Consider the following 126,863-nt stretch of genomic DNA (forward strand, 5'->3'; position numbering starts at 1 on the left):
GGGTTTGACGGGTTATAGTAGGCAGTTTATCCCATCGTATGGTGAGTTGACACATCCACTGCGAACTTTGGTGAATGAGCAGGGGATGAGGAATCTGGGAGCTACACTTGATTGGACTGCACAGGCTGAGATGAGTTTTATTCTACATAAGCAAACTCTTACAACCGCCATAGATTTGGCGATTCCAAATTATAGAGACCCTTTCTTTTTGGATGTATCTGAAAAAGCACACACAATTAATGGTGCTCTTTTTCAGAAAAAAATGGGGGGAAGATGTGTGCTCATGTATGTGAGTATCACACTGGATCTGACTGAAGACAGACGAGACATGCAGCAGGGGTAGCAAAGATTCTACAAAAGGTGGCACACATAGTGATGGGACATGCCCTGATGGTATTAACAACACATGGTATTGTAGCATTTGTGAGCTCGACAGTGTTTACAATGACGTCACTGAGGCAGACAAGACAGGAAAAGATCCTGAATGCTCCAAATATTACGTTTACCCATGAAGGCATTAACATGGCAGACAATATGGGAGAGGGAGAGCCACACTGTTGTGAGAAGAGGGTTCTAAGAGATATTAAAATAAGACCTAATTTACAGGCTACACCCTTGAGAGAACCAGATGAAACCTTATTTACAGATGGTTGTTGTTACAGACACCCCACGGACGGATTAAAAGCCGCCTATGCGGTAGTACGGAAAACTATAGAAGGGTTTGAAGAAATTATTACAGGGACAGTAAGAGGGAAGGAGTCAGCACAACTGGCTGAACTACAGGGAATAATAGCAGCATTAGAATGGGCGGAAGGAAAGGAGGTAAATATATATAGATTCGGCATATGTGGTAGGGACAATACAGGTTGAGCTTAGTCAATGGATTAGAAGTGGGTTTTTAACAGCAGCAATGACCCCAATTAAACACGAGAAGGAGGTTAGGAAATTGGCTGAGGCCCTCCTGAAACCAAGGGCAGTAGCAGTTATTAAATGTAAGGGCCATGATAAAACAGATACGATGGTAGCTTGGGGAAATCAGGAAGTGGATACAACTGCAAAAAGGGCAGCAGGGTACGGCCCTCAGTTTATTATGATGCAGGCAGAGAGAACGGCACATGTCTTATTGTCACCTTGTGAGGTAGGAGTAATAATTCAGGAACAGGCGAAGGCATCACTCCAGGAAATGATGGTATGGAAAGAAAGGGGGCAACCGAAAATCAGGGACCGTGGAGATCAATGGACGGTAGGCCAGTATTACCATCTGGACTCATGAAACCCCTCCTGGAGGAGGCACATGGGTTAACACACTGTGGGAAGAAACAGATGATAAGGTATTTGGTACATTGGTGGCACCCCTTCCTGCCGGCGATGGTGGAGAATCATATCAGAGAGTGTAAGGTATGTATGACATATAATGTCAAGGTGACTGTGAAACCTCACGAAGGACAGTTTCCGTTGCCTAAGTTACCAGGGCAGGAAATTATAATCAATTACATGGACATGATAAAGAGGGCAAGGGGATATTGATACCTCTTAGTAGCAGTAGATGTGTACACAGGTTGGCTGGAGGCAATCCCTGCCAAAAGAGAAGATGCAAAGATGGTAATTAAGTTCCTAATCAACCAGTATATTCCTATACACGGATTTCCTAGGAAGTTTAGGTCAGATAATGGGAGACATTTTAAGAGTAAATATTTACAGGAGGTAGAAGCGATGTTGGGGTTAAAACATGCCTTTGGAACGGTGTATCATCCACAATCCCAAGGGAAGGTGGAGAGGATGAACCAAACAATAAAAGGTAAGATCGGGAAAGTGCAGGCACGGACCAAATTAAATTGGGTGGATGCGCTGCCCCTGGCATTGATGTCAATAAGGAGTTCGGTAAGTTCTGTGACAGGATTTACTCCGTATGAACTACAAACGGGGCACCAGTTTCCGGGACCTGGAGCCGGGATTCAGAACACGAAGGAAGAGGTAAGTCCAATGAAATGTAAGCTTTATTATGATAAACTAACGGCTCTGGTATCAGCTTTCTCACAACAGGTTACAAGTACCGAACGGAAAGGTGAAACCCCGATACCATCCGTTGTGGAGTGGGTTCTGCTGAAGGTAATCAAGAGAAAGTGGTCGGAGCCCAGGTGGACAGGGCCCTACAGAGTGGTGGAAAGAACGTCCCACGCAGTTCGACTACAAGGAAAAGGAGAGATGTGGTATCATTGGAGTCAGTGTGCAGCAACGGATCCACCGACACGGACCCTGGAACAGATTCGAAGGGAAATGGCTGAGACCCAGTAAAGAGACTTTGAACTAAGAACTTCTACGGATTTTATGAAGGACATTATTGAATTAATGTGATTGTCTATTGGACATTGATATATATAGGTGATAGAATGACGCGGGTGATTGTAATAACGTTGGTCCTGATAACAGCGATCCTAGTCAGAGCCACGACGCTGACACCGACCCTAATTCAGCACACGTCCAGATTCGGGTGGGCCAAACGGAATACGAACAGAACGCAGTGAAATTTGACGTGTGCAGCGGAAGAACGATTTATATTGGGAATTAGAGTTAGAAGGCTGATTGCCACAGTAACAGGTTTGATTGCTGAAGTAGAGGATCGTACTAAGTTAGTAGGAGTTCGATCCGAATTACTCGCTTTAAAAATACAAGGGAGACGTTTAATTGGTTGGTTGAGACCAAAAGGGGGACTTGTTAGAACCAAAGGGTTAAGTAATCATGGAAAATATGCCTATGTACTATTCATTATGCATTCATTAATCCATTACTATGTAACAATTTACTATTTACTTCAATTATACTGTTTAAGGGAAATATTAATGCAATTAAGTAATAGCCACAGTATGTAGAAAAGTTGGCTGATTATAGTATGTGTCGAATTTGCTGCCTCCAAATACAAAGAGAGAAAATACTTTCATCCCCAAGGTGACACTGCTCATTGTAAAGCACACATGGGAGAAAAAGGATAGCAGATAGGAGAAGTTAGACAGGATGAGGTTGGAGGAACCATAGGGACAGTGATTTATTCTGAAACAGGCCAGTGACAGGAAGATAAGTGGATTGCAAGGATAAGTGATAAGAGTACCATGACTGAGAATGTCAGAGACAAACAAAATGGATAAGCCAATTTAGTAGAAATAATTAAGTCATAAGGATACACGGAAGGTGTTGATTAGAACAGAAGACTATGGCCAGACGAGAACAAAGAAATAATTAGAAATATCTGGGGTATGAATTGACTTCTGATCAAAACAACAGGATGTTCTGGCCCTGGGGATTAAGATAGGAGGTCTACACCATCGATAAGTGCAGAGCAGGAAATTGCTTGAGATAAATTTTATGCAAGGAGTTTATCAAAGAAAGCCAACTCGTGGTCAATGTAACAATATTGATCTATATAAATAGAAGAGACTGGACAGTAGAAGTCAGTCTTGGGGAATAGCTCACTGACCAGGTGACCTATGAACTAACGACTGAACCAGAGGTCTGTTAAGCTTTATTCTTGTACTATGTAATAAACTGATTGTGAATCCGAATACCTTATCCTAACACTTCATTCAACGAGCACGCTGGACTCAGACGACACATAGACCAAATTGACGGGAGGGTAAAGCCAGAGTCCGACAGGCTCAGGTTCAAAACGTTGGTTGTGCCTCTTTATCTTTGCTCTATAAAGTACATTGACCTGCTGAGTTTCTCCAGATTTGTGATTTTACTTCAACCTTGGTGTCTGCAGACTTTCACATCTTCGTCAGGAATACAGTGCTAACAGGTCTGAAGTGATCGAGATCTAAGGAATTATTGATTGGTTAAAACAGGGAAGTCTTTAAGAAAAAAGTACGAAGACAAAAACTTTTGAGGAATAATTGATGGGCTATTGGGAAGGTACATCAAATCTGTGAGCTTCAAGAGACTGAGGTTGAGTAGCAGGATATGTAATAGGAAACTGGTATCCTACAGGCTTGAAAGGTTAAATTAGGTTGCTTTGAGTGTTTTCTTCAGAAATATTTTACTCAATCGCAGTGCCCTGCGGGTAAACTACACAAAGAACAATATTCAGTGGTCAAATACAACCTGTCAACCTTAGGGCAGTGACCAGCAAGGGATTTTGCGGCTGAAGGGCTCATGCAGGCAGTGAGTCGTTAGCAACTAGCAGGGGAGGAACCCACACAGGCAGCGGGCTGCTGGCAACTTGAGGCCAGAGGACTCACAGCAGACTGCTGGACACTGCCTCATGACAGCCGGGTATCGGAACTGGAATTCAAGTGGACGGTGAGGGCGAGAAGAGCTCCTGAAGGCCCTCGGGCTTCCTCATCAAGTCAGACGTTTGGACCTGGAGCTCGGGTGGGATCGACCAGGTGTCTGTGTGGCTGCAAAGGCCATGAGAGCTCTGGAGGTGAATTCACGTGGCTCCGAGGGGACTCTCTTTTGCTGCTCTTTCTCTGACTGTAAGGGATACCGGACAATGCTCCTGGTGACACTTTGTCTACCTTACAACCATCAAATGACATTAATGTGGGGACGTTTCCTACTTTAAGTTCAAGGTACAGCAAAACCTGTTATCTGGAATTCATGCAAATGGAAACCTCAAGCAACAGGGTGACTCTTTTAAAGTGTCTCCTTATCCCTCCCTGCTTAGTAAAAATCTTTATTAGTAAGGCTTTATCTTCAAACTTGAGGAGGAGGAGTTTAGTATGATGCTGTTTGTCTTTCATGTAGCTCCGTGAAGGGGGAGGAACCTGCAGATGCAGCAACGCTTAAATGCTTTCAAAGAATGTGACTAAAAATTAAGTAAAATGCTTTAAAGTTTATATATTTATGCATGAGGTTGTTCAGTGTAATCATTTTGTCTTTTAAACACCTTATTCTTAATGCAGGTGCATTAGTTAGGCGTTATAAGAGTGAGTCTCAAGCAACCAGAAAATGCACAAATCCAGCATCTACCATTCCCGTAGGAGCCAGATACCAAAGGTTTTACTGTACTTCAATGACCCGGACATCCTCAGCTTATGAGGCAAGACCACTGAACAGCTCAGCAGAGCGTGCTGACAGTTGAGGTCATTTTGGGGGTGCCGCAGGAGAAGAACCTGACGCACAAGCATCGACTGTTCCCACAGTGGCAGCTGCCCCCTATCTTGAAGAAGGGCTCAGGATTGAAATGTCGGTAATACTGTACCTCCTCTGGATGCTGCAAGACCTGTTGAGAACATCTAGCATTTCCATGTTTTTACTACATTCAGAGCGTCCACTGACTTTCACGTTTCACTTCGACAAACTTGGTTGATTTTCACATCGAGCTGCCCATGAGGGACGAGTGAGCTGGTCATGAGTTGGGCCAACAAGACAATAACCGTTGTGTCATTTCACAATGAATCCTTGAAGGAAGGCTCAGGCCCGAAACACCAGCAAAATATCTGTCTCCTATAGGCGCTGAAAAAACCAGCTGAGTACCTCCAGCATTTCCGTGTGTTTTTAAATGACAATCGCAGCATCTGCAGACTTTTCCGTTTCACTCAAAATCATTATCCTGAGCTTTATCAATAATACCAGACATCAGAGAATATTAGGCAAGTGTAGGAAAGTGGTTTTGAGGTTAAAAGTAAACAGTGATATTGAAAGACACAATGGGGTGAACCTTATTATTCAGCTAGGAAAGAATCAATACATCTATTTTCTTGTACAGATATTTGGCATTCCTAATCTCTCTTTCAGAACAAAGTTCCCTATTTTCTTTTATTGATGGGAAGGAAATTCTATGGTTTTTTAAAATCTTATTACAACTCTGAGATGCCATTAAATGTTCTGCAGATGAGGGTACAACCATTCCTTCTATATAAAAAAAATCCTCAAACTGTTTCAGTAAAATTTCATGAAACAAAAAAGCTGGCTGCAATGTTGTTTATAATGCAAAATAACTTTGTAAATTCAGCACATGTAGCTCAAAGAATCAAAAATGTGGAGGTAAAAAGTAAAGAGAATGTCCAGAGGGTGATGGCTACCTGTAACATCATTCAAATCAAAAAAACGTGGTCATTTTCACACAAAATACTTATTAGGTTCTTGTGGTGAATGAACATTGGTAGGAAGCATCAGTAGGGGCTAAGCTAGTTGCAACAACCACTCTCTCCCCCATCCTACTGCATCAATAACCCCTTTCACACCGGCACCTTGTCCTAGTAATTGATGGCCAATCTATCAGTGTGAAAGCTCCTTAAGCAGCACACAGCCATTAAATCTTGCCAGGGAGGCAAAACCTGGGTAGGTTGTTTCATCCCTCGAATTAGCTGGCGCCTGCATGCCAATTACCCCAGTGTGAAAGGGACATGGACTATCCAGCAACAAAGTAGTGACATGTTGAAGAACGCAGGAACGTGAAGGAAACAGAAGATTAAAAAGGTATAAACTTTGCCGACCTATATAAAGCTTTATAAATTTCTAAAAAGAACTGTGGGGAAAGTGCAACGGGAGAGAGAGGGTGAGCAGTGGTGGATCTGCCCTTCCGGAATTCTATGTAGCAGAGAAACCCTTGAATAAATGCTCCATGCATACAGCCCTTTCCCTGCAGTATGGAATTCTGGGAGGCCAGGTCTGCCAACACTCTTTCCCACACTTTAAATTGTGCGGCTCTACTTTTCCCATAGTCTTTTATAAAATTATATAGGCCAGCACAACAACAGGGGCTGAAGGGCTCATACTGTGCTGTAGATAAAGCTTAATTATCTTATAATTAGGCGTGATTAATTTTGTTTAAATACAAGATCATAATACATTGATCAGCAGTTAGGGCAGGTCCATCATCGCTCGATGCATCACTCAGACGTCACCAGTGGAGGATAGAATCCCCTGTCCCCAGGGATGCCTTGTGATGAGTGTGAAAGGACACAGAGAACCAGTTAACAGTGTGAAAGGCAAAAACAGCTTCCTTTACCGGTTCACTGGCCAATCAACTGGTTAGCCAGTATGAAAAGGGCTATAATGCTACAGGCAGATGAAGGGTTCAAGCTGAAAAACGTTAGTTATGTATCTTTGCAATATAAAGAATGTTGCATGACCTGCTCAATTTCTCGAAAACTTTTGTGTATTAAATTACAACAGCGTCTGCATTCTTAGTTTATCTGTATCCCAGAGTAGTCTGCTCCAAACTGTGTACAAAGGTATGCCAGCAATTTACATCCAGTTAATTTAGATTGTGCAAAAGCCAAAGTATCTTAAAACATACAAGTATACAAATAACAAATGCAGAAACAATTTTTCCATCACTGCTGTGATAGATACATAAAAGTTAAAGGGAATATTTAATGGGCTTAGGGGAAAATTCAGAAAAATACATTCATATCACTGCAGGATTAAAGGTAATTCCCACTTCATTTTACTTCCGGTACAATGATTCTAAACAATTTGAAGAGTTTCATTTAGTTATTTTCTATTCAAAGTGAAAAATGTGCTAACACCTCCATAAACAGGAGACATTGGTGTAAAACATCTTCCCCTTTGCAATGTGGAATTAATAAATTTGAAGTTTTTGATCTCTAAAATACCAGAGTCATGCAATAAATGGTCAAGGTATGCTTAAAAGGGCCTCTAATTCACACAAGATGGATTTTCCAAGCAAAACATAATAAATACACGCACTAAGAGAAACTACCATAGTGCCCTCTTCAATACAGTACACTGAAATTAATCAGAATATTATGAATATCTCTTGTTAATTAAATGGTAATAATAAATGAAGGTTTCACTAGGTGTTGCCCACAAAGCATCAATCCAAATAATAGTGCATTGGAACTATCTTGTGGGCTTGTAAGGTGCTCCAACAAGGCTTAGAAAATCACTACCCCAAATCCCTGGGCAACTTCAAACATGGCCTGCATTGTACTCCAAGTTTTCTTTTGTATTCCAGGCTTGCCACAGGTTTTACAAATCGAGAATGCAACATTATTATACTAATGTTTCCTTTGATTCTATTTATGAAAGACCCAATTCAAAGACAGTTAATATTTCAGTCCCAGTCTGACTAAAGAAGGTGTAGTTTGACTCGATGCTTTGGCTTCAGGTGAGGCTCAGATGGTGCCAGTTGATGACCACTTTCTCTGGGTTGTCACTTGTATCATGCCACTGTTCCAAAGCCACTCCAGTACTGTCCCAACCGATCACCACCTAAAAATGATTTAGATGCAAAAACAAAACACACCTGGATCAGCTAAATACAAGCAACAGTTAAAACCCATCTCTTTGCATCCATTGGAGAAACTCAGCAGGTCAAACAGTGCACTTTATATGGCAAAGATCAAATAACCATATAACTGTTTACGGCGTGGAAACAGGCCACGTCGGCCCTTCAAGTCCACGCCAGTTCACTTGAACAACTCCACTAGCTTCCCCCTCCTGCTCTCCGCCCATAACCCTCCAACCCCTCACATCCATGTACACAACCAACCTTCTCTTAAATGACAGAAGGGACTAACGAACATTTTCAGATTGAGCCTTTGATCAAAGTAAAGCAAGATGTGGGTAGGCACCAGAACAAAATGGTGGGGAGGGAGAGGCAGTGGATAAAGAAGGGAGGGAACACCAGTAAAGGGATAGCTCTGTGAATGGAGAGGGAATGGGGTGGAGATCTGGAGGAAAGGCAAAAGGAAGGAGAACAGAGAGTAGGCTACCAGAATCCAGAGGTCAATGTTAATGTCATCCAGATTAATCAAGAATTTAGACATAGAGCATGGGAACAAGCCCTCTCGGTCCATGACCCCATGCTGCCCAATTACAGTCAATTGACCTACAACCCCCAGTACATTTTAAAGGGTGGGAGGAAGCAGAGATTCCAGAGGAAACCCACGCAGACATGGGGAGAATGTACACACTCCTTACAGACAGCGTAGGATTTGAACCCCGGTCCTGATCACTGGTGCTGCAACAGCGTTGCGTTAACTGTGATGCTAGCCATCCTCCCCGTGGTTCGAGAGGGCCAAGATGGAAAATTAAGCGTTGCTCCTCCAATTTATGAATGATCTTGGTAGACAGTACATGAGGCCAGACAAACATGCTGGACTGTCTGGGCCATTTCCCCACCTCCTGTTTCTTGGTGTGCCCTCCCTCTCTTACCCATCTATCACCTCCTGTCTGTGGGACAGCGCTCCTGCCCCTCCCCCTCACCATTTTGTTCAGGCACCTGCCTACATTTTGCTATACTTTGATGATGGGATCAAACCAGAAACGTTGATAATGTAACTTTATCTTTGCTACACAAAGGAAACTGTTTGACCCACTGAGTTTCTCCAGCATTGTGTTTTTACTTCAATCACAGTGTCTGCAGACTTTTGTATTTTACCCCTCTGCATCTGTTAGTTGCAAATGAACAACAGCTTGTGGATTTACTTACTGACAATACAGAGGACTTCAACATTACCCTGAAATCTGCATTGACATCCATTGCAGGAATGATGAAAGGTTTCCGACAGAACAGGTACAGTACAAGTCAAGCTATTGATCCCAACATCTGGAAAGGAAAAGTATTCCCCACAGATCACTCAGGATCCATGCACCCTTCTTATTTTTCCCTTTAGAAAAATGGACAAGTAGGGAAAATGGTGGAGTAGTGCACAATCCAACAGCAATCCTTTTCTCTTTGGCAGCCCCTTTTTTAAAAAAAGATTAGACATTCCACATGTTAACAGGCCCTTCCAGCACCTGAACCCATCTCCCCTTCCCCTATGCACCAATTAATCCCTGCAAGTTGCTGGAGGGTGGGAGGAAACCAAAGCACCTGGAGGAAATCTACACAGACGCGGTGAGAACGAACAACGCTGGACTTGAATGGAGGGACAGGGTGTCACTGGTGCAGCCTTGAGCTAACCACGCCGCCCTTGTAGTCGAAGATGACTTACTTCCACAGGTTCTAGGTTCTACGATGTGGAATGGTGGGCTTTCAGAAATCTCAACAGGAGTCACCCAATTGCTGACTCCCTCCCCTATCCCAACAAACAATGTTTGAATCCTCCTCAGGGAGGTGTGGGGAGGGGGGAGGGAAAGAGGGAGGGTGAATGAAGGAACCTCCCTTCCAGTGTGGGAAGATCATTGTAGCTAACACCAAAGGAGGTATTTCCATGAGAGAACACCGATTGGAGAAAAGGAAGAGATTTACCTTTATGCAGCCATAGAGGAGACACGTTGGAGAGGCCAAGGGTTCAACTTGTAGTTTCAGGAAAAGAAATGCTCCAGGGAAAGGGAACCCTGCAAGACTGAGAGAGCTAGCTTCATATCCCCAAAGAATTGGCACAGGTGGGCTGGCCTGAATGGGTGGCACCTCTGATTGTATGATGTCACCCTTAAAAGCATCTGATCTTCTTCACAAATTTAAAAATCCAATAGTCTGGATTTTCAAAGCTCAAAAAAGGTCAGTGTTTTGTCTTAAAATGCTGGCTGCCATACAATGGAGATTAGATGTGGTTCATTTGGCACTCATTATTGAAAGTTTCTTGGAAGTTGGCATTGTCTTAGACACATGAAAATAGTTCAAATGTTGACAGTCTGTTTCCTCTTGGAAGGCAGAGTCAAATGCCACGTATTACCTTAAGGCCACAATGGAACCACAGGAACTGGAAATATATTTATAAATGTCCTCGCAAGGCTTCTCGTGGAAACTTCAAGTTCAGTGACTATTGGACAACTATAATTTTACAGTCAGCTGATGCACAAGCTGTGTATCCTGGAAAGTTGCAGCACAGAGAGATTATTTGGTCCCTAGTGACCAGGCAATCAACAATGATTCCAGGTCCCTAATCTTAGCCTAAAAGTCATTGAATGACCTTGTTCAAAAACAAACTTTGTTTGGTATTGTTGGAGAGAGGGCCGCCACTTTAATGGCGTCCGATTTGCATGCATTTTTACTTCACTTATGGCTAGGCAGGGAGAGTTGCTCAGATGGAAGGACGTTGCTCCGCCTCCTTGTGCTCAAAGGCTACATGATGTCATATTATGTTTAAATTTAGAGAAGATTGGATGCTCAATTTCGGATTTAAATTTAAATTTTCAAACACCGCGGGGACCTCACAATGATATTTTCTGAATCTCTGATTTGATATGAATCCAGAACTGATGACTGATAAGATCATTTATCACTTTGATTAGGAATTTTTTTTTTCTCCTTGCCAAACAGCTTCGTATTTGGTAATGGGTTTAGATTTTTTAAAACAATAAAATATTACTGTAATATAATTTGTTTAATTGAGAATGTGGGGTACATTGGATGAAATGGTATGATCCAAGTGTAATGTATTTTTTAAAACTTTTAATATATATTCTTATGTACTCTTTCATTGTGGAATTTCAATAAAAATATTGAAAAACAATACCTGCCAGGAGTCATGATGGAAGCTTCCGATAATAGTGCTTTTAGGTTGGCATGTGCAGAGAACGGAGGGACATGGATCATGTACAGGCAGAAGAGACCTACTTTAACTTGGGATTGTGCTCATTGCAGATTTGTGTGTGAAGGGCCTACACTGTACAGCTCTCAGTTCTAAGAGAAGTAAATTTTGGATACAGCAAATGCTACTTCCTGTGCTAATTGAAGTTTCATAATCGTTTTCAAAAGACTGAGGGACAATTTCATTAATCTGTTGGCATTTCATGCACAAAAAGTCTATTGGGTCAACTATTCTCTGCAGGTGTTTTGTGATCCACAAAGGATGGCGGGTGACTCTTCTCACCATATCAACCTAATCGAACAGCTGACCCAGGAATGCTGATAATGGGTGCATTTGAAGCCCCATCCAAAATGCCTCCGTACAAACTGGTGCCCATTCTGTGGAAAGGCAGTTGCCCACTGCTACAGGTAGCTGTCGACATACAAAATATGATTTGTCCACAAGATGCGAAGGATCCATGACGAGGCAAGTGCATGGGCGCATGCAGTGCCTAACGGTGCACAACACGTTTCTCCCATTGGCTATTGCGCTTCTTCTGAATTGTGAGAGGATCATGGGACGTAGCAACAACCTTTGTGGTTCTTTCAAATTCCTTCTACCCAGTCAATCAAGGAAGACTGCGGCACATGCTGGTCACATTTGTTTTCTTCCTTGGGCAGAACATTCCAGATTCACTGCTCTCTGGGAGAACCAGTTCCTCCTCATCTGCTTTATATCTCCTCCCCAAAATATTGAGGCCATGTCCCCTCATTCTAGTCTCACCTGCTTCTATCTTATTTATTCCTTTCGTAATTTTCTACATCTCAATCCTTCTTGTGTGTGGTCTCCAACAACTCAACCTCTCAAAGCTCTGAAGAAGGTTCTCAGTTTGCACATGGGAACACTCAGACTAATAGGAGCATTGGGGATGTTACGGAGAACTTCAAGTCCATTCGAAAATTAGACCAACAAAAGTGGGGGGGGGGTGGCTCAGATTTGGTCTATTTGAATAAATATGGCCTCACTTGGGTTTGGAGTCTGACTGGTAATTCTAGGAGTCTGGATTAATAATGGAATCTCTCCGGTACTTGAGATTTGAAAAAAGGCAGCTTCTTCTGAAGTATTCGGTACTGCCTAGGATACAAGTCAAACCTCTCTGGCAACTAGATTCTCCACTCGAAGGTTCAGTTTCATGTTGGAGTTTGGAAGCATTTTGCTTTAAACTGGTGAAGGATTCCTCGAACAATCCCACCACTGTGTCTGATTAAAGCCTACAAGCAAGACCTATTCAAGGGTGGTGGGGTACAGGGATGGGGAGAGTATTGCTTAGCCGGCAACCTCACACCATCTGCACCCCTGGGTCATCTATCTGATGAATTCAGGCTGTTCCACCTCCCATGACTGCCAAGCTTCCTGAAGGTAAAGCTACAACACCAGCGATTGGGACCAGGGTTCGAATCCCGTGTGATCTGTAAGAAGTCTGTGTCTGCGTGGGTTTCCTCTGGCTGCTCCTCCCACCATTCAAAACGTACCCAGGGTGTGTCAATTGGGCGTAAATCGGGTGGCACAGGCTCATGCGCCAGAAGGGCCTGTTCACATGCTGCATGTCTAAATGAAAAAGATTTGAAGAAGTCTGCATATGCTGGAGAAAATTGGAGCAACACACAAAAAGAGCGCAGGAGTAGTTCAGCTGGTCAGGAAGCACCCCTGGAAAGCAGTAAGACTGTCGGTGGCTTGGGCTGGAAACTTTGCTGCCTGACACGTTGAATTCCTCCAGTACTTTTTTTGTCTGCAGCCCAAATTTCCTGAAGTCTGGTAAATCTGCTCAGCAGTGATTGAACAAGTTGTTAAAGATTGGTGACTTCACTGTGGTCCTTTCCTGTTCCTTTTAAAAGGAGGGACAGGACTCCACCTCTATTTTAATCTTTGACCCTCCTGATTCAGCATTCAAGCAGGGGCACGTTACTTGATGCAATTTTTAAGCTCTGAAATAAACTTGTAATTCAAACCTTTTGGATGTGTTTGGGTAGCAATTCGAGAGGCCCCGACTCAAAGATTTCTTTGGATTCCAAAAAGAAATTCAGCTTTGGAAACTGAAGAACGAACAGTCTAATGTGTGGCATCGAAAGCGACTTGGTTGACATTAGCCGAGGGTTTTATTTCGAGCACAGTAATCAATAACTCACCTGACTGAGTTACCTGCCCACTTATTTGAAATCAATAATGAAAAACATCTTTGTGGTTCAGTAAAAAAAAAAATGGCTCAAGGGAATGTTATGATCCAAAAGTATTTCAATGACGGTTTCAAAAAGGGTGTTCTCCTTGCATTGCACAACACTAGCAAATCAGGCTTGCTGAAGCAAACCTGGACACACAAAAATTGTTTGATCTTCCAATTGCGACTTCCCCACCCTTCAGGGTCATTGAGAGTGATTTAGTTTGTCAGCCGTTGTAGCCAAAACATACATAGGTCAGGAATTGCCTGCAGAAGAACAGAAGGTTAAATGACAAGAGTTATTTTCTTTCACTAACTCATGACTAATGAGGGAGTGGTGTGTCTGTGTGCAGGAAGTAGAGCGATCAGATTCAATAGGAGGTGGGACCATATGTACGTTGATATAAGCACATCAGCAGGCCAACGCCAATGGCAATACCTATAAAAAGGTGACAGCAGGTTACTCCGATCTTCCAGAAAGCCAATGCTCAAAGCGTAGTCTCCTGGGAAGTTTCTGTGGCTTTGGAAAGCAAAGCTGTAAAAATGAATTTAATGGGCAAATTTTTTAACTCGTGGATTAATTTTGGGCCCAACAGTTACTTGGTTTTAGTAGCAACTCTTTCAGCCTGAGATGTCAACTTGAAGTAGTCAATGGCTGCCTTCCTCTGACATGGGAGTCAACAAGTCCCAGGCATCTCTCTGTAGAAATGGTTTTCTACACGTGATGTCCTCCAAAGTCTTCCCTCCCTCCGCTAGCCCCAAGTAGGTTCTGGGTCACGGCAGAAGCGTCAAAGGAGGGAGATCGGAAACATCAAGCAGAAGGTGATAAAGACCCCGAGAGTTGGGTGAAAGTATAGAGGGGCTGGGTCACAATTAGCAGTTGTGGAGGGGGAGAAAATGGGGATTTAGGTCTGTGAGTAGAGGGTATGAGGAAAGGACCATAGTGCGGTGATGAGGGAAAAGGGTGGAAAATTGGGCTGGAGTTATAACCGTTTAATGTGTAGAGCAGGAATACCGGGGCATCGTTGGGCATTTGTGACCATTGCAGAAATTACATTTTAAAAATTGCGCCAAGGCCCCAGGTAAGCTCTAAAGAAGGTTCCCAAGAACTTGATTGCATATCCCATTTCAAACAGTTGAACAAAAAGCAATTGGTGTTAAACAAATACAAACTGATAAGTAAACTATTCCATGGGGAATCTTGGAATATGTCCAAGAATGTGGCAACTTGCGTTACACATTCCATTGTTCTCAGAACTCCACCCCTTCTTCCCCACAAACCCCCTTCCCCTTCTTTCTGTATTATATAGCATCAGATGAAAAGTAAGCTGTTCTATCCCATCAGAAATATTTTCACAGGGCTCCCCTCACTCTCAACCACAAATCTTCCATTCACAGATTTCAGAGGAAGGGTTGTCTTTTTGTTAAGCAGCACGTTCCTTGTGTCTCCTTTATTATCTTCTCGTAGAAATCTCCGCAGGCAAAGCACACACTGAAGGAGGGAGCAGGAAAAGGCAGCACCCTTCCAGTTCAGGAAGCCGCATAATAATGTCGGAAAAACACCGCCATTCCCCAAGTTCATTGGCATGTTTAAGGAATACAGGCAATCTTCCCTCCCAAACCTGGCACGATTAGTGTGGTGGTTACTAGTACAGCTCCAGCGACCTGGATTCATATCCACTGGGGTCTGTTAAGAGTTTGTCTGTTCTCCCCATGCCTGAGTATAGTTTTCTCTGGGTGCTTCAGTTTATTCCCACTCTTTGGGCCAAATAGGTTAGAAGGTTGTTTAGTCAAATGGCAGTAATTGGACATCATGGGCTGAAAGGGCCTGTTACTGTGTTGTATCTCTAAACTTAATAAACTCACGAGATTGGACTCTACCCATAAACCCAGAAAGGATAAGACTAAAGCAAAATACAGCGGATGTTGGACATCTGAAGTAAAATTTTGCATGTTTAGAATTTTCTGTTTAATTCAACACAAGATGGAAAGACCAAGAGTAGATACTTCATTTGCAGTCCAGGTCACTTAAAAGAATGCCAAACTCACTGTCAGAAAAAAAGTTTGGGAAGGTGCTTGAAAGAACAATCCTGAAGCTGCTTTGCCATCAGTAAAATTATTCCCAGATGTGCACAATCAGTAAAACTTACCTGACCCAAGTGGTGTTTCCTTCGGACGGAAGTCTTGCTGTAGACTTTCAAGGTGAAACTAACCCTCTGGAGATGGAGCTCATTTTGAACCACAGGGAAGAGAAAGGATTCTCCCCACTTAACCTGGCCGTTCACAGATTTCAGAGGACGGGTTTTCTTTTTGTCAAACAGCCCATCCCTCGTCTCCATTATTATCTTCACGTAGAAAGCTGTGTGGGGAAAGCACGCAGTGAGGGAGGTAGGATGAAATGACTGCATTCTTCTGGCGCAGAAGGCACAAAATGATTCAGGATAAACACCACCCATTCCCCAAGTTCACAGCAATGTTTCAGGAATACAGTCAACACATCCTGACACCCACTTAACCCGTGTTTTCATTGACCCCTTGTCATCTTGGTTCGAGGCATACCATTTCAATTCAGCCATAGAACACCTCTGTATAGAAACAGACCCTTCTACCCATCTAGTCTGTGCCCAAATATTATTCTGCCTATTTCCATTGATCTGAACTCAGATCAGTGTCCTCCATACCCCTCCCATCCATGCACCTATCCAAATTAAATGTAAACAATTAGGCCTGCATTCACCAATTCTGTTGGAAGGTTATCCCACACTCCACCAGGTCAAATGGATCCCATCCTGCGATCTCTCCACACCCCAATTCCATCCCACCACCTACCCACCCATATATTTAAACTTTATCCTACCAACAGTTTTTATACCTCCATCATTCACATGTTCAGGTTACCCCGAAAGCAAACAACACCTACTTAGTGCCAAAGGAGTTGAGGAACTTGGCAGATTCTGAATCTCCAGAACTTGTAGCTGGATACGATTGCTGATGGCTTGGAAACATGTTCCTACCCGGAGAAGGGCATGGCAAGTCTGGGTGGAAATACAGAGAAAGACAACAACTTGTATGTCAGTAGTCAAACCATCCAAATGTGGGGAAAGCAAGAAGATTATGGAACATCTCCCATTCTCCATTGCATGTCATTTCAGTCCATTGTTGCCATATAACATATAACCATATAACAATTAAAGCACAGAACCAGGCCAGTTCAGTCCATGCCGAACACCTTCTCCCACCTAGTCCCATTGACCCGCACTGGCTCATAACCATCCATGCCCCTCTATGTTAAGAAGGACTTCCTTCTGCTTCGATTCTATGGATTGAAGTGAAGGCAAGAGCTGCTTGATGGGCTGTGTGGATGATTGGAAATTTGGGACCTTCTGCACTCTGTCTATCAGTTACTCTCAGCCTCATAACTCCAGAGAGTTGAGACGTACAGAACCTCTCTAATTTGAGTAGTCTCAGGCCAGGGATTCCCACTGGTTTTTCTAAAGTGGCTCCAAGGACATGCTTAAAGTATTTTACTCTGCCCACTTGGTAACCACTTGGCCATGACAGAGGTCTATATAGAATATCCGCTCCAGAAGTCCAATATTGGACAGGCAAACCTGGCTATGGAGGCAGCCAAGTGTAATTAGTGTCTTGATATTGAGAGTGGTGGCTTGGGTGAGGGTGCCTTCATTTATCCTGCCAGTGATTTTGGAATTTTACAGAGAAAGTTTTGCTGATACCTCTCCAGTGCTTTGAGGTGTCTGCTTCACCTTGGATGGGATTGATCTTCCAACCGACCTAAAAGTTCCGAGGCATCTATAACTCTTTGTGGCCAGGAAGTTCAAAATGAATCAAAGGCCAACAATCTTGAGCCCTGTTACTGCACATCAAACTGGAGAGGGTGCAAAGAAGATTTATGAGAATGTTGCCAGGAGACAAGGGTCTGAGCCTTAGGGAAAGGGTGACCAGACTGGTGCTTTATTCCTTGGAGTATAGATGATGATTGAACTCTTGGGAGGTGTACAAAAATTAGGAGAAAAATGGATTACATTAACACAGTCTTTTGTCCAGCATCAGGGAATCAAGAACCAGAGGACGTAGGTTTAACACAAGGAGGAGGGATTTGATAGAAACCATAGGGTTAGCTGAGAGAAATGGCACGTTTTGGAGTGAAACATGGAAGTCTGCAGATGCTGTGATTGTAGTAAAAACGCATAGTAGATGCTGGAGGAGCTCTGTTTATGCCTGTCCATGGTCACATGCACTGCCAGACTGAGGCCTCCTGCAAATTGGAAGAACAAGGGAAGAACAATGACACCTCATCATCAGTCTTGGCACCCTCTAACCAGATGGCATTAAAATAAACTTCTCCAGTTTCTGTTAAATACTCCCCCGTCTTCATCCCCCATTTCCTTTCCTCTAGTTCTGTCTTTCTTTTCCCTCTGTCTCCTTTCTCAGAGACAAAAATCAATTCTTTCCTCTTATCATATCCAATTATTTGTTTGTTGGTCTGGACTTCTCCCCTTCTTCCCCCTTTCTCTCTATCTTTATTGAGATGCCCGGCTCATTTTTCTTATTCCTTGAAGAAGGGCTCAGGCCTGAAACCTATCTTTACCTCCAATGGACATGACAAGATCAGCTGAGTTCCTCCAACATTTATTCTGGGTTTTCACTATATTTTGGGTCAGGACCTTCTATCAAGATTCAATAGAAGGGTCCTGACCCGAAACGTTGACATTTCTGCCCAAGAATGTTGCCTGACCCACTGAATTCCTCCAGCTTCTCATCATTTGCTGTTGGTGGAAGGGTTTAGAATAGAACACAGGGAATTAATGAGATCGGTAAAATAACAGGATTAAAATATTTTCTCATGCCATGGGAGGTTAAGATCTCAAATGCACTGGTGGGGAAGTGATGGAGGAGATACATATTGTTGTGTTCGAGGAGAAGTTGCACTAATATCTTGTGGATCAGCGGGCTTAGTTGCATTATTTTGACCACCAGAATCGCCATGAACATAATGGGATGAGTGCCCTCCTCCTGTACCGTAACAATTCAATGATTCATTAAATGCTTGGCCAGAAGGCAAACTTGATCAATCGTTAAATTATCCCCCAAACTAGCTTTCATGGAGCTTAGATTGATTTCCTGATTCTAATCCTGAATGTAGTGAAAATTACTAAATCTGCACAATTACTGTTAGGAATTGCTCAGATATGGTGGTTTGGGGAGGGGGGGGGGGGGGGTGGAGTGAAACCATGATTTGTTTCTGTTCCCATCTTCTCTCAGCTAACTAGCTGTACAAGTTTTCAAACTGGTGACTGTCATACTGAAAGTATTAATGCATTTTATTTCCTTCATTTCCCAGGAACATTGCCTATGTATTTGGAAACTAAAGTGCTCAGAAAACTGGCAAACCTGGCCAAGTCATTGCACTGCTCTAGGACCACCAAACTTCCGTCTGCACTACCGTAACAGCACAATTTTTGCACTAGTTGAAACAGTGTACATTTTATCTATCCTCTTACATTCTCTCAGGCACTGCCAGATGCGCTATTTTTTTTTATTGGTTCTGACAAGTGCAAAGTGATGCATTTTGCAAAACTAAACCAGAGCAGAACAAACACAGGGTCATCGGGAGTGTTGTAGATTTAGAGAGATCCAAAGATGCAAGAACACGTTTCCCTGAAAGTGATAGAGTTATACAGGGTAGTGAAGTGAAGGCGGCTGATAGCACACCCACATTCATTGGACAAGGCCTCAGGTGTTAGGCTGTCCTGCTACACTAATGAGACCACTCCTGGGGAAGGGGGGGGGAAATGTTGAGTGCAGCCAGGTCACCATGCCGCAGGAAGGCTGCCATTAAACTACAGGGAGTGCAGGCAAGGTTCAAAAGGATGTTGCTCGGAGTGGAGGGCTCAACTTGAAAGGAGGCTGAACTCACTAGAGTGAAGGAGGTTGAGGGATGAGCTTATAGAAGTACATAAAATCATGAAGGATGCAGACAAGGTTCCAAGATAAGGGAAATCCCTAACTAAAGGGCCTTAGGTGCAAGTTGAGAGGAGAAAGGTTAAAAGGGGATGAGAGAGGCACATTTTTCCAAATGGGGGTGGTGAGTATATGGAACGAGTTGCCAGAGGAAATGATACAGGATTTAGCTCAATTACAAGTTCTGAAAACAGAAGCCTTAAAGAGAATTATGACAAATAGGACTCTCAGAGGTACCTTGGTTGGCATGGATAAGTTGGACTGAATATCCCATTTCCGTGCTGTACAGCTCAAATGGGAATGATCCCCACTTTCTCTCGTGGGTGGATACAAATAATCCATGACACAAATTGAAGAGGAGCGGGGAGAGCTCCACCTGAAACACTGGCCAGTCAAGTACCAAAGATGTGCTGACATCCTTACTGCAATCTGTGGGACCTTGTGTACTATCACCTTTCCCATGCTATAGACATCAACTAGCTCAAGAGCTCTAATACTTAGAGAAGATGGTAGTTTGTGGTAGGCACAATACAAGGTGCCCCTCTACTTACGATGCAGTTACATTCTGATAAACCCATCGTAAGTGGGAAAATTGTGTCGAAATTAGCCTAATATGCTCAGACCTCTTACCAGAGCCTAGAGCTGGGCAAATTTATCTAAAACAAAGCCTATTTTATAATCGAACATTGAATACCTTTTATTCCACTCTGGGAAAAGAAAGCAAATTTAAATCATATAGCCAAAATATCCATCAGCTGCTCCGAGATCACCAATAACGGTAGTCACTCCCACCAGCTTCATTGTAACTTTGAAAAATTTCAATTCAAAGCCATCGTAAAGAGGAGCACATGTATAAATGGAAGATCTTGCTTCTGGTTCACTCCTCATTTGAGTTTTGTCCTTTTCCTCGACTTTTACACGATCTGCCATTTTCACTACAATCTTTGGGGGCTTTAATAGGAGGACCGAGACTACCCAGGTGTTGTCACAATCCAGAGATTCTCACGAGTGGGTGGGGACATCACATTCTCCCCCAGGCTGGTTTTTAAAAGGAGGTCTTTAAAAGGCTTTGTCGGTCTAACTGGTAACCTGTCATAGCGAATAAGGAGCTTGCTGCAGAGCGCCCGTTTTCGTGAATCCAGAGCCGGTTGGATTCCAAATGAATCGCAGAAGCATTTACAAAATGTGGCCCCTATCCACAAAATGAGCCAGCTGACAGCTTCCCAATGTTCTTCTGGTGAGCCAGATTTTAAGTGAAAAAGAGAGTTGGAGAGAAGGAGGTGGAGGGGGTTAGGGATATAAATCGTTAGTTCCTTGACAGCTGAAGACGTAACATGGAGCAAAAAAATTTAGGTTCGATTGAATGAACAGATTTCAAGGGATACAGAAATCTGAATGGGGTTATAGGGAAGGTGCACATTAAAAGCGCTGAGGCCTTGAGAGATTGGAAAATAACAATTTATTTTGGAAAGCAATTAGACAATGCAAGCACAACCCAATCAGAAATAGCCAACACCCAATTGGCTTCAGTCTGCTATTCAGGCTTTATTACCTTTCCTCAGTTTTTTTGCAACACAAACCAAGATAGCAGACTGGAGGGACTTTCCCTGCTAAGAAGGAAATCTTACACAAGGCTCTCACTTCAATGAACAGCGCGTTTAATTGGTATTAAGGGTAATATATTGCAAGAGATAGGGAAGTGGCTTGTAAGCAGAACAGTACAAATGGGGAATTTTGGGTCTGGCAATCGGTAACATGTAGGTTGTTACAAAGATCTGTGCTGAGACCTCATCTACTCACCATCTACATGAATGAGGTAGACGAAGGGACTAAGTGCACCACACAGGCCCTTCAAGGTGAGAATATTGCATCTTTATTGCGCCACACCTACTGTGTAAAGGTACGAACATGGAATGGAGGAGGGGGGGGGGTGGGTCCATTGTAGTCCCACCTTTAAGCTGGCAGCAGAGGTAGTCACAGCGGAGAATCGACGTCCACGTAAAAAGGCCAAGCCGGGAAAGGATGTGCATGTCGTACATCACCCTAGATGCCAATGCCGTTCTGCTTCTGGAACGCTGTGTAAAATGATGCAGTAGGGCAGCATTACGCCGGCATTGCTCGGTTCAGCGTAAACAAGAAAAGCTGGCTTAGTGACGGGACTTCTTTATGACAGTACAGTGGGATCTCTGTGTAAAAAGGGCTTTAGTTAAATTTGTTGATGAAACACATTCAAGTGGGTTAGCAAGTTCTGAGGACACAACAAGCCAGTAGGTAGGTAGATTAAGTGACTGCACATGAAGTTGGCAGGTGTGGGGTTACCCAGTTTGAAAGAATAAAAGTTAATTTATTCTTTAAACAAAGATCTGGGGGCTCCTCGTCCATGAAACAAAAAAAAGAACAATTCCAGCAAACAGATGGTCCTGCTGAATGATCGATGAACTGCTTGAACAAACCTTCCAAGACTCTTTTATTTAACAATATTTAAATATTTTGATATATGTACCTCATATAAATCACTTATAAATGGGCTATGTTGAAATACTGTATGTGCTTGCATGTTTTTACACAGAGGACTGAAGAAACCTGTTTTGTCCAGTTATACAATTGTTTGATAATAATAAACGAACTCGAAAAAAGTGGCGGTGCTCCCGAAGCTGCTATAATGGGCGGTGCTAGCATTGTTGCAGACCTGCGGAGAGCAAGAGGCAGAGACACCGTGCTCCCCCCCAATGCCTAGTCTGACTGCCATTCACTCTGTTCAGACCTCAACTGGCCTGTTAAAGGGGCTGGCGATGGTTTGTTTTAAAATCACGTGACTGCAGGCTTGGGGCCCAAGATGGCAGCGCCGATGCTTGGCAGCGGCCTCAAGGGGTTGCAGAGGCGCCAGAAAAGGAGGAAACCCTGTTCGAGAAGGTGAAGCAGAGGAGTCGCAGATGGCGGGCTGTGGGTGGCTTGAGATGAGGAATCTGTACAGGCTGTCGGCTGCGGTCAAGGAATTTGCAGCAGGCTGCAGGAGACTGGCAGGAGGGGTGCCAGGTATCGAAAGAGAGATGCGAGAGGATGTCGAAGCTTTCCAAGTCGTACTAGGTTTTGGATCAGGAATTTGTTGCTGATGGTTGGGACCGAAGGCTGAGTAGCTGCTAAAGCTGCGGGAGTGCTAGAGACGAATGCACGGACATTGGAGGTGGGGGTGGGGGGACCCTCTTCTGCTTCTCTTTCTCTGACTGCAAGGGGTACCAGGCAATTTCTGCTGATGGTGAATCTTTCTTCCTTATGATAGATTAAAGGAGATTTCGTGCAATATCACATTCTCTGTTTTATTATGACAATAAAAGAAATCTTGAATCTTAAAAATAATTAAAGCTGGTGCCTTTATTGCAAGGGCATGGAGGACAAATGCAGGAAGGTTTTGATGCCTCTGTACAGGACACTAGCAAGATTACATCAGGACTACTGCAAGTAGTTTTGACCTCCTTGAAGGAGTGATATAGTCATGTTGGAAGTGTCCAGAGAAGGTTCAATGGATTGAGTCCAACAATGAAGAAGCTGGCAAGTGAAGGTTGGAGCTATGCTCATTGCCAAACAGAAGGAGAGCTGGGTCTTAGAGCATCATATGAAACTGTTGGAGAATGTCAGCGTGGATGCTGGGAAATATTTTCCAGGGAGGGTGCATTGAGACCTTGGAAGCATGTTGTCAGAATAAGGAGGCCCAGCTGAGGTGGAGTTTCTTGTCTCTTTGGAATTCTGTCACTCAATTTAGCAAGAGGGAGATCAGTAGATACTTGAACTACCTGGGGGAGAGGGTGAGGGGGAGTGATACTGAAGGCTAGATTGGATCAGCCTTCAATGGCAGAGGGAGCATGTGTATCATGAAGCAAACAAAAGTGCTGGAGAAGCTCAGCCCCCGCAGTATTTCCCAGGGATGCAGAGTTTCTCCAGCGGTTTTGCGCACTGCACTAGACCCCAGCCTCTGCAGATTTTCCTTCTTACAATGTGTAAAGTCTGAATCAGGTTGTACAGTTTAGACTGCTGGCACACACCCAGCAGGCAAAAGAGGCCAGTCTTCAAACCACCAGAAAGAGCAAGTGATATAAACAAAATTATTTATTTGTCATTTGTATCAGGATATAGTGAAAGGTTCGTTTTGAGCTAGCTAGGCAGGTCAATCCACAAGGACGGCAGGAGGTGCAGCTTTAAAAGTTGATATCAAGATGTACAGTCTCCAACACATCCAAATGGCAGATGAGGCATTACGCAATACACAAGATGCTGGAGAAACAGCACCCATGGGAAGTAAAGGATTACCAACGTTTCGGGCATGGGCCCTTCATCAGCTGAAGCATTATTTCCTCGAGTTTGTGTTGAGCCTCATTGTAACAGTGCAAAAGACCACCGAGACAGGGTCAGTGCCAGAATGAACGTTAAAGGGGCACAGTGGAATGCTCAAACTCGCTCAGCGAGGGGTGAGGGGGCTACCGCCCAATGAACATTAATACCATCCGCCCCTCCAATGTAGGGGACTAGGGCGCTGCTTTTATTAAGTCAAGCATCACGACTCTAGTGGCGCTTGACGCGCACTAGTGACACGGGAGGGGAGTCTGACGGTAAGCGACGGCCACAACTGTATGGGGCACACCACCTCGCTTGGGGGGCAATGCCCGCGGATGCCCACCCTCAACACTGACCCTGTGCAGAGCTCAGAGTAGGAGTGGGTTGGTGAATTAACATGGCAGGTAACAGGAAGCCCAGGGTCATCCTGTGGACACAGGTACTCCTCAAAGTGATCACCCAATCTGTGCTTCCTATCTCCAGGCAGGCCAAGAATTCCCTTTCTTTCACTCATCACCCCTCTCACCTAACTAGGCACAATTTGTTTCTCTTCCTCAAATCCGACGAGGAGTCCCAGTCAAGAAGCATCAACACATTCTTCTTTCACCCATAGACACTGCCTCCCTGGTTGAATTTTTCCAGAATTAAACATCACTGTAGATTGCAGGATGAGTAGGAACCCAGTCAAGGTCAAACAATGGATCTCAAAAGTAATGGTCAAGACGAGCTTACCGGGACCTTTGATGGTGGATTAATATTCAGCCAGACGTCGGACTCCACATCACTCAGTTCTCTGAGTGACATTGAGCATTCACCAATAACTCTCTTCCGAGGCACCCGAGTAACGACTTTGATCACCAGGCCGTGCCTTTGAAGAATGGGCAGTTTGATATTAAACACAAAGGTTTCCATGAACACCAACATCTAGGAAAAGAAAGAGGGGAAACAGCGAGTTATCTCCAAACAAGCTGTAAAACTTTCAAAATATCGCATTATCTGCAACTCTCCCACATAATTGGTATCATGACTTGATATGCACAGAATGCAAGAGGACAATGGTTCAGTGGACACGTTTCCAGTAGGCTGGAAGGATCTATTCAGATCCCACCATGTTATTTGAATAATTAGATAAAGGTGAAGTTTAAAAATTCAGGATTTAAAAAAAACACCAAGAGTAAAGCCCTGCAAAATGTAATGAACACAGCCCAGGACTTCACCACTTCCCACTATGAAGAACCTCTACGGGGAACACTGCTGCTAGAGAAGCAGCAGCAATCATCAAGGATCCACACCACCCAGCACATGCTCTGTTCACGCTGCTGCCATCAGAAAAGAGGTACAGGCGCCACAAGACTCGCACCACCAGGTTCACGAACTGCTGCTACCCCTCCACCATCAGGCTCCTCAACAAACTCAGAGACTCACTTAACAATTACACCAGAGAAACAGGCCAGTTCGGCCCTTCTAGTCCACACCAAACACCTTGCACTTAGTCCCAAAGACCCGCACCCACCCCATAACCTCTCGACCTCATACCTATCCAACTTTTCCTTAAATATTAAAATAGACCCCGCACCTACCACTTTGGCCGGATGCTCATTCCACACTCCCACCAGCCTCTGAGTAAAGAAAATTCCCCCTCACGTTTCCCCCTTCAATCTCAATCCATGTCCCCTTGTTTGAATCTCCCCCACTCTCAATGAAGAAAGCCTGTTCACATTGACTATCTGTACCCCTCATAGTTTAAGGACTCTTTTGCACTTTATTGCTGCTTTTTCTCCTTTCCGTATTACATCGTTATTAACATTTTTTTAAAATTTGTTTACATGTGCACATTGTATACGCTTTTTTGTAAGTGGTAATTCTGTCTGGCCCAAAGGAAAAAGAATCTCAGGGTTGTACGTGATGTCATGTATGGATTCTGAACAATAAATGTGAAATCTGAATATCCCGAAAGAAGGTACAGAAAGTAGTGAACATAGCTCAGAACACAATGCAAACTTCCCTCTGCTCCATGAACACCATCTACATCTGCTGCTGACGAGGAAAGGCATGTAACCTACTGAAGGACCCATCACACCCCAAACACACTCTCCTTCCTCCCCTCCCATCTGGGAGAATGGAAGAGTGTGAAAATATGCACCAACAGGACTAGAGTGTTTCTTGCAGCAATCAGGCTCTTGAATGAACCCCATAACAGTGCTATCATTTATCTTTATTTCCATTGTTATCCTACACACTAACTTGTGCTCCTTACACAGCTGTATGAATGTTAGGGATAACCGGCTAGACTGCTTGCAGAAAAACCCCTCCCACTATACCAAATGAACTATTCTATTAATGATGAATATGAAACCATTGGACTGCTGTTGAGACCCGTCAAAATCACCGAGGACCCCAGAAGAAAAACTGCCATCTGCCCAATCAACGCGACTCCAATTCCAAGACATTGTGGATGATCAGAATCGCCTCCTGAAATCGGCTCGAAAGGCAGTCAGTGCTCACATTCAGTATTAATCAACTTTCCCCAGCCCACCTTACTGAAAGTGAGCTCCCTCTCCTTTTACAACACAAATTTTATGTTGTTTTATTGGAGATTCCCTCAACAAAAATAAATTATGCATTCAAATGATTGTATCACCCATCTCCTTGTGTTCCTGCTACGATACAACCCTATAATGATCTTGCTCCAAGCTTTTATCTTTAGTTCGCTCCTAATCTCTCACACATTCTCTCCCCATGTTATGTCATCTCATTTGAGCAAGTGTAGGCCATTCAGCTCCTTGCTCCTGCTATACAATTCAGAGAGATTATGGCCAATCTTTCCACTCGGTCACATTCCCGCTAACCCCCAAATGTTTCCTTCCCTTCCTATTGTTAGGTCTGCTTTGTTCATGAATGAGTGAGACAAACACCAGACTGAGTCGAAATCAGGGTTCTTTGTTCTTTATTACCGGATTGTAACACTTGCAACTAACAATGTTAGTCGGAGAATGCATTCTGCCGTTATCAGCAAAATGGTGATTTTTTTATACCCTTGGATACGTGCTTAGAACATCATCATATCATTACTTGTCCAATGACTAAAACTGTTGCTATCCTTTCCCTGCTAGCTTCCTGCCTCTCAATCCATCAATGTCTCTCTTATCTTGTAAGTACAAGGATGCATTCACATCTTGTTACAGCCCTGCACAGGGTAACTCCTTACACATTCCCATCTCATGATGTTTTACCTTACACTATCCAAAATCTATTCACCCCAGACTTATGCACATCCCTGACGGTGGCCTCTTCCCCATGCCTCACTGCGTCCATTTCCCGAGCTGTGCTGCCCTCTGTCTACTCTGGGCCCTCACTGGTGCTGGATTACCTGGACCTACTACCAGATCCCTGGCCAAGTCAGCTCCCACTCTCGTTCCTTGTAATGACCAGAGTTCACAGGGCTGAGCAATGACCTGTGACTGCAAGAGTCCAAACTTTATATTAAATTTAGACGTGCAGTACGGTAAAAGGCTCTTTCAGTCCATGCTACCCAATTGACTGGCAACCCTGTACATTTTTGATGGGTGGGAAGAAACCAGAGCACCCAGAGAAAACTCACACAGACGTGGGGAAGAGCATACAAACTCCTTTCAGACTGTGGCTGATTCAAACACGGGTCATTGGTGCTGTACCAGTCTTGTGCTAACCATTATGGTAATCACCCTGCCCCCTGACGGAGCACATTTCAAATTCCATAGTTCGCAAGCAATGGTTGAAAGTGGTGAGCAAATCTGGGAATGCTGAAAAGGCTGACAACCATATCAGCCATGATCTTATTGAATATAGCGGAGAAGGATCAACGGGCCAGATGGCGGACTTCCATTTCTTGCGTTCTTATCATGGACGTGAAGTTAGCAAGTCATAAACACGCAATGCCATAAAGACTTAAGGTCACTCATTTGGAAAAAAAGCACACAGACTGGAGACAACTGTCTGCACAAATGTAATCATCCCTCAGCTCAGATTAATATTTTACTCCACTAGAAGCACAAGGCATGTCCAGCACAGAAACAGGACAACTATCTGACTTCCCCTCTATAGGAGGCAACTTGTCTGCCCCCATCCTGTCCCCACTACTAAATCCAGACAATTGCTCAGCCAAACTGTGAAGGTGGTGGCACCCTACACTGCAACATTTTACTGATCAAGATAGGTTAAGCAAGCTTAAATGAGCAATGAGTAAAAACACAAAAGTGTGTAGACACCATTATTGAAGTAAAAAAGACACTGGAGAAACTCAGCAGGTCAAAGTGTACATTATATTGCAAAGATAAAGATACACAACCAACATTTTGGGCTTGAAACCTTCAAGATATGAACAAAATGTCAGCAGGTGCCTGAACAAGATGGTGGGGGAAAGTGTGCAACAAGCAGGAGGTAACAGGTGGATAAAGGGAGGGAGGGCACCCGAGCAAAAGGAGAGAGGGAGGGGGTGGATGACTATGAATGGAGTGGGAAGGCAAAGGAGAGATGGAGGAAAGGAGTCAGAGAGATGTGGAAGAGAGGGAGAACAGGAAGTAGGCTAGCAGAAACCAGAGAAGTAATGAGCAATAAGGCCCAAGATCTTTTTGATCCATATACAATACTATTTTGTACACAGTATTGAATTATCAAACAAACTATTAAACTTTACTGGAAATTATTAATTCAAATAGGGCAGTATTTGGTGTCATAGAGGATCAGTGTTCTGTAGAGGTCAAGATTAGTCCTTGAGCAGCACAGGAAAATGGAGCCTGTACTTCTCATCAACAATTCCGCTCCTATGATGACAAGGTGCCCTGTACACATCTTTCACTGTTCGCCTCACTCCCTGGACCAGTAGCCATGTACAGGCCTGACAGTCATTCCCAGTCCAGAGACGAGGGGACCCCAGTGCCACCTTCCATCAGCTCCACTTCCAGAAAAATAGCATCACAGGAATAGTACTATTCTCATTTACTTAACAACCCTATTCCCAGGATCAGACCTCCATTTCTGCCTCCCCAGGAGCCTCATTCTCCAGTTCTGAAGCCTGGATCATTAGCTCACTCCTCAGGTTCAGAGGTCCAGTATCCACCTTTCCAGCCCCTTCCCCCCCTCCTTGCCCTTTCCAGCCACTCCACCCCTTTGCCCTTTCCAGCTCCTTCCCCCCCTTGCCCTTTCCAGCCCTTCCCACCCTCCTTGCCCTTTCCAGCCCCTTTCCCCTCCCTCCTTGCCCTTTCCAGCCCCTTTCCCCCCCCCACATTGGCCTTTCCAGCCCCTCCCCCCCCACCTTGACCTTTCCAGCCCCTTCCACCCCCCCCTTGGCCTTTCCACCCCCCCCTTGGCCTTTCCAGCCCCCTTCCCCCCTCCTTGCCCTTTCCAGCCCCCTTCCCCCCTCTTTGCCCTTTCCAGCCCCCTTCCCCCCTCTTTGCCCTTTCCAGCCCCCTTCCCCCCTCTTTGCCCTTTCCAGCCCCCTTCCCCCCTCTTTGCCCTTTCCAGCCCCCTTCCCCCCTCTTTGCCCTTTCCAGCCCCCTTCCCCCCTCCTTGCCCTTTCCAGCCCCTTCCCCCTCCTTGCTCTTTCCAGCCCCTTCCCCCCTCCTTGCTCTTTCCAGCCCCTTTCCCCCCTCCTTGCTCTTTCCAGGCCCTTTCCCCCCCTCCTTGCTCTTTCCAGCCCCTTCCCCCCCTCCTTGCTCTTTCCAGCCCCTTCCCCCCCTTGCTCTTTCCAGCCCCTTCCCCCCTCCTTGCCCTTTTCAGCCCCTTCCCCCCTCCTTGCCCTTTCCAGCCCCTTCCCCCCTTGCCCTTTCCAGCCCCTTCCCCCCTTGCTCTTTCCAGCCCCTTCCCCCTCCTTGCTCTTTCCAGCCCCTTCCCCCCTCCTTGCTCTTTCCAGCCCCTTCCACCCCCCCTTGCTCTTTCCAGCCCCTTCCCCCTCCTTGCTCTTTCCAGCCCCTTCCCCCCTCCTTGCTCTTTCCAGCCCCTTCCACCCCCCCCTTGCTCTTTCCAGCCCCTTCCCCCCCCTTGCCCTTTCCAGCCCCTTCCCCCCTCCTTGCCCTTTCCAGCCCCTTCCCCCCTTGCTCTTTCCAGCCGCTTCCCCCCTTGCTCTTTCCAGCCCCTTCCCCCCTCCTTGCTCTTTCCAGCCCCTTCCCCCCTCCTTGCTCTTTCCAGCCCGTTCCCCCCTCCTTGCTCTTTCCAGCCCCTTCCCCCCCTTGCTCTTTCCAGTCCCTTCCCGCCTCCTTGCTCTTTCCAGCCCCTTCCCCCTCCTTGCTCTTTCCAGCCCCTTCCCCCCTCCTTGCTCTTTCCAGCCCCTTTCCCCCCTCCTTGCTCTTTCCAGCCCCTTCCCCCCTCCTTGCTCTTTCCAGCCCCTTCCACCCCCCCCTTGCTCTTTCCAGCCCCTTCCCCCCTCCTTACCCTTTCCAGCCCCTTCCCCCCTCCTTGCCCTTTCCAGCCCCTTCCCCCCTTGCTCTTTCCAGCCCCTTCCCCCCTTGCTCTTTCCAGCCCCTTCCCCCCTTGCTCTTTCCAGCCCCTTCCCCCCTTGCTCTTTCCAGCCCCTTCCCCCCCCCTTGCTCTTTCCAGCCCCTTCCCCCCTTGCTCTTTACAGCCCCTTCCCCCCTCCTTGCTCTTTCCAGCCCCTTCCCCCCTCCTTGCTCTTTCCAGCCCCTTCCCCCCTCCTTGCTCTTTCCAGCCCCTTCCCCCCTCCTTGCTCTTTCCAGCCCCTTCCCCCTTCCTTGCTCTTTCCAGCCCCTTTCCCCCCTCCTTGCTCTTTCCAGCCCCTTCCACCCCCCCTTGCTCTTTCCAGCCCCTTCCCCCCCTTGCTCTTTCCAGCCCCTTCCCCCTCCTTGCTCTTTCCAGCCCTTCCCCCCTCCTTGCTCTTTCCAGCCCCTTCCCCCTCCTTGCTCTTTCCAGCCCCTTCCCCCCCCTCCTTGCCCTTTCCAGCCCTTCCCCCCCTCCTTGCCCTTTCCAGCCCCTTTCCCCTCCCTCCTTGCCCTTTCCAGCCCCTTTCCCCCCCCCCACATTGGCCTTTCCAGTCCCTCCCCCCCCACCTTGACCTTTCCAGCCCCTTCCACCCCCCCCCCCCTTGGCCTTTCCAGCCCCCTTCCCCCCTCCTTGCCCTTTCCAGCCCCCTTCCCCCCTCTTTGCCCTTTCCAGCCCCCTTCCCCCCTCTTTGCCCTTTCCAGCCCCCTTCCCCCCTCTTTGCCCTTTCCAGCCCCCTTCCCCCCTCTTTGCCCTTTCCAGCCCCCTTCCCCTCTCCTTGCCCTTTCCAGCCCCTTCCCCCTCCTTGCTCTTTCCAGCCCCTTCCCCCCTCCTTGCTCTTTCCAGCCCCTTCCCCCCTCCTTGCTCTTTCCAGCCCCTTCCCCCCCTCCTTGCTCTTTCCAGCCCCTTCCCCCCCTTGCTCTTTCCAGCCCCTTCCCCCCTCCTTGTCCTTTTCAGCCCCTTCCCCCCTCCTTGCCCTTTCCAGCCCCTTCCCCCCTTGCCCTTTCCAGCCCCTTCCCCCCTTGCCCTTTCCAGCCCCTTCCCCCCTTGCTCTTTCCAGCTCCTTCCCCCTCCTTGCTCTTTCCAGCCCCTTCCACCCCCCCTTGCTCTTTCCAGTCCCTTCCCCCTCCTTGCTCTTTCCAGCCCCTTCCCCCCCTCCTTGCTCTTTCCAGCCCCTTCCACCCACCCCTTGCTCTTTCCAGCCCCTTCCCCCCTCTTTGCCCTTTCCAGCCCCCTTCCCCTCTCCTTGCCCTTTCCAGCCCCTTCCCCCTCCTTGCTCTTTCCAGCCCCTTCCCCCCTCCTTGCTCTTTCCAGCCCCTTTCCCCCCTCCTTGCTCTTTCCAGCCCCTTCCCCCCCTCCTTGCTCTTTCCAGCCCCTTTCCCCCCTCCTTGCTCTTTCCAGCCCCTTCCCCCCTCCTTGCCCTTTCCAGCCCCTTCCCCCCTTGCTCTTTCCAGCCCCTTCCCCCCTTGCTCTTTCCAGCCCCTTCCCCCCCTTGCTCTTTCCAGCCCCTTCCCCCCTCCTTGCTCTTTCCAGCCCCTTCCCCCCTCCTTGCTCTTTCCAGCCCCTTCCCCCCTCCTTGCTCTTTCCAGCCCCTTCCCCCCTCCTTGCTCTTTCCAGCCCCTTCCCCCCTCCTTGCTCTTTCCAGCCCCTTCCACCCCCCCCTTGCTCTTTCCAGCCCCTTCCCCCTTCCTTGCTCTTTCCAGCCCCTTTCCCCCCTCCTTGCTCTTTCCAGCCCCTTCCACCCCCCCTTGCTCTTTCCAGCCCCTTCCCCCCCTTGCTCTTTCCAGCCCCTTCCCCCTCCTTGCTCTTTCCAGCCCTTCCCCCCTTCCTTGCTCTTTCCAGCCCCTTCCCCCCTCCTTGCTCTTTCCAGCCCCTTCCCCCCTTGCTCTTTCTAGCCCCTTCCCCCCTTGCTCTTTCCAGCCCCTTCCCCCTCCTTGCTCTTTCCAGCCCCTTCCCCCCTCCTAGCTCTTTCCAGCCCCTTCCCCCCCTTGCTCTTTCCAGCCCCTTCCCCCTCCTTGCTCTTTCCAGCCCTTCCCCCCCTCCTTGCTCTTTCCAGCCCCTTCCCCCCTCCTTGCTCTTTCCAGCCCCTTCCCCCACCTCCTTGCACTTTCCAGCCCCTTCCCCCCCCTTACTCTTTCCACTCCCTGATCCAGAGCCAATATATTGTTGTTAGATAATCATTCACAAAGGCATATAGTAAATAAAACACTTGCTTCATTTCAGTTCACCAGATTGGCTGGGAATTGGTTAAAGAATCCTTACCATGTTACCATCTTTGATGGAAGACTTGAATTGCACTGGCTTTGGTAATGTTAATATTCCCTTAAGATAAAGATGAACTTTCTCTGTTGGTTTGTAGCGCAGATAGAAATCCTTAACCTGTGAAAGGGCGAGAAGACAAGTAATAGTTTGCTCAGTTTACTGCCAATCTAAAAACATGAACTTAATAGTAACTTACAACAGAAATGTTTTTATACCCTTTCTGGTTATATTTAAATAATTGTATGATTTTTAATGTTGATAAGGAATCAAGTTATACAGCCTTGGATTAAATCCAATCCGGATTCTTTCTGACCCCAATCCCTCTTCAGGATTAAGAAAATTTCAGAAACAGAAAAACTTTGCTCAAAATGAATTCCAGCTTATTCCATATTGCAACGGCCTCCTTCTCCGTTAGAGATCGGTCATTTCCATTTTAATTTTCACAATGTAGCATTGTAGAAGCCACTTCCAACCCATGAAACCTGTGATACTCAATTAACCTGCCAACCCCAAACGTTCTGGAGGATAGGAGGGGAACTGGAGCAGCCTGAGTAAAGTCCATGTGGGCCATGGGGAGGAATGTACAAACTCCCTGCAGGGAAACCCAGGCCGCTGACTCTGTAATAGCATTGCACTAACCGCTGTACTCTCTGTGCCACCACAGTTCGTTAAGTAGCTGGTGGTTGCACAAAAAAACAAAGTTTGTACACCACAAATGAACAGCTGCTGTCTGTGTCCCAAATCAAGAATAAAGCTACGCAAAGTAATATTGCATTGATTGAAACTTTGCTGTCTGCATTACAAAACCCACAGGTTCCAATATTGAGAAATACAAACTGATTGCATAACGTAAGGATACATCAATTCCAGGGGCATTATGAAACAAATAGCAGTGGAGAAATGTAGGTGGAATCAAGGAAAACTGAATTCAAGGCTGGTTTCTCTCCACACAGAGTGGTTTCGTAAGAATGGAGACTTTGTTCAGCTAGAAGTAGTCATCCCGAGGTACACAAAGAAGGAACAAAACAAGGCTCCAGTTTGCACAGAACCTGGTTAGAACTCACCTGTACCACAGTGATCCAAATTTGTTCCACTTCTGGTCTGTAACTAAGTTTCAAATTGAGCTTTCCACATTCATCAGGATGTCCATCTGGAGATAATAATTTCAAAAAGGTTTCAATTTGGAAGCCAAAGTGCATCATAGCTTAGGGGATGTTTACGTCTGGGGAAACTGGAACACCCTTACATTCTCCACCTTTGTATGCATTTTACGAAGGCGCTTATGGGATAGGGAATTAATTGGGCGGTCAGCATTTAACCCCCGTTCAAGTGCCTGAGCTTTGGAGGCAATCAAGAGTCAACCATATTTGTGGATCTCAGAACAAGCAAGGAGAGCCAATTTCCTCCCCTGACAGGATATCACCAAATCAAACAGGGGTCACTGTGATCCATCTGAAGATAGGAGCTTCTCCGAGAAACTAATCAGCTCCTTGGCACGATACAAGCAACATTTTGGAAACCCAGATCCAGCAATGGAGAATGGTGTCAACGTGTGGCACGCGAGGCCAATCAGCCCTTCACTTCCGTGCCAGTTTTTAAAAAATTTTCAAGAACTCTCACCTTCACTGAGGGAGAAGCTTCATATTCTAGTTTTTCTTTAAACATCTTTCATTTGGCTTCAGTCTATGGAGCTATTGGTGGGAAACTATAGATTATCTACTCCACTGAGAATAATATTACGTATTATATAATGGCAGGTTTCCAGTTTACAAATTTGGAAGTCCAGAATCCAGTTGCAGAGAGATGATCAAGAGGAAAAAGGAAACGCGCACAAACTTTAGAAAGCAAATATCAGGAAGGAATCATGAGAATGTTATTGTAGCTAAGAAGGAATTTAAGAAAGGACTTAAGGAGAGCACGGGTCATAAGTTGAGGGTTGGTGCCAAAACTTTAGGAGTAATACAAGAGGAAGCTTCTTCACTCAGAGAGTGGTGGCTGAGGGGAATGATCTACCAGAAGAGGTGGTTGCGGCAGGGTCAATTCTGTCAAGGCAAATAGCGCCTTTGGAAGACTACACAAAAGAGTCTGGAAAAACAACCAACTGAAAAACCTCACAAAGATAAGCGTATACAGAGCCGTTGTCATACCCACACTCCTGTTCGGCTCCGAATCATGGGTCCTCTACCGGCACCACCTAAGGCTCCTAGAACGCTTCCACCAGCGTTGTCTCCGCTCCATCCTCAACATCCATTGGAGCGCTTTCATCCCTAACGTCGAAGTACTCGAGATGGCAGAGGTCGACAGCATCGAATCCACGCTGCTGAAGATCCAGCTGCGCTGGATGGGTCACGTCTCCAGAATGGAGGACCATCGCCTTCCCAAGATCGTGTTATATGGCGAGCTCTCCACTGGCCACCGTGACAGAGGTGCACCAAAGAAAAGGTACAAGGACTGCCTAAAAAAATCTCTTGGTGCCTGCCACATTGACCACCGCCAGTGGGCTGATAACGCCTCAAACTGTGCATCTTGGCGCCTCACAGTTTGGTGGGCAGCAACCGCAGAAGACCGCAGAGCCCACCTCACTGACAAAAGGCAAAGGAGGAAAATCCCAACACCCAACCCCAACCCACCAATTTTCCCCTGCAACCGCTGCAACCGTGTCTGCCTGTCCCGCATCGGACTTGTCAGCCACAAACGAGCCTGCAGCTGACGTGGACTTTTTACCCCCTCCATAAATCTTCGTCCGCGAAGCCAAGCCAAAGAGATGAGTACATGGATGTGAGGGGGTTGGAGGGTTATAGGCATGGGAGTGGGTAGGTGAAACTAGTGGTTTCATGTAAATCAGTGCGGACTAGAAGGGCCGATTATGGCCTGTTTCCGTACTGCAAATTGTTATATGGTTATGGTTGTTATATGGAGAAAGAAATTTAACCACATGCGCTTGTTCCTTCAAGGAAATTGGAGGATGTGGGGAAGAAACAGCTTCTGTCTTTCTCCCAGTTGGGTCGGTTTAGTAACAATCCACTCGAATGACTCAGGTTTTGCCATGTTCAGGATCAGCATTAATCATCTGCCACTCCTTTTAAAATTAAAATAGTGACCAACGTCATTATTTATTTTGAACATTCCAGGAATCCATTTGTCACTTATATAAGTCAAGAGCTCATCAACGTATGTTGGCCACTCAAAGTACATTGTGTGGACTGAAGGGCATCAAACCGAGCCAGCAGAGATCTAAATGAAGAGAGTGTGTTGGCTGGAGTCAACTAGCCCATTTGCCTGGATAAGCCTTGTTGATATGCACACATGAGAAGCAGGTGCCTGAACGCTTACTGGTACGAAACACAAACAAAGAATCCATGCTATACCACCATCCAAATTTGTTTGAAATTCTCCCCAAAATAGACAGAGATGGAGCAATTCCCAAAACCATTGCTCACCTAGACTGCGGGTGCTTCCCAAGGAATCCCTCAAAGAGGACGCAGTGCTGTTGATACTGGATGTCGAACTGAGTCTCTGTGTATAGAAAGGAATAGAAGGTCACATGAAGGTAGGAATAGACAAGGGCAATTCAACTCTTCAAGTCAACCTCCCTCCTATTGTCTCAGGAAAGCTGGTAGCATGCGAAAAGGACCCATTGCACATCGGTCACACTCTCTTCTCCCTTTTTCAGGCACAAGACCCACAAGCTTGAAAACACGAACCTCCAGATTTAAAGTGATTCCTTTCCACTGTTATCAGACACTTAAAATGGATATCACACTGGAAAAAGATGGCGTCCTTGTACTGTTTTTAACTTTTTTCCATACCTAACACTATCTAGAACACAGGCCCTTCAGCCCTCATTGTTATGCCGACATATATATTCCTACCAAAAAAACCCTAAGCTCTTCCTACTTTGTAAGCTTCTATTTTCCTTCTATTCATGTGCCATTCTAAGAGTCTCTTAAATGCCCCTAATGCTTCAGCCTCCACTACCATTACTTCTGGCAGTGCTTTCCAGGCACCCACGTCTGTGTTTAAAAAAAAAATTACCCCTGATGTCTCCCCTAAACTTTCCTCCCCTCACTTTATACAGATGTCCTCTGGTGTTTGCTACTCCTGCCCTGGGAAAAAGTTGCTGGCTGATAACCTTATCTATGGCTCTCCGAATCTTGTAGACCTCTATTGTCACCTTTCATCCTTCTATGTTCTGCTACATTGTCTCATAAGACTTATTTTCCAATCCTGACAAATCTCCTCTACACCCTCTTATGTACTTTTCTCAATACCCTAGGATATTTTACTTATTGAAAAACTATTCCCCATATAAGTCATGATTTATTTGTTATTATTGCACTACCTGCTGTATGACCCGCCTGGGGAGTGCGCAAAGGAAGGTATTTGCTGTAGGTTGATAAGTGTGACAACAAACAAGTCTAAAGTAGAAAGCTAATGAATTGTTGCCTATTATGGAGAGGTGCCAGCATCTGTAGTGACCAAAAGCCCCTTTCACACTTGCAAGCGATCCCAGGAATTAACTGCCAATCGGCCTTCAAAGTGTTTAGTGTGAAAGCAAAATCAGCTCAACACCAGTCTCAGATGATGCCATCTCACGCCGGGGATTGACTGCCCCGACACTTAGTACAATCCCTGTCATTGCAGGCGCCGGTGTTGCATCAGGCAAGTGTGAAAGGGGTAATTGCACTGTGGGATTGAAATGACCCAGGTTTTTGCATGAGTGCAGGAAAGTGAAGGAAGAAGATTTAAATGAAGGTATAAACTTTGCTATGGGGAAGTCACAACAGGAGAGAGATAGAAAGAGGAAATAAATAGCAATAAAGGACATGGGAAAATTGGTTGCTCTATAATGCAAAATTTAAAGACCGTGGAGAAAAAAAATGGCCTATGAATGCTCCGTGCATGCAGCCCTTTCTCTGTCGCATAGAATTCTGGGAGGGCAGGTCCACCATCGCTTCCATCCCCCCCCCCCCACAGTATTTATAAATTGTACATGATAGCGCTACCAACTTTGTCACCCGTTTAAAAATTGTCCACTATTGCTATTTATTTCTTGCACTTCCTCACGGTCCCTTATAAAGGTTTATATAGGTCGGCACAACAACAACAGGGGTTGAAGGGCTCATACTGTGCTCTACATAAAGTTTAATTATGTAATAATTAGTCATGATTAATTTTGTTTGAATACAAGATCATAATACATTGATCAGGATTTAGGGCAGGTCTGCCATCGCTTGATACATCTTGACATCACTGGTAGAAGGTAGAACAGTCCTAACCCTGGGGATGGCTCCTTGCCAGTGTGAAAGCATTCAGTGTCCCAGTTAGGAGTGGTCAAGTGTGAAAAGCCAAACCCCCATTCCTATCCCAGGACACTGAACGGCCAATTTAGTGGGATGCAAGTGTGAAAGGGACTAATAATTCTTAACTACAACAGAGGTAGAAGGGGCTGGAACATTTAAAAATCCCTTTGAAGTTCACTGTTGCAAATTAGAACATGACAAATATTGAATAGCAGGAAAAGGCTGTTACCTAAAACAAGATTTAAGATTAAGATTCAAGTTATTGTCATGTACAATAATGAAGCGTCATATTACACAAAGTTGCTTTAGCCTGCTGTAAGGCAGACAGATTTGCCATCGGCAGAAATTGCCTGAACTGCCTCTTACAGTCAGGGAGAGAGAAAAGCAAAAGAGAGTTCTCCCCAGACTCACCAAGTGTCCGCCTCCAGGGCTCCCGTAGCCCTTGTGGCCACACAGAGTCCAGTCCAAATCATCGGCAACCTGAACTCCACACTTGAGCCACTGGTACCATTAAGGAACCCTTCGAATGCCCTCAGCACTCTCTCGCATCCCTGTTCAGATACCTGGTACCCCTTCAGCCAGTTGCGAGCCAGTCACTAGCAGCTTCCGTAGGTTTCTCGCCTCAAGTTGCCAGTAGCCCGCTGCCTGTGTGATTCTTTCAGTCATAGAACCCCTCACTGGTCTGTTGCTGTGGTCACCATCCTATGGGTCATCTCCTCTGCTTCTCCTTCTCAGACTGGGGGGGGGGGGGGGTGGAAACAGGACGGTGGTCTCCCTGTTTTCTGTGCCAGTCCTCTGCTTCCCTGTCACCTGCAAGATCTCATGGAAGCTGCTGATCATAGGCGCTGCCATCTTGGGGCCAGACCCCACGATCATAGGAAGCTACTGTTGGCTCCTTTAGCGGATAGTTAAAATCCTGTATGGAACTGACAGCAGTTGAACTAGTCTCGAGCATCTCATCAAACACACACAAGTAGCTTTACAAGAGAGGTGTGCGAGGCAGAAATTCCCAAGCTTATTTAGGAACTGCAACTTTATTGCATTTATTTAGCCCCTTTCATGACCTCAGGGTGGTCTACTGCACTTTATAAGCAGGCGAGTAATTTCTGATTCAAGAGAATGCAGATGGAGAAATAATGGAGGACAAAAAGAGCTGCTGGGGAAATTCAGCAGGTTGAGCAGCATCTGGTTGGTCGACAGTTTTCAAGTCTCTTACCATGAGATAAAGAACCAGCTTCCCTTCCCGCACTTGCATAAACTTCTATGTGGTCATTCCTCAGCCTCCGCTTCTCCAGCCTTTCGTTGCAAGGCAAGCTTTCCAATCCAGGCCACATCCCTGTAGCACTCTTCCGCACCATCTCAAGGTTAATCATGCATTTCCCCAGACAATATCACTCCCATTGCTGCTTAACCAAAAGTTTGCGTATGTGGAGTACAACGTTCCTGCTCCATTACACAACGCCTCTGCCAAAGGAGGCAAATCAGAGAACTAAATACCTGCACCTCGACATCCCTGTCCTGTAGCCCTCTCCATGGCCCTTCCATTCTGTGGCCGACCTGCCCTGGTTTAACTTCTCAAGGGGCATCACATTACACTTGTTAGAGTTAAGTTCATTTTCCTGGCCCTTTTCCTCATTTGATCCTGACCCTTCTTTGTTGTCATCTCTAAACATACAACCACCTCAGCTGCATTTTCAACTAAATCATCAATATAGATGAGAAACAGTATCTACTGGTCATACCCTTCCAATGAGGAACACAACTTTTTGCTCCCAGCAAGCCTGCACCTACTTTTAATGCCCAATCACAGTATTCAAATCCAACTCTAATCCAAATTTATGCTGATGCTCTGGTTAAAATGAATCCATAATTGGTCAGGATATCCACAGCATAAAATGGGTAAAAGATAAGAAGTGCAGGTCATATTGTTAGTGGGAATGATTCACCGTGATCCAAGGTCAAAGTCAGCCACTTTCAATCCTTGGAGGTTCTGTGGCATCTCCAACTATTCCAGCCCAGAGGTTCACCATCAGTGACCTGGCCTCCGAATGAAAGCATCTCTTAGCTGCTTGGAGCAAAGAGAGAAAAGCAGGTCCAGGCAGCATCTGTGGAGTGAAATGGGTTGGTTGGAAATGTTTCAGGTTGGGACACTTTAATCAGAGACCAATTCTAACCTTTGGACGTCAATGCAAACATGTCAAAAAATTCTTCCAGGAACCCTTCCTCCATTGCCTCATCCACACTTCTTTCTCAGACAAAAAATCCTGGCCCCCACCCCCATACCAATGATTCTTTTGCTCAACTCCAACACTCCTCAGGAACTGGCTCCCCTCTCCTATCAATAAGTTTCCTGTTCTTGACCTTTTTGTCTCTAGTGGCTGATGGGATATGATCTGCCTGGATGTCTCCACCCCTCACTCACCATCAGCACTGGCAGATTGGTGATGGACCATCCAATCCTTTTGATTAATTATTATGACTAAGTGAAAATGGACTGATCGCTTGTGAATGAATCTCCTCCCCAACTCAATTATTTTCCTCTTCCTGCTTGCTGTAGCATGATGTGTAATTGGCAAACTGCGTCCCCCTTCAAATCATGATCCACTGCTCAAAGTGAAGGACTTTGCAAATCTGGATTAACATTTTCTTTACAACTTTTCAAATATTTCAAGGTTACCAATAACAACATTTCTATTTCATTTCCAGATTTCATGACTTGGAATGCCCCAGGAGAACCAAATTCAAATTTCCAAAGCCTTGACTTTTGGTTCACCATTCCAGCAAAACAACCTTGATATCACCATACCCTAGACATCAAGACAAACTCAATATCAACATGAACCAAGGATTAGATAGGGTAGAAATAGAGGCCATAATTTAGTCATTTAGTGAAACCAAGCATGCTAGGGCATCTGAGTAAAGAATGAGGAACAGGTGGAACTCAGCAGGTCAGGCATCATCCATGGCTAGACTGGGTCGACTTTTCAGATTATAGAGACTAAAGTAGGCAGGGGTTATATCAAGGAAAGAAAAATGGGGGGGGAGGGAAGGATGCTGGGGAGGGGCTGAGAGGTGGTGGGATATTGGACAGAAGGGGAGAGACCAACTTTCCCCCCATTCCCCCTTCCAGAGATTTTTTTCATCTACGTGCTGCACTGCCACATATTTCAGAGAGTGATAAGAGGGTGGAACAAGAAAAACAACAGTTGAAGGTAAGGAAAAGGCAGGGGTTACCTAAAATTAGGGAACAAAATGATGATCGTGCCATTGGGTTGAAGACAGTCGAGGAGGATTGTGATGCATTATTCCTCAAGTTGACTCACCTCACCCTGGCCACGAATGAAGCTGAAAATAGAAATGTCTGCGTAGGAATGAAGGGAACTGAAATGGTTGGCTACTTAAGAGTTCAAGCTTAGACCCACAGACAAGTATTTAGCTAGGACATTTAGCTGTCTGCTGTTTTTGCTAAATTTCATTTTGTTTTCAAAAAGAAATGTTACTCCAACCAAAAAGGTTGAGAAGTTTTGGGAAGATCTGAATCAGGTATTAAATAAAATCACAAAAAGTAACATACCAAAAAATCCAGAGATCTTTCTTCTAAGTAATACAAGAAGTCAAAAACTTGGCCTCGATTTGGATGGAGCACAAAAAAGATTTATTGTGATAGCCTTAGCTGTAGCAAAAAAATGTATAATGTCAACCTGGAAATCAGAAGAGAGCCTGAGAGTACAGCAATGGTACATAGAAATTAATAAATGTATTCCATTGGAAAAAATAACATATAATTTAAGAAATAACATCACAGTATTCGAACAAATTTGGGAACTGTACATGGAACACAACAGAGAGGGCCTACCGCGGACCTCCACCCCGTAAAATGACAGAATGAGAAGATGACGAAATGGACTGACCCAGTGTGTAAAAGTAGATGACACAAATTTGTTATTTATTTTCATTGTGTGACAACATTGTTTAATGGGTTTAATGTATCGTGCATGCTGAACATTGAGAGGGTGGGGGGGGTGAAGGAGGGAGGGAAGGGAGGGGGAAAAAGGGGAGAAAATGACACTGTGTATATTCATGAGGGAAATGTTTATGTGTATTTTGGTCAATATGGTTCATGGTGTGAAAATTTTTAAAAATAAAAAAAGAACAAAAAGGTTTAATCGGGGAACATTTAAGCACAATGGCAACTTTCTCTTTTGCAGCTAAGAGATTTACTGAATGGAATTATCCAAGAAAATAATGGAGAGGACACGTCTCTCATTTGAGTCAAATAAATCCTTCCCCGTCTGTGAAGCTGTGTCAAATTATGACTAAAAATTCAAACATCAGAAATAGAATAATTGTGGCTGCACAAGAAGGAAATTTGATCAAAGATGCAATTTCCTGATGGGCTTTTTAAAGAAAAAAAGTTTTCAACGAATGTCAGTTCTCATTTCCAAAACAGACACTGAAAGACGAACTTGTTCGCTTTCCCTTAAAAATAAATCCGAAACTACAGTCCGCTGGGTAGTATTGACCCCTCTCGTTCAGGTCATTCCATAGAGTCAAAAGAAATATGGTACGAGGGTGTGCTGACCCATCAGAGGAGTCACCTTTCCAATGCAACGTTAAACTGGAAGCTATGAACCCGTCTGCCCCGATGAGCCATTAAATTAAAGCTATGTCTTTTGTCTCACAAATAAATTCCCACCCCCACTGCAACAGAGACAGGCAGGAACGTTCTCCTTAATATTCTGGTCAGCATCTATCTGCTCTGGCAACACCACAATAAAAATGGACACCAGTTTATCAGAGCACGTTCACAAGTAGGAACTTGGGCACAAAAGAGAATCACAGTTAGCACAACCGGTTACAGCGCCAGCAACCCGGGTTCGAACCCGCCACTACCTGAGGAGTTTGTACAGTGTGGATTTCCTCCAGGTGCGCCAGTTTCCTCCTGCCCTAGGTTAATTGGGTCATTTGGGTGGCACGGGCTTGTGGGCAGGAAGGGCCTGCTACCATGCTGTATGTCTAATTTTTTTAATTAAAAATTAATTGCTGCCCTACAACATTAACTACACTTCAGAGAGGGTTGGGGGCATGGAACGAGCTGTTGTCTGAAGTGGTGACGGGAGGGGCAATGCTATTGCCAATCATTTCCCTCTCCTTTTAAACTGAAATAGCTGAGCCCTGCTCCATTTTACAGATAAACGACTCATGTGCTTTGGATCTAAACCATTGTTCAAAACTCTGGCTGGCACCAGAAAAGTAACTGGAGAATTTCCAAAGTGTGTTTTTTTTTTAAATCAAAACATCTGACAAAGACATTTGCTGCCATTCGTTGGCTCACGTCATTCCATTGCCACAAGGCATGCGCGACAGCAACTCCCAAAGGCATTGAAGCAGACAGGCAAAGTCACAGTGAAAATAAATCCCTTCCCCGTCGACATTGTGAGAATACCTACAGGAGCACGCACACCCTACAGCTATCCAAAACTTGAACACCCTCCACGTGGGAAGACCCAGCTCACCAAGACAATATCCACAATGGAGTAGTAGTCCCAGGGCGTGAGAACCCTCACCACAGGAACTGCAATGGATGAAGGAGGGTCGACATTTCAGCAGAAGTGCTGTTGAAATCTTCGTTATTTGACCCACCTCATGACAAAAGGCAAAGGAGGAAAAACCCAACACCCAACCCCAACCAACCAATTTTCCCCTGCAACCGCTGCAACCGTGTCTGCCTGTCCCGCATCGGACTTGTCATCCACAAACGAGCCTGCAGCTGACGTGGACTTTTACCCCTTCCATAAATCTTCGTCCGCGAAGCCAAGCCAAAGAAGAAACACTGCTGCATGGAGCCAACCACTAATCTTCAGGGAAATTTCTCAACTCCGCTGAGCAGCCAAACTTTAAACAAACGGGTCTTGAACTTGCAAGTGTCCAGTTGTGATTTTGAGACAAATACTATTTGAGAAGCACTTGGACATATATCAGCATCCAGTCTGCTGCATTTGAAGGATCAGTCTACGCTAACAGAGGTGAAGGGAAATGCAGTGTCATAACTCCTGTAGCCTCTGCCTCATAGCAACGGGGCCACCACCCTGACCTCAGGTGCTGTCCGACTGGAATTTGTGCATTCTCTGAGCGCGTAGAGATCCTTCCAGATCCCAATGATGTGTGGGACTGTACCCTAATTGGCCCCACTACATTGGAGATTCTGGGAGGAGTAGTGAGAATGTGGAGAGAACAATTTTTAAATTTAGACATACTGCACGACAACAAGTCCTTTTGGCCCACAAGCCCAGGCTGCCCAATTACATCAAACTAACTTACAACCCCAGTATGTTTTGACTGGTGAGAGGAAATTGGAGCATCCAGTGAAAACCCCTGAAGAAAAGAGATCATGTTACAGACAGCGCCAGATTCAAACTCCGTTCATTGGCATTGCACTAACCGTTATGCTTTACCATGCCACCATAGAAATGGGATTCATAAAAGATCAGTGGTTGATGGTCACTTAATATGTGGAAAGCATCAAATCCCCACAGCCCCATCCTGAAAGTCTACATCTGGTAACAAATGCTACAATGAAGGAGAGTGGAAAGGTTTGGGTAAATTTCCAGTCAGGCTTGGCAACAACATTGCAGCAAGGTGAAACTTGTGTAACCATCCTCCACTTGCAAAATATGCAAAAAGAACCCTGCTTTTATGGGAAGAAGTTCACAGTTCTAGTTCAATTGTATTCTGAGCAAATGGGCTGTGCAATCTTTTACCATGGGTGGACCAGATGAACGGTGGGCGGCCACACTGGTGCCATCGCAAATGAAATAAATACTGAAACACAGATATTATGTAATTTTAAGTTTTCAATTGTCTCTGCTTGATATGCAATGTATGAACATAACTGACAATAGTTTACCAAAAAAACAATCTACAGAAAAAGTTCAAACAACGAGATCAACCATATTTCTTCCACAAAAAAAACTAGAGTGATGCATTTCAGGTCAGGGAAGGCATCTTCATATCTGCACTTGATCTCAATCTCCTGCTTTTATTTAATTTCTCCTGCCCGCTAAGGTGTGTTTTAAACTACGAGTATGGGTGGGTAAATCCCGTTTCGGAGAGAACGAAATTTGCTTTGTGCTAAATGAATTTTGCTTGCAGCTGGAGTTGGATGAAGGAACATCACAGTGTCCCACACATTGGCTTTGCACCTTTTTGAGTGGCTCAGGGGAGCGAGGAGAGGGGAAGTGGGGAGCAGCGGCGCTTCAGGGCTGTTCTGAAAGGTTGGCCCCATTGGTGGCCTGGCTCCACATTCACCGGTGAGTGAGTGGCCTGGGGACCAGATGTGGGACAGTTGGCTTCTGATGCGCAGCTGATCTCAGGCCCATCTTGAGGGTGAAGCGTGTTCCCGGGAGTGCCATAGTGAGTTATTTTTCCAGGGGCAGAAAGTGATGCGGTTGATAATCAATACCTGGTTTTAACGATGTGCAGAGACTTCAATGAATGGTCCATGTGAATGCAGTCAATTCACTGCCCAGTTCATGATACCAAAGCCACAGGCAGCATTTATAAAGTATTTCCTTTACTGAGGAGCGTTTTATCCACGCGCAGAGCCCCCCGGACCATCGATGACAAGGGCCAACAGTTCGGTATGGTGAACTGGAGCAGTTGAGGGTGATCAGGCAAACTCATTGGGTTGCGAGCCAATTAAGTTGGGATTGCGGGCTGGACGAGGCCCATAGGTTTCCTGCCCCTGCTATGGATGATTTGTGAGAGGTGGCATGAATTATACGCCCAACCCCCAAGTTTTATGTTCAGAAGCTAATAGATAACACAGCTCCTAAAGCAGGGATCCAAATTCTAGCAAACTTAAAAGTACCTCACGACTGGTTTGACCCTCAGAAAAGAGTTACCAGCTGTGCAAGTCTGCAAGGTACACCTCTTCACACAGAATTAGCCTTTTGCACTAGAACACCGGCGAAGCTGCGGCCCTCTATTTTTGGCAATAGATTTTAACAAGGTCCTCAAGTTTGATTGCTGAACTCTGATGTAGACACTTACTTGAGACTGATGGATGCTTGAGAGATCAAACATGGAACTGCTTAAACCAGGTGAGTTACTCAATTTCGGGCTTCTCAAATCCGCTGCTGCAATAAGAGGAGCACATTTGACTTGGTAAGAAAAGGTAACCAGATTGGTTTTTTTTTTTAAACCACAACTATATGCAACTAGAGTTAAATAAGCAAGTCTGCAGATGCTGGGGTCTAGTGCAATGTATAAATGTGCTGGAAAAACTCAGCAGGTCACGCGGTGTTCATAGGAAGTAAAGGGTGACCAACAGATTCGGGCCGGGGCCCTTTTCCAGGGCATATGTAACTGGCCCTTTCTGTTGCCTTTAAACAGTCCTCCTGAAATGAACAGCTGAGTATAATTTTTCTTTATAATTAGATGGCTAAGTGAAACACCCCAAATGTCCAGTCGCCCTTACATAATCAACAATTAATTCTTGAGCACAGGGAAGTTGATTTATACAGATGCCACTTCTCATGAACCAACTTTGGAAGTGTGACGCACGGATTATTTAAAGTTATTCTAATCAACTTGCATTTGTTTTGAACAGCATATACCAACCAATCATGTTTGTGTAAATGGCCCCCAATTACTGACCACAAAGGTTGGGTGCTAACCAAATTAGACTCTTCCACTCTTTATGAACCTTCCTTGGCTCTGCAAAAGTAGCTACTTGTATCCTGGTTAGCTGTATGAGGAAGTTGGTGGGTGGTGCTGGAAGTCAACTGCCTTGACGATTAATATTGTGGTTACACCTAGTTCACGCAAGGGGAAAACAGATTAAAATTAACCTATATACTGCTTTTGGAAAGGAGGCAAAATTCAGTTGAACCTCTTTGCTCGAGATAAATTTTGCAAAGAAATATTCCAATGATCTGGAATCCAACTCTTTAGAAATCGGGGTGGCACGTTCAGTAAAATGTTGTTACAGTTGATTGCAATCTCGCACTGTCTGCAAGGAGTTTGTTCGTTCTCCCCAAATCTATGTGGATTTCCTCCAGTTTCCTCCCACCCTTCAAAAAAGTACATCAGTGTGGGGGGGGGGGGGGGGCGTGAATTAATTCGATGTCATTGGGTGGCATGAGCTCATGATCTGAAAGGGTCGGTTCGGGTGCACTGAACTCACACATTGGTCCAGAATCTGAGCAGAAAGTCCCAAATGCTATTGGGTGAGCAGTTGTCTGGAGTACAGCCAGAGCTGACATTCAAGTTCCATGAATGGCCAGGGTTGTGGACAGGTTTGCCAACCGGAGACAGAGTGCTTGCATTTGCCACTTTCCTTCAACTCATTGGTTGACAGATCATACCATTATAGAACATGGACTAAAAGTAGAATGACTGAGTGCTTGGGTATTAGAGATGTAACAGCCAATAGTGCAGAAACTCTGCTGGTCTAGCAAATACTGAAGTCAAGTTTATTGTCATCTGATCGCACAAGTGCAACCCAACGAAACAGTGTTCTCCACTCCTTGGTGCAAAACACGCAGGACCAGTCTTAACACACATGAAGGACAAGTATTCAATATACACAAATAAATGTTGATTCGTAAAAATGAGACAGCTCCTCCAGTAGTTCAGCATTCTCACTGCCGGTGGGAAGAAGCTGTTCCTTGGCCTGGCTCTGATACTCCTGCATCTCTTTCCCAATGGGAGCAGCTGAAAGATGCTGTGTGAAGTTTGGAAAGCGGTCCTCTTTGCAACAGGATAGTTATTTTGGATAGTATTTAGTCTCTTTTTAAAAAGATTATTCAACATCCTCAACATCCATTGGAGCGCTTTCATCCCTAACGTCGAAGTACTCGAGATGGCAGAGGTCGACAGCATCGAGTCCACGCTGCTGAAGATCCAGCTGCGCTGGATGGGTCACGTCTCCAGAATGGAGGACCATCGCCTTCCCAAGATTGTGTTATATGGCGAGCTCCCCACTGGCCACCGTGACAGAGGTGCACCAAAGAAAAGGTACAAGGACTGCCTAAAGAAATCTCTTGGTGCCTGCCACATTGACCACCGCCAGTGGGCTGATAACGCCTCAAACCGTGCATCTTGGCGCCTCACAGTTTGGCGGGCAGCAACCTCCTTTGAAGAAGACCGCAGAGCCCACCTCACTGACAAAAGGCAAAGGAGGAAAAACCCAACACCCAACCCCAACCAACCAGTTTTCCCCTGCAGCCGCTGCAACCGTGTCTGCCTGTCCCGCATCGGACTTGTCAGCCACAAACGAGCCTGCAGCTGACGTGGACTTTTACCCCCTCCATAAATCTTCGTCCGCGAAGCCAAGCCAAAGAAATGGTAAATAATTAAATGGTAAATGGAAAAACCCAACACCCAACCCCAACCAACCAATTTTCCCTTGCAACCGCTGCAACCGTGTCTGCCTGTCCCGCATCGGACTTATCAGCCTCAAACGAGACTGCAGCAGACGTGGACATTTACCCCTCCATAAATCTTCGTCCGTGAAGCCAAGCCAAAGAAAGAAGAAATGCTCCAGCAACTAGCAATGCTGTTCATTTACAAACACCCAAGAATCAACCAGTTATCCCTACCCCAGTCCCTCTCCTCTCAACTCTTTTCCTTTTCATTCCATCTAACCTTTGCTGTCTATTTGCTTTCCACTCTCCAGGCATCTCCCTCTGTGACATTTTTTTTTTAAATTTAGACATTCAGCACGTTAACAGGCCATTTTGGCCCACGAGTCTGTGCCACCCAATTTACCTACACCCCAGGTACATTTTGAATGGTGGGAGGAAACTGGAGTCCCTGGGAAAACCCACGCAGACCACGGGGAGAATGTACAAGCTCCTTACAGACAGTGCAAGATTCAAACCCTGATCCCATAAAGGTGTTGCCTTAACCTCTACACTATCTGTGCCACCTTATTTATATTAACAATTTCAAATTATGTTATCATCCTCCATACCAATAGTTCTCAATCTCTCTTTCCACTCGCATCCCACTTTAAGTAATCCCTATGCCATCGATGCTCAGTGGGGATTGCTTAAGGTGGGATGTGAGTGGGAAGGGAAGGTTGAGAATCACTGCTCTAGACCCAATTGTTACAGAAATATTTCGCTTGAGAAAAATTGTCATTGGCCCATTTTCTTTGGAGTTCTGAAACCGTGCACTTAATGAGTCAATGAGGAACAATTAAAACAGTGGTTTTCAAACCTTTTCTTTCCACCTACATACCACCTTAAGCAATCTCTTACTAATCACAGAGCACTTATGGCCATATGGAATACTTAAAGTGGTATGTGAGTGGAAAGAAAAAAGGTTGAGAACCACTGCTCCATACCCATTCCCCAAGTACAGCAAAACCACTGGTATCCAGCGCAAATGGGGATTGGGAGATGCTAGATACCAATGCACTGTCCTTTCTGGATACCATCTGATTGCTTGAGACTTGCTCTTACAATGGATAAATAATACACCAGAAATAAGAATAAATAGTTTTTAAAAAGACAAAAATTCTGTTTAACTTGCACTGAATTTCATTTGCATGAATTTATAAACATTGAAGGATTTTACTTTATTTTCAGTCACATTCTTTGAAAACATTTAACCATCTTCAGGTTCCTTCCCCCTCCACGGAGCCGCCCAAAAGAAGTAAAATAACATTCATGGATAATTAACCTCCCCTCCCCCAAGTCTACAGATAAAGCCTCTGAGTGGGTGACTCTTACTAAGCAGGGATAAGGAGGCACTTTAAGAGAGTCACCCCAACGGCGAGCGGCATCATCCAGCTCTTCATCCTGGGCAACACCTTCGCTGTTTCACACAGCTTTATTCAAACAGCAGATCGGAAAGCGGACCTCTTTGCAACAGGACAGTTATTTTGGATAGTATTTAGTCTCTTTTTAAAAAGATTATTGAAGGGGTGCAACATGTGGTTTATTTATGATTCAAGAATTGTAGAAGGTCAAATTGGGTAGCAGTCTGAGTTTACCAGAGGGAAGTAACTTTGAATATGTGATTACAGATACAATGATAATCAAAAGATTTATAACAAATATGTATATTAAACTGCAAGGAAAGGAGAATGAGGAAACAAATGGTAAAACAAAACAAAAATGGGAACAAGATTTAAATATAAAGATAAAAAAGGAAATATGGGAGAAGTTATGTTCTGGAACGATGAGAAATACAATAAATATGAGGTTACGTATGATACAATATAACTGGATACACAGGCTATACATTACACCTCAAAAGTTAAATAAATGGGGGAGGAGTCACGTGATGGAGTAGTGGCCGGACAGTGAACTCCAGCCCTCTCCAGAAAAGTCGGGAAAAACAAAGGAAAACACAAAGGCACAGAAATAAAAGTTACAGAAAAGTGAGTATAAAGGTGGAAAGAAGATGGCGACAAAAAAAGAAAAATCGAAAGCAACGGTAAGAAGAGAGGAAGAGAAGACAAAGGAGGAAAAAGGTGAAGGCCTTACCTGTCCGAAGAGGCCCGCTGCGGAGAGAGAAACCCGCTCCCTCAGGTCGGTAAATAATGGACTACAAAAATGGCTCGCAGAGCCGAGTAAAAGTGCGCAACCGCGCATGAAAAAAAACACACCGACGGGAGGGGGGACCAGCTGGGGAGTCAATCTCCACAGCCGGCAACGACAGCTGCAGAACACCTGCAGCAAGAAGAGACCACAGAAGACAATAGAAACAAGAAAGAAGAGGAGGAAAGGGCAACAAAGAAACAACAGATGGCCAACCCAGAGGAAGAAGAAGAGGAAGAGGAAGAGTACAGTGAAATAGAAGAAGAAAAGAAAGGCAAGGTAAAGGATATACTTGCTCTTATTAAAGGATACATGGAGTCATTTAAAGAATGGCAAACACAGGAATTTAAGGATTTAAGAAAAAGAATAAACAACACAGAAGAGAAAATAAATAAAATGGAGATGACCTTAACAGAAATGGGAAAGAAAATGGACAAGATGGAAGAGCGGGCAGTAGCAGCAGAAATGGAGGTAGAAGACTTAAAAAAGAAATTGGAGAAATCTAACAAAAAAACTAAAGAGACACAAGAACTACTAGCTCAAAAAATAGATACAATGGAAAACCATAACAGAAGAAATAACATAAAGATAGTGGGCCTTAAGGAAGATGAAGAAGGCAAGAATATGAGGGAGTTTATAAAAGAGTGGATCCCTAAGACCCTAGGATGTCCAGAACTACAGCATGAAATTGAAATAGAAAGGGCACATAGAGTATTGGCCTCTAAACCACAACCACAACAAAAACCAAGATCTATTGTAGTAAAATTCCTAAGATATACTACAAGAGAAAAGGTACTGGAGAAGACAATGGAAAAAGTAAGAGAGGGCAACAAACCACTGGAGTATAAAGGGCAAAAAATCTTCATTTATCCAGATATAAGTTTTGAACTCCTAAAGAAGAGAAAAGAGTTCAATACAGCAAAGGCGATTTTATGGAAGAAAGGGTATAAATTTATACTAAAGCATCCAGCGGTATTGAAAATATTTATTCCAGGACAACAAAACAGACTATTCTCGGATCCAGAAGAAGCACGAAAATTTGCAGAACAATTACAAAAATAGACTGAGGGAGGAAGACGGGTAATGAGAGTTAAAATGATCACGATTGATATGTATGTGGGTAAAGACAAAAATAGACTGAGGGATGAAGACGGGTAATGAGAGTAAAAATGATCACGATTGATATGTATGCGGGTAAAGAGGTATAAGAGTGAATAGAGACAATGAGCATACATGAATGTATCTGTACTTAGAGGAAAATATAGATAGTATAGACAAGAATTAATAAGGGAAGGTAATGGAATAGAGAGAATAAGGAGGGAAGTAAAAGAGTGACCTTTGTGACATATGAAAAGTGAAATCTTTTCTGGGGGAGGCGGGGTGGGGGGAAATAGCGGTCACTGCAAAATCAGTTGACGCTTGCGAATGGATTCGCAAATCCAAATGGAGAGGGGAGATGTGGTTGTCCGACAAGGGATAAAGGACAACTCAGGAGGTGAAAGGGAGATTGGGGATAAATAAGATAGAAATAGGAGAATAAGGAAAATGTTGGATGTTGTAGGAATGTTGTCTTATAAAGAGTTGAAAATAAGAAAACAGAAATGGAAAAGGAGGAAAGGTAATGATGGAAAAACGGAAAGAGAAGATAAACAAAATATAAAAGGGCTACGCTGAACTATATGTCTTTAAATATTAATGGAATACATAACCAAATTAAAAGGAAGAAACTACTAAATTTAAATGAATAAATGTATTCCATTAGAAAAAGTAACATATAGGTTAAGAAATAATATTGAAATATTCGAACAAGTATAGGAGCCTTACATTAAATACAATAGCGAAAACCTACCGGGGACAAACATTACCTAAGTTGATGGAAGGAGAAGGAAAGAAAAGAATGGACTCAGTAGAATTTCTGGTGTAATTTTGTTGATTGACAACATTGTCTGACTGGCTTAATGCAACCTAGATTGTATACCTAAAATGGATGAGGGGGGGGGTGGGGGGGTGGTTTGGGAGGAAAGGGGGGGGGGGAGAAAAAGTCACTGTATATGTGTGAAAAAGAAATAGTGTACAACATGGCTAATGTGATTTATGGTGTGAAAAATAAAAAATTTAAAAAAAAGTTAAATAAATGGGACCCAACAGTATCTGACAGATGTTTTCGATGTAAAAAAGAAATGGGAACAACAATTCATGCAATCTGGACATGTGAGAAAGTAGAAAAATTTTGGGAAGATCTAAACCAAATATTAAATAAAATTACAGAAAGCAATATACCAAAGAATCCAGAGATCTTCCTCCTAAGTAACATAAAAAACAAAGAATTTGGAATTGATTTGGATGGTGCACAAAAAAAAGATTTGTTAAGATAGCTCTAGCCGTAGCAAAAAAATGTATTATGTCAACCTGGAAATTGGAAGATAATTTGAAAATACAACAATGGTATATAGAAATGAATAAATGTATTCCATTAGAAAAAATAACATAGTTTAAGAAATAATATTGAAATATTTGAACAAATATGGGAGCCTTACATGAAACACAATAGAGAAAACCTACCGGGGACATTCACTACCTAAATTAACGAAAGGAGAAGGAAATGAAAAGAATTGACTCAGTGGAATTTCTTGTTTATTTTTATTGAATGACAACATTGTTTGACTGGTTTAATGTATCCTAGATTTTGTACTTTAAATGGACGGGGGGTGGGGGAAGTAGGGAGGGTGGGATGGGAGGAGGGGGGGATGGGAGGAGGGGGGGAGAAAATGGCACTGTATATATTTGAAAAGGAAAAAGTATGTATCATGGTTAATGTGGTTTATGGTGTGAAAAAAATAAAATATAAAAAAAAAGAATTGTAGAAGGTGGCCCACAGGAACTCTCCACCCTCCCCCCCGCCCCCCGTGAGCACGACCAAGGCTCTCCGCTGGCTGAATACTGGCTCCCACCTCCACCAAAGGTTTGTGTGTGACTAGAGAACATTTACAATTTTAAAAGTATGTTTTTTTTTTAACCTATTATTTTATTCCTATCTATTTTAATTTTTAAAATATTTTATTTTTATTCCAGTTGCTCGTATTCAAAACCAGGGGTTTTACTGTAAATTCAATTTAAACATATTTCTTACCCGATCCATGAGGGCTGCCCATTTTTCCCTTAGTTAGCACGTGTTTACCGGATCCTGGACTGATGGGAGAGATCATATAATTGGGATTGTACACATCATCTATATCTGGCACATGTTGCAATGCATTGGACAGCTCCAGTTTCCTTTCAGTATATTGAGCCCTTGAGAAACCTATCAAAATAAATAAATTGGCATTATAAAATAAATAAATTGGCATTATAAATTGGCATTTGCCCTGTCACCATTATAAACCAATTTACAGGTTACTTTGGATCAGGTTCACTCACCTCCCACCAATGGAGTCATCCTTTAAAAATCCCACACGTTTCAAACCACTGCATCCAAACTTCTAAACCTTCTTCCAATGCCAGAATCAACAACAATTTACCCTCCCCACCCCAACCACAGCCAACAGGTCTTGCAAACAACCCTCTTTTTCCTCAGCCTCAAGGCATATTTTGGTGATAAGCTATTCTTGTGGGTGTGAGTCTTGCTCTCCGGTGTGGCAGCAGCAAGTAAGAATTTCAGATTATCTGCATACTGTACACAAGTACAACCACAAACTCGCACCGGGCCGGCTCCCCCCCCTCCCACTGGCCCATGCTCTCAACTTTATTTCTCCACATGGGCATCTAGACTGCCCTTTCTCCCACCCTTGCACTTTTATCTTCTCCGCCCCATCGACAGCTTTGGCAGCACGGCGCATTTACAGCGCCAATGAACCGGGTTGGAATCTGGAGCCGTCGGCGAGGTGTTGGTACATACGTTTTCCTGGTGATCTGCAGGGGCTTCTCCTCCCCCTCTCCCCTCCTCCACCCCCCCCCCCCATCTGGAAGCTCTGGTTTCCTCCTACCTTCCAAAAACAACCAGGGTTGGTAGGTTAATTGTGGCTTTCTACTACACTGCATCTAAAACTTAACGTTTTTTTCTAAACTTCCCCACCTTGCTGGCTTCCCTTTAAGTTTTAGTCTAAACACCTTCAGTCAATCAGTGGAAATTTCAGTTTCTCCTTGCCCCAAGAAGGTTATTTCTATTTATTAGACACGTTATTCATGTCATAGCAATCTGGCTAGAAAAATGTAAGCTGCAAAAATAATCAACAATTCACTTAAAACATGGTTGGCAGCGAGGCTACCGTGCAAGCCTACCTGACATGGCTTCTTCGTAGCTTCCGTAAAAATTAGGTTGTATATAGGCAGTTTTCAGGTTTGGAACCACAAAGGGAATCTCCTTGCCATTGGGGGGTAGCTTTGAGAGCAAAATATCCTCTGTAAACCCAAGCTTCTTGGACCCCAAGTTGGTCTCTGGTTTTGAAGGTGGATTTGCAGGATCACAAGGAACTGAGAAAAATATTTTTATTTTTAAATTAGTCACGGGCAGATACGGTCAACCTACTGTTTTCTACTATTGCCCTGGAGTGTACAAATGCTTGCTTGACGAGCATTTTTTTAAAAAAATATACACTCCAGGAAATACACACAATTATTTGTATACATTCCACAGCAATTGTAAATTAATCAGCAAGCAAATTATTGGGAAAGAGGAGAAAATTAGGTGAGCAAGATTCCAGAAAGCATGGGAATTTTAGTTCCCAGTCCTCGGTTCATGACCGGCATTCCCCCGTTCCCCCGAAAGGGGAGGCAACAGTTAATTGGTAGTAAAGCAGAGGGTTTCAGGGTGCACAATGGAACAGTATCCACTCAACAAGCGAAGTGGTTTTCAAGAGGTTCAGAGGTTTCCGACTTGGGAACCAAAAATATACTTGTCGAAGCACAGGGCACGGCTAATTTTGTACATGAGTAATTTACTAAAATGTTGCTCAAATCACCGCAAAGGGAAATATCTGGACTAGAATTGAGAAGTACAAAGGCTAATTGTTTTTAAAACAAATAAATGACATGGCTCTCATAGACTGTAACCTGAGCTGCTGAGGGAGGGAAGGAAGCAGGAAAATTGTAAAGGAATTGGTGAAAGTCTTCATATGAGGGGTCTCCTCAAGTTCTAAAGGTTGTCATAGCTGAAGGGTGGTAGTGGGGACGAGCTCCCACTGCTACACAAATGCTCTTTGTGTGCGACTCAAACAGCCTCCGACAACCAACTCCTGGCCTTCATGTGTGGTATAGATCTTATGCCAAGCAGAGCCATTCTTACTGACAGAAGAAGGGGCAAAGGCAGACCTATGGTGCCTTGGAACCTCTTGCTCCAGGTAGACGGGGCTCTTTAACCATGGATGGCAATTCATCTAGGAGGGAAAAAACTCTTATTTCAAACCTCCGCTGCTTTGTGGCTATACCCGCTCATGGGAAAGGCTTTGGGAGCAAAAAAATCTGGAGTCGGAGTCCCGAAGGCAGCCGACTGCTGTACCCAGTACCGTCTCGGCAACTCCTGCGATGCTGCTGGCACCGAACTGTATTGACTTTCGTCATTCCTTTGGACCTGTCATTAGCATGGAGAGAGGGATCCCATGAGCAACAGACGGATCTCCAGATCAACTTTGCCCTGGTTTGCACCCTGGAGAGGCCTCAAGAACAAAACCTTATAAATCTTACATCCTTTTTAAAGGGCAAGTGGAAGGATGTACCCTACCATGACAGGCTGGTTAGTACAACTTCAGTGATAGGGAATGATAATCAATCAGACGCAGAATTCATATTTAACTGGACAAGTGTAGATTGATTAGAGGGAGGCAGCATTGTTCAAATCAAATTGCATTGGCTTCATCAGGAATTATGACAATTTGCACTACAAAGAAAAAGGTGGAAAATCTCGTGATATGGTGCAAGAATAACAACCAGTGTCTCAATGTGGACAAGTCAAAGGAGATGATTGCTGACTTCAGGAGGACTAGGAACAACCATCCTCCACTACAGATTAATAAGTCAGGAGTGGAGAGAGGGCAACAAGTTCCTTGGAGTCCACTTAACATGTGATCCATCATGGACCCACAGCATCCCCTCAAGAAGGTGCAACGGCAATTGCACTTCCTAAGAAGACTAAGGCAGCGACCGTGCTGTCAATGGTCTACAGCACACATGTCAAACTCTGGCCCGTGGGCCAAATTTGGCCCGCGATATAATTATATTTGGCCCGCAAGATCATATTAAATATATATTAGAGTTGGTCCGCTGGCCGCCGCGCCAGTATAGCGCATGCACACTGAAGGTGAAAATGAAGACGCCGGAGGTGTGGAGGGATCTCAGAGTCCCGAATCCTGGGGATCGGAGCTCCGCACTCAGCCCGCCCGGCTCCTGGACACACAGATGCGGCTGGAGTTGGGAACCATCCTCGCTGGATCTGCGCTTCAGCGGCGATGCCGGACCGAACGTCTCGTTGGCGATGCCTTTCCCCTCGCTCCGTGCACGGCGGACCCTGCCTCCCGCTCCTTTTGTTGGAGACGAGCCCGGCGCCGTGAGATCGCAGTTTAATCCCTCTCCAACCATGGGAGGGGGGTGGGAGCAACGCGCACTTCTCAGCCAATTCCTCCACCGTCCCGGATGCCGGCGTTTCAACGGGGGGTTCGGGTGCCTTCGTCAGGCGACCAACCTGTTGGTCCAAGACAAGGGGAGAGCGTACAAACTCCACACAGACAGCACCTGAACTCGGGTGAACGTGGAGCTGCGACCCCACATTCCACATCAGGACTGTGTGTAAGATTGGGAGCAGTGAGACGGAAGCTTATTTTATTCCTGTGATTTAAGCCTTTCTTGGGGTGGGGGGGGGGTCCTTCTCTGACCACTTGCCTAACAATTAACCTAATCAGATGTGGAGTTAACACAATACAACAGTTCTCAACCTTTTTCTTTCCACTCGCGTCCCTGTGCCATTGGTGCTCTGTGATTAGAAAGGGATTGCTTAAGGTGGTCTGTGGGTGGAAAGAAAAAGTTTGAAGACCACTGCTTTAATCATCCCTCATTGACTCGTCATGTGCACGGTTTCAGATCTCCAAAGGAAATGGGCCAGTGACAATGAAAGAGTTTATCCAAAACTATCATTAAACATTTATTTTAATAAGAAAAAGTTTAACATTACATATGTTGAAAGAAGAGAAAACATGCAGATGTTGTTGAAAATTTTCAATAAATATTTAGTTCGGCCCTCGACTTAGTCCAAGTTTTTAATTTTGGCCCTCCGTGAATTTCAGTTTGACATCCCTGGTCTACAGGAACTCTATCAAGAGTATCCTGGCCGGCTGCGCCACAGTGTGGTACAGTTGCTGTAGAGAAATGGATCAGAAGCCAATCCACAGGATGAGAAAAGCAGGAGAGATGATCAAATTCTAAACCACGACATGATCTAGTGGTATGTCGTGTGGAGGATGAGGAAAGTTGTTGAGGTCCCTTACCTCCCTGCACACAGCATCTTTCAGCTACTCTTGTCAGGAAAGAGATACAGGTGTATCAGAGCCAGCACCGCCAGGGTGAAGAATAACTTCTTCCCACAGACGGTGAAACTGCTGAACGACTGAATGAACTGCTCACACTAACCCTGAGAATCCACCATTTGTAAAAGAGTCTGTGTCTCTCTGTCTCTGCGCTTACACATCCAGAAAGGGGTTCAAGCCTGAGAAGTCAATGTTAATGTCATTCTGTCGGAGGGTGCCCAGATGGAAGATGAGGTTTTGTTCCTCCAATCTATGCATGGTCTCAGTCTGGCAGTGCACGAGGCCAAGGACAGACAAGTTAGCAAGGGAATGGGACGGGGAATTCAAATGGGTGGCCATGGCAGATCCATGCCCAGGTGCGCAACAAAGCGATCTCCCAATCTGTGCCCAGTCTCTCCCATGAAGCATATAGAAGCATCAAGTCATTATAAATCTTCTTAACCTCATATGGCAACCAATATAATTGATTGCCATTGATGGTGATTATGGCAGGTTGCAAATATGCCCCAATTTTAAACAGATTTACCATGAAAACCAACAGAAACATTCACTTTTACCTTCAGCGACATCTTTCTTTGATGGAATGGCATCGCGACAGCAATCCTTTAGAAACTCTGCAGCGATTCCAAGAACAACACTAAACATCAACACAATAAATGCTGGAACCAGCAACCAAGGTGATGCTGAAAGAGAATGAGAAAGGCAAGGTTTAATTGGATTTCCTGAAAAGCTGCAATAGAGTGGACTTCTTTGGATGGTGACAGGTTGCCAGAGTTATAGGGGAAGAACATCAAATGAGTGAGACAAATTGAATAGCTCTCACAGGCACAAAGGGTCAAACAAGTTTGATACGAGCTTACTGTGATTGACAAGTGCAATGTGGAGATGTACTGAAATTCTTACTTGCTGCAGCCAAACAAGTACACAGGATACTTCAACTATAATCGTAAAAATTTAAATTACTACAAATGTAAGGCTGAAAGACATAATAAATATGAAGAGGTAGACAAAGAGTCTGGAAAAACAACCAACTGAAAAACCTCACAAAGATTAGCGTTTACAGAGCCGTTGTCATACCCACACTCCTGTTCGGCTCCGAATCATGGGTCCTCTACCGGCATCACCTACGGCTCCTAGAACGCTTCCACCAGCATTGTCTCCGCTCCATCCTCAACATTCATTGGAGCGACTTCATCCCTAACATCGAAGTACTCAAGATAGCAGAGGCCGACAGCATCGAATCCACGCTGCTGAAGATCCAACTGCACTGGGTAGGTCACGTCTCCAGAATGGAGGACCATCGCCTTCCCAAGATCGTGTTCTATGGCGAGCTCTCCACTGGCCACCGAGACAGAGGTGCACCAAAGAAGAGGTACAAGGACTGCCTAAAGAAAGCTCTTGGTGCCTGCCACATTGACCACCGCTAGTGGGCTGATCTCGCCTCAAACCGTGCATCTTGGCGCCTCACAGTTCAGCGGGCAGCAACCTCCTTTGAAGAAGACCGCAGAGCCCACCTCACTGACAAAAGACAAAGGAGGAAAAACCCAACACCCAACCCCAACCCACCAATTTTCCCTTGCAACCGCTGCAACCGTGTCTGCCTGTCCTGCATGGGACTTGTCAGCCACAAACGAGCCTGCAGCTGACGTGGACATTACCCCTCCATAAATCTTCGTCCGCGAAGCCAAGCCAAAGAGAAGAGACAAATATTTGCAGTTCCAGTTAATCGTTTGGACTCCATGTCCCTGTTTTCTTTTTTATTTTTTTTTCACACTATGAACCACACTGACCAAAATCCATACAGACATTTTTCTCTTGAATATATAGTGTCATTTTCTCCACTTTTTTCCACACTCCCTCTCCTTCCTTCCCATTTATTCAAAGTTCAATCTATAAGGTACATTAAATCCGTTAAACAATGTCGTCACTTAATAAAATAAAGAAATTTTTATCTTTTACTTTTATATACTGAGTCAGTTCATTTCGTTGTCTTCTCCTTCTGTCATTTTAGGTGGTGGAGGTTCATGGTAGGATTTCTCTATTGTATTTCATGTACGGTTCCCATATTAGTTTGAATATTGTGATGTAATTTCTTAAATTATATGTTATTTTTTCTAATGGAATACATTTATTTATTTCTATGTACCATTGTTGTATTCTCAAGTTGTCTTCTAATTTCCAGGTTGACATAATACATTTTTTTGCTACAGCTAGGGCTATCATAATAAATCTTTTTTGTGCTCCATCCAAATCGAGTCCAAATTCTTTATTTCTTATATTACTTAGGAGGAAGATCTCTGGGTTTTTTTGGTATATTGATTTTTGTGATTTTATTTAATATCTGGTTTAGATCTTCCCAAAATAAGACATGTCCCTGTTTTCCAGGACTGGTTTTATACCCAACCATCAGCTGGTTCGTTTTGGTGTCCTGTTATCCTGTAGTTTACCCATGGACCCAGTCCAGAGTATTTATTATGAAAGGTTAAAAATGGACAAAGCTCAAAGGGTTAATAAAAGAAAAAGCAAAATTTCAGTAGCGCAGACAGATTTTTTTTGGTGGCCCCATGGTAGTTTATGGCAAGAGTTAAATTAGTACAGCGATGTTCAAGAACGTGATATCTGTTGGATGACAACTCTTCTTGAACCTGCAGATGGTGGACTTCAAGCCTTGTGACTGGAGTGAGAAATTGTGGCCAGGGTGACTGGGGATCCTTCATGGAGTCGGCAGTTCTACTGAGGCAATGCTTCACAGAGATGGACAGTGTTCATGATGGGGTTGTACTGGAAATGGCAGAGGTGCTGTAAGGAGAGCAGTGACCGGTGATCCAACCACCTGGTCCATCTGTCATCAGCTCTGTAAAGGTTTAAAATGTCCTGTTAATGGAACAGACAGCATTTTTACTTAAAAATTCTGAAATCACAGGGTCTGCACCCAAGATGGTGATGTCCATGATTGGCCGCAGCCACGAGGGGAAACAAAGGACTGGCGCAGGGTACCAGAAAATGGGGAGCAACCCCACCCCCGTTTCAGAAGGAGAAACAGAGATGACATGACCCACAGGATGGTGACCACAGCAACAGACATACGAGGGGTTCTGTAGCTGAAGGACATACAGGTGGTGGGCTATTGCCGACCCGAAGAACCCACGCAGGCTGCAGGGGACCGCGGTCAAGGTATTCACACCAGGCGGTGGGCAGCTGGAGACTGGCTGAAGGGATACCAGGTATTGGAACCAGGATGCGAGAGGGCGCTGAAGGTTTCCTGATCATGTTGGAGGTTCAGACCTGGAGCTCGGGCTGCTGATGGTTTGGACTGGAGTCTGTGGGCACTGCGTCAGCACTGGAGGCTGCAACAGAATCCATGGACACTCAAGAACTCTGTTTCTCTGGCTATAAGTAGCACTTCAGGCAATTTCTGCCAGTGGCGAATCGGTCCGCCTTGTGGCAGACGAAATCAAATTCCGTGTAATGTTGTACTGTCTTTATTACATGACGATAAAGTAATCGTGAATCTGGATTCTTCTCCAGGGTTGCCACTTTCTGCAACCTTCTCCATTCCTGGCTATTTGAACTTCCAAACCAGGCCACGATGCACCTGTAGAGATTTGAAAGGATTCAACGACATGCCAAATCTCTTCAGATTTCTTAGAAAGTAGAGGTGTTGGTGGGACTTCTTCGATGTGCTGGCTCCAGGAGAGGACGTCCAACACCTGGACTCCCAGGAATTTGAAGGCTCCTTCAACAAAGTCGTCATTTCCTAAAGTCTCCATTTCCTAAAGGCAACAACAAGGTCTTGGTCTTTGAGAAATCCAAGGTCATTCTGGCATCATGCAACCAGATTCCCCATCCTGTATTCTGGCTCCCATCATTTCTTGTTATTCGGCCTAATAACGATCCTGTTATCAGCAAACTTATAGTTTCTGCTGCAGCCGAAAAATCCCCTCTATTTATCTACATCTGTACATAAGCCAAATTGTACAGCTGAGTTCGCTCACTCACCCAGCACTCTTGGAGTCCATGATTGCGACCAACTCATTAGAAACAAACCAGTGTGAGTAGATCTATTTTATGATTCTTTGAACAAATTTAACAAATGCAATTTTTTAAATATTTGCATTTCTAATTGGATCAAATCATTTTTTCCTCAGAGTGTTCTCTTTATAAGGGAAAAGATTTTCACTCAACATTTATGGTTTCTGCAATAGCATACATTCTCATTTTTGCTTAGCCTCTTTTCTGAAAAGCTGCTCACATCCTGATCCCTGGTCAGACTGGAACAGCTGTCAGTGTTATTATCTTGTGATGACCAAGAGCAAGGGCATTGCTTGGGACTAGGCAGGAAGCAGGACGTGCAGTCAAAATAGTTTCCGGTCCTCCTTAGCACTTCTTGTCAATTCCTGCACGTGATAACAATCCAACATCCCATGAGATGAGATGCCCTGAACTTTGGTGGAAAGCTAGGGATTCCCAAGAACAGGCAGCAACCTTTGGGAAATGAACTCACGGACTGTCAGCAGGAGAACCCTGGGAGACGACACTGCAGGTGAGGTGGCCACAGCTGCGGCTGAAGGACTTTGTCGGACTCACACCAGTCTGCTGGCAAATCGGCTTATGGCAACCAGGAATCGGAGATGGAATTCAAGACAGTGCTGAGGGCAAGAAGGGCTCCCGAAGGGCCTCAGGCGCTGAAGGCTTCCAGATCGTATTGGAGGTTTGGAGCTGGATAGTTTGGACAGGAGAGTGTATGGCTGCAGGAGCATTGAATGCAAATCCGCAGACACCCAATGTCTCTGAAGGAACTCTTTAGCTTCTCTTGTTGCTAAAGGCACCAGGCAGTGTAATAGTGAAAAGTTGTTTGCCTTACGTCAGGTAAAAGTTGAGGTACGTCATGTATATTACATTTTTTGTATTAATTATGTGAATGTTGAAATACAAACAACTACAGATCAGTTGCGCAAATTTGCTAGAGTATTGTACAAGTTTCTGTAATTTATTCTTCCCCATATCAGAATAATGAACTTACAATTAAACAGCACACTGGAGCCCAAACCATGAGGGACCATTTAATTGTTTAAAAAGAAAACAAACCACAAAAAAGGAATTCTCTATCAATTTTTATTTGGATTAATTTGGCAAAAATTGGTTTCAACATTAATTAATTCAACAACTTGTTTCTCATGTGGATTAGGAACCATCTAACGTAGTTCCATCTCTTTTTGTACTTGTATGTAACGCTATCATCAAAAATTGCCCAGTTGCCCTTACAGCCAAGAGAAGCAAGTGTCCATGGCTTCAACTTCCGTACTCCACAGCCTTCAGTCCAAACCAACAGCAACCCGAGCTTCAGACGCAAACCTCTGTCACGATCAGGAAGCCTCCAGCACCCTCTTGCCTCCCGGTTCCGATACCTGGCGCCTCCTCAGCCCGTCTCGAGCCAGCCTCCAGCCTCGAGCCTTGACCACAGTCGCCAGCAGCCTGTGTGTTCTTCAGCTTCAGAGCCCTTCACTGGTCTGCTGCCATGGTCACCATCAAATGGTGCCCTGTGCCAGTCCTGTTGCCCCAGAATCTGCAACCCATTGTGGCTGCTAGTGATCGTAAGTGCTGCTATCTTGGGCCCAGATGCCGTGGTCGTGGGAATTTTAAAATAAACCACCGTCGACTCCTTTAACGGGGCCTGTAAGGGCAACTGCGCTCCCCTCCACACCAGCGTGGTGCGGCCATTGCAGCAGCTCCTGCATGCATGTTCTCTCAACAAATTTGAACGAGAACTGCAGATGCCACTCAGGCTGTCATTCATTCAGCAATATGCAGTATTGCCTTAGAATGCACTTCATCCATTATTAAAAAGGAATAATTTGAATTAAATAGCATGGATTTTGCTTTAACAGCATACGCCTTGCAAAGCTATTGGAACAAGTTGGTTGTCAGAATTAACCACAGATTTTCAAATGCATAGTTGTAATTCAGAAAATCGAGGTCAAGTTAGCTCACTGGATATGCAAATGGAGTCAGTACTCATCAAGGCAAAACAAAAGGCAGTGCCCTTTCTACAACCTCCACACTTCACGGCCGCAGGTGCTGTGTTGCCAACCAAAGAACGTGTGTGCAACAACTGGGTGTTTGGGGAGGAGAAAAGTGGAATGAGGACAAAGTGGAGTTGGAGATTAAATTTAAACTCGAGGAGTGTCAAAATTCATTACATTACTGAATTCCAAAAGCAAGAAACCCAGCCAATGTCAAAGCATAAACGTCACCAAAATGGAACACCAATGTTCTGGTTACCTTGCCAGCTAGCAGACACCCACCTGTCACAGATGTATCCAACTCCAGAGCTGCCATTCTTTCAGTAACAAAGATATCGGGAAGCCTTTCCTTTGAAAGCTGGAGGGTATTCTGGAGTCAAAGGATTTCTGCATAGAAAAAAAATGATCCTTCAGCTCAATTTTTTTGTTAAATGTACATTTTCATTGAATTCTTTAATGGTTAAATGGTGCCTTGAGTGGCCCACATCAGACTTTTTTTTCAAATTTTATTTAAAAGATTTTTTAAAAACAAAATACAAATCAAATAACAGCAAGAAATTTTTAGATTCATAGAGAAAAATCCTCCCCACCCTCCCAGCCAGCAAAAACAAAAACAAAACAGAATATATAGAATATTTCAAACTATTTTCAAATTCATATATTCCAAATAAGACCACAAAGGAGGAATAATTATCATCCAAGTTGCATGTAATTTTTTGCAACAGAACACATGCTCTTAATTCATTGCCACCGTACTATATTAATCTCCACATTATCTTTCCAAGTACTAGCTACACATTTTCATGCTACAGATAACTCTAAATGTACAAATGCAATTTGAAATTTATCCAACCCCAATCCCTTCAAAGAAACCATATAGCCAAAAAAAAAAAAATGGGTCTAGTGGTAGTTTAATCTTAAATAATTTTTCCGAGACCAATCTAATTCCTTCCCAAAATGGTTGTACTTTAGCACAAGACCAAACAGTATGTAAAAAAGTTCCAGTACATAGTTCACATCGAAAACAAGAGTCCAAATTGCTAAACCCATAATTTTTCAATTTCTCTGGAATCAAATATAACTGATGTAAAAAATTATAATTAACCATTCCATATCTTGCATTTGTCAATTTAATTACACTGTCGTGACACATAATCTCCCAATTGTCTTCAGGAAAAATACAAGTTAACTCACTTTCTCATTTAAATCTAGATTTCTCCCATTCCGGTTTATCCATATCATCTTGTAACAATTGATACATATCTGAAATATAACCTTTCCTTGGTATAGAGGAAATCAAAGATTCAAATTTCGTCAACATAGGTAAATTCATCGCTTTACCATAATTATCTTTTATCAAAGCTCTGAGTTGATAAAACACAAATATAGAATTTACAGATATATCAAATTTCTCCCTCATTTGATTAAAGGAAAAAAACTGGCCTTCTTCAAAACAGTCCTGAACTATCTTTATACCCTTAGAATTCCATCTCTTTAAATGATTAATAAACATTGAAAAGGGAATAAGTTGATTATGGCATAACGGAGTTTGAATTGATAGATTACCCTTCGACCCTAAAACCAGATTTCTTTTACCCCACATCTTTAACAAGTGTTTTAATACTGGCACATCACATTCCCGCAATAAATTCATATTCCATTTAAATATGAACTGATGTACCTCAACTTCAGAAATACAAGCCATTTCCACCTTCTCTCAACTGGGAGGTTGGTCCATATCCATCAATCTACTAACAAATTTCAACTGAGCTGCTTCATAATAATTCTGAAAATTAGGTAATTGAAGACCACCCAATGCATATTTCCATGCAAGTTTATGTAAAGCTTCTCGTACTAATTTCCCCTTCCATAAAAATTCCCGTACCATGTTATTCAAATCCTGAAAGAAACTCTGAAAGAAAACAAGATATCGATTGCAACAAATATTGGATTCGAGGAAAGATATTCATTTTAATACAATTTACTCAACCAATTAATGTTAATGGAAGATCTTTCCATTTAATTAAATCCATTTTAATAAAGAAACATAATTTAATTTATATAAAGATTGGTAATCTGCATTTACTGTTACTCCCAAATATTTAATTCTATCTGACCATTTCAATTTTATAATACTTTTATATTCCGAATGGTCTCCTTCCCCAACTGGTAATATTTCACTCTTATCCCAATTCACCTTATATCCAGATAACTCCCCAAATTTCAGCAAGCAATCTTGCAAATATTTCAAAGACTGCTCCAGTTCTGTCAAATAGACTAACACATCATCCGCAAATAAATTAATCTTATATTCATCATCTGCAATTCTCATCCCTTTAATCTTATCATTTTGTTGTATTGTCTAAGCTAAGGTTCAATAGCTAATGGAAACAAGGCTGGTGATAATGGACAACTTTGCCGAGTCGACCGCGTTAATTTAAATGGTAAAGAAGTTAGACCATTTGTCACCACCCTAGCAATTGGATTTTTATATAAAGCTTTAACCCAACCAATAAAATAAGGGCCAAAATTAAACTTTTCTAACACCTTAAATAAAAAATTCCATTCAACCATATCAAAAGCTTTTTTCGCATCCAGTGCAACCACCATTGGGGTGGTTGGGTTGCTGTCTAGAAGCATTGACCAATGTAATCAATCTAACAATGTTATCAGATGCATTTCTATTCTTAATAAAACCTGTTTGATCTACATATATCAACTAAGGTAAATATTTAGCAAGTCTATTCGCTAATACTTTCGCCATAATTTTATAATCTACATTTAGTAAAGAAATAGGCCTATACAGAGATACTTTCAATGGATTCCTATCTTTCTTTAAAATCACAGTAATTATAGCACTCAAACAAGATTCCGATCCTGATCCTCAGTTATTTGCATTAGAACATCTCCAAATACAGAGGATAAATCTTCATAAAATACTTTATAAAATTCAGCTGAAAATCCATCATCTGCCAGTGACTTCCCATTCGGCATCTCTTGTATAGCTTCTTTAATCTTGAAATCTGTAAATGGAGCTTCTAATTCCCTAACCTCCTCCCCCCCTAAAACAGGTAAATTTAATTTAGATAAATAAGAATCAATAGAACCAGCTTCCAGCTTTCCCTCAGAAGTTTATAATTGCTGATAAAATAAATAAAACTGGTCATTAATTTCCTGAGGTTTATAGGTAACTATTGAATTCTTTTTAACAGCATTAATAATTTGTGATGTCTGTTCTGTTTTTAATTGCCATGCTAACACCTTATGAGCCCTCTCACTTAATTCATAATAACATTGCTTAGATCAATTGATTAAATGCTCATACTGATAGATTTGTAGTGTATTATAATGTAGTTTCAGTGCTTGGGCAGCGGTGCGGGCAGGCCCGGTCTCAGCTGGCTGTCTCTCCCCGCGATGCGGCCGTTACTTCAGGCAGACTCAGGCAGGACCTCGGGCCTGCACGGTACCGCACGGATGGCAGTCTCTTCAATCTGAGGTGCCTGCTCACACCAAGACACAAGAGCAACTTGTCCATGAACTACTCTTTGCAGACGATGCCGCTTTAGTTGCCCATTCAAAGCCAGCTCTCCAGCGCATGACGTTCTGTTTTGCAGAAACTGCCAAAATGTTTGGCCTGGAAGTCAGCCTAAAGAAAACCGAGGTCCTCCATCAGCCAGCTCCTCACCATGACTACCATTCCCCCCCCCCCCCCCCCCCACCCCCACATCTCCATCGGGCACACAGAACTCAAAACGGTCAACCTCGGCTGCACCATTTCATCTGATGCAAGGATTGACAAAGAGATAGACAACAGACTCGCCAAGGCAAATAGCGCCTTTGGAAGACTACACAAAAGAGTCTGGAAAAACAACCACCTGAAGAAACACACAAAGATCAGCGTGTACAGAGCCGTTGTCATACCCACGCTCCTGTTCGGCTCCGAATTATGAGTCCTCTACCGGCATCACCTACGGCTCCTAGAACGCTTCCATCAGTGCTGTTTCCGCTCCATCCTGAACATTCATTGGAATGACTTCATCACCAACATTGAAGTACTCGAGCTGGCAGAGTCCGCAAGCATCGAATCCATGCTGCTGAAGACCCAACTGCGCTGGGTGGGTCACATCTCCAAAATGGAGGACCATCGCCTTCCCAAGATCGTGTTCTATGGCGAGCTCTCCACTGGCCACCGAGACAGAGGTGCACCAAAGAAGAGGTACAAGGACTGCTTAAAGAAATCTCTTGGTGCCTGCCACATTGACCACCGCCAGTGGGCTGATACTCCCTCCAACCGTGCATCTTGGCGCCTCACAGTTCGGCGGGCAGCAACCTCCTTTGAAGAAGACCGCAGAGCCCACCTCACTGACAAAAGACAAAGGAGGAAAAACCCAACACCCAACCCCAACCAACCAATTTTCCCTTGCAACCGCTGCAACCGTGCCTGCCTGTCCCGCATCAGACTTGTCAGTCACCAATGAGCCTGCAGCAGACATGGACATACCCCTCCATAAATCTTCGTCCGCGAAGCCAAGCCAAAGAAAGAAAGATAACGTAGTTTCAACTTCACTAAAGCTGCCTTTTTATCTTCTGTAACGTCTTTCTGAAATTCCTTTTCCAACTCAGTAATTTGTTTCTCCGATGTGACATGATGTGGCACAATGTGGCAGAAAGCTTAACTTTCGTAGTATAACTAATAATTTTCCCACGCAAATATGATTTCAAAGCGTCCCATAATACAAAAGTACTACTTACTGTATTAATATTCTCATCCAGAAATAAAGCAATCTGTTCATTAACAAAAGTAACAAATTCTGGTTTCTTTAATAGCATTGTATTAAGCCGCCATCTGTAAGACAATTGCACCACTTCCGGACTTACACAAGAGAAAAACAACATCGAATGATCCGATCTGACCCGGCTTTTATATTCGGCTTGGAGTACTCTACCTTATAAATGTGCCAATACCAAAAAAAATCTATTCTAGAAAATGAATCATGTCTAAATGAATGAAAGGAGAAATTTTTCTCTGTAGGATTTCCTCTCCTCCAAATATCAATTAAATTCAAATCTTTCATTAAGGCCCCTATTTGTATTGCCGTCTTTGATTTCCTTATACTTTTCAGAGACCTAAGAATCTAAAACACAGTTAAAATCTCCCCCAACCAAAATATTTTCCTTGGCCTGATTTAACAAGAAAAAAGCCTCCGACATAAACCTTTCATCATCCACATTAGGTGCGTAGAGATTTAACAAAGTCCAGGATTCAACAAAAGTTTTACAATTCAACCTCAAAACCCTCCCCGCATTAGCTTCAAAGGATTCTAATTCAAATCGTAATTTCTTATGAATTAAGATCGCTACACTTCTCGCCTTGGAATTGAAGGAAGAAAAAAAAACACGTGATCAACCCAATCTCTCTTCAATTTCATATGTTCTTTTTCGGTCAAATGTGTCTCTTGCAAAAAAGCAATATTGGCTTTCATTTTATTTTATATAAGCCAATACTCATTTAGGCTTAATAGGATTATTCAATCCCTGGACATTAAAAGTTGCAAAGTTCAAATTTGACATTTCAGTAAAAATTCTACTATAAAATATTACTCCCCTTTCTAATTCCCTAAATATTCTAAACCCTCCCCCCCATATAAAAATACCACAAAAGCAACAAAAAAAATCTTCCCCTCAGTAAACTACTAACTCCCTAAAAATCTGGGTGTGGTAAAACCCACTAGAGGCAGACGACTATCAGGTCTCAGTGTCATCCCCCCCTAATCAGACTTTCACAAAGTAATTATTCAGACATATTCAACCCAATGATTCCAATCCCAATTATTGTTCCAGGTCTTCAATATCAAGAAGACTTTGCGTCAATTCAACCTTCTTTCCGTGTTTCCCATTCATTCTTTCCATTCCCATTTACCCTCCTTTTAGGAGACGATAATGGCGACCGACTATTTCCTCGCAAATCTGGCAACAAATTAGCAAAAATTAAGGCATCATGATCATTTTCAAAAAATTGAAACTGAAAACTTCCTTAAAAAACTTTTAAGTATAGCCAGGTAGCGAAAGGCAAACTTGTAACCCTTTCGCCATAACACTTTAGCTGAATTAAATTTTCGGCACCTTCTAATAATTTCTTGACTCAAATCCAAATAGAAAAACACTGTTATTTTGAACCATCGTTGGAGTCTGATTTTGCCTTGCCTTCTGCACTGGAACTTGTAATATCATTTCTCTATCTTGATATTTCAAACAAAGAATCAGAACTGCCCTTGGTGGTTGACCTGGAAACGGTTTTTTCCCTCAATGCTCTATGCGCTCGATCCAACTCTAGACCATCCGGAAAAAATTCCATGCCCAGTACCTCAGGAGTCCATTTCTTAAAAAATTTTACTAGATCTGAACCTTCCATAGTAGGTCTTCTAGAAGATATTTTACACTATTTCTTTGATCTTGGTTTTCTAATGAATCAATCTTCTTCAATAATTCCTTCTTCTGAATCCCCCAATCCACAAAAGAATCCTCCACTTTTTCCATTTTTTTCTCTATTATGATCCACTTGATTCTTACATTCAAAAAAGCTGCTTCAATTTTTTTTAAATTATCCTGTACAGTGTCCACTGTTTTTATACATCTCCTAACATTACTTTTAACTACAGTCATATCTTTCTTCATAGAGATCATCTCTTTACACATATTATTCATATTAGTTTTCACTTCCATAAATCCTTGATTTATCTGAGTAGACATTTGCATTGATATGTTTTCCATTTGATGAGCAATCCCTTCCAATATTGTAAACACAGAATCCAGTCCAGGTCCCATCACTTCCCCTTGAGGCCTACCTTCTCTGGTCTCAGTCCCCAGTTCTTCCTGTGTTAATTCCAGTAACGTTGAGCTCTCTTCCTCCCCTAACTCAGTGGCTCCTCTTCCAGTACAGCTGCAGGTCTGGACACCCGTCAACAGCGTGCCAACCTTGTCAGCCTGCCATCTTTCAGGTTCCCCCACAGCCCACACCTTTTCCAATAACTCACAGACCCACGACGCACCACGCATGCCCAGCAAAGTCACTGACCACTCAGGTGCATCTTCTGATGCTATACTGTGCACCCCCGGACCACCAGGCAATACAGTAGGCTCGCGAGTCTGTCCTTTCTCGCCTGATACGCCCGCGCGCCCGGGTTCACAGGCGTGTGAGTCAGGGCCAACCAATCTCGTCAATGGACCGGCGCCATCTTGTGAATGTGTGATAGATACCAGTGTAATACTTAGCCAAGCAGGAGTCCTCTGAGGCTTGGGAGCTCCAATCGATGACTCCATGGCTTCATCTTGGTAGGTAGGCCTCAATTCTTCAACACTTTTATAAAGGCAATTTCTTTTGCGATTGAGTTTTTGATTTCTTCACATTTGTAGCCATTTCAATCCTCCACTATTCCAAAGTCTGTAAATACTACTTTAACCACTTTTACAAGTTTTAAAATTGGGTATTTATGTCTAACTGGGGGAAGGTGGAACTACAAGTCTTCCCTCTACACCATCTTGCCACACCCCCACCCACATCAGACTTGTTTAAAACTCTCTAGTATCAGCTGCTCATCATTCACAAGGTCCAAAGCAACAAAGAATAAGTTGGCATAGAAATTTGCAGTCTAATGCCATTCTTCCACTGATTCTGCCATTGTGACCTCCCCAAGATCTCATGGAATACCTGGATCAAACTTTCAAAACTCCACCATCCACATAAAAATGACTTCAATTATAATTAGTTTGCATCAAATTTCTTTTGTCCTCAAAAGATGTTGCACCTTTCAAAAGAAATTGAAAGATAATGCCATTACAGTACCAGCCACCTGGTTTCAAATCCACTGCTGCCTGCAAGTAGTTTGTACGCTCTCCTCATGTCTGCATGGGATTCCTCCCATGTTCGTGACATGGGTGCATTTGGGCAGTGCTGGCTCATGGGCGGGGACATCTTCAGGCATTCCCCCAAGCAAGGTGGTGTGCCCCCCCCCCCATACATCATCAGACCCGCCCCTCCGGCGACAATAGTGTCTTGTTTGACGCACGCCAGTGACTCTCCACCTGCCCCAGGCTGCATCACTAACACGTGTCAAGTGTCACTAAAAGCAGTGCTCATCTCCTACTCGGAGGGGAGGATGATACTAATGTTCATCAACAGGTAGGTTCCAGCATCCAGCAGCAAATCCCCACCCTCCCCAACATCCCTGCTAAATTAAAATTAAAAAAATAATAATAAAATTCCTTGCTTGACACATCAGCAAGGTCACACAAGGGATAAATGTTGACCAAGGTGCCAGATCATTCTCCCTGCTCTTCTATAAAAGACAGTTCAGAAATCTTGCACTACATAGTTGTGTCGTTTTAAGTATTCGTCTTTGGAGAGTCACAGTGCCAAAGCTTTCTACGCATTATGTTGACTTTAAATAGATCAGCAATCCCTCATCGAGTTGAAATTTAGACAGGTTCAGTCCTGATCTCACAAAGAGTTGTTTCTCTTGCCTTTCTATTTCCAATTTCCAAATCATAGCCTCAGATGCTGTCACCACACCCCAATCTTATACGTATTTACTTTGTGGCCTTTGACATGCAAAAACATCCAACATTAAACAAAAGTGGACTTAATTGATATCAATCAAAAATAATCATGGGTGTAGCAAACTGGCATCAGAAACAAGGAAATAATTTTACTGAAGCTGGCACGTGGAGAACGAAGGAGCTGCAATATTGCAAACCCTGTGAACAGTTACCAACCTAGTGCAGACGAGCCATCACATTTCAGGTGGCGAGAACAGAGAAGGGCCTTAATGGTTCCTCATTAGTAATGTAACAAAGTTTATGCAACTTATTTAGTGTGGCATTTCAGAAGTCATCCACAGCTGGTGCCTTATCTGAACAGCTTATTTAATCAGCTTCAGCGATCAAAAACTACATCGCCAACTTTTCAGTAAATGAGGAAACAATTATCCTTGCATCCTTGTTTAAAGTAAACAACGCTATGTTGCATATCAATTATTCCAAACTCCAAAAAGGCTGGGCAGCAAGTCTTCCCTTCCACCGCCCGCTCCCCCAATTTCTGATTTGGGTTTTTTTTAAAAAAGACAAGATTTTTGTTAAAGTGGCTTTCTGATTAATGTTTTCACCAAGGTGTCTTGGGCATAAAAGAACTCAAATGGACTTTGATACTTAAAAACAATAAACACAATAATATTGGGGGGAAAAAATGACCCAGCAAAATTTGAGCTGTTAATTGTGAGCTGGGCTGTTTCTGTTCACTTTCAGGTTTCATAATGCATTGTTTATTGCAGTTTTACATTTTTAAAATTAGAAAGGTGTTCCCCACAAGTGTACTTCCTTGATTAAATCTTCCTTAAAATATATTTTGGTCACAATTGTTTAGAACATATCTTCTCAAGGTGGGGTGTATGCCAGTGGGGTTTAAGAATATTTTAGTGGGGCGTAGGAATATTTTGAGAAATAATTAAAAGTTTGTTTGGAAAAAAAATAAACTCGTTACGTCGGTGTGAAAGATGAGATTTGGCAACGCTGTCAGTACAATGGTGGTAACTTAGAAGTAAAATCACTTTCTTTTTTCCCTCTTCTGATGTTTCTCCATTATTACTCTTATTTTAACTGTTATCCTTGTTAACATAATTATTTTTTTTTCTGACCCGTCTTATCACCACCCATTCCGAATTATCTTATTGACGACGAGGATTCCAAAATTATCTCAACAATCTTGCCTCCGTCCATACCCCTTTACTTTTTCACTTTAGTTGTGAGTGAGACCCGTATTGGTAGGCCTCTTTGTGCATTAGCGTATCGATGGGAGGGTAGTGGGGTCTGACCCAGGTGCCAGCCTGAAGCTCTTGCTAACAACACGTCTAAGCTTATGTGAGCTACTTGACGGACATTTTTGAGAAATTAAGTACATTGAACAAGCGACTCCAAGTAGCAAATATGATCCTTGCTGATGCAAATCAAAGATATTTGGATTCATGCCACGTCTAGACTTGTGCCAAAGAAATATTTCTGCAAGAAATTTCAGTCAGTTCTATTAGTTGAATAAGTGAGAGGTAACTAATGTTTCTGCAAATGTCATTGTTGACCATTTGAAAATGTTGGTTACTGATTTTGTGATTTAAAGGCAATAGATTTCCCCTCTTGGTTAAGTCATGAAGTTTCAGTGTAATACCAAGAGGAATTATTGAGTTGCAACATGATGAATCTGTAAAAACTCTGTTCAAAGTGAAAGGAATCATGTGGCGGTCTAACGAGATCAAAAAGAAATACCCAAACTCGACTACTTTAGCAAGGGAACTATTGACACATCTTCCATCATCTTATTTAGTAGAATGTGGCTTCGGTACTGTTAGTGGTTTGCAACAAGCTAAGAGAACCCACCTAGAAATTACAAAACGTGGAGATTCAAGGTTGAAACTAACAAAATTAGTCCCTCAAATCAAATTTTTAAAAAAATTTGCAGCAAGAGTCAGGGTTAAGTTTCCCACTGAAGTGGCAACAATTGATGAATGTGTGTTTGAGATTATTGAAATATTGCAGTAGTGTAATATGAAGTAGTATTCCTGACCTTAATTACATTGAAATACACTTGCAGTAAATGATTTAATTAAAACTTCTTTTGAATACACAACTTTTCTCCCCCCACTAATGGTGGGTGCTCTTTTTTTTTTGAAAAATTTAAGTTGGGCCTAGGACAAAAAAGGTTGAGAACCACTGGTTTACAAGTTATTTATCACATGTCTATTTGGGACTTTAAAATTCCTGACATGGCTTGCTGGAATACAGTATTCACCTGAAATAATTAATTTCCACCTTGGCTCCCTGCTAGGAGCGTCGCCTTTGAAAACAACGAGCTCAAACTCCACAAATATACAATCTAACCCTAAAGTTGTCACACAGGAGAAAGGGGTCCTGTGACAGAAGGTACCGTTTATTGAAAAAACACATTAAAATGAGAATCCAATTGCCCTCTTGTGATAGTACAGACCTATCACGAATATATATATATAGTTACAGTATCTAGAGTATGTAATGACTGTGCTTACAGCAATTGGCTGAGAGCTTAGCCACGCCTACTGTCTGGGCCTTAAAGGGTTGCGTCCCTAGCCAGGTCGGATCATTCCGGACTGGTCGGCCACCTGTGAAGAGCTCCTGTCTTTCGCTAATAAAAGCCTTGGTTTGGATCAACAAGTCTTTGGTTCTTTCGACGAGCTCTACACCTCTCATAACTATAAAATATCCCACATGTTCATTGAAGTGAATTAGGGAAGCTTTTGGTGTTTTTCAGGTCAGAATATATCTAAAATGGACGACCACTTTTGCTCATTGACATTGGTAACATCTTGCTTTGTATAACTGGGCTCCGTTACAATGGTGAATTTGGATAGCCCACAGTCATGAAGGATGCCCAAGTTTCAGATTAGCTTGTCCAATCTGAGATAGGAAACAACCCATTCTGGTTTCCCATCCCTTCATTTCCAGTAGTGTATGAACCAGAAGAGGTGGATTTGCAGGTGCAACAGGTAATCAAGAACACAAATGGAATGTTGCCTTCACCTCCAGGCACGGAATTTAAAAGCAGGGTGGCCCTGCTGCAACTACTGGTGAAGCCACACTGTGTGCAGTTCTGGTCACCTTACTTGAGAAAGGAGGTTTTGACTTTGAGGGGAGAATGAGACACATGGAACTATACCTGCTGGAATTCAGAAGAATGAGGGGGATTGTGTAGAAACAGACAAAAATTATGAAAGGATAGACAAAATAGAGACAGGAAAGCTGTTTCTTCTGGTAGGTGAGACTAGAATAAGGGGACATAGCCTCAAGATTCAGGGGAGCAAATTTAGGATGGAGATGGAGGAACAGCTTTCCTTGAGAATAGATAATTCTATGGAATTCTCTTCCCAAGGAAGCAATCCAGGCTGGTTTAATTAAGACAGTTAGAATGATATTTGCATTAAAATGGGAAAAGCAGGTAGGGAGCCAATTCCAAGTCCAGATCAGCCATAATCTTATTGAATGACAGAGGCTCAATGGGCCAGGTGGTAGGTTCCTGCTGCCATTTCTGATATTCTTATGCAAACACTGTTGATGGGAAGGAGAATGCCATAATCGTCAAGGAAATGGACTAGTCGCCTGAAGCTTGAGATATTACCCCAGACACAAGTTGAACAAGAGCCAACCAATCATTTAAATTCAGTAAACAAGTTAATTGTTGTAAAATCTCATTGCAATAAATAGCATCCTTCTGGGAAGGAAATCTACCATTTCCATTCACCCGGACCTAGCCCCAGCAATGAGGTTAGCTGGAATTCAGACAAAATTAAAAAATAAACCTCAACTTTGCTGACCACAGTCCATTAACAAAAAAGTGAAATCAAGAAACACTGCTTCTCTAACTCAAAACATTTTCCTTCATTGGTTTCCCCATTACAGGGCTAAAAGGACCAACAGTTACCCTTCAAGAGCAAAAACATGTTTTATAGGATACCAGGCTTTATTTTGTACTTCCTGAATTAAATTTGCATTTTAGAATTTTCAATATGTTGAAGTTGACACAAAAGCTTCAGTTGCTGGGAATCAGAAATAAAAATCAGTTGTTGAACAGAGACGGATAGTTAATATCCCAGGAAAGGGCTAGTGCAAATTGAGGATTGGAGTGGCCAAGCTTCTCAATAAGCATCCAGTCTATTTACCCATTTTTTAAAAAAAACACATTCCCAATGAAGGGCTCAGGCCAGAAACATCGATCGCCTTTTACTTCCTATGAATGGTGCATTACATTCACCAGCGCTCTTGTGTACTGCAGAATACATGTCGAGATTTTTCACTTGCAGAAGAATCTCAAACAAGGGGACATAATTTGAAGATAAGGGGTGGTAATTTGAAACCAAAGTGCATTGGACAGAGACTGGAGACTTGCTGTAGAGTCAGCTTGTTAAATAATTTCCATTCCCAAAATTTTAACTTGGAAGTATAGGTGCCATAAGACTCACACTACCAGGTTCACAAACAGTTGCTACCCCTCCACCATCAGATTCCTCAACAAATTCCAACTCATTTAAGAACTCTTACTTTTGCACTGTCCCCCCCCACCCCCCACCCCACCCCACCCCACCCCCAAGCATTGCACAGTTGGTTTACATCTAATTGAGTAAAGTTTTTTGGCACTACTAAAAAGTCTTAATGCTGGAAAAAGAATCTCAGGGTTGTATGTGATGCTATGTATGTACTCTGACAATAAATTTGAACTTGGATTCCATCTGGTTTCCTGACTGGGAAATGGAACAGAAATTTGTGCACTACCACACAGTAGCCCATATATCAGGATGGGCACCAACTTGATCAGTAACATATGATCTCAGTGATAATAACTGAACCTGCACTGGAGACTTGTGCAGAGAGGATAGGCAATCAAAAATAGAAATTACAATTGTCAGCATGAACACATTTCCATGAATCAAATCTACATGAACAACATAGAAGGGACAATGAAAAAATGACAATTCCCCCCCCAAATGCTGTTTGCCAGACATCGCAAGATTCTTCACTCCCTGTCTCTTCAACGTTTGTCCCTTCAACATTTGCCCCTCTCCCTCATGAGATTACACACCATTTCCTTAAGCATATCTGTTATTCCATGTAATACCAGTCCCACATTCTAACCCAGTGGTTTTCCACCTCCCCCCCCACCGACCCCCATTCACCTACCACCTTCAGTCATGTCTTACCTACCAAAGAGGGTACTATTGGTGGTCTGTGGCTAGTAAGGGATGACTGAAGGTGGTAGATGAGTGGAAAGAAAGGCTGACAACCACTGTTCTAACCAGTATCTTGCCAAGCCCATTGTTAAACAAGGGACCAAAACGTTAAAAAAGGCAATAAAAGAGGCAAATTCTTGGGAATGAGAGGGCTTTCCATCCACAAAAGACAAACAAAAACGGTGATATTATTAAAATAAAATCCGAAAAGGAGCCTGACAGGATCAATGTTGAACAAGTTAAAGCTGCTGTCTGCCATTTTAATTCCACACACTATTGTCGCTCGGACATGCCCATCCACGGCCTTGTGTGCTGCCAAACTGAGGCCAACTGTGTGTGTCTCCTCTGGATCTTCAGCTTTCTCCCACTGTTCAAAATTTACAGGGTTGTAGGCTAGTTTGGCAGCACACTTAAATGGCCAGATCAGCTTCCACTGTACTGTAAATAATAATTTTATATACACACACGCACATGAGATGTACACATACATACATACATACATACACACACACACAAGTGGAGGGACCAGAACATTACTGGACACATTTATACCTTGAAACTTAAAGCTTTCTGCCATCTCCACCTCAGTTCCATTGACTGGACGGGGTGAGCCCTGCCCCTCTTCAAGTCTGTAACCAGCTCCTTGCTGACATTGAGAGGATGCTTTCCTCGCACCAAGCCTCAAGATACTCCATCGCTCTTATGTACTCCGACTCGCCACGGTTGGAGATCTTTGCCTATGATGCGAGTGCCATTTGAGAATTTATGGATAGTTTTTGAAGAGGTGCCTGACTATGCAGTCAGGTGCTTACAGGAAGTACCTCCTGAGTACACAGTCTGGTGTCCAAGAGGTACTGCCACTAATTCTCACTGATTGTGGCCCGTGGGGATAGAAAGCCATGCCATTGCAGAAAGTGGTGCCGAGACAGTTCCAATTTTTTGTCATGTATCCAAGGGCAGTGAGAACATTTGTGCTGTGATTCCTCTCATGTTAGGTTTGGAATTTAAACCATTGTAAAGGACGATATGTGGCAGTGGATTGTGGAGATGCACACAATTAAACAAGGTGCTGAAAGAAACCTTTCATAAGGTGTGCCACCTTGCAGTGTGCTTGAGGTGAACTATTTAAACTATGCTACTTCACCCAGAAACAGTTTGCTTTGTTGCACAAGGAATAACTGGATTGCTAACAACAGCCTCTTACTTTACCATCACGTCACTAGTCTATCAGGAGGAATGATGGCCCCTTCTGCAGCAATCTCATCAGTCCCATTCCCTCTTTCTTACTGCCCTCCAATTTGTTCCTCTCGCATCTCCTTTTTGATTCATTTACTGCTCATTTCAAAAGGACAATCAACCTACCTGCTCGCCTTTGTGATGAGGGAGGAAATTGGAGCAGCTAGTTTTTAAAAAAAAATCCTCAAATGGTTGCAGGGGGAAAATCTGCTCAGACTGTACCCAAAGTCAGGATCAAACCTGGTCCTTGGTACCAGCAGCCCCCAAACAAAAATTCTGCACGAAATGCCAGATACCGGGGGTGAAATGCAAAACCCCTGGTATCCAGCACCTACAGGGATTGGTAGAAGCCAGATAAAATGAATTTTCCAGTTGCTTGAGATGGAGTGTTGCACAACTGGTGAACTAACGTCGAGGCACGCCAATTTTAAACTTCCTTAATTTTCACCCATTTATTTTCTGCAATTTTTTTTTTTGCTGGTTGTTTGAGGCTCCCAGTTGCTCCAATTCTGGATAGTAGGGATTTTACTGTATTTCAAAATTCAACAGAATTAAAATTTTAATTGCATAAAATTACACAGCCTTTGTTCTGTATCAGCTGATCTCTCCATGCAACTCTGCACATCTGTACCTCGTCTTACTTGCTGTACTATGCATGGGATCCCTCACAGGACTGCTTGCAAAACATACACCTCAAGCTGGAACAACATTGCTCTCAAACCCTCAGCTGTACACTGCTAAAAGCTCCCAGATTCTCTTCCCACCCCCCTCCCCCCTCCCCCCCAAGTCCTCTGCCTACATGATGGGTGTGTGAGCATTAACCATCAAAAAGAGGGCAAGGCTCATGACAACACATTGCACAAAATTCTAGCAAATTTTTGAAGCAGAGAGGGTGGGCATGTTTCAGTCTTTGTTGAGGGCCAATGGTGGACAGTTCAAGGTAGGTTTCTTCCACAAGTTCTTTTGCTCCTCATTTTTAATAACTGATCCCACCCAGGTAGACCAAACCACCTTCTCAATGAAGGCCCACAATCAACTCAGGCCCACAATCAACTCCTGATGCGCAATTCACTGTTTCCATGGCACCCGCCCCAATGTTGACAAGTTTTCATATCCCAAGTCCAAATAAATATACAAAATGCATTGACTAGGCTTCAGGGAGTGACGGTGCCTCAGGGTGTCTTGGTGGACTTGCAATGAAATGGTACATTTCTGTTAAGTCTGTTGAAATTGCTTTCCACCAGTTGGGAATGCTAAATACAGAAAGATTTTTAAAAAAATTTGTCAGAGAATGCTCACTGGTGCAAAGCGTGAGAACATTCTGTGCGAATGAAGCGTTTTTACAATCTGGTCAGTTTCAACACATCCTGAAGTTTCACATTGGGAATTCTACTCCTTTTCCAAGACACACAAAAAGCACAATTCGTGAACTAAAAGTACCAAGAGACATTCAAACAGCTCACAAGCAATTTAGAGTCAGGTATTTAAGAACAATATTTCCAGATGAAGTGGGGAGGAGGCCGAGGTGTAACCTGATAGAAATATACAAGATTATAACAAGCATAGATGGGGCAGTTTAATTTGGCGTCACATTTAAGTTCACAGTCACAAGTACCAAGGGACAGCATCATGTTCAGCTCAGACGTAGTGGGCGTATACCATGTTCTACTGTCAGAATCTTTTCCCCATAGTTGAGATGTTGAAAAACAAGAGAGCATAGTTTTAAGGTTGAAAATGTAAAGGGGATCAGTGGTGAATATCTAGAACATGCTGCCAGAGGGCAAAATCAGATTTGTTTATTAAGGATTAAATAGATAGGCATTTAAAATAGTCACAGTTCATAAGGGCATCAACTGAAAGTGGGCAAGTGTCATTGGTGGAGAATGGCTAGAAGATCAGCATGGACAAGATGGGCCAAAGAGCCAGATTCAGAGTTGCACGAGATTGTTACAAAAAGAGCTGGAACAGTCAAATGCCTGTGGTTGATGATAACAACCCGAGCTCCAATTAGATTCCTCTGTTAAATATAGAAGCCTTCCTCAGATCAAGCAGTCCAAATCTTGATCAAACATTTGACCAGTTTTAAGGTTGAAGAGCAAAAGAAGGGCAAAGCCTGAATGTATGTTTTTTTTTAAAAAAGTGGTAGATTGTTGCAATATTTTTTTAGTAGATTAATCCAGAAACTTGGTATACAGTTTAATACAGAAACTTAAGTGGGTGGGAGACTCCAGCAAAACAAGGGAGAGGACAATAGCCTGCAGAAATGTGGTGACAAGCATCCACCCATTGTTCAGATTTTAGAATTAGCAAAACTGTGAAACAAAATGGATGAATCCTTCTGATGCTTTCCAAGGTGGTTAAATTTTGGAAGAGAAGATGCACAGCATTTCTTCCAATGTTCTTGTAATTGGCCGTTGTTACCCAGTTCACCACCCTTTGAAGAGAACAGCTGACCCACATGCTGCGGAACGTGTAGAGGGGTCTGGCCATGCGTGGCAGGTTACCCTCCCGGCACGTTAATAAAACATTTGGTGGTGAGGGAGTGGGGGGGGGGGGGGGGGGGTGGGGGAAGGTTTAAAAATCTAGCCTCCTCTGCTCCATAATAACCAGAATCATCTAATTTACAATTTAACAAAATGGAATCCAAGCTCGCAGGCTTTACATCATAACCGGTCGGCCCAACAAGACTAATAACTTTTCAAACCACACAGCAAATTTTTACAAAAACTTGATCTGGAGCCACGACCTTGCTTATCACCAACCCCACACCAAACGTACGGCTAACACAATCTGCTCAAAGCAGGTTTTTTCTTTGGTAGAGATAAATTTAAAAAGCAGACTTTTTTAAAATGGGGATAAATATGAAATTACCCAGGTGCAAAGGGACCTGTGAGTCCTTGTGCAGGGCAGCCTGAAGGTATGCTTGCATGTTGAGATGGTGGTGAAGAAGGCAGCATTCATTTCAAGAGGAATAGAATACAAGAGTAGGGATGTGATGTGGAGGCTTTACAAGGCACTGGTGAGACTTCACTTGGAGTTTTGTGAATAGTTTGGGCTCCTCACTCAAGATCTGCTGACGTTTGAGATGATTCCACTAGGATAATTCCAGGAATGAAAGGGTCATCATACAAGGAGCCTCTGACAGCTCTTGGCCCATATTTGTTGGAACTTAGGAGAATGATGGGGAATCTCATTGAAACATTTTGAACCTTGAAGGGCATGGACATAGAAGATGTAGAAAGGTTGTTTCCCCTGGTGGGAGAGTCCAGAACAAGAGGGCAGTACTTCAGGATTGAAAGGTGTTTACTTTGAGCAGAAATGCATAGAAATTGGTGGCAAATCTGTGAAATTTGCTGTCACAGGCAGCTGTGGAGGTCAAGTATTTAAGGCAGATGGAAAAGTTCTGATTAGCCAAGGCATCAAAAGGTTACGGGGAGAAGGCTGGGCAGTGGGAAAATGGATTAAATGGCAGGGCAGGCTCGATGGGGTGAATAGACTATTTCTGTTCCTGTGTAGCCTGGTCTTATGGTCTGAAGAAACTCAGCTCTGTCAAATTTCTGCAGTTACTCTTCTGTTGCTTGGCCTGAGCATTCTTCCTGGTCCAGAATGACTAAAGTAGTCAGGGAAAAAACCACCAGTTTAAAAAAGGCAGCTACTGTCTCCACCTCAAAGCTTCAAACTGCTGGTACATCAGGACTCTCCTTGGCAGCGTTAGAAAACAATTTTCCAAGTGGGGCCACCCAGGTATCCTAATACTTTTCTGAGCTGAAGAGCCATACAAGGCAAATACACCTCCAATAGGTGGTGGGAAACACTACAATGTTCTGAGTATAACTTCCAATGAAATGAATAATTCAGATTTTGAACAGGCTTGTAAAGTATTTTATTAAATATACTAAGACTATATTTATTCAGAATATTAAAGAGTGATCAATGACAGTTAAAGGTTAAAGGTTTTCATAGGTCAATTAATGCACCTTTGAGGCTTTCACAGCAAGAACTGTTCTCACATGGGAATCCTGCATCTTCTACAAGAGCTCTGTCAAGAGCGCCCTGGCCGGCTAGAGCGCAGTGTGGTATGGTTGCCGCAGAGGACCGAAGGTTAACCCACAAGACCACGAGAGTGGCAGAGGGGCTCATTGCAATCTCCCTCCTCACCACTGAGGTGATCAGCCTCTGTGAGGACCCCTTCCACCTCACATACACAGCATCTTTCAGTTGCTCCTGTCGGGAAAGAGATACAGGAGGATCAGAGCCAGCACCCCCAGGCTGAGGAATAAGCTTCTTCCCACAGGCAGGAAGAATGTTGAACAAAGAAACTTCTCCCACTAACCATCGGAGACCCTCGTATTTACAGAACAATATTTATTTATTTTTATATCCAAATACTTGTCCTGCACATATATGGTTTGTATATAGGTTGTGTTTGGTTGTGTGTTTGTGTTTTGCACTGCACTTCCACAATTAAATGACAATAAACTCGACTAAAAGTTGAGATCATTGTGCTTTATACACAATGGAAAAAGCATAGGGGCTGTATGGTTAGCACCACGCTAGCAACTAAAGATAAAATCCAGCACTGTCGGTAAGGAGTTTGTACATTCTCCCCATTTCTCCAGGCATTCCGGTTTCCTCACATGTTCCAAAGACACACAGGGTGGTTAAGTTTATTGGGTGACGTGTGCTTGTGGGCCGGTATCTCCAAAACAAATAGAAATTGGTTTCCTTCTTACGAGGTAGTCGAGATTGCGTTAGCAAATATCACTACATCAAACCTGGCGAAAAAAAATTCAATACAGTTTGCTCAAATACTTCCTCCCCCCTCCCCCCCCCCCACAAAAACACTCAACAAATCCACTGATATCCAACACATAATGGATGCTTGAACAGTAATCTTATCAGAGAATTCAACTGACGTCAAGGTACACAAAACAAAGCAATTGGAAACAGTCATCTGAATTGCAAGGACAGATTACAGTTTAGATACTCAATTTGTGCCTGAAAGCAGGATCAATTATTACTGTTAAAAAAAAATCCTGCAGGAACTCAGGTCTTGCAGTGTCCAGAGAAGGTAAAGATATGTAGCTGATATTTCAGCCCAAGTCCTTCATGGTTCAAGCTGAAATGTCAGTCATACATCTTTCCCACCGATGGATGCTGGGAGACTTGAGTTCCTCCAGCATTTCTGTTTGGACTATGTGATAGTACAGATTCTATCACTACAGATGGTCGTGTAGGATGACTGTGATTGGCTGAGAGTGTAGCCACACCTGCTGGCAGGTCTTAAAGGATTGCTCCTAGCCAGACCAGGTCATTCTGGACTGCTCGACCAACTTGTGATACGCTCCAGTCTTTTAGTTAATAGAAGCCTTGGTTTGGATCAACAAGTCTTTGGTTCTTTCCGACACACTCTACAGACTACAATCACAGCATCTGCAGACTTGGGGATTTCACTCAATTATTACCATGATAACAGATGGTCCTCTCGTCTGCAGGAGGATCTTCTAACTTTAGGTTTCACAAAAAACCCCATTCATACTCTAATGGAGTCAGCCATTTTTAGGCCCATCTACAGATGGGCAAAATCAAAAGCCCCTCCTCACTTCAAGAACCCTTTCCTCTTGCTGTCCTGATCAAGGTAGCAGCACATTTCTTAGGGAGTTGCAAGTTGCACATCAAGCCATCTCCAAGTTTCAACAGTGAAAAGATATTTTTTCTTCTTTTACTGCATCGCTGAGAGCAGCCAGTGACTGTGAGCAGCCCACTTGCTGCATATGTTCAACATGGGTAACAAGGCAGATGCTTCTAATCCTTACACAACCTTGAGGCCTGCTGGAACTTTTAGTTCCGAAGAGGAGGTGGAGTTATAGAAATTTCAGGCACTGAAAGAAACCATTCTGTTCACAGCGCTAACTCTGGACAAAACTATTTACATTACTCCTTTCTCCTTGATCTCAGGCATGGAGCGGCTGCAGGCAGGGAGCGGCTGCAGGCAGAGAGCGGCTGCAGGCAGAGAGCGGCTGCAGGCAGAGAGCGGCTGCAGGCAGAGAGCGGCTGCAGGCAGAGAGCGGCTGCAGGCAGAGAGCGGCTGCAGGCAGAGAGCGGCTGCAGGCAGAGAGCGGCTGCAGGCAGAGAGCGGCTGCAGGCAGAGAGCGGCTGCAGGCAGAGAGCGGCTGCAGGCAGAGAGCGGCTGCAGGCAGAGAGCGGCTGCAGGCAGAGAGCGGCTGCAGGCAGAGAGCGGCTGCAGGCAGAGAGCGGCTGCAGACGTAGGGTCAATGTCAAATTGCAGACAACACAGTGTGTGTGTGTGTGTGTGTGTGTGGTTTTTTTTTAATTGCAATCAGTGTTTCAGACTTTCATGTTTCACACTGGAGAAATTGGTTTTATAATCAGCGAACAGAGCATTAGTTTATCAGGTTTTCTAAAAAGCAGAGCAGAATTAATAGGTGTGGTTAGGATGTTGGATTAAAAAGTGCTGAGATTTTGAGTTCAAATCAGCCACATTAATTTGTGAAAAGGATTTTGGTCATTTGAGGGGATGCTATGTCTGTGGGAATTTGGCTTGAGCAACCCTATCTCATTTTGTGCCTCCACTGTTTGAACAATGGGAGCAGCTCAGCAATCTGATCTCAAAAGTGATTTATTGTAAGTACACGTGTTACGAGTCCAGAAGACCCCAAAACCCAGCAGCAATAGATATTCACTAAGACAAATGGTTACTTCAACAAAAGTTGCTTTTAATTATCTTTAAACATGAAAACAGAATCACCCTTATCTCTATCGACTTAACTAACCTAATTTAACCCCCTTCTAATTCTAAGTGCATGTGTACATAATGTGTGTGTAAGTTCAGAAAAGTTCTTTGGTTCACTGTCCAATCTCACTTCTCATTCCTCCAAGTTCACTGGTTGCAGGCAATTCTTATACTGAGCACAGAATTTAACATTTATGAAGTTCACCAGGTTTTGGTGCTTGAAAGGTAAATGGTTACCGCTCAGGAAGGTTCTTGTTGGTTTTCAGAGAAAGATTTGTAGTACGCGGACACCCACAACTTACTCACTTCCATCAGCCACTTCAGTGTCTTGCCAAAGAAATTTATCCCATCAGTGTTTTCCAGATGATAACCTCTTTCTTTCAGGTCACCACAGAGTTTCTCTTATTCCAATTGAAACATTAGGCAGCCAGTCCTCTCCTCTTGCATGACCCACAAGGGCTTTGACCAGGCTGCTCGCTCTCTCGCTGAGAAAAGCCTGTTTGACTCTCTCTGCTTTCAAAACCACATGACCCTTTGGCTCCAACAAACTCGTTATCTGTTGCCTTTTTGTAAGCAACAATCCATTAGTGAAGTTTTTTGGGCACTCTCCAAAGCTCTTGCAAAGGCTGTGGGGCCAATATGTCTAGCATTAGCAGAGCTCCAGTATTTCAAATAAGATCTGTTTTAAAGTGTGTGCATGTGACCTACTCTAATAAACCTTTCCCAATTCATCTCCCTCAAACATATCTATCCACTCTGTCACACAACACATCTAGAGATAAGAGGGAAAAGAAATGATTGAATTATTTACTCAATAACCAAATATGTCATAGGACTGAACTCCTGAGAGTCAAATGGTGACACATCTGGCCACTTATTCAACCTTTGGGTTTATGGATCTGCCTCCTTGGTTTCATGTCAGTTACAGCCACTGTGGCCCACATTCACTGGAATTGGCCTGTTGAACAATTACAATAGCAGCCTTACCCTCATTAATTTGCTTAACCTTCTCGATGCATTAGGTTTTAACGCAGCAGGCTAGAGAGATTTCAATAATTTTTTTTTTTAATTGATCAAAATTATGTTAGAAGTCCAACTGGATGGTGCTCCAAGGTGCAGCAGTCGTGGACCTGGTTGGCACCAGTAGCCCTTGCTGGGAGCATTTCATCAATGGGACAAACACAGTAGGAGACAGTGGGGAAAATGCGCAAGCACCGAGGTACAAGAGGCCTGAAGACGAACACCCAAAGGCACAAAAACCGCTCCTTCCCCTCCTCCATCAGATTTCTGAATGGACAATGATCCACAGACATGACCTTAGTCATTTCTCTTTTGCACTTATTCTTTTTCAAATAGTGTCTTTACGAAAATGAAATTTTTAGCAATTTTTGTACCTGTGGTTGGACGCTGAAGCCTGCTGCAAATTTTGTGACACGTGTTCATGACAATAAATCCGATTCAGATTAGGAGAGCAATCTTGGCAAATGCCAGCGTACGGTTGGCAATGTTCACATCTTGAAACAGCACCAACATGCTTGACTCTTAAGTGTCTTATTGAAATACTCCGGCAAAGCACTTAGTTCAAGAGCAATTAGGGACAGGAACAGTCCTAAGGATTCATTGCACACTGCAGTACTTTCATCACCAACAATTAAAGACTTTTTTTTAATTATAAAAAAGGCATCAATGGGTTTCTCGTTGAAAAGGCAATTATTTTTATTCACTCACTCAATGGAGTCATTATTGGCAAATCAGTGATTTATTCTCCATCCCTAATTGCCTTTAAACAATATACTGGATCGTTTCACAAAGCACTGAAGAGCCAAACATGCTGGCAAATGTAGCACAGTGGCAAACGTAGCCAAGTTCATTACATGGCAATACACAAAAGTTGTGGGAGAAACTCAGCAGGTCACACAGCATTTACTTGAAGTAACATTAACCAATGTTTCTGGACTGAGCCTTCATCAAGGTACGAGCAAAAAGCAGGCAGGCGACTGAATGAAGAGGTGGGGGGGGGGGGTTAAGGGGAGAAGAGTCCAGGCTAATAGGCAAGAGGTCAAAGGTGGGAAGGTAGAAGAGAGAAAAACTTAGAAATGATTGGTGGGGGGGGGGGAAAGCTCTGAGTGGGGAGGAAAGGGAGTTGGGAGCTGGAGTAATCGGGTCGAGAGAGACTCGGCGAAGGGTTTAACAGAAACTGAAGAAGTTTATGCTAATTCCATCCATTACAGGCACCTGTTCACTGAAAATATCTCTGCGAGTCACTGCCTTAGAAATGATCGCCCTTACAATCTCTTTGCACTTCACCCTGGTACAGAAGCCTGAAGTCCAGCACCTTTTGGTTCAAGAACAGTTTTTTTTTAAATACCGAACAGCCATCAGACTCTGGAACCTTCTTCCCTCACTACTTTAACCCCAAGCCCAAATTACTCCCCAAAAGACCCATTGAAACATTGCTGTTTTTCTTGCGCTAACTGCAAATAACTGCAATGAAGACGCTGTTTACATCCGGTACCGCATGGATGGCAGTCTCTTCAATCTGAGGCGCCTGCAAGCTCACACCAAGACACAAGAGAAACTTGTCCATGAACTACTCTTTGCAGACGATGCCGCTTTAGTTGCCCATTCAGAGCCAGCTCTTCAGCGCTTGACGTCCTGTTTTGCGGAAACTGCCAAAATGTTTGGCCTGGAAGTCAGCCTGAAGAAAACTGAGGTCCTCCATCAGCCAGCTCCCCACCATGACTACCAGCCCCCCCACATCTCCATCGGGCACACAAAACTCAAAACGGTCAACCAGTTTACCTATCTCGGCTGCACCATTTCATCAGATGCAAGGATCGACAATGAGATAGACAACAGACTCGCCAAGGCAAATAGCGCCTTTGGAAGACTACACAAAAGAGTCTGGAAAAACAACCAACTGAAAAACCTCACAAAGATAAGCGTATACAGAGCCGTTGTCATACCCACACTCCTGTTCGGCTCCGAATCATGGGTCCTCTACCGGCATCACCTACGGCTCCTAGAACGCTTCCACCAGCGTTGTCTCCGCTCCATCCTCAACATCCATTGGAGCGCTTTCATCCCTAACGTCGAAGTACTCGAGATGGCAGAGGTCGACAGCATCGAGTCCACGCTGCTGAAGATCCAGCTGCGCTGGGTGGGTCACGTCTCCAGAATGGAGGACCATCGCCTTCCCAAAATCGTGTTATATGGCGAGCTCTCCACTGGCCACCGTGACAGAGGTGCACCAAAGAAGAGGTACAAGGACTGCCTAAAGAAATCTCTTGGTGCCTGCCACATTGACCACCGCCAGTGGGCTGATATCGCCTCAAACCGTGCATCTTGGCGCCTCACAGTTTGGCGGGCAGCAACCTCCTTTGAAGAAGACCGCAGAGCCCACCTCACTGACAAAATGCAAAGGAGGAAAAACCCAACACCCAACCCCAACCAACCAATTTTCCCCTGCAGCCGCTGCAACCGTGTCTGCCTGTCCCGCATCGGACTTGTCAGCCACAAACGAGCCTGCAGCTGACGTGGACTTTTACCCCCTCCATAAATCTTCGTCCGCGAAGCCAAGCCAAAGAAGAAGAAAGAAGAACTGCAAATATTTATTCATTCATTTTTATATTTATTATTTCTTTCTGTCTGAGCATATTGTGGCAACTTAATCCATATTGTGGTCGTTGGCAACAGAAGAAAGAATCTTGTTTCATCTGTACATATCGGAACTTGTAGAATGACAATAAATTCCCATTGGTCTAGTTATATTTAGGTCAGACTGACTAACCACAGCAGATTGGGCCTGAATGAACCAGATGGATTCTTTAATGCCCTGTGATGTTTTCATAATCTCCGTGAGTGACAGGATTTTACTCCCTCCATCCCCCCGCCCCCACCCCAAAAGAAGTGAAATTAATTTTTGTGCTGTCACAATGGGATTTGAAATTTTTGGAAGTGGATCGTTAGTCCAATGTCCTTCAATCATTAGGCCAAGCAACATAACCACTGAATCTACAGAAGAAAAAGGTGGTCGGTAACAAAAACATGAGGGAATTTATTAATCTGGAACAGCAGTAACACAATGAAGGGATGATTAAATTTCAAAAAAGTTAGATTGGATCCATTTTTAAATAAATTGGAAAACAGTTCAAACATTTTTCATGTTCATATTTTTCCTCCTTTTATAAAAAATAAACTACATTGCCTGACTTAAATGGACCAAGGTCAGGGAAACGGGACTAGACCAGAGTGCCAACTTGGTCAGCATGGACAAGTTGGGCCAAAGGGCCTATACGATTAGGACTAGATTCAGGTATCCTTGCCAGCCCGTGGGACACAGGGCATTTAAATGCTACAACCATATCAGTTCCAACATATTAGACCTCATGATTTAAGGCACTAGCCAGAAACATCAGTTGTTTTTTTTTCCTCTCCACAGATGCGACCTGCCCTCCTGATTATCAACAGTTCTTCCCATTTTCAGATCAGATCTCCAGCAGCAAATAAATCTTGCTGGCATTTTTTTTTAGAACCAATGGGTTTGATTTACTCAGTTTTAAATGGGTCACTGAAGTCAACTTGCAGTGACAAGCTGGATTGCAATCTTCTTAATTATCCAGATGCCTTCCATATTAGATCCCCCCACCCCCTCCTGCTCTTCATTCATTATTCTGTTAAATAATTGTTGCTGAAATCCAGACATTAAAAAAAAATCAATAACAGCATGAAAATCATTTCTCTGGAGGGATGAACAGGGCACCTCCTTATTTAGTGAGGTCCAAGGATAATTAAAGAAACTGGTGAAGCAGTCAAATTAGGCACAAGTGGAAAAGCAATTAAATAAAAGCAAGATTTGATTGAAAGAACCATGGAGAAGGAAGGGGAAAGGGCAGAAAAGCAGTGGGTGACTTTATTTAGAATTGAAGAAATCTGCAGGGCAATGCGCACAAAATTGCTGGAGAAGCTCAGCAGGTCACACAGCGTCCATTGGAAGTCTTTTTTTTAAAAAAATCAACGGTTTGGGTCTGAGAACCTTCATCAGGAACCTGATAGATGCCCGATTAAAAGGCGGAGGATGGGAGGACTAGGGAAGAAGAGAAAGCCAAGGTGATAGGGGGCAGAGCAGAGAGCTTTTTTTTTTAAAAACAACAAAATTTTAAAATTTAGACGTACAGCACTGTAAAGGGATCTTCCAGCCGACTCGCCTGTGCCGCTTAATTACCCCAATTAAGCTACAACTCCCATTGAGTTTTCAAGGATGGAGCAGCCAGAGTTGCAGCCACCAGAAGAGCATACAAATTCCTCACAGACAATGCCAGATTCGAACCAGAGTCGCTGGTGTTGCTCTAACCATGCCAGAATGTGCAGGAATGAGGCTATGTTGTTTCCAACGTTTCTTTTCTGGTTTGAATGCCCTTGCTCTAAATAAATCTTGCTAACCAAAAAAATAACTGAAACCTTGACTCTTTGTATGAGATTTAACAGCACAACTGCAACAAATTCCTGACCTTCGGAGGGGGGGTCAAGTCCTGGGGTGCCATAATGTGCCATAAGGTTTGTCATTACAATATTTTGGAATTTCTTTGCAAAAGGTTGTTTCTATTTTGACATCAAATTCTGGGATAATGGACCATTTTAATTTATCTATCCTGCATATTTTCCCCCACCCCACCCCCCAGCAGATGTATTACAAATCATTTCAGGGGTTAAAGCTGCTACATCAGAAAATGCAAGGGAGAGGAGTTACATGATGGAGTAGTGGCCAGTAGGAGAATACCAGCCCTCTCCAGAAAAGAAGGAAAAAAGTGAAGAAAAAGCAAAGCTCCAGACACACAAATCACAACAAATAAAAAAATAAAGGTGTGGAGAAAATGGCGCCCAAGAAAGAAAAGCCAAAAACAACGTGAAGAAAAGAAGAAAGAAAGTCGCCAGAAGAGAAAGGTGAAGGCCTTACCTGCACAAAAAAGCAGGGACCCGCCGTGGAAAGAAGAGCCCACTCCCCAAGGTTAGAGGAGACCCCGCAGGGCCACGACCCACTAACCGCAGGACTGCAAAAATGGCTCGGAGCCAAACAGAGGTGCGCAACTGCGCACACGTGAGGAATCACGCATGCGTGATGCGCATGACAAAGACTACACTGACGGGAGGGGGGGGACCAGCTGTGGAGTTTCACTCCACAGCACGAACAGCTGAGAGAGACCCGACAGCAGGGGTCCCGGCTGGAAGATAAAGAAAACAACAGGAACGGGAGGGGTGAGAATGAAAAAAGGAAACTAGAGGCACAACAGATAACCAGCCCAGAAGAAAAGTATCAACGTCAAGACACCATGGAAAAAAAATAACCAACAAACTGAGACAAGCAGCTCAACAAGAAAGTCAGAAGAGACACAGATACAAGGAAGAGAAATAGAAGACACAAACCCAAGAGCAGACACAGAAGAAGAAGACCAAGCTCTGCACAGAGGAATAGGAGGTAAAATGAATGGACAGTACATAGATTTTTTTTTAAATTTCAAGAACAAATGAAAGCATTAAAAGAATGGTTGACACTAGAATTAGTGAAATGAAAAGAAAAATGAAAAGTACAGAAGAAAAAGTGAGTAGAATAGAGCTGGTCATTAACACATGTAGGGAAAAGATTAGAAAATGTGGAAGAATGTGTATGAAGAATGGAAGTGAACGACTTAAAAAGAAATTGGAAGAAAGTGACAAAAAAGTTAAAGAAACACAGGAATTGTTAGCTCAGAAGATGGATATAATGGGAAACTACAGTAGGCGAAACAATATAAAGATAGTGGGCCTTAAGGAAGATGAAAAAGGCAAAAATAAGAATGAATTTATAAAAGAATGGATCCCAAAGGTCCTGGGAATGCCAGAAATACAGAAAGGAATGGAAATAGAAAGGGCACACAGAACATTAGCTCCGAAACCACAGTCACAACAAAAACCAAGATCCGTTTCAGTAAAATTCCTGAGATACACGACAAGAGAAAACGTATTGGAGAAGGCAATGAATAAAATGAGAGAAGACAAAAAAAACCACTGGAATACAAAGGTCAAAATTTTTTTTTCTATCCAGATATAAGTTTTGAGCTCCTGAAGAAGAGGAAGGAGTTTAACGCAGCAAAATCGATCCTATGGAAGAAAGGCTATAAATTTATGTTAAGATATCTAGCGGTGCTTAAAATGGTTATCCCGGAGCAGCAAAACAGACTGTTCTCGGATCCGGAGTAAGCACGAGAATTTGCAGAATGCCTGCAAGACAGAAAGAGAGATGTAACAAGAACAAAGAACGACGACAAACTACATATAAAGTAAAAATTATGTATCAGTAAGAACTAAAGGAGAGAAGAAAAGGGAAGTAAGGGAAAAGGGGTAAAAAGGAGGGGTTAAAAAAATTAATAATAAATAAATAAAACAAAAGTAAAAGAGAAGAAACGAGGGGGAACTTTGTGTAATGTGAAGATAAAAGCCTTTTCTGGAGGGGGTTGGGTGGGAGAGAATAACAGTCACTGCGAAATCAGTTGACACTTGCGAATGGGTTTGCAGTCCGAATGGAGAGGGGAGTTGTGGTTGCCTGGCAAGGGACAAGGGGCAACTCAGAGTGGGGGGGGGGGGGAAAGACACTTGGGGTTAAGGGAATTTTAGATGTGGGAATGGTTGAAATATTTTATGTTTTAGAAGTGTTGTCATACAGTGCGTTCAAATAAAAAAGAAAACTGAGAAATGGAAATGGGGAAAAGGGGAAAGGTGGTGGTGAGGAAGCGGAAATGAGATGTAAACAAAGTATGAAATGGCCATGTTGAACTATATGACTATAAATATTAATGGAATACATAACCAAATCAAAAGGAAGAGGCTATTAAATTTACTGAAAAAATAAAAAAATAGATATAGCATTCGTGCAGGAAACGCATCTAACTGAAGTGGAACATAATAAATTAAGGAGCGACTGGGTAGGGCACGTAATGGCCGCATCATATAACTCAAAAGCCAGAGGTGTAGCTATATTAATCAATAAAAATGTACCAATCAAAATAGAGGAGGAAATAATAGATCCAGCAGGGAGGTATGTAATGATAAAGTATCAGATATATTCAGAATTTTGGAATTTGGTCAATGTATATGCACCTAATGAAGAGGATCAAAAGTTTATGCAAGATAGTTTTTTGAAGATTGTAGATATGCAGGGGATATATTGATAGGAGGGGACTTTAACCTTAATTTGGATTCAAAGATGGATAAAACTGGACAAAAGACTAGCAGAAAGAACAAAGTAGCCAAATTTATGATTAAATCAATGCAGGAAATGCAACTTTTGGATATATGGAGGAGACAACACCCAAAGGAGAAGGAATACTCATTATTCGAGTAGACATAAAACATACTCAAGGATTGACCCGTTCCTGTTATCAGGACTTATCCAAGGGAGAGTTAGGAAAATGGAATACAAAGCTAGATTGTTATCAGATCACTCACCCCTGTTATTAGCAATAGAGCTGGAGGACATCCCACCGAGAACTTATAGATGGAGATTAAGCTCCATGCTACTTAAAAGACAGGATTTTAGAGAATTCATTGAGCACCAAATTAAAATGTACTTTGAAATAAATACGGAATCAGTGAAAGATAAATTTATATTATGGGATGCAATGAAAGCCTTCATCAGAGGGCAGATAATAAGTTATGTAACTAAGATGAAGGACTACAATCAGGAATTACATCAGCTGGAAAGGGAAATAGCAAGTACAGAAAAAGAACTAGCAACAAGGGAAGATACAACAAAAAGAGAATTGGCGGACAAAAAAATAAAATACGAAACACTACAAATGTACAAGATGGAGAAGAACATAATGAAGATAAAGCAGAAGTATTAGGAGCTAGGAGAAAAAAATACTCAAAATACTAGCTTGGCAGCTTGAAACAGAACAAACTAAAAAAAACGGTATTGGCATCAAGGAAAAAGGACAATCAAATTACACACAACCCAACAGAGATCAATGAAAACCTCAAGGAATTCTACGAGCAATTATACCAAACTGAGAACGAAGGGTAAGAAGAAAAAATAGATGAGTTTCTAGCTAAAATTGAACTACCGAAATGCATTAATATAAATGCATTATATAAGGGATCAATGGCGAAGGTGGCAGTAAATGGATATGTATCGAACCAATTTAAATTAAGCAGGTCAACTAGGCAGGGATGTCCACTTTCTCCCTCACTGTTCGCTTTAGCTATAGAACCCTTGGCAGAACTGATAAGAGCAGAAAATAAAAAAGGGATAAAAATAAAAGAGAAGGAATCTAAAATCAGTCTATTTGCAGATGACATCATAGTATACTTAACAGAACCAGAATTATTAATAAAAGAATTACATAAGAAATTGAAGGAATATGAAGAACGGGGTACAAGATCAATGCAAATAAAAGTGAAGCGATGCCAATGAATAAGGTGGATTTCACAAACTTTAAGAAAGAATCACCATTTAAATGGCAAACACAAGCAATCCGATACCTAGGTATTAGACTAGATAATAATCTAAGCCATCTATACATATTAAATTATCAGCCATTAATGAAGAAATTACAAGATGACTTAGAACATTGGAAAGATTTACCATTAACATTGATAGGAAGGGTAAATTGCATTAAAATGAATATATTCCCAAGGATATAATACTTATTTCAAATGTTACCAATTCCCTTAACAGAGAAATTCTTTAATGAGCTAAAGAAAATAATAAAAAAATTCTTATGGAAAGGGGGGAAACTGAGGATGTCTAGATAAATTAACAGAATGGTACAAACAAGGGGGCTGACAGCTACCAAACTTTAAGAATTATTATAGAGCAGCACAATTAAGATACCTATCATATTTCTATCAAACAAGGGAAAAACCAGATAGGACCAGGTTAGAGCTAGATAAAATAGGGGTGAAGGTACCAGAACATATACTTTATAAGTGGGATGAAAAACTGGTGCAACATAGAAATTCACTCGTACTGCACCACCTGCTCAACATTTGGAAGAAGATTCACGTAGAAAGGAAAAAAACAAATTATCAACTACCAAAATTATTGACGCAAAATCAACTAATCCCTTTCACAATAGATAACCTTTCCTTTAGAGAATGGGAGAGAAAAGGGATCAAAAGAATAGAAAATTTTTTTGGGGGAATAATTTATTATCTTTTGAACAAATGAAGTACAAATATGGTATAACTCACGGTACAATGTTTTCATACCACCAACTGAAACCTACTTGAAGGACAAATTGGGAAGCAGACTGAGGTTACCAGAAGGAACCAGTTTTGAATATGTGTTTACAGACACAATGATAATTAAAAGATTTATAACAAACATGTACATCAAGCTGCAAGAGAAAGAGAACGAGGAAATAAGCTGTAAACCCAAACAAAAGTTGGAACAAGATCTAAACATAAAGATAAAAAATGAAATATGGGAAAAGCTATGCTCCGGAACTATGAGAAATACAATAAACATGAGGTTACGCATGATACAATATAATTGGTTAAACAGGCTATACACCATGCCCCAAAAGTTAAATAAATGGGACCCAACAGTATCAGATAGATGTTTTTGCTGTAAGAAGGAAATGGGAACAACAGTACATGCAATTTGGGCATGTGAGAAAGTGGAAAAATTTTGGGAAGATCTAAATCAGGTATTAAATAAAATCACAAAAAGCAACATACCAAAAAATCCAGAGATCTTTCTTCTAAGTAATACAAGAAGTAAAGAACTTGGCCTCGATTTGGATGAAGCACAAAAAGGATTGATTATGATAGCCTTAGCTGAAGCAAAAAAATGTATAATGTCAACCTGGAAATTAGAAGAGAGCCTGAGAGTACAGCAATGGTACATGGAAATGAATAAATGTATTCCATTGGAAAAAAATAACATATAATTTAAAAAATAACATCACAGTATTTGAACAAATTTAGGAACCGTACATGGAACACAACAGAGAAGTCCTACCGCGGATCTCCACCCCCTAAAATGACAGAATGAGAAGAAGATGAAATGAACTGACCCAGTGTGTAAAAGTAGATGACACAATTTTCTTGTTTATTTTCATTGTGTGATGACATTGTTTAATGAGTTTATTGCATTGTATATGTTGAACGTTTAGTGGGTAGGGAGGGATACGGGAAGGAGGGTGGGAAAGGGGGGGAGGGAAGGGGAGAAAATGCCACTGTGTATATTCAAGAGGGAAATGTTTTGTGTGTATTTTGGTTAATATGGTTCATAGTGTGAAAATTTTTTTTAAATTTTTAAAAAAGGAAATGCAAGGAAAGGAACAGACAGTTTGACTGACATATTGAAAGTTTAGAAATCAACTTTCCCAGTTTAATGTCACACCTACTTTAAAGAAAGTTACCACTGCATTTCAAAGAAACAGGGATGATATTCTCCACCTATTTAAATCATCAACACAATGACATTACTGGGGTAGCAACTTCAGGAAGATGCAAAATCTCGTGCCCATCCTCTACACCAGAAGAAAACGATTAAAATGTGCAGGATTGGACTGCTTTTGGACAGACTGTGACTGTTCTTAATGTTACAGAGGGTAGAAGACATACACAACTATAAACACACATTGAACAATTTCTCCCCCCAAAGTAAACCAATAGAAATATTATGCAAGGGAAAGAAGGACAAAGTTTCTCACTCTTAGTGCCATATTCACTTTTACATTTTGTTACTGCTCATGGTAGTGTTAGCCCAGTGGTTCTCGACCTTTTCCATTCATATCCCATTTTAAGTAATCCCTATGGCATCGGTGTTCTGTGATTAGTAAGGGATTGCTTAAGGTGATATGTGAGTGGGAAGGGAAGGTTGAGAATCACTGCTCGAAACCCAATTGCTACGGAAATATTTTACTTGAGAAAAATGGTCATTGGCCCATTTCCTTTGGAGTTCTGAAACCGTGCACATAACGAGTCAATGAGGTACGATTAAAACAGTGGTTTTCAAACCTTTTCTTTCCATCCACATACCACCTTAAGCAATCCCTTACTAATCACAAAGCACCTATGGCATAGGGAATACTTAAAGTGGTATAGGAGTGGAAAAAGGTGGAGAACCACTGCATAAACCATTACTTTTACACAAGCACAACTCAACACAAGCCAGGTTGTACTTCTGCAAAAATATGGCAATATACTTAACTACATAGCACCATTACCACTACTGTGGCCCCCTGCGGTTACATCCCATTAGTTGTTTGAGGAGCTTCCCCTCCAGTCTCAGCTTCTCAATGTCCAGTGGTGGGAAGGAACCGAGACTGTGGTCCTTCCCCTTAGTGTCTGCTCCAACCTCCTGGGTGCCCTTCAGCACATACTCCTGCAACCTGGGGTGTGCCAGCTGGGAGCATCCCCTTGCTGATATCTCATTGTGCTGGAAGACCAGCAAGTTTCAGGCAAAGTTGATGACCTTGCAGAACTGGATGTCTAGCTCTGCACGCGTCCCCCAGGGACAACCTGTAAATCAGTGTGCCAGCCACACTGCTGCTGGGAATGAGCTGTGTCAAGGACTCTTGCATCCTTCATCCCACACCAAGCAAGGAACCTCCCCATCAAAGTCACCATGAGGGCAGTGTGCTTTGGGGTGATATTCCACAGAAAAGATCTCATCAGAGGGTTCCTCTCAGCTGCAGCCAGGCCCTGGTGTTTGTTAACAAATTCTGGCAATGGGACCTTCTGCCAGATGATCTGGACCATCCGCTCAGGACATCACCCTACAATATCCATCATCCTTTCCTCTCAGTGTCTGTAGGATGTCCCATGCAGACCACTGAGTGATGGACTTGTGGTGTTTGTCTTGAAAACTCTTTCCACAAAAGACAAGTAGTGTGGCAATGTCCATCTGAGTGGGGCATTGTATGGTAATGGGCCAGGCCTATCCATCACAACAGGAAGAACTTCAGCACAGAATAGCAGTTGGTGCCCTTATATCTTGGATCCATTCACAGCCGGATGCAGCCACACACTAAGGTAGTCATCAGAATGAGGGCTTCGTTGGATATGCCCTTTTTCCAACCCCCCCCCCCCCTCCATTGTCAAGAGATATGTACATGGTCATGCTTCAGTCCCATTCCATTCTTGATCCCAAGATGAACTGGAAGCTTAAGTGACTTCCAGGGCAGAGGTACCATGCAACCAGAGTCTCAGAAGTTCTGCAAAGGTCTGAGCTTGGTCTCACTGATGTAAAGAAGGCCACATCAAGAGCACTGAATGTAGTAGAGGAGTTTTAAAGAAGGGGGTGCCCCATTTTTGTGAAACACTGAAGTCTGTAGGCGCCGCAATTGTAATAAAAACACCAAAATGCTGGAGGAACTCAGCTGGTCCATATTTGCCTTGCATGGAAGGGGTGATTGGGATGATGGAGGAGTATCAGATTTCAGATTTATTGTCAGAATGCACAAGTGACACCATATACAACCCTGAGATTCTTTTCCCTGCTGGTCAGGGAGAATTGCCACTTATTGGTAATGCAAAAAAACTTTATACCTTGTCCCTATGTAGACAAAGCAATGTAAGTAACTGAATGTGCAATAGAGGAAAAACAAACAAACAATAAATTGCAAAAGTCTTTAAATGAGTCTCTGATTGAGTTTATTGTTGAGGAGTGAGTGATGGTGGAGGGGTAGCAGCTGTTCCTGAATTTGGTGGTGTGAGTCTTGTGGCATCTACACCTTTTTCCTGATGGCACAGCGAGAATGGAGTGTGTACTGGGTGACAATGCTGAACTGTAGACAATAAAGAGCATCTTGATGGATGCATCTTTGCAGTCCAGGTGTTCTAGGGCTTTGTGTAGATCTAGCGAGATGGCATCTTCTGCAGACCTGTTGCTTCATTAAGGAAATTGGAACGGATTCATGTCGCTGCTCAGGCAGGAGGTGATATTCTTCAACAGCAACCTTTCAAAACACCATCACTATGAAGTGAATGCCACTGATCGATAGACATTTAGGCAAGTTGCCACATTCTTCTTGGGCACGAGTACGATTGGCACCTGTTTGAAACAGGTAGATACTACACCGTGACGGAGTGAGATGTTGAAGATATCCATTGGGAAATTCTGCCCATTTTTCAGTTCATTTTGTTTATGTAGGACTGAGCCTTTAAGAGAACAGATTTAACAACCTACCGAAGTGTCAGTGAAACTGAGCCAGCAGGCTGAAGACATTGCACACTGAAAATTGATATATTTTACAAGATGCAAGGCAGTGCCTCCAAAATCCAGGCGCAGAGATCATGTGACCAACAGATTAAGACTGAATGCACAGGAATGACCTTTTATTTTTAAAAGGAAGGAACAAAAGAGAGAGAGAAATCTCTTTGACCTCTATGGGATTGAGAAACCCACTTAGCCCCATTGTCTGGTCACAGACAACACCGTCGGAGTTCCTCCTTATGCTTACTGAGCAAGCTGCGGCCACTTCTACTGACCCACAAAAAGGATTCTAATTGCTGAAGAAGGCACTCATCTAAAAAGGACATTTCTCTGAAGCACCTCAACCAGGGTATCGTGAATAAATCAACCTTACATCACCACACCCCCCCCCCCCCCAACCCCAGTCTCTTTCACCCACTTCAGGGACTGCTAACTTCATCCAAGGCCTGCGTACCTCAATCATTTAAAGCCTGTGGGTCGTATCAATCTCAAGCCCGCATGTCATCAGTGAATTTCTAAACTTTGAACTGTCTTCCCAGAATTGAGCCTTGAGCTATAGTGCCTTGGGGTATTCCATAAACTTTAACTATGGTTGATAATATTGGAGTGTAAGTTAGATAATTGTATACAAATTTAGTTAATTTTAGATAAGTTAAAGTCGAGTAGGTGTTATATAATTGTTAATTAATAAAAATGTTATTTTAAATACAACACTGTCTGAGCTAATCTTGATTGGTGCTGTCACGTACGTAACAATGATCAAGTTGGTCAGCACCAATTTTTAAGACTCTGCTGGTACTCCATCCAGACCGGAAGCTTTCCTCGGATTCACTCTCCTGAAAGCAGCCCGCATGTTATCCTCCGATACAAGCTGGAGAGGGTCAACAGGGGACGTGGGGGTGCACAGTGGTGCTTCTCTCTTGTTCTTGTGGTCGAAGTGCAGAGCTGATGCTGCTTTTCCCACTGTTCCTCCAGCAGAATGTGTCCAGCTTCAGTCTCCCGTGGTGTTCCTTGGTACTGTACCTTCTTTTCATGAAAGGGGACTAAATTGTACACGATACTTCCAATACAGTCTCACCAAGACTCTGTACCATTATAGTCATTTTCAATGACATGCATGGGATTCAAAATACTTCTTTTGCTCTCGTCAATCCATTTAATTACTCCACCATCTTCAGTAGGATTTCTTTCCTCACCACCACATCCTTTGCCTGGTCACATCACTTGCTCAGAGATGCAAAATCTCCTCAGAACTTCATCCTGACCCCAGGATCTGGTGAACATCCCTAGCTTCTCACTCAATGCCCAACTTTTAGACTGGAAGACCATATCATAGCAGAAGTAGGCCATTCTTCCCATCAAGCCTGCTCTACCATCCCATCATGAGGTGATCTATTCTCCCACTCACCTGCCTTTTCCCCATAACCTTTCTAAATGTGGCTATTCAGATACCTGACAATCCTTGCCTAAATACACCCAATGACCTGACCTCCACAGCCACCCGTGGAGGCAAATTTCAGAGATTTACCATTCTCTGGCTAACAAAATTCCTCCATGCTTGTTTTAAATGGGCACCCTTCAATCCTGAAGTTGTCCTTCTTGTCCATGGAAAACAAGTTTGCCACATCTTCTCTGTCCAATCCGTTCAACATTCGAATGCTTCTACATGGTCCCCCTCATTCTTGTGAACTCCAAAGAGTACAGTCCAAGAGCCATCAAACATTCCTCATGTGCCAATCCCTCCATTCCAGGAATCATTCTTTGAATTTTCTCTGAACCCACTTCAGTGCCAGCACATTCTTCCTTCAATAAGGAGCCCAAAACTGTACCCTGTACTCCAAGTGCGGCCTTGTCAATAACATTTAAAGCCTCAACATCACATTCCTGCTCTGACATCCAATTCTTCTAGAACATGAAGAGGAAAATGAAGCATTCACCTTTTTACTATCGACTCAATCTAGAGGTGAACCTTTAGGGTTTCCTCCACTTTATTTTCCACCTATAAAGTTTTTTTTTCCCCATTTTGGGCTCTCTTTCTTGGGGGGGGGGGGGGGGGTTGAAAACCATCATGTATGTATTCAAATTGTTTTTTTTTAAATATCTATATTTTAACAAGCATAGTTACTGCATGTATGGTATTTAATTAAAGTATTCAATAAAAAGAGGAACGTCGACACAGCAGAGTCGGACAGAATACACGACTTCACACTCACTACCCCCCTGGTCGAAAAATCCCATCATCACAAAGTCCAGAACTTCACTTGGCCGGGGGACAAAATTGGCCCCCAATCTGGCTTTCAGCCAGCTGGGTTAACATGTTCGCCAGCCACCGACAGTGGCTGAAGTGATGCTGGGGAAGAGACTCAGCCGGTCAAAACGGAGGGTCTCCAGTGCAAGGACGAGGGGACCGCCACAAAGTAAGGTGGGGGGGAAGCTCTTCCCCTTTAAAACAGGGGTGTGGGGGGGGGGAAGCTCTTCCCCTTTAAAACAGGGGTGTGTGGGGGGGGGAAGCTCTTCCCCTTTAAAACAGGGGTGTGTGGGGGGGGGAAGCTCTTCCCCTTTAAAACAGGGGTGAGTGGGGGGGGGAAGCTCTTCCCCTTTAAAACAGGGTGTGGGGGGGGAAGCTCTTCCCCTTTAAAACAGGGGTGTGGGGGGAAGCTCTTCCCCTTTAAAACAGGGGTGTGGGGGGGAAGCTCTTCCCCTTTAAAACAGGGGTGTGGGGGGGAAGCTCTTCCCCTTTAAAACAGGGGTGTGGGGGGGAAGCTCTTCCCCTTTAAAACAGGGGTGTGGGGGGAAGCTCTTCCCCTTTAAAACAGGGGTGTGGGGGGGAAGCTCTTCCCCTTTAAAACAGGGGTGTGGGGGGAAAGCTCTTCCCCTTTAAAACAGGGGTGTGGGGGGAAAGCTCTTCCCCTTTAAAACAGGGGTGTGGGGGGGGAAGCTCTTCCCCTTTAAAACAGGGGTGTGGGGGGGAGCTCTTCCCCTTTAAAACAGGGGTGTGGGGGGGAAGCTCTTCCCCTTTAAAACAGGGGTGTGGGGGGGAAGCTCTTCCCCTTTAAAACAGGGGTGTGGGGGGGAAGCTCTTCCCCTTTAAAACAGGGGTGTGGGAGGGAAGCTCTTCCCCTTTAAAACAGGGGTGTGGGAGGGAAGCTCTTCCCCTTTAAAACAGGGGTGTGGGGGGAAGCTCTTCCCCTTTAAAACAGGGGTGTGGGGGGGGGGGGAGAAGCTCTTCCCCTTTAAAACAGGGGTGTGGGGGATGGGAAGAAGCTCTTCCCCTTTAAAACAGGGATGTGGGGGATAAGAAAGGCGCAGGTCTTCGCGCACCAGACGCAGAGAATTTGACAGGTAGCAATCATCCCGGTCCCTTTTCATCAGTAAACCCCCCCTGGAGCTGGGTTTCAGACGCTGGCTGGGCGAGGGGGTCCAGCAGATTTCAGCTTGGACTTCAACTTCCCTGCAGTGATTTAGACTCCAACCCATGTCTCCTCCCCACCCCCACCCCCCAACCCCACTTTGACCAACTTTTCTTTTAAAACTTCCAACTTAAACAAGCCAACAGTCCTCAATAGGATGGTTCCAGTGAACCGCGTAGCCCTGATTCAGGGGACGTACCTTCCAGGAAACTTGTCCGGACTCCGGGCGAAGTTGCTTCTCTTACAGTCAGAGCGGATCAGAGAGGGTCGGGTCCCACCCACAGTCAGAGAGGGTCGGTGGGGGGTCCCCAGACACCAGTCGAAAAGGCACAGGTGGACCCTCAACTTCAGTTCGCTCCAAAAGTTTGGTCCTTTTTAAAAAACTGTGCAATTAAGTTATGGAGATTAAAGTTGCGGTTTGCACAGATTTTCCGATCCAGAGGGATGTCGCGATCCCCTCGCTTCCCTGTCACTGGCCTCGCCCCCATCCCCGTGTCCCAGTCAATGTCCCGCCACCTGGTCCCATCCCTCCTCCCCGGAGATCGGCCACCTCCACATTCTCTTTTAATCCGCGGCAGAATAAAGGTGTCCGCTGGGTCCTAGCGCTCCTCCCAGTCGGTAGGGCGGGGGGAACTATTAACTCTTCCAGTGCCGCCTGTGATCATAAATTGCATGAGCGGACAAACCGACTCGGAGTCATGACGTTTGGAGCCGAGCCCTTCGGCCCATCTTTTTTCATATTGTCCTGCATAAACTCGTCCTATTTGCCTGCGTTTAACCCATCGCCCTCTCCAAACCAAGGGTCCTCAATCTTTTTTTTCCACTCACGTACCACCTTAAGTAATCCCTTACTAACGACAGAGCACCGATGGCATCCGGTGGTTAGTAAGGGATTATCTAAATTGGTATTCGAGTGGTTTGGGCGGGGGAGGAGGAAGGTTGAGAACCACGTCCCTAAACCTTTCCTACTCATGTCATGTCTTTTAAATGTTGCAAGTGTTTTGTTTATTTATTGTCACATGTAAGTGATCAAGTGGGTGAACTTGGTTTTGCATGCAATCCAGGCAGATCAACCCGCACAGGTCATGCGAAAATAAAACTAAAGTGCTATGGTGTCACAGATCTGCAGAGATCCCTTTTAAAGTTTTTCCCTCTCACCTTAAGTCTAAGCTCTCTAGTTCTAGTTTCCCCCACCCTGTGAAAAAAGACTGTGACTATTTACCTATCTAGGCCCCTCATGATTCTGCACTCCAGTTAGAAAAATCTCATCCTAACTGGCCTTTTAAATCAAGTCCCAGTTTAACCTACCAAGTACAACTCTGAGATAAATTCCATCTGCTATTCCTCAGCCACTTTCTTTGCTCATCCAGATCTATAGGGCCATGGAACACTGCGACCCAGAAGCAGGCCCCTTTGGCCCTTCTAATCTGTGCCGAATCTTTTTTTTTGCCTAGTCCCACTGATTTGCACCCAGTCCATAGCCCTCCAGACCTCTCCCATCCATCGACCTGTCTTGTTCCACACTCCCACTAATCTCTGTGCGAAGAAGTTCCGCCTCAACTTTTCCCCTTTCACCCTTAACCCATGTCCTCAGGTTTGAATCTCACCTCCCTTCAGTGGAAAAAGCCTAGCTGCATTTACTCTGTCTCTCCCTCTCATAATTTTAAATACCTCTACCAAATCTCCTCATTCCAGTTGTAATCTGAGATAAATTTCTGTACTATTCACTATCCATCAAATTTGATGTCATCTGAAAAGTTGCTGAACATGCTGAATACATTGCCATCAAGTCGTTAATGTTGATGACAAGCAGCAGTCAACTGGCGCTGATCTCCACAGCACATCACTGTTCACAGACCTCCAATCTGGGGAACAACCCACCACTATCACCCTCTGCCTTCCCATCAAGCCAGTCCTGGATCCAATTGGTCAGGTCACCCTAGATCGCATGCTATCAGGCCTTTCCAGACTAGCCTACCATGCGGAACTTTGTCAGACGCCTTGTCCAAGTCCACGTAGACAGCGTTCACCATCCCAGTCCCAGTCAATTCTCTGGCAACAAAAATCATTCAAATTTGTGAAAAGATATCCAAATGACAAACTTTCTAATTTGCAAATAATTGAAGATAAACAGACTAATCTTCCTAATGATTTCTAGCAAATATTTTACATTTGCTTTGTAAATTTAATTCATTAAGAATCACAGAAGTGCAAAATACTGTAAATTCTGAATTCAGGTGTCATTTTTTTCAAAAAGAATTCCATCAGCATTTAATTTTTTTTAAAATTTAAACATACAGCACGATAACAGACACTTCCTGTCCACGCACCCGAGGCACCCAATTACACCAATTAACCAAGGACCCCCATGCATTTTTGAAAGATGGGAGGAAATCAGAGCACCCGGAGGAAACCCATGCAGACACATGGGGAGAACGCTCAAACTCCTTGCAGACAGTGGCGGATTCGAACCCAGGTCTCTGGCGTCCTTGGCGGAGGTAAGCATTCGACTGAGTGCCCTTTAGTTCAAAATGATTTGTGAGCCAAAATATTTCCTTTTGTACTTGAGAAAGATAATCAAAGGTTCGATGCATTACTTATTCTTGCAAAAAAAAATGTAATAATTTCAAGTTTTATGCTTTTCCTCAGGCCTCCATCCCCCTAAAATGAAAATGAGAAGAAGACAAAACGACTGGATTCAGGGTGTAACAAATAGATGACGCATTTTTCTTGTTTTTTTTTCCTTTGTGTGAAGATATTGTTTTATGGTTTTACTGTATTGTATATGTTGAATATTTATGGGTTTTGGAGGGGGGTGGGAAGAGGGGAGGGAGGGAAAGGGGGGAAAAAAAGGAAAAAAATGCCACTGTGTAACTTTAATGAGAAATATTTGTACATATTTTGGTTGATATGGTTCACAGTGTGAAAAATAAATTTTTTTTTAAATTTGTGCTTTTCATTTATTCTACAAAACATCTGTTTTTGAAAATCATGCAAATTTTTGGGGGGTGGGGGGAGTTCAAGTCGTTGGCCTTGCCCAGGGCGCAAAATAGTCTGGCAGCAAATCCTTTTCTTTCTTTTTAAAATATCTTTATTGAATTTAATTTTAAAAAAATACACACGTATTAATCCATTACATAAAATGGAATTATAAGAAAGGACAAATAATTTGAACATTTCAAATAAAACCTTGATTATGCTTAATATAAATTGTGTACACCCTTCCAAATCAGACCCATTATATCAAAATATTAAAAAAGAAATAAAAATTAATAATCAACCCCCTCCCTCGAAACAAGACAGTCTTACTTGCATATCTAATATACATAGGAAATAAAGGACGACACAGGGAAACCAGACCACGCTGTTCAAGAGCATCCAAATTCATTAAATGAGTTTATAAAAATAAACTTTTACATCATTTTAACATCATATCTGATTTTTTTTTTCTAAACTTAGGAAGAACATGACATCCTGTAACCAGTGAGAACGTCAAATCCTTCGTTTAAATTGGACATCATGTTCAGTGAAAACGTTTGGGTTGAAGGGCTGAGTTGTTCCATGTTCTGTTTTTGGCAGTGCCAGATTAGCAGATTTTCCAGACTATTCCATTGTACTTTTGTTTAGATCCCAAATGTATCAGTATTTCATCTTTTATACATGTTATGTTCTAGTATAATAATTTTTCAAATAATTCTGGTGTGTTTAAGGCTGCAGATAATATACACTGCACTGCAGACCCTGGGTGCAACTCCAAACCTCTCCACGTTCCTGAATCTTTGTGCTTCAGATCCCAGCCTTCGCTCTGGCTGCTTACCCAGCTCACAACCTGGACCCTAACCGTGGCTACACCCCGGACCCCTGGCTCTATTCCACATTCTTCTCACTTTCTGGACTCCAGATTCACATTGCATCAGAATTTCTGAACAATCGGATGTCAGATTATCAGAGATTTGCTGCATTGAACTCTTCGCAGTTAAATCGACTTCAATGTGAGCAGCTGAAAACTTACACCTAACTAAAAGCTGCGCCACATAATAAAAACTGGGAATGCTGGAACACTCAGGAAATCAGGGAGCATCTAAGGAGGGAGAAGCAGAATGGTTGGGGACCTTACATCTGAATTGAAAGGTTGCTGCATTCATTTCCAGCATTCATTCTCTTTATTTGATGCAGGTTTTGACTTTTTTGTTTCAAAACTTTATTTATTAATTTTAACATATGAAGAAAGTAAGTAATTCACGTATAGAAAAAATACAAAATAAAGTAATACAAGTACAAAGTAACATAATTAATACAATAGCAATCTCGGCATCTCCCCCTAACAACTAAAAACTAAGACTAAAAAAAAACCTATTTTTAACCCCTAAACCACCCCCCTCCCCACCCCCACAATAAAGAGTGAAGAATTAATACTATTAGTATAATTTTAAAAAATAAAAAATATATATCTTTAAAAAAAGATCGATATATATAAAAAAAACCAAAAAAATATTAATTATGTATTAATTATTAATCCAAAAATTTTTTATTTTATAAGAATATATATGAAAAAACAAAAACAAAAAGAACTTAAACAAAAAAAAACAACTAATAATAAAAAACTAAAAAAAAGAAGAAAAAAAAGAAAACATATATATAGAAAAAATATATAATTTTAAAAAAGTTTTTTTTAAAGAAAAAAAAATGATTAATTCAAACTTATTTAAATTGTATCAATAAATGGGATCCACCTTACCTCATAAAAAGACATCTTATCTTGTATAGAAAAAGATATTCTTTCCATAACCAAACAAAACTTCATCTCTGAATACCACCTATCTAAAGACAATACATTTCTATTCTTCCAAGTTATCGCTATACATTTCTTGGCCACTGCAGGTTTTGACTTTGATGGTGTGTGAGGCTTGTGTCCCAATTCCAAAGGCAGTGCTTTCTTCAATCAATGTTACCATGAAAGGTGTGCAGACGTTCGCTATTTTAGACTGGAATTTAAAGAGAACAAGGAAAAAGAATCAGGAGTAGGCCATAATGGCATTTGAAATGGCACTTGTCAGGAAGTCGCAACAGCGCTTCCTGAGAAGACTGAAGCAGGCAAGGCTACCAGCCACCATCCTGTCAACCTTCTACAGGAGCTCTATCAACAGCCGCGTCACAGCATGGTACGATCGCTGCAAAGAAATGGATCAGAGGTCAATCCACAGGACCATAAGAGTGGCAGAGAGGATCACTGGAGTCTCCCTCCCCTTCATCGACATGGCTTACCAGGATTGTTGCCTGAAGAGGGCGCACAAAATCATAAAGGGCTCTTTCTACACCACCTGCTGTTCCAATCAGGGAAACGATCCAGAAGGATCAGACCCAGCACCACCAGGCTGAGGAACAGCTTCTTCCCACGGGCAGTGAGAACGATGAACGACCAAAGGAGCTGCTCACACTAAACATCCAAGACTCTCATATTCATGAATCAACATTTACTTATTTACTTGTCGAAATGAACACTTGACCTGCATGCGCATCGTTTGCCTGTATGTATGTTATGTCTGGTTGTGTTCTTACGTGTTTTGCACCAAGGACTGGAGAACGTTGTTCCATCGGGATCTACTTGTGCAATCAGTGGACAATAAACTTGACTTGAATCTTCTCTGGCAACCAGTGAGACGACAAATAGCCTGAACTCCACGTCCGCGCTTGTTGAAAGGCGAGACTGCAGCTGGAGGGACTCAGCAGGATGAGGAGGAGAAAATGAATGGTCGACGTTTCGGGTTGGAACCCTTCATTAAGACTTCCCTTTTGAAGTTTCTCATTAACCTTTTTGATGATAACTTTTCTAACTCTTCCTTTCAATCCGGTAACAGTGAGAACTTGCAAAACAAATTAATTCTTTAATCTATCCTTGGTTTACTTATTAGAACTATATAACACGTTGCTAAAGAACCTTGCATTGCCTTAGAGACTTCATATTCATCCAACCTTATTTAAAAGACAATGAAACCACAAGATTATTATAAAGGAGCAAGGCCATTTTACTCATCGTGTCTGTAATTCTTCATTGTTGTGGTGAAGGATCTAACGTAACACAAAACATAAGTACTATTTTGCTTTTGTATGTGCTTTTAGCTTTGTCACAAGGTGACCCTTTTAAGAGCCAAGTAGGCCAGATGGAGAATAGCACTGTACAATTTTGAATGAACTTTGCACTGTTGGAAGTGTTATTATTTGAAATGGAAGTTAAACTGAGTCCTTGCCTGTTGATGTAAATCAGTGGTTCTCAACCTTTTTTCTTTCCACACACATCCCACTTGAAGTAATCCCTAGCCCATCGGTGCTCTGTGATTAGTGAGGGATGGCTTAAGGTGGGATGTGAGTGGGAAGGGAAGGTTGAGAATCTCTGCTCTAGACCCAATTGTTACTGAAATATTTGGCTTGAGAAAAATGGTCATTGGCCCATTTCCTTTGGAGTTCTGAAACCATGCACATAACAAGTCACTGAGGTACGATTAAAACAGTGGTTTTCAAGCTTTTCCTTTCCATCCGTGTACCATCTTAATCAATCCCTTACTAATCACTGAGCACCGAAGGCATAGAGAATACTTAAAGTGGTATGTGAGTGGAAAGAATAAGGTTGACAACCACTGATGTAAAAGATCCCAGAGCATTATTTCAGAATGTGTAGGGTTGTCCAAATATAGGTTCTCAAACATGACAGATTACGGAGGGGTACTTGGAAGTAAGTGTAAATAACCCGTTCCCATTACAATGCACAATGTATGGTGCTCATATTTATATATTGTAGGTATTAATTCTCTGAACCCTTCTCCATTAACAATGGCGTGAAGCAAGGCTGTGTTCTCGCACCAACCCTCTTTTCAATCTTCTTCAGCATGATGCTGAACCAAGCCATGAAAGACCCCAACAATGAAGACGCTGTTTACATCCGGTACCGCACGGATGGCAGTCTCTTCAATCTGAGGCGCCTGCAAGCTCACACCAAGACACAAGAGAAACTTGTCCGTGAACTACTCTTTGCAGATGATGCCGCTTTAGTTGCCCATTCAGAGCCAGCTCTTCAGCGCTTGACGTCCTGCTTTGCGGAAACTGCCAAAATGTTTGGCCTGGAAGTCAGCCTGAAGAAAACTGAGGTCCTCCATCAGCCAGCTCCCCACCATGACTACCAGCCCCCCCACATCTCCATCGGGCACACAAAACTCAAAACGGTCAACCAGTTTACCTATCTCGGCTGCACCATTTCATCAGATGCAAGGATCGACAATGAGATAGACAACAGACTCGCCAAGGCAAATAGCGCCTTTGGAAGACTACACAAAAGAGTCTGGAAAAACAACCAACTGAAAAACCTCACAAAGATAAGCGTATACAGAGCCGTTGTCATACCCACACTCCTGTTCGGCTCAGAATCATGGGTCCTCTACCGGCACCACCTACGGCTCCTAGAACGCTTCCACCAGCGTTGTCTCCGCTCCATCCTCAACATCCATTGGAGCGCTCACACCCCTAACGTCGAGGTACTCGAGATGGCAGAGGTCGACAGCATCGAGTCCACGCTGCTGAAGATCCAGCTGCGCTGGATGGGTCACGTCTCCAGAATGGAGGACCATCGCCTTCCCAAGATCGTATTATATGGTGAGCTCTCCACTGGCCACCGTGACAGAGGTGCACCAAAGAAAAGGTACAAGGACTGCCTAAAGAAATCTCTTGGTGCCTGCCACATTGACCACCGCCAGTGGGCTGATAACGCCTCAAACCGTGCATCTTGGCGCCTCACAGTTTGGCGGGCAGCAGCCTCCTTTGAAGAAGACCGCAGAGCCCACCTCACTGACAAAAGGCAAAGGAGGAAAAACCCAACACCCAACCCCAACCAACCAATTTTCCCTTGCAACCGCTGCAATCGTGTCTGCCTGTCCCGCATCGGACTGGTCAGCCACAAACGAGCCTGCAGCTGACGTGGACTTTTTACCCCCTCCATAAATCTTCGTCCGCGAAGCCAAGCCAAAGAAAAAGAAAATTTATAAAAGATACCCCCTGAATCTCATGGAACCTTATCAACTCTTTAGAATAAGTATATGATAAATATTGTAAAGGCAAAAGTTGATTGAATGTACTGATATTTTAGTAACCAGGCGTGCTTTCTTGCTTTCTTTCTTTTCTTTTTGACCTTTTTCTTTTTTTCTGGTCTTAGGGTTATTATGTGGGGGGAAGGGGTGGGTGGGAGTTAGGGTGGGGTACCATGTAAAATTGATTTGAGATGTATGATTAATATTTTCTGCATTTGGACATTAATACATGTATGGAAATTTAAATAAAAATTTTCAAAAAGAAACAGTGCACGATGTACATGAATATTGAGTGGAGATGTCTGTTTCCTCTCCCCATCCATGTCTGCTCCCTTGCCTTTGATTTGATAAATATCTTTCATTTCATCGATATTTCATAATCAAATGACTGTTAGTGGGAGCTTAACATGCAACATTTGGGTGGCATGGTTAGTGTAGCAGTTAGTGTGTTAGGTCTGCTTTGTTCATGAATGAGTGAGACAAACACCAGGCTGAGTCGAAATCAGGGTTCTTTGTTCTTTATTACCGGATTGTAACACTTGCGACTAACAAAGTTAGTCGGAGAATGCATTCTGCCGTTATCAGCAAAATGGTGATTTTTTATACCCTTGGATACATGCTTAGAACATCATCATATCATTACTTGTCCAATGACTAAAACTGTTGCTATCCTTTCCCTGCTAGCTTCCTGCCTCTCAATCCATCAATGTCTCTCTTATCTTGTAAGTACAAGGATGCATTTACATCTTGTTACAGCCCTGTACATTCCCATCTCATGATGTTTTACCTAACAGGAGTACAAGGACACCTCCCCTTCTTGTTACTGCCCTGTACAGGGTAACTCCCTACACATTCCCATCTCATGATGTTTTACCTTACAGTGTAATGCTATTACAGCACCAGTGACATGGGTTCAAATCCAGTGCAGTCTGTAAGGAGTTTGCATGCTCTTCCTGTGTCTGTGTGGGTTCCCTCGGAGTGCTTCGGTTTCCTCCCATGTTCCAAAGACTTACAGAGTTGATAGGTCAAATGGTCGCACGGGTATATTTGGGGGTTGCAGGCTCATGGGTCGGAAGGGCCTGTTACCGTGCTGTGTCTCCACGTTGAAAATTAAATTTGGCTGTTCCATTGCCTACACTACATTTTAGAAATATTTTGATGCCTGCAAAGCATTTTGGGATGGCCTGAAATGTACAGCAAAGGATCTACAGTATATCAATGAGAGCTTTTTATTTTGTTTGAAGCCAACTGGTTAAAGAAATTGTCTTTAAAAAGTTATATTTTTGCAGATGAATGCAAGTGGAACGAGAACATCTTGAGCAGAGATCAAAACACTATTGTGTAAAGTTCGGAACATTTGCTTCAAAGAACATGTGGTTTGAGATTTAATGTAATGATGAAGCAACTTTTTATATTTAAAAAAATCTATCTTGAGGGAAATCCTCACATTCAGAGAAGACGGTCAAACCTGAACATTAAAGAATTGTGAGATGGTAAAACTGGGAATGCTTCTGTAATTTAAATTTAATTTGAAAAAATCTTTTTAATTTTAATAATTTAGACATACAGCACGGTAACAGGACATTTCAAACCATGAGTCCTTGTTGCCCAATTACACCCCCGGTACATTTCGAATGGTGGGAGGAAACTGGAGTCCCCCCCCCCGGGGAAAACCCACGCAGACATGGGGAGAACATATAAACCCCTTATAGACAGCGTGGAATTCAAACCCCAGGTCCCAGTCGCTGGCACTGTTACGGCGTTGCGCTAACCGTTACGCCAACCGTGCCGCCCTAAGATGGAGCAATGTGATCAATGGAGCAGTTTTCTTCTGCCAGAGATGGCTCCAGGCCACTTTCAGACAAATCACAGGAAGCACATTTAATAGGAGAAACTTAGCCTTTTTGCAAAGACATCAGTGCTAAAAGCTATGCCTTATGTTGGAGAGTGTGATGGGAGGACTATAAGGCTGGTTCAGGTGGATTGAGTTCCTTCATGTATAGTTAGTTATCTTGTGATTCAGTAGAATTAAGGCTAAAATCGTTTACTCTCTAAAATCAACAGCAGGAACTTGCCATTAAATAGTGTGCCTTAAAACAAAAGGAATGGCAGCAAACCCGTTGGCCCTCTTCTGTCATTCATTCAGATGGCTGATCTTCTACTTGAATAAATATTTCTTTTTACTGCACTTTCCCTTGAATCCTTACATATCCAGAAATCTATCGCCCTGTGTTTGGAATGAAATTAAAGCGTCAACATCCCTCTGTTTCCAAACATTCACTGCCCAACGACTGAAGAAATTGCACCTCATTTCAATCCTTATTCTGTCATCCCTGGTTCTAGTTTATTCGGCCGGGGCAAGATTCCTTTTCCATTCAGCCCACCTAGCCTTGATAGAATTTCAATGAGCTCTCCTCTCGTCCTCCTTAATGCCAGGAAATGCGAGCCGAGTCAACTCAATCTCTCCTCATGTAGTGAAGCCACATTCCAGGATCCAATCCATTAGGCTTCAATGTGTCTTTCTATGGCAAGTCTCCCCTTGGCCAGAAATGTACACAACTTTTCCAATGTTGTTAAACAGGAAAGTCTGCAGACACTGTGGTTGAGTGCAACACACAAATGTACTGGAGAAACCCAATCAGTTCACACAGCATCTATAGGAAGTAAAAGGGGTGGCCCTTTTTGGGAGCAGTTAGCATAACACTGTTACAGTGCCTGCGATCGGGGGTTCAAATCCTACACTGTCTGTAAGGAGTTTGTACGTTCTCCCTGTGTCTGCATGTGTTTCCTCCTCCTGTTCAAAAGTGTACTGGAGTTGTAGGCTAACTGGGGGTATTTGGGCAGCATGAAATCGTGGGGCCAAAGGGCCTGTTACCATGCTGTATGCCTAAATTTAAAAAAAATTAATTTAAACATTGCAGCAAGGAATCTTACCTCGATGAAGGCCTTGGGCCCAAAACTTTGGTTACCCTTTACTTCCCATAGATTCTGTATGGCCTGCTGAGTTGGTCAGGACTTTTGCACCCTTCCAATGTTGCCTTCCCAATTCCTTGCTGCACCTGCCTTTTGGCTTTCAAATGATTTATGTACAGACAATCAATAATCAATATTATTCAATCTCGTAGCATTTAAAGCAGAGCCTGCTTTTCTCTTTATGTGCATCAAAACGATTAACTGTATTTTTCACAAAATATTCCATCTCCTGTGTACTTGCCGCTCATTCAGCTCGTCTACATCCCTTTGAAGCTTTATTACAACCTCCTCCCTGTTCACAATCCCACCTAGATTATTTTTTTAAACCAAACTTGAAAAAATTATATTTTGCCCTTTTGGCCAAATAGTTGATAGACATCATGAATAATGAATAATAATCCCTGCAGAACCCCATTAGATACAGTCTGCTGATAACAGAAGGAAGAAGGTTCATCTTGCTTCACTGGGCCATTCTCCGGCACGCAGGGCAAGCGGCCACCAATATTGTAATGTGGCTGATCAATTTACGATTGATAGGATTCATGTAGTTATTTGCTTACATTATGGCAGATGGGTGGAAGGGCCATCATAAACATATTGCACAGTACAGGCCCTTCAGCCCAGGATGTTGTCAAGTCAAGTGTTTTGTCATCTGATTGTACAAGTACAACTAGACATTACACCCGTACAGACAAACAATACATATGCAGGACGTATTTATCTATACAAACAAATGAATATTGTTTCATGAATATGAGAGTCTTGGATGCTTAGTGTGAGCTGTTCTATTGATCATTCACCGTTCTCACTGTCCTTGGGAAGAAGCTGTTCCTTAGCCTGGTGGTGCTGGCTCTGATCCTCCTGTATCCCTGAAAGATGCCCCCTTCAGACAACGATCCTGGTAGTGCATGTCGATGGGGGAAGGGAGACCTATATAACTTTACTCAACAATCAAAACCTTTCTTACCTCACATTCCTAACCTTCTATTTTGCTTACATTTATGTGCCTATCTTCTTTTCTTTGGCTTGGCTTCGCGGACGAAGATTTATGGAGGGGGTAAAAGTCCACGTCAGCTGCAGGCTCGTTTGTGGCTGACAAGTCCGATGCGGGACAGGCAGACATGGTTGCAGCGGCTGCAGGGGAAAATTGGTGGGTTGGGGTTGGGTGTTGGGTTTTTCCTCCTTTGCCTTTTGTCAGTGAGGTGGGCTCTGCGGTCTTCTTCAAAGGAGGTTGCTGCCCGCCAAACTGTGAGGCGCCAAGATGCACGGTTTGAGGCGAGATCAGCCCACTGGCGGTGGTCAATGTGGCAGGCACCAAGAGATTTCTTTAGGCAGTCCTTGTACCTTTTCTTTGGTGCACCTCTGTCACGGTGGCCAGTGGAGAGCTCGCCATAGAACACGATCTTGGGAAGGCGATGGTCCTCCATTCTGGAGACGTGACCCACCCAGCGCAGCTGGATCTTCGGCAGCGTGGACTCGATGCTGTCGACCTCTGCCATCTCGAGTACTTCGACGTTAGGGATGAAAGCGCTCCAATGGATGTTGAGGATAGAGTGGAGACAACGCTGGTGGAAGCGTTCTAGGAGCCGTAGGTGATGCCGGTAGAGGACTCATGATTCGGAGCCGAACAGAAGTGTGGGTATGACAACGGCTCTGTATACGCTTATCTTTGTGAGGTTTTTCAGTTGGTTGTTTTTCCAGACTCTTTTGTGTAGTCTTCCAAAGGCACTATTTGCCTTGGCGAGTCTGTTGTCTATCTCATTGTCGATCCTTGCATCTGATGAAATGGTGCAGCCGAGATAGGTAAACTGGTTGACCGTTTTGAGTCTTGTGTGCCGATAAGAATTATTTAAATGTCTCTATTGTTCCAACCTCCACCACTACTTCCAATACATTCCAGGCACCCACTGTGTGATAAATTTACCCCTGGCGCTTCCCTGAAATTTTTCTCCCTTCACCTTATACAGATGCCCTCTGGTATTTGCTGTTGTTACCCTGGGAATAAGGAGCTGGCTACTCACCCCATCTGTGCCTCTCATACTCTGGTGGCTTTCTGTTAAGTCACCTCTCAACCTTTTTAGCTCTAAAGAGAAAAACCCTCTCTCTGTTAATCTTGCCTTGTAAGACGCATTATTCAATCCAGGCAACATCCTGGTAAATTTCTGATCCCCTCTGCAAAGATTCCACATCCTACTGAAATGAGGTGACTAGAACTAAACACAATATTCCAAATGCGGTCTAATCAGGGTTTTATGGAGCTGCAACATTACCTTGAATGTATTCCCCCAACTCATGAAGGCCTACGTATCTTAAGCCTTCTGAAATATCCTATCACCTTGCAAGGCAACCTTAGAGATCTATAGATTTGGACACCAAAGTCCCTCTGTTATCCACTCTTTTAAGAATCCTCCCATTAGCCATGTCCTCCTCCTTCCAAGTTCAACCTTCCAAAATGCAACACTTCACACTGGGTGATGTAACAGTGCAGCTGCCTTTGCAATGCTAATGGCCTGGGTTCAACCCTGATCTTGGGTGCTATCTGGGTGGACCCAGTGACCATATGGGGTTTTTTTTTCAGGTGTTTCATCTTCCTCTCACATACCTAAAATGTGAAGTTTGAACTTAAGAGATCATAAGCCATACAGCAGGAGCAGAAATAGGCTATTCAGCCCATCAAGTCTGACCCATTTTGCCACTAACCAGTGGCCCTGGCTAATCAAGGACCTATCACCATCTTCATCCCCAAAAGTGAGATACTTCACCTCAACCCTGACTTGGGATGAATGGGGCAGCTTAATCTTCAAACTGGTTAAAGGGCCTGTTGGCTGCTTTCCTTCCTTTTAAAAGCACTAATTTTACTCATCAAAATGTCTGTCAGTGGCTTAAACAACAGCTAGACAAGCTGTATGTAAGATTGACAGATAAGAGCTACATGTATAGATATCAGGAAATTGTGATTTTCCCCCTTACTGTAAAAGTGGGCCTTTATAATTTCCATTTACAGGAAAATCCTTTTCTTAAGCTGGATCATCTTAAATTTCCTCTTGTCAAACTTTCAGCACCAGAGCTTCTAAAATAATACGGGCGCTATCTTTAACTTTTCATTTACAAATCCAAGTTACCTTTTTATGACATTATGTCATCACATACTTGGAATTCTCTACTTACCAGAGAGATAAATTAAATCCCTATTGTAAGTAATTTAAAGTAATCCTCAATGTTTCATTTTGTTTCTGAGCTCCAAATAGTTTCACGGGGCCATTTGTTGTCTGAATGGTGGAAAAAAATTGGGCCTTGTACTCCAGTATCAGGTTGGACACTACATTGTGAGAATATCTTTTGTGCTAGCTTACAGTGGGAGCCCAGGTTCCGCTGGTAACACTTTGCCTCTAAGTTGGAGATTTGGGGCTTGACACCCTTCCCTGGGAATTGGGCCTGAGCCCTTCTTGCTGAAACATTGATTACCCTTTACCCATAGAAATATGGACGCTGCTGAGTTCTTCCAGCCTGTTTGTGCAATGCACTACAACCCTAGAGCCTGAGGACTTTCTTGTTTAACAACATTGCAAGGGTAATGTACTACATCGTATACGTTTATAGCCTCTTTAAACTTCCACACAAAGCCAAGAAAAAGCCCACATTCCTTGGCGTGTCATCTTTCAAAGAAAATATTAAAACCAAGGCCTTTTTTGCTTGGAGGTAGAAGATCCTAAAATATGATTCATATATACCTTGGTCAAGACATCTCTCAAGAGAATCATACGCAGTTATATAAAAATTTATATAAAAATATTATATAATATTTTCATAAAATGAATTTCAAAATGTCCCAAAGTAAGTTTGCAGTGGAAGTATTTCTGAAGTGTCGTCTCTAATAGAATAGAGGCATGGCAGCCAATCCATGCAAAGCAAACTCCAAAACGTTTCAAATTGATAACATTAGAAGGTTATGTATCAAGTCACAAAGAAAATCCCATTAAGATTTTCTATGGTTCTATTATGGAGGGCGATGGACTAGGAGGAGGTCAGTGGGACAGGGCAGAAAAATGGTTCGGTACAGACTAGAAGGGCTGAGGGGACCCGTTTCTGTACTGCAATGTTCTTTGGTTCTACAGTTCTAAGATGGTGGCAGAGGGTATTTACACTCACTTGAGGCTCCAAGCAATATTTCCACTTAATTTCGCATTCAACAGACTGCATTGTGCCTTTTATTGCAAAAAAGAATGGAATACAGTATATGTTGGGACACCAAACCTGGATAGTTATAGTATCCTTTTGTAAAATGTTATTTGCTTGCTTTGGAAGCAATTCCATCTGTAGTTGCACAGAGTATTTTTCAGTAGTTCACTGAAACAAATCCAAATAGATTGATTTTTTTTAAATGCAGCCAAGCATCCCTTGGCATATCAGAGCAGTATCCTGGGATGTAGTCTGAAGGTGATCCACATGAAGAGACATTAGGCAGCAAACCAAATGTTTGAAGAAAGTGTAAAGTTTTAATAAGCATCTAGGAAGGAGGATTGAGAGCTTTATGGGAGAAGCCAGAAGGTGGTTATAGTTATAGGGTGCTAGACCACTAGAGGGAGTCAGAGACTAGTTTGTTGCTGCTGAGGATGATTCAAGATGGATGCCTCCACACGGTCATGATAAAGCTAATAAACTATGGATGGTTTAAAAGAACCCAAGTTTCTTTATTACAATAAAAGAAACATCACAGTGGAGGTGGGTGATTGCCTCTCAGTCTGGAGGTCTGTGACTAGTGGTGTGCCTCAGGGTCCATTGTTGTTTGTCATCGATATCAATGATCTGGATGATAATGTGGTTAATTGGATCAGCAAGTTTGTAGATGATTCCAAGATTGGAGGTGGAGTGAACAGCCAGAAAAGCTTTCAAAGATTGCAGAGGGATCCAGGCCAGCTGAAAACAATGGGCTGCTAAATGGCAGGTGGAATTTAATGCAGACGAGTGTGAAGTGTTGAATTTTGGAAGAACAAAGCAAGGTAGGACATACAAGGTAAATGGTAAGACATGGCGGAGTGTGGTAGAACAGAGGGATCTGGGAAAACAGATATATCATTCCCTTCAAGTGGTGTCATAGGTCGATTAATTGTAAAGAGAGCTATTGGCATATTGGCCTTCATAAATCAAAGTATTGGGCATAGGAGTTGAGATATTATGGTAAAGTTGTATAAGACATTGGTGAGGCAAAATTTGGAGTATTATATGCCATTTTTTGTCACCTAACTACAAGAATGTTATCAATAAGATTGAAAGAGTGCAGAAATAATTTACTGGGATGTTGCCAGGACTTAAGGAACTGAATTACAGGGAAGGATTAAACAGGTTTGGACTTTATATCCTGGAGTGCAGAAGAATGAGGGGAGATTTGATAGACGTATACCAAATTATGAGAGGTATAGATGGAGTAGGTTCAATTAGGCCTTTTTCCATTGAGGTTAGGTGAGATATAAACCAGAGGACATGGGCTGAGGGTGAAAGGGGAGAAGATTATGGGGAACATTAGGGGGGAACCTCTTCACTCAGAGAATGGTAGGACTGTGGAATGAGCTGCCAGCTGAAATGGTGAATGCGGGCTCAATTTTAACTTTCAAGAAAAATTTTGACAGGGATGAGAGGGATATAGAAGACTGGGTACAGGCTGGTGGGAATAGGCAGATTAATAGTTTGGCACAGCCTGGAAGGGCTAGAGGGCCTGTTTCTGTGCTGTAATGTTCTGTCGTTTCAAATATATCTTATGATATTTGAGAAGCTAAGGAAGAAATTGATGGAACAACTATTTTTGATTGACTGATTTTTAATGCAGTTTATTCAGGTAAGTTTCTGTACCTTTTCCTTCCTGATTCCCTGTGGGTGTGTTGTACAGACTGTTTGCTACCAAACAAATAATTGGATGTTTTTTTCCTTTTAGGTTTACACTTTAGAACTGTGGCATGTGAGCCATTGCAAAAGTTCCATTGCAGTTATTATAAAGTTTTTAATACAACCCAGACTTCAGGAACTGAGTTACAGGGAAAGGTTAATCAGGTTAGGACTTTATTCCATGGAGCATAGAAGAATGAGGGGAGATTTAAAGAGGTATTTAAAATTATGAGGGGGATATGTAGGTAGCCATTTTCCACTGAGGGTAGGTGAGATACAAACCAGCGGACGTGGGTTTAAGGGTGAAAGGGGAAAAGTTTATGGGGGACATCAGGTGAATCTTCTTTGCACAGAGAGTGGTGGGAGTGTGGAATGAGCTGCCAGCTGAAGGGGTGAATGAGGGCTCAATCTTAACATTTAAGAAGAATTTGGACAGGTGCATGGCTGGGAGAGGGATGGAGGTGCAGGCCAGTGGGACTGGGCAGAAAAACGGTTTGGCACGGACTAGAAGGGGTCTGTTTCTATGCTGTAGTGTTCTATGTTCTACGAGGGGAATTTAATAACTTGGCTAAGGAAAGAAAAGGGCATAATGCAAAGATGTAAAATATTAGACCCTAGAATTTGGTCCTTGCTGGATTAAAATAAAAATAGAAAATTCTGGAAGCACCCAGTAGGTCAGGCTGCATCCGTGGAAACAGGAACAGAGTTAACATTTCATTCCGACAAAGGGTCTTTGACCTGAATCATTAATTCTGTTTCCATTCCCATGGATGTAGGCTGGACCTGGTGAGTATTTCCAGCATCTTCTGTTTTTATTTTAGATTTCCAGGATCTGCAGTTGATTTTATTTTAACTTCTGAGCTGGGTTATTCTGTTGTTCAATAAACCGTCTAGTTCTTGTGAAAATAACATAAAGACCAATTGTGAGATTAACAGGAGATTGTTAGCCTTCCTTGTGTAATCCCACACTGCAACCGATATTCTTAGCTTTATTGCAGCATTCCCTAATGATGCAAGTTCTCAGCATCTAGTTCAGCGAGTAGAGTCATTGGAGCCAGCTCTTGAAGTGAGATGGCCTAATGCCAGAAACACTTCCAGCGACAGAGAATGGAAAGGTTCTGCAATGATGGGTGACCTGAAGATTAGTGCTGGGCAATGAAGTTTGTCAAAGGGACTTGCACTGACCAGTGCAGAACAATGTCCAACGAAGGCAGGATCTTTGTGAAGGACATTGGTTCTCAACCTTTTATCCTATGCCATAGGTGCTCTGTGGTAAGTAAGGGATTACTTAAGATGGCATGTGAGTGGAAAATAAAAGGTTAAGGACCATGGAGACCATTCTGGGTGAGAGCCCGATGCCCCTGGCAGGAAGATGCCAGAGAAGTTTCTGTAGGGACCCGAATTCTTTGGAAATGCTGTTCCAGTCAGCAAGTTAATGAAGTCAATCCTCTTCAAGTATGGAGTGTGAGTAACCTTCATATTGTCCCAAAGGTAGCTTGGAATGATCCCATATATGAATTTGACTTTAATGCCCAAGAGATCGTCAAGAAGTTAAAGCATGGGCAGTGAGTGCTAGTCTTTTAGAAAGAATTATTAGCCATCCATTTATCTCCATGGATATGGTCCTTCCAGATTCTTGTTGTTTGCTCCAGATCCCAGCATTGCAGTCCTTAACTCTGGAGGGGGGAGATAGGATTCTGTTGTTAGTGACTTCCTCAAATAGTTGGGCGACAGCTGGTGAATGCTGATTTTGTTCAAGTTTGCTAAGACTGAATTCAAAAGTCGAGATTCAAGACTATTTTTAATGACACAGTATAAAACATAAAATTTGATATTACATGAAATTTTCTTTACCGTAAGGTAGACAAAGATTTGCTATCAGCAGAAATTGCCCAGCTCTCCTTATGCCAGAGAAAGAGAAGCAAAGGAGAGTCACCACAGAGTCACTGAATGTCCATGGATTTGTCTCCAGAGCACCAGCAACCTCTGCGGCCACACGACCTTCATTTCAAACCATCGGCAACCCGAGCTCCAGCAGCACAACTCTGGCATGATCCGGAAGCCTCCAGCACCTTGGTTCCGATACCTGGGACCCCCTTACCCAGTCTTGAGCCGGTCTCAAGCAGTCTGCCACCTGGAGTGAGTCCCTTGACCACAGTCGCCCACAGTCTACATGGGTTCCTCGGCTCGAGTCACCAACAGCCCTTTGTGAGTTAAATATTGCCTTTGGAAACCTGCAAATGCAATACACTAATATGCTACAGAAATCCAGCAGGTCACGCAACATCTATAGGAAGTAAACGGTGGATTTCTTCAGCACATACATGCACAGTCCCTTTGTGAGATCTATGGGTAATTGAAAAGTGGCATTTAATAGACCAACAAGATTCAAATCTCAAAGCAGTTGAATTTTGCTTGTTGGTGTCATCAGGAAGAATTTGATACTAGAAGAATCTATTAGGGAGTACAGAAGTCTTGTTGTTTGAATGGGGAGATATATTTCCAAAATGAAATAGAAGAGACTACAGATGCTGGAATCTGGAACGAAAAACAAAATGCTGGCAGAACTCAATGAGTCGAGCAGCATCTGTGGAGGCAAAGAGTTGGTTGATGCTTCAGGGTGAGGCATTACATCGGGAATACAAAGTGCCTAAACTGTTTTTTTTTCCCTCTGGATTGAACCATTATGGTGAAGGAATTTGCACCTCTGCTAGTCCATTTCTTTTCCAGGCAGGTTTAGCTCCTACATATCAAGAGAGAGGAGTGGTCACCTTTCAGGTAAGAGAGTAAAGTGTCCTTTCAAAGTATCATGGTATAATTTGCAGTCCCTCAACAGATTAAGATGAGCCAAATATCTTACCTCATCTTTTCATTTTGTGAATTAGACTGTTACTCCCATTTGTGGCGAGACCACCCTCCATTTAAGAAGGAGAACCAGAGGAGATTATTCGCGAGGCAGTGACCAGAGCGGTGAACCAGCGAGGGGCTCTGAGGCTGAAGAGCAGATAAGCAGTAGGATGCTGGTGACCCGAGGCAAGGAGCCCACACAGTGTGTGGTCAAGGGACTCGCACCAGGTTGCGGACTGCTGGAGACTGGCTGAAGGGGTAGCTGGTATTGGGACTGAGATGTGATGGGGTGCTGAGGGATTCCTGATCAAGTCAGAGGTTTGGATCTGAAACCCGGGTTTCTGATGGCTCAGACTGAAGGCTGTGTGGCTGTGTGGCTGTGGAAGCTGCAGGAGTGCTGGAGGTGAATTCACGGACATTCAGTGATACTTTTGCTTCTCTTTCTCTGACTGTAGGAGGCCCCAGGCAATTTCTGCTGATGGCGGCTCTGTCTGTCTTACAGTAGACCAGTGGTTCTCAACCTTTGTTTGTCCACTTTCACATACCACTTCAAGTAATCCCTATGCCATAGGTGCTCTTTGATTAGTAAGGGTTTGCTTAAGGTGGCATGTGGGTGGAAAGTAAAAGTTAGAAGACCACTGTTTTAATTGTACCTAATGGACTCGTTATGTGCACGGTTTCAGAACTCCAAAGGAAATGGGCCAATGACAATTTTTCTCAAGCAAAATATTTCAGTAACAAATGGGACTCGAGCAGTGGTTCTCAACCTTCCCTTCCCATTCACAAACCACCTTAAGCAATCCCTTACTAATCACAGAGCACCGGTGGCAGAGGTATAACTTTAAAGTGGTACGTGAGTGGAAAAAAAGTTGAGAACCACTGCAGTAGACTAAAGGAAATTTCATGCAATATTACATTTTCTGTTTTGTTACCGTGCATGACAATAAAAGAATCTGTGATATCCTCCCTGGTTTTAATTCACAGAACACCCTTCCTATTGACAGATAGATGAAAGTTTCACCTCATTGAAATGGTTGGATTTGTACTCTCTTCTTACATAGCTGTTCAATTTTTTTTAATTTAAAAATCTCATTGAGAAGATTCATTAACTGAGTTAATTCAAATGTATCATGGTTCTGTGTGCTGTTAGGCTGTTTGGCATTACTCTTTGGAATGTTACGAGCCCAGAGGACCCCAAACCCCAGCAATAATAGAAATTCACCAAGACAAATGGTTACTTAAACAAAAGAAGTTTTAATTTTCTTTAAACATAAAAACAGGATCAAACTTTAACTTATTACTATTAATTTAACCCCCTTCTAATTCTAAGTGCACATGTATGTAATGTGTATATGTTCAGGAAAGTTCTTTGATTCACAGTCCAATCTCACTTCTCACTCCTCCAAGTTCACCGGTATCAGGCAATTCTTATACTGTGCACAGAATTTAACATTTATGCATTTTCGCTAAGCTCTGGTGCTTAAAGTTAAATGGTTACCACTCAGGAAGGTTCAGAGAGAGATTCTTTGCTCGTTGGACACAGACAAACTGATTTCCCATGATCAGTACTTCAGTGTCTTGCCAAAGAAACTTGCCCAATCAGGGTTTTCCAAATGATAACCTCTTTTTCCAGGTCACTACAGACTTCCTCTTGTCTCCCTTATTTCAGGTGAAACACCCTAGCCAGCCATTTCCTCTTGTAAGTACCACAAGTGCTTTCAACAGGCTGAACTTAGAACTCACAACCCGTCTTCAAAATGGGGTTTTCAACCAAGCTTGCCAGCTTGTCATGTTCAAGACTCAAAAGCCACTGCTCAATTCTTCTCTCTCTCTCTCTCTCTCTCTCTCTCTCTCTCTCTCTCTGCTTGCAAAACCACATGACCCCTCTTAGAACAGCAAACTGCAAACAAACAGATTGAGCCTGGCCACTTGTGGCTTTCAAAACAATAATCCATTCACTCCACAACATCAGTCCAATTAACACTGACTTGTGAAGTCTCCATAGGCATTCCTCAAAGTTTCTGTAAAATCACATGGTGTCTCTCCTTATGCATAGCTCTTACATTTTAAATGAGATGTCTTTTGTGAAGTGTTACTGTCTTTGTTTGTGGTGACACTAAACCCCCCACAATCTATCTCTTTTAAAGACATATTACTATATAAAATAAAATATAATATACCTCATCACAGGAAGCACACTTCAATATCAATGAGAATCCACTTAAATTTCATTTCACTGTCAGAGATTTCTGCTTCCAATAAAAGGACTGTAGATGAGACAGGGGATTAAGGGAAATTGTTTTTCTGGCTGAGTAACAGAGAAAAACATTGACAAGTGGCTGGAGGAGGTTCACAAACTTTATAATTCATCACCGTGTATCTTAAGTGCTTATCCCATGAAGCAAAAAAGACAGCTTCAGTCACGGTATTATAATATCAATATTTTTGTGAATTATAAAAACACATTCTGAATCCTAATATTTCTTACTAACAAAGATCTTTCCATATCCTGACCAGGTTCTGCCATTTTAAAGGTGGGGAGACTGACAGATCAAATGAACTACAATCGCAGCATTAATATTGTTCATCAGAGTCAGAAAATGGCATTCGTTGCAACCTTGACTGTAATGAGCAACCTCTCCCAATCTTTCCAGCCCACTTGCAGTCTTCAGCACCAGTGAATCTTCCAAAGCCTCTCCTCCATTCTCCAGCCAGGTGGGTGGAAAATTGGTTTCATTCTCATCAAGTTGGAGCCAGGCAATCCCTCCACCATGGTATCTCTGCTCATTCCTTTGCCATTACTGTGATGTTTCTTTTATTGTATTAAAGAAACTTGGGTTTGTTTAAAACAACTATATTTATTAATTAGAACACACATAGATAACACCTTAGTGGAGGCACCCATTTTGAATCTATCTATGGTGCAACAGCTCATCTCTTGACTCCCTCTAGTGGTCAGGATTAGCACTAGCACTCTATCATTACATCCAACAACATGACACACTAATACAGTATTCATTTCAATTTAAAGTTCAACACCAACGTAAACACATCAGCAGCACAAAGTTTTTAAATGTGCAGTTCTTTTTCTTTTAGAGATTCAGTCTGTCAGGTGCTTTGATAACACATGTGGATCTTCTTAACCAGGTGCTTGTGTGGGCTCTGCTGGTCCACTCCTATCTAGCACTGATGGTGTTTCCTCTGTTGCTGTGCAGGCTGGATCTTTTGCATTTGTCTGTTCCTGCAATGTCTCTTGCATTTTCAGCAGGCTCTTTTGATTCCTTCTCAGTATTTGACCATCCTCTGTTCTGACAGTGTAGGATCTTGGATTTACTTCCCCCAGAAGAGTGGCCTTTTTGTCCCAAGTGTTGGAATCTCTGAGTCTCATTGTGTCATGTTGTCCCAGTGGCCCTAAGCTTCTTACTGACGTCATAGTTTGCTTTTTGTCTCCATTGCAGATGCTTTAGTTTCCATTTGACAACTTCAACGTGTCTGTCCTTGTTTGGGTCTGCAGAGTAGGGAAGTGTACATATTCTACGTCCCATCAGAAGCACAGCAGGTGACATGCCTGGTTCAAGTGGCAGAGCACTGTAACTCAATAGAGCTAGAT

At 43.3% G+C, this 126,863-nt stretch overlaps 1 protein-coding gene and 1 long non-coding RNA gene across 3 annotated transcripts; one reads left to right on the forward strand and one right to left on the reverse strand.

The window, feature by feature from the left end:
* Window positions 1-7,297: 7,297 nt before the first annotated feature.
* Window positions 7,298-104,045, reverse strand: LOC138753286 (tandem C2 domains nuclear protein). 2 transcript variants are annotated; one of them, XM_069916110.1, is made up of 13 exons: window positions 103,678-104,045; window positions 64,359-64,463; window positions 58,611-58,736; window positions 54,821-55,012; window positions 53,673-53,843; window positions 46,041-46,126; window positions 36,126-36,201; window positions 33,750-33,835; window positions 32,686-32,802; window positions 24,685-24,876; window positions 16,562-16,676; window positions 15,792-16,000; window positions 7,298-8,178 (listed from the first exon to the last, which is right to left on the reverse strand). In XM_069916110.1, the coding sequence occupies exons 2-13, from the start codon at window positions 64,390-64,392 to the stop codon at window positions 8,071-8,073; spliced, it is 1,512 nt and encodes a 503-aa protein (XP_069772211.1). In that variant the 5' UTR covers window positions 64,393-64,463; window positions 103,678-104,045; the 3' UTR covers window positions 7,298-8,070. The 2 variants fall into 2 exon arrangements, with proteins under 2 accessions (XP_069772211.1, XP_069772212.1); XM_069916111.1 differs by lacking the exon at window positions 24,685-24,876.
* LOC138753287 (uncharacterized) lies at window positions 102,389-106,273 on the forward strand. The gene is made up of 3 exons (XR_011351074.1): window positions 102,389-102,485; window positions 105,779-105,976; window positions 106,128-106,273. It is a non-coding gene; the product is annotated as an uncharacterized lncRNA (long non-coding RNA).
* Window positions 106,274-126,863: the final 20,590 nt, after the last annotated feature.

Source organism: Narcine bancroftii, chromosome 2 (genome assembly GCF_036971445.1).
Source record: "Narcine bancroftii isolate sNarBan1 chromosome 2, sNarBan1.hap1, whole genome shotgun sequence".
NCBI lineage: Eukaryota > Metazoa > Chordata > Chondrichthyes > Torpediniformes > Narcinidae > Narcine > Narcine bancroftii.

Bases quoted from the DNA above. Each gene is read 5' to 3' on its own strand.
- LOC138753286 (XM_069916110.1), bottom strand. From the start codon at position 64,392: ATGGCAGCTCTGGAGTTGGATACATCTGTGACAG. The intron at 58,737-64,358 runs GTGGGTGTCTGC...ATTCTCTTTCAG, and splicing joins GTTGGATACATCTGTGACAG to CATCACCTTGGTTGCTGGTT. The intron at 16,001-16,561 runs GTAGGTGTTGTT...TTCCCCACACAG, and splicing joins CTCAACTCCTTTGGCACTAA to CTTTCTACGTGAAGATAATA.